This window comes from Ornithorhynchus anatinus, chromosome 11 (assembly GCF_004115215.2).
Source record: "Ornithorhynchus anatinus isolate Pmale09 chromosome 11, mOrnAna1.pri.v4, whole genome shotgun sequence".
Lineage (NCBI taxonomy): Eukaryota > Metazoa > Chordata > Mammalia > Monotremata > Ornithorhynchidae > Ornithorhynchus > Ornithorhynchus anatinus.
Genome location: NC_041738.1, coordinates 57,479,160 through 57,620,297, shown reverse-complemented (window position 1 = coordinate 57,620,297; position 141,138 = coordinate 57,479,160). Strand labels below are relative to the sequence as shown.

At 54.6% G+C, this 141,138-nt stretch overlaps 4 protein-coding genes across 7 annotated transcripts; 1 reads left to right on the top strand and 3 right to left on the bottom strand.

Moving 5' to 3' along the window:
- Window positions 1-60,140: 60,140 nt before the first annotated feature.
- CDK5RAP3 (CDK5 regulatory subunit associated protein 3) lies at window positions 60,141-83,034 on the bottom strand. Its single transcript, XM_029075847.2, has 14 exons — window positions 82,954-83,034; window positions 82,751-82,796; window positions 76,123-76,254; window positions 75,017-75,117; window positions 73,960-74,008; window positions 73,049-73,227; window positions 71,925-72,067; window positions 71,096-71,240; window positions 68,790-68,891; window positions 68,237-68,318; window positions 63,704-63,792; window positions 62,149-62,354; window positions 61,708-61,879; window positions 60,141-60,492 (listed from the first exon to the last, which is right to left on the bottom strand). Exons 1-14 carry the CDS (start codon window positions 82,957-82,959, stop codon window positions 60,427-60,429), a joined length of 1,518 nt encoding a protein of 505 aa, XP_028931680.1. The 5' UTR covers window positions 82,960-83,034; the 3' UTR covers window positions 60,141-60,426.
- Window positions 83,035-91,427: 8,393 nt separating this feature from the next.
- PRR15L (proline rich 15 like) lies at window positions 91,428-92,396 on the top strand. The gene has a single exon (XM_029075697.2). It carries the CDS (start codon window positions 91,441-91,443, stop codon window positions 91,738-91,740), a length of 300 nt encoding a protein of 99 aa, XP_028931530.1. The 5' UTR covers window positions 91,428-91,440; the 3' UTR covers window positions 91,741-92,396.
- Window positions 92,397-93,426: 1,030 nt separating this feature from the next.
- On the bottom strand, window positions 93,427-99,880 carry PNPO (pyridoxamine 5'-phosphate oxidase). Of its 2 annotated transcripts, XM_029076232.2 has the most exons (7): window positions 99,637-99,870; window positions 98,389-98,513; window positions 98,120-98,219; window positions 95,934-95,987; window positions 94,958-95,086; window positions 94,666-94,736; window positions 93,427-94,117 (listed from the first exon to the last, which is right to left on the bottom strand). In XM_029076232.2, exons 1-7 carry the CDS (start codon window positions 99,829-99,831, stop codon window positions 93,952-93,954), a joined length of 840 nt encoding a protein of 279 aa, XP_028932065.1. In that variant the 5' UTR covers window positions 99,832-99,870; the 3' UTR covers window positions 93,427-93,951. The 2 variants fall into 2 exon arrangements, with proteins under 2 accessions (XP_028932065.1, XP_028932066.1); XM_029076233.2 differs by lacking the exon at window positions 94,958-95,086 and having other exon boundaries at window positions 99,637-99,880.
- A 10,314-nt stretch (window positions 99,881-110,194) lies between these two features.
- SP2 (Sp2 transcription factor) lies at window positions 110,195-132,203 on the bottom strand. Of its 3 annotated transcripts, none has more exons than XM_029075529.1 (9): window positions 132,140-132,203; window positions 127,424-127,535; window positions 115,783-115,859; window positions 114,398-115,405; window positions 112,912-113,221; window positions 111,933-112,107; window positions 111,639-111,832; window positions 111,120-111,216; window positions 110,195-110,777 (listed from the first exon to the last, which is right to left on the bottom strand). In XM_029075529.1, exons 3-9 carry the CDS (start codon window positions 115,843-115,845, stop codon window positions 110,663-110,665), a joined length of 1,962 nt encoding a protein of 653 aa, XP_028931362.1. In that variant the 5' UTR covers window positions 115,846-115,859; window positions 127,424-127,535; window positions 132,140-132,203; the 3' UTR covers window positions 110,195-110,662. The 3 variants fall into 3 exon arrangements, with proteins under 3 accessions (XP_028931362.1, XP_028931363.1, XP_028931364.1); XM_029075530.1 differs by having other exon boundaries at window positions 110,684-110,808; XM_029075531.2 differs by lacking the exon at window positions 110,195-110,777 and having other exon boundaries at window positions 110,946-111,216.
- Between the last annotated feature and the right edge of the window lie 8,935 nt (window positions 132,204-141,138).

Here is a 141,138-nt window from a genome sequence, read left to right as displayed (position 1 = left end):
GAGCTTGGTCCTGTTTTCTCTTTTGCCTTACAAATTATTATTATTATCACATGCCTATGCCATAATCCATAACCTTGCTAACGGTTCTTCGGTAACCTTTGTTATGGTCTCTATCCATCTAGCTGCTGGTCCGCCTCTTCCACGTTTTCCCTGGATTTTTCATAGCGTTAGTGTCTTCTCCAGAGAATCAGTCCTCCTGATGATGCGTCCAAAATATGCTCATTTAAATCGAATCATCTGGCCTTCCAAAGGCCACACTGGCTTAATTTGCTTCAAAGCCCATTTGTTTATTTTTCGGGCCATAACATTTCAAAAGAATCGATGCTCTTTCTATCCTGTTTTTTCACCGTCCAGCTTTCGGATCTATACGTTGTCACCGGAAACACCACGGAATTGACAATTTGTATTTTCGCGGCAGCTGTTACAAAGCTTTTGCTCAAAAAGAGCTGTGCCTTTCGGGACAGCAGTGTGCCGTGCTGGTTTATCCTCAGCAACTGACTTCCGGTTTCCAGCTGGGCCGCAGTACCTGAGAAGCAGCATGACTTCGTAGAAAAAGCACAGACCTGAGAGTGGGAGGACCTGGGTTCTAATTCCAGCTCTGCCACCTGTCTGCTGTGTGACCTTGGGCAAGTCACTTTACTTCTCTATGCCTCAGTTATCTCATCTGGAAAATGGGGATTGAGACTGTGAGCCCCACAAGGGACAGGGACTGTGTCCAATCCAATTTGCTTGCATCTTCCTCAGCGCTTAGTACAGTGCTTGACATATAGTGTTTAAAAATATTATTATTAATAATGATGATGGTGTTTGTTAAGCACTTACTATGTGCCAAGCACTGTCTCAACACTGGATTATTCACTTCTCTGTGCCTCTGTTTCCTCATCTGAAAATGGGGATTAAGACTGTGAGCCCCACATGGGACAGGGAGTGTGTCCAACCCGATTATCTTCTATCTACCCTCGTGCTTAGTACAGTGCCTGGCATGTAGTAAGGGCTTAACAAATACCATTATTATTATTATTACCTTGGAGGCCTAGTTTTACCATGACATTAAATGAACTCATCACCATCTGCACCATCCACTTCTAAATTACCTCCCCAGTTCAACAACTTCTGTGGTTATCTGTTCAAGGGTGTCTTCACCGCCTTGAAAATCTAACCCAAATCCTTGTCAGGGCTTCCTTCCAGATCTACTGCTTGTTGATTGTTTAATCTCAGTCCAGTGGGGCAAGGGTGGGGAGGGAGCTCAGGTCAGGAAAAGGCTCAGAGGAAGATATCAAACAGTAATGGCTGAATATCCTGGGTGGTTTTAACCTGGGGTAGACCCGCTGAGATGGTGGGACTCAATTGGGGAGGGCTTTCTGGAGGAGGTGGGATTTTAGGAGGACTCCGAAGCTGGGCAGAATTATGATGTGAGCAGATGTGAAAGGAGACAGAGTTCCAGGCCAGGGGGCAAGCGGGTGATGGAGGAATCAGATGCAGGAGAATTGAGACTGAAATCAATCAATCGATGGCATTTCTTAAGCCCTTACTATGTGCTGAGCACTGTACTAAGCGCTTGGGAGAGGACAAAGCAACAGAATTAGCAGACGTATTCCCTGCCCGTAATGAGCTTACAGTTAGAGCGGAGAAGCTTAGGTTGGGAGGAGCAGAGTGAATGCTGGGGAGTAGGGGGTGAAGAGACCCCTCGTGTAAGATGGAGAAAGTTGGTGGAGAGCCTTGAAGCCAGTAAGGAGTTTCTGCTTGATTTTATGGGAAGTTTTGAGTGGTGGAGAGATGTGAGCTAAATGTTGTAGGAAGATCAGCTGGGAAGTGGCCTGTGAGAAAAAGCGAAGCAGGGAGGGGTTTGTGCAGTTGTTGGGGGGGGAGTGGGGAAACAGAGGTAGGATGGCCAGCGATGGCACTCTGGAAAAAAAAAAACAACAGGCCCCAAGACTCACATGACATTACTCACGTTACACTGGATGCATCACTTTCCCCTTTAATACAGTGCTCTGTACTCAGCGCTCCATAAATACCATCGGTCGATCGATGCCGCCAAACGGATGCCATTTTGTTAGTCCACACCTGAACCTCGTGCGATCCTGGGGTATCCTGACTCCTCTACTTGCTCCAGGGTCACAGCGCTCCCCTCCCAGATCCAGGTGAACTCCAGCACCGGATCCAAATCGTAAAACTTGAGGCAGGAGCCTCGAAAACTATGATACTGGGCATAGATCCATCTGGAATTTGTGCCGGGCAAGGGGGACGGGCCAGAATTAGATCATCTATTGTAAAACTGGATGGCTGGTCAACCCCGGGAAGAGGCCGGGACAAGAAGAAATGGAAAAGTGCAGGAGTTAATGGGGGCTGGACCACTAGAGCAGTGGTGAGAAGCAGTGTGGCCTGGTGGACAGAGAGTAGGCCTGGGAGTTAGAAGGATCTGGATTCTAATCCTGCTCTGCCACTTGTCCTCTGTGTGACTTTGGACAAGTCACATCACTGGGCCTCAGTTCCCTCATGTGTAAAATGGGGATGAAGACTGTGAACCCTATGTGGAGCAGGGACTGTAGCCAACCTATCTTGTATCTACCCCAGTGCTTAGAACAGTGCGTGGCACACAGTAAGCCTTTAACAAATACCATTATTATTATTAGAGCTGGGCCTCTGGCCAGAGAAGGACTAATCCCCTCTTGCTGGAGTTTCTTTCAGAAATAAAGTGGCCAGGGACTGCCTTTCCCGGAGCCACGCGAAGCAGTATGGCGTAGTGAATACTGCACGGGCCTGGGAGTCAGAAGGTCATGGGTTCTAATCCCAGCTCCACCACTTGTGGGCTGTGTGACCTCAGGCAAGTCACTTCACTTCTCGGTGCCTCATTGTCAAATGGAGATTAAGACTGTGAGCCCCATGTGGGACTGGGATTGGGTCCAACCCGATTAACTCTTATCCACCCCAGCGCTTAGTTCAAGGCCTGACACATAGTAAGAGCTTAACAAATACCATAATAATGGACATAATAAATGATTATAATACCATTATCAATAATAATAATCTCACCTGTATTGCCGCCGGTCCTTTGCCCACTTCCTGCCTCTGGCCTGGAACCCTCTCCCTCCTTAAATCTGCCAGACAGTGACTCTCCCCTGCTTCAAAGGCTCACTGAAGGTCCATCTCCTCCAACAGGCCTTCCCAAACTAAGCCCCACTTTTCTCATCTCTCTTCCTTCTGCATCCCCGACTCGCTCCCTTTATTCATCCCCTCTCCCTGCTTTGCAGCACTTTCCTCCCTATCTTTCATTTAACTTATTTGTAGTGGTGTCTATCCCCCTCTCCCCCTTTAGACTGTGAGCTCGTTGTGGGCAGGGAATATGTCTGTTTATTCATTCAATCATATATATTGAGCGCTTACTCTGTGCAAAGCACTGTATTCAGCCCTGGACTGTACAATTCGTCAACAGATAGAGACAATCCCTGCCCAACAACGGGCTCCCACTCTCAAGGGGGGAGACAGACAACAAAACAAGTAGTCTGGCGTCAATATCATCAAGATAAATAGAATCCTAGATATGTATACATCATTAACAAAAATAGAGTAATACTAGTAATAACGATGGCATTTGTTAAGCGCTTACTATGTGCGAAGCACTGTTCTAAGCGCTGGGAGGGGGATACAAGGTGATCAGGTTGTCCCCCGTGGGGCTCACGGTCTGCATCCCCATTTTACAGATGAGGTCACTGAGGCCCAGAGAAGTGACTTGCCCAAAGTCACCCAGCGGGCCAGTGGCAGGGCCAGTGGCAGAGCCCGGGATTAGAACCCACGACCTCTGACTCCCAAGCCTGGGCTCTCTCCCCTGAGCCACGCTGCTTCTTGGAATAAATAAATATTTATTACATTGTCATGTACGATATACAAATATTCTTGTAGTGTACTCTCCCTGGCGCTTAGTACAGGGTGCTGCACACAGTAAGCGCTCAATACATAGGACTGACCAAAGTCCTCCTTTTTATCCCTTTGCTACCCTGGTGCAACCGAAGTCTTTTTGAGGTTTAGTAACTGTAGAATCGCCTCAAAGTGCATTTCCAAGCGCTTAGCCCAGTGCTCTGCACCTAGTAAGCGCTCAATAAATACTATTGAATGAACGAATACGAATGAATGAATGAGCAATCTAGGCGGATGAATGAATGAAGAATTGATTGACAAGCCGGGCCCTCAAAGCCCCGCCCAGCCCCGCAGGGCTGCAAGCTGATTGGCCAGGGAGCGCCCGGGAAGTGAGCGGAGGAGGGGAACCTCGGGCCGGCGGACCAGGTCGAGGACATCCCTCCCCCGGACTCCAATTCGAACCCAGACTGAATTCGAACCCAGATCCCACTCCGGCCCGGCTCGCTGAGACCCTCGTGGCCTCCGGCGGCGCCGGAAGCGGCTCCCTTTAGCCCCGCCCCCTTCCGGTCCCGTCACTTCCGGTCCCGCGCGGCAGCAGCCCCGCCTTCGGGAGGTTCATCCGCGGTCCTGCAGCGCCACCTGGAGGGAGGAGCGAAGGGTGCAGTCATGCGTCCGCCGCCCTCCCGCCCCCTCATTTATTCATTCATTCATTCATATTTCTTGAGCGCTTACTATATAATAATGTTGGTATTTGCTTACTATGTGCAGAGCACTGTTCTAAGCGCTGGGGGAGACACAGGGTCATCAGGTTGTCCCACGTGAGGCTCACAGTTAATCCCCATTTTACAGATGAGGGAACCGAGGCCCAGAGAAGTGAAGTGACTTGCCCACAGTCACACAGCTGACAAGTGGCAGAGCCGAGATTCGAACCCTATATAATAATGTTGGTATTTTGTTAAGCGCTTACTATGTGCACAGCACTGTTCTAAGCACTGGGGGAGATACAGGGTCAACAAGTTGTCCCACGTGAGGCTCACAGTTAATCCCCATTTTCCAGATGAGGGAACTGAGGCACAGAGAAGTGAAGTGACTTGCCCACAGTCACACAGCTGACAAGTGGCAGCGCCGGGATTCGAACCCGTGACCTCGGACTCCCAAGCCCAGGCTCTTTCCACTGAGCCACGCTGCTTGCAGAGCACTGTCCTAAGCGCTTGGAATGGACAATTCGGCCACAGATAGAGACAATCCCTGCCCAACGACGGGCTCACAGTCTATACGGGGGAGAGGCCTCAATCCAGACTCTTCTCCTTCCTCTCTTCATAATAATAATAGTAATGATAGCATTTGTGAAGCCCTTACTATGTGCCAAGCACTGTTCTTAGCTCTGGGGGGGATGCCAGGTGATCAGGTTGTCCCACGTGGGGCTCACAGTCTTAATCCCCATTTTACAGATGAGGTCACTGAAGCTCAGAGAAGTGAGGTGACTCGCCCAAAGTCACACAGCTAACAAGTGGCAGAGCCGGGATTAGAACCCATGACCTCTGACTCCCAAGCCCAGGCTCTTTCCGTTGAGCCACGCTGCTTCTTCCAATCGTATTTATTAAGCGATGCGGTGTGCAGAGCACTGTACTAAGCACAAGGGAAAGTACGGTACAACCATAAAGGGTGACAATCCAGCCAAGTTCATCACCTCCCAGCTCCACGCCTCAGCGAGGACAACCCTACATTCATTCATTCATTCAATTGTATTTATTGAGCACTTACTGTGGGCAGAGCACTGTACTAAGCGGTTGGAAATGCACTTTGAGGTGATTCTACAGTTACTAAACCTCACTGTGGGGAGGGACGCAAAAAGACTTTGGTTGCACCGGGGTGGTAAAGGGATTGAGAAGCAGCGTGGCTCACTGGAAAGAGCACGAGCTTTGGAGTCAGAGGTCATGGGTTCAAACCCTGGCTCTGCCACTTGCCAGCTGTGTGACTTTGGGCAAGTCACTTAACTTCTCGGTGCCTCAGTTCCCTCATCTGTAAAATGGGGATTAAGACTGTGAGCCCCACGTGGGACAACCTGATTCCCCTGTGTCTATCCCAGCGCTTAGAACAGTGCTTGGCACATAGTAAGCGCTTAACAAATACCAACATTATTATAAAAAGGAGGACTTGCCCTCGTGGCTTCAGTTTCCTCCTATGCCGAAACAGAATGGGGGAGCCGAAATGTCCATTCCAAGCGCTTAGTACAGTGCTCTGCACATAGCGCTCAGCAAATACGATGGAATGAATGAAAAGAATGAGCCCGAACAATCCTGACCGAGTCATTCATTCATTCATTCATTCAATAGTATTTATTGAGCACTTTCTATGTGCAGAGCACTGTACTAAGCGCTTGGAATGGATAATTCGGCAACAGATAGAGACAATCTCTGCCCAATGACGGGCTCACAGTCTAATCGCCCAGGCCCAAAGCAAGTAATCTTAGCTGGGCGGTGTGAGGAGCTCCCGGAGGTAGAGATTCAGCAGGGCAGGTTACCTCTCGCGGCCAGGGTAGGGCCAGGCCGGGCTGCCGCTCCAACGTCTACACCATCCCTAACCCCCGATTCGCTCCTGATAACCCAGGAGGGGAGACGGCTCCTGGAAGAGGGAGAGGAGAGAGGGAAGGATGTGGCGGAGGCCCGGGGAAGCAGGAGGAAGAGCACACAAGAACCCCGAGAGAAGCAGCATGGCCCAGAGGAGAGAGGGAGTCAGAAGGACCTGGGCATGGCTCAGTGGAAAGAGCCTGGGCTTCGGAGTCAGAGGTCATGGGTTCGACTCCCGGCTCCGCCACTTGTCAGCTGTGTGACTGTGGGCAAGTCACTTAACTTCTCTGTGCCTCAGTTCCCTCATCTGTAAAATGGGGATTAACTGTGAACCTCACGTGGGACAACCTGATGACCCTGTATCTCCCCCAGCGCTTAGAACAGTGTTCTGCACATAGTAAGTGCTTAACAAATACCAACATTATTATTATCATTATTATTATTATTATTAATCCAGGTTCCACCGCTTATCTGTTGTGTGACCCTGAGCCAGTCACTTCATTTCTCTGTGTCTCAGTGACCTCATCTGCCAGGATGGAGACTGGGAGCTCCATGTGGCACCTGGATGGCATCCCACCTGATAAGCTTGTAATTTCCCCTTGGCTTAGTGCAGTAGTGCTCAGCACAAAGTAACTGCTTAACAGATACCATCAAGAGAAAAAAAAACTCCAGGAAGAACCGGTTGTTAACACAAAGTCTGAAGTGCGACGGTGGAAGGAACAGAAAATAAAGTTCAGCCCTCAAAAGGGTCTGGGCCACGGGCTCCCCCCGTCACAGTGCCCCAGCTCTGCCAGTGCTAGCCGGGAGCCCCCGGCCCCGCAGTCGTGAAGGAAGAAGCAAGGATCAGAAGGCTGAATTGTACTTTCCGAGCGCTTAGCACAGTGTTCTGCACACAGTAAGCGCTCGATAGATTCGATTGAATCAATGAAAAGGTAGACACCTTGTGGAGGGGAGGCTGTGTTTGTGGCTGTGTTTTCCTAGACCGGTCTCCCTCCCTCCCTCTGTGATTAGGGCAGGAATCAGCTCCCAATCAACCAATCAATCAATTGGTAACTGAGGAGGGGAGACAGGGGGCGTCCGATCAATGGAAGCTGCATGGCCTAATGGCCTAATGGTTTGGGAGTCAGAGGTCGGTCTGCCACTTGTCGGCTGCGTGACCTTGGGCAAGTCACTTCACTTCTCTGGGCCTCAGGGACCTCATCTGCAAAATGGGGATTAAGACTACGAGCCCCATGTAGGACAGGGACTGTATTTAATCTGATTACCTTGTATCTACCCCAGTGCTTAGAACAATGCTTGGCACATAAGTACGATAATAAGAGAAGCAGTGTGGCTCAGTGGAAAGAGCACAGGCTTGGGAGTCAGAGGTCGTGGGTTCGAATTCTGGCTCTGCCGCTTGTCAGTTCTGTGATTTTGGGCAAGTCACTTCACTTCTTTGGGCCTCAGTGACCTCATCTGTAAAATGGGGATGAAGACTGTAAGCCCAACGTGGGACCACCTCATCACCTGGTATCCCCCCACCCCCCAGTGCTTAGAACAGTGCTTCACACATAGGAAGCGCTTAAGAAAATACAATCATTATTACTATTACAATAATTTAATATAATAGCAACTTGTTTTATGTTCTGTTTTGCTTTGCTGTCTCCCCCATTTATAATAATAATATTAATGATATTGGTATTTGTTAAGCACTTACTACGTGCCAAGCACTGTTCTAAGCACTGGGGGAGATACAGGGTGATCAGGTTGTCCCATGTGAGGCTCCCAGTGTTCATCCCCATTTGACAGATGAGGTCACTGAGGCCCAGAGAAGTGAAGTGACTTGCCCAAGGTCACACAGCCGGGATTACAACTCACGACCTCTGACTCCCAAGCCCAGGCTCTTTCCACTAGGCCAAGCAGCTTCAATACATAGCAAGCACTTAACAAAATATAATCATTATTATGATTTCAATATAATTTAATATAATAACAACTTGGTTTTGTTTTGTTCTGTTTTGCTTTGCCGTCTGTCTCCCCCGTTTAGCCTGTGAGCCCGTCGTTGGGCAGGGATGGTTTCTATCTGTTGCCAAATTGTCCATTCCGAGCGCTTAGTCGCTTAGAGAAGCAACGTGGCTCAGCGGAAAGAGCCCGGGCTTGGGAGTCCGAGGTCATGGGTTCGAATCCCAGCTCTGCCACTTGTCAGCTGTGTGACTGTGGGCCAGTCACTTCACTTCTCGGTGCCTCAGTTCCCTCATCTGTAAAATGGGGGTGAAGACTGTGAGCCTCATGTGGGACAACCTGATTACCCTGGATCTCCCCCAGTGCTTAGAAGAGTGCTCTGCACAGAGTAAGCGCTTAACAAATACCAACATTATTCTTCATCACCCTATTTATTTTGTTAATGAAATGTACATCGCCTTGATTCTATTTAGTTGCCATTGCTTTTATGAGATGTTCTTCCCCTTGACTCTATTTATCGCCATTGTTCTCGTCTGTCCATCTTCCCCGATTAGACCGTAAGCCCGTCAAACGGCAGGGACTGTCTCTATCTGTTGTCGACTTGTTCATTCCAAGCGCTTAGTACAGTGCTCTGCACATAGTAAGCGCTCAATAAATCCTATTGAATGAATGAATGAATAGTCCAGTGCTCTGCACATAGTAAGCGCTCAATAAATAGGATTGAATGAATGGATGAGCTAGAATAGTATAATATCATTCAATATTATTATTAGGCCTAGAAAAAGCACCAACCAACTGGACGAAATCAAGGAGGAGGGGTTGGGCTTCAGCCCTTTTATAAGGGCGCCCTCCCTCCCCTCCTCCCCTCCCGCCCCCGCCATTGGCTGGAAGTGGGGCTTTTTTCTGATTGGACCTTGGGTTGTCAGTGATGGATGGCTCATCTTCTGATTGGCTGGGAGCCGCCGGCGGCCGCCTGCCATTGGAGGACACTGAGACTGGGCGGGGACAAGGAGAGGAGGGAGGGAGGGAGGCCCAAGAAGGGCTAGGGGAGGGCTGAGGGGCCCTGATTTTGGCTTGGAACCCCTATGTCATCCAGCCCTATTCATTGAGTGCTTAATAAAACCAATAATTTGCATTATTATTATTATTAATAATAATAATAATGTTGGTATTTGTTAAGCGCTTACTATGTGCCGAGCACTGTTCTAAGCGCTGGGGTAGACATAGGGGAATCAGGTTGTCCCACGTGGGGCTCACAGTCTTAATCCCCATTTTACAGATGAGGGAACTAAGGCACAGAGAAGTTAAGTGACTTGCCCACAGTCACACAGCCGACAAATGGCAGAGCTGGGATTCGAACTCATGAGCCCTGACTCCAAAGCCCATGCTCTTATTATTATTATTATACCTAAGTCCTTACTATGTGCCAAGCACTGTTCTAAGCACTGGGGTAGATACAAGGTATTCACTGTGGACTCTATCCCTGTCCCACAGAGGGCTCACAGTCTTAATCCCCATTTTCCAGATGAGGGAACTGAAGCATATATATATATATATTTATTCCCCTTTTTATTTTGTTAATGAGGTGTCCATCCCCTTGATTCTATTTATCGTGATGATGTTGTCTTGTTTTTGTCCGTCTGTCTCCCCCGATTAGACTGTGAGCCCGTCGTTGGGCAGGGATGGTCTCTATCTGTTGCCGAATTGTCCATTCCAAGCACTTACTACAGAGCACATAGTAAGCGCTCAATAAATACTATTGAATGAATGAATGAAAGCCCAGATAGTGACTTAATAATAACGCTGATATTTGTTAAGCGCTTACTATGTGCAAAGCACTGTTCTAAGCACTGGGGGAGATACAGGGTCATCAGGTGGTCCCACGTGAGGCTCCCAGTCTTCATCCCCATTTGACAGATGAAGTCGCTGAGGCCCAGAGAAGTGAAGTGACTTGCCCAAAGTCACACAGCTGACAAGTGGCGGAGCCGGGATTAGAACCCATGACTTCTGACTCCTAAGACCGGGCTCTTTCCATTGAGCCACACTGCTTCTCAAGGTCACACCGCAGACCTGTTTACTATGTGGGGAACACTGTATTTTTCAATCAGTTCCACTGTGGGAACCAGAAAGATTTACAAGGCTCTAGGCCGTCAGCTTGTTGTGGGCAGGGAACGTGTCTATCAACTCGGTTCTTCTACATTTGTTCATTCAGTCATACTTATTGAGCACTTCCTGTGAGCAGAGCACCTTACTAAGCGCTGGGGAAAATACAATACAGCAACAGAGAGTGACAATCCCTACCCACAACAAGCTCACGTCTACAGGGAGGTAGACAGATATCAATAAAAATAGCTGTGCTCGGCACATAGTAAGCGCTTAACAAATACCATCAGCATTAAACAGACAGCAATATAAATAAGTAAAATGACAAATTTGGACATAGGTGCTGTGCGGTGAGGAGAGGGGGGAAGAGTAAAGGGAGCAAGTCAGGGTGACGCAGAAGAGAGTGGGAAAAGAGGAAAAATGGGGCTTAATTTGGGAAAACCTCTTGGAGGAGATGGGCCTTCAATAAGGCTTTGAAGGGGGATAGAGGAGGGTACGATACTTATTATGTGTTTACAATATTTATATTAATGTCCATCTCCCCCTCTAGACTGTCAGCTTGTTGTGGGCAGTGAACGTGTCTGCTTATCGTTGTAGCGTACTCTCCCCAGCGCTTAGTACAGTGGTCTGCACACAGTAAGTGCTCAAGAAATGCGACTGAATGAATGAATAAAGAAGAACAGAGTTGGCAGACACGTTCCCTGCCCACCACGAGCTGACAGTCTAGAGGCTTGTAAGTCTCCCTGGATCCCACCAGTTGCTGTAATAATAATAATAATAAATAATAATAATAATAATGATGGCATTTGTTAAGCGCTTACTATGCGCCAAGCACTGTTCTAAGCGCTCGGGGGATACAAGGTAATCAGGTTGTCCCACATGGGGCTCACAGTCTTCATCCCCATTTTCCAGATGAGGTAACTGAGGCCCAGAGAAGTGAAGTGACTTGCCCACAGTCACACAGCTGATAAGTGGTGGAGTCAGAATTAGAACCCATGACCTCTGACTCCCAAGCCCGGGCTCTTTCCACTGAGCCACGCCGCTTCTCTCTAGATCACCAAAGATTCACTGATCAAGACATGCAAGCCGTCTGCCCTGTCTCCATGAAGAAAGGACTGGGGAATAAGTGAAGTGCTTAATACAGTGCTCTGCACACAGTAGGCGCTCAATAAATACAATTGAATGAATGAAATTCCTCCACCCCACTCTGTCCTGCTGGAATAATAACAGCAATAGTTGTGGTTTTTGTTAAGGGCTTACTATGTGTCAAGCGCTGGGGAAGATACAAGGTAATCAGGTCAGACACAGTCTGACCTGAAATAATCATAATAATAATGGTGGTATTTGTTAAGCGCTTACTATGTGCCAAGCACTGTTCTAAGCACTGGGGTAGATACAAGGTAATCAGGTTGACCTACGTGGGGCTCACACTTTTAATCCCCATTTTACAGATGAGTTAACTGAGAGAAGCATCATGGCTCAGTGAAAGAGCCCGGGCTGGCGAGTCAGAGGTCCTGGGTTCAAATCCCCACTCCACCACTTGTCAGCTGTGTGACTTTGGGCAAATCACTTACCTTCTCTGTGCCTCAGTTACCTCAACTGTCAACTGTGAGCTCCACGTGGGACAACCTGATCACCTTCTAAACCCCCAGCGCTTAGAACAGTGCTTTGCACATAGTAAGTGCTTAACAAATGCCATCATTATTATTATTAAATGACTCGCTCAAGGTCACACAGCAGACGAATGGCAGAGCTGGGATTGGAACCGACGTCCTCTGGCTCCCAAGCCTGGGCTCTTTCCACTAAGCCGGGGAGAACAGGCACTGAATCCCCATTTTATAGATGCAGCAACTGAGGCACAAAGTTAAGCGACTTAGCCGAGGTTACCCTGCAGGCACATGTGGCTCAAAGTTCCTGGCCCACCAAGGCTGGCGACGGGTTCTGCTGAGACAAGACATCTTCTTCATCATGGGAGTCCTTTTAATAATAATAATAATAATGTTGGTATTCGTTAAGTGCTAACTATGTGCAGAGCACTGTTCTAAGCGCGGGGGGAGATACAGGGTCATCAGGGTGTCCCACGTGAGGCTTACAGTTAATCCCTATTTTCCAGATGAGGTAACTGAGGCCCAGAGAAGTGAAGTGACTTGCCCACAGTCACACAGCTGACAAGTGGCAGAGCCAGGATTTGAACCCATGACCTTTGACTCCCAAGCCCGGCTCTTTTTTGGCCTTCTCTTCTCCCACCCCCAAGTTCCCTGCAACTGGTTCTAACCCCACCCCTCCACATTTTGGGGTTTTTTTTGTTGTTCTTTTTTAGGGTATTCGTTAAGCCCTTATTTTGTGCCAGTCCCTCTACTGGGGTAGAAACAAGCTAAGCAGACTGGACAAAGTCCTTGTCCCGCATGGAGCTCCCAGTCGTAAATCCCCATTTTATAGATGAGGTAACCAAGGCACAGGGAAGTTAAGTGACTTTCCCAAGGTCACACAGCAGAGAAGAGGTGGAGCTGGTCTTAGCACGCGGGTCCTTCTGCCTCCCAGGCACATGCTCTGTCCCTTGGCCCAAGCCATAATTGGGGAAGTAACACTGGGAAATGATAAGTGAGGAGCAGCGTGCTCAGTGGCAAGAGCCCGGGCTTGGGAGTCAGAGGACATGAGTTCTAATCCTGGCTCCGCCATTTGTCTGCTGTGTGACTGTGGACAAGCCACTTGTCAGCTGTGTGACTGTGGGCAAGTCACTTAACTTCTCTGGGCTCACGTGGGACAATCTGATGACCCTGTATGGACCCCAGAGCTTAGAACAGTGCTCTGCACATAGTAAGCGCTTAACAAATACCAACATTATCTGTTATTACTTCACTTCTCTGTACCTCAGTTCCCACATCTGTAAAATGGGAACAAAGACTGTGAGCCCCACGTCGGACAAGCTGATCACCTTGTATCTACCCCAGCCCTTAGAACAGTCTATCTGTTGCCGAATTGTCCATTCCAAGCCCTTAGTACAGTGCTCTGCACATAGTAAGCACTTAATAAATACCATCATTATTATTATCAGAGAAACAAGAAGAAACTCCTGACCACTGGCTTTTTGGCACTCAGTCATCTCTCTCCCTCCTCACAAAAATAATATTTGTTGAGCACTTACTTGGTGTCAAGCACTGTATTAAACCCTGGGGTAGATACATGAAAATTAGGTCCCACATGAAGCTCACAGTCTAAGTAGGAGGAAGAAGAGTTATTGAATCCACATTTTGCAGGTGATGGAACTGAGGCCCAGAGAAGTTAAGTGACTTGCCTAAGGTCACACAGCAGATGAGTGGCAGAGCTAGGATAATAATAATAATATTGGTATTAGTTAAGCACTTACAATGTGCAGAGCACTGTTCTAAGCGCTGGGGGAGATACAGGGTAATCAGGTTGTCCCACAGTGGGGTTCACTGTCTTCATCCCCATTTTCCAGATGAAGTAACTGAGGCCCAGAGAAGTGAAGTGACTTGCCCACAGTCACACAGCTGACAAGTGGCGGAGCCGGTATTCGAACCCACGACCTCTGACTCCCAAGTCCATGCTCTTTCCACTGAGCCACGCTCTCCAGGTCCTTTGACTCCCAGGCCTGTGATTTTGCCATTAGTTTCCACTAAGCCAGGCTGCTTCACGAAAGTGTTCAACTCCAGTAGCACTTGGGAATATATTTTCCTTAGCCTTATTTAAGTATTAACTCAGGCACATATTCCCGTTTCCTTCCCCATCTAGAAAATTTCAGTGTCTGTCTCCGTTGCTTGACTCCCACTCCCATCTGTCTTGCCCTGATTTGTTCCCTTTATTCACCCCTCCCTCAGACCCGCAGCACTTATAATAATAATAATAACGGTATTTGTTAAACGCTTACTATGTGCCAAGCACTGTTCTAAGCGCTGGGGTAGATACAAGGTAATGAGGTGGTCCCAAGTGAGGCTCACAGTCTTAATCCCCATTTTACAGATGAGGTAAGTGAGGCCCAGAGAAGTCAAGTGACTTGTCCGAGGTCAAGTGGCAGAGCTGGGATTAGAACCCATGACCTCTGACTCCCAAATCCATGCTTATTCCACTAAGCCATGCTGCTTCTCTATGTACATATTTGTAATTTACTTATTTAATAATAATAATAATGTTGGTATTTATTAAAAATAAAATAAATGGTGGTATTTGTTAAGCGCTTACTATGTGTAAAGCACTGTTCTAAGCGCTGGGGGAATACAAGGTGATCAGGTTGTCCCACGTGGGGCTCTCAGTTTTAATCCCCATTTTGCAGATGAGGTAACTGAGGCAAAGAGAAGTTAAGTGACTTGCCCAAAGTCACACAGCTCGCAAGCCACGCTGCTTCTCTATGTACAAATTTGTAATTTACTTATTTAATAATAATAATAATGGTGGTATTTGTTAAAAATAAAATAAATGGTGGTATTTGTTAAGCGCTTACTATGTGCCGAGCACTGCTCTAAGCGCCCTCTAGACTGTAAGCTGGTCGTGGGCAGGGAAAGCGTCTATTTATTGTTGTATTGTCCTCTCCCAAGTGCTTAGTAAAGTGCTCTGCACACAGTAAGGGCTCAATAAATAATATCGATTAGTAGACCGTAAACTCCCTAAGGGCAGAGATTGCCTCTACTCTCCCAAGTGCTTAATACAGTGTGCTACACACAATAAACGCTCAATAAATACTAATAAATCTTGAGAGATCAATTAGCCTCCAACCCCCTGTTTCTGGAATGATGGCAACCTCAGCTGACCTTCTCCACACCGGGTCGGTGTCCTGTGGCCTAACTGGGTCCTGGCATATTCATTCATTCAAACGTATTTACTGAGCGCTTACCGTGTGCCGAGCACTGTACCGAGAAGAAGCGTGGCTTAGTGGAAAAAGCCGGGGGTTGGGAGTCAGAGGTCGCGGGTTCTAATCCCGGCTCCTCCACTTATCAGATGCGTGGCTTTGGGCAAGTCACGTCACTTCGGACCTCAGTGACCTCGTCTGTCAAATGGGGATGAAGACTGTGAGCCCCAGGTGGAACAACCTGATTCCCTTGTATCTCCTCCAGTGTTTAGAATAGTGCTTGGCATATAGTAAGCGCTTAACAAATACCAACATTCTCATTATGATTATTACTAAGGAGTTGGGAGAGTACAGTACATCAATAAACAGACACACTCCCTGCCCATGACGAGCCTACGGTCTCGGTGGCGGGGAGCTATGTCTGTCCCAAGCAGGTACAGTATGGAAACCGCCACTTGTCTGCTGTGTGACCTTAGCCAAGTCACTTCACTTCTCTGGGCCTCAGTTCCCTCATCTGCAAAAAGGGGGATTAAAAAATGTGAGCCCAACGTGGGACAATCTGAGTATCCTTTATGTCCCCCAGCGCTTAGAACAGTGCTCTGCACATTCATTCAGTAGTATTTATTGAGCGCTTACTATGTGCAGAGCACTGTACTAAGCGCTTGGAATGAACAAGTCGGCAACAGTTAGAGACAGTCCCTGCCGTTTGACGGGCGCACGGTCTAATCGGGGGAGACGGACAGACGAGAACAGTGGCGATAAATAGAGTCAAGATAGTAAGCGCTTAAGAGCTCCCGTAATTATTATTAAAGCTGGGGGCTAGGGACCCCAGACCCATCCTGGGAAAGTTGGGCGAGGCGAGGGAATGCTGACTAGGGAAAGGAGAAGGGGGATTCCAGGGGAGGGATGAAAATCGCCCGTGTCCAGTAGATGGCGAGGCAGGATCGGAGCCTTGGATGGAAAAGGAGGAAGGTGACAGGATGGAAAAGGAGGAGGAGGAGGAGGAAGAGAAGGAGGAGGAGGAGCAGGAGGAGGAGGAGGAAGAGAAGGAGGAGGAGGAGGAGCAGGAGGAGGAGAAGGAGGAGGAGAAGGAGCAAGAGGAGGAGGAGGAGGAGGAAAAAGAAGAGGAGGAGGAGGAGGAGGAGAAGAAGGAGAAAGAGGAGGAGGAGGAAGAGGAGGAGAGGAGAAGGAGGAAGAGGAGGAGGAGCAGGCGGAGGAGGAGGAGAAGGAGAAGAAGAAGAAGACAGAAGAGGGGTTTAGCCCCCCTCTTCTCACCCGGCTCTCTGCTGGAGTCCCTTGTTTGGAAGGTGGGGAAGAGGAGGGGCTCCCCCAGCCTCCCACATTTCTCCCCGGATGAGGCAGGACCTGGGAAAGGAGCCGGCCCAGGGAGAGAAGTAATAATAATCATGGCATGGCATTTGTTAAGGGCTACGACGTGCCAGGCACTGTACTAAAACTCTGGGGCGTTACAAATTCATTCATTCATTCGATCGTATTTATGGAAGGCTTACTGTGTGCAGAGTTCTACTTAGCTACTAAGAGTTCAGAGAAGCAGCGTGGAAAGAGCCCGGGCTTGGGAGTCAGAGGTCATGGGTTCTAATTCCGCCTCTGCCACTTGTCAGCTGTGTGGCTGTGGGCAAGTCACTTAACTTCTCTAGGCCTCAGTTACCTCATCTGGAAAATGGGGATGAAGCCTATGAGCCCCATGAGGGACAACCTGATCACCTTCTATCCCCCCAGTGCTTAGAACAGTGCTTTGCACATAGTAAGCGCTTAACAAATACCAACAATTCAGCAACAGACAGAGATGATCCCTACCCAAAAACGGACTCATAGTCTAGAAAGGGGGAGAATTTGTTGAGCGCTTACTACGTGCCAAGCAGTATTCTAAGCGCTGGGGTAGATAAAGGGTAATCAGGTTGTTCCACATGGGTTCACCCTTTTAATCCCCATTTGAAAGATGAGGTAATTGAGGCCCAGAGATGTGAAGTGACTTGCCCATGGTCACACGGTAGACAAGTGTCCAAATTGGGTGGGACACGGTCCCTGTCCCAAGTGGGGCTCACCGTCTCAATCTCCATTTTGCAGATGAGGTAACTGAGACACAGAGAAGTAAATCGACTTGCCCAAGGTCACACAGAAGTCAGGTGGCGGAGCTGGGATTAGAACCCATGACCTTCTGAGTCTCCGGCCCATGCTCTATCCACTACACCATGTTGCTTCTCCAAAAGGGAAGAGCTTCTCCCTGGTAATGATAATAATTATTACTCTCATTATTACTGTGGTATTTGTTAAGCACTTACTAGATGCCAGACACTGTAATAAGCGCCAGGTTAGATAGGAGCAAATCAGGTTGGACACAGTCCATGTCCAACATAGGCTCCCAGTCTTTCATCCCCCTTTTACAGATGAAGTAACTGAGGCACAGAGAAGTGAAGCGACTTGCCTCATGTGACAGAGAAGATGAGGGGCGGAGGTGGAATTCGAACCCACTTCCTTCTGACTCCCAGGCCTTTGGGTTATCTACGAGGCCACACTGCTTCTACAGTGGGTACCTCAGAGTCCAGATGGAGTAATAATAATAATGGCATTTAAGCGCTTACTACGTACAAAGCACTGTTCTAAGTGCTGGGGAGGATACAAAGCGATCAGGGTGTCCCACGTGGGGCTCACAGTCTTAATCCCCATTTTACAGATGAGGTCATTGAGGCCCAGGGAAGTTAAGTGACTTGTCCAAAGTCACACAGCTGACAAGAGGCGCAGCCGGGATTTGAACCCATGACCTCTGACTCCCAAGGCTGTGCTCTTTCCACTGAGCCACAGGCAGCGCTTGGGAAAACCAGGCATTGGGATGTGCTTGATTTGAAGTGCATTATTCCGGAGACCCAAGGTAACAGGATGATGTCATATTTGCCATTCTGTGGAAGAACGTCAAGTTCCCCCAACTCTAGTTCCTTGAGCAAGTCATTTCACTTCTCTGGGCCTCAGTTATCTCATCTGGAAAATGGGGGTTAAGGTTGTGAGCCCCACGTGGGACAACCTGATGACCTCGTATCTCCCCCAGTACATAGAACAGTGCTTGGCACATCGTAAGTGCTTAACAAATACCATCATCATCATTATTATTATTATCCCCAGTTAACGGATGAGGTAACCGAGGCCCAGAGAAGTGAAGTGACTTGCCCAAGGTCACACAGCAGATGTGGGGGGTGGAGTCAGGATTAGAACCCAGGTCCTTCTGACTCCCAGGCCGGAGCTCTATCCACTAAACCACCCTGCTGCTCAGTGTGAAGATAATATTGGACAGAAAAGCATCTCATACTGTGTGTTTCGCAGACAGGGGACAGTCCAGCTCAAAACCATAGTGCTCTGTAGGAAAGCCGATGACCGGCCACCCTGGCTGCGGAGCAGGGTGGGGTGGGGCCAGGAGGCCCGGGAGAGGGATCTGCAAGGCCAGTTACCTGGGAGAATCTTATGTGTCGTGCACTGTGCTAAACACTCGGGAGAGAACACTACAACAGAATTAGCAGACAAATTCCCCGCTCTTCACAAATTTACGGTCACATCCACCGGTCAATCAATCAGTGGTGTTTATTGAGCACTTACTATGTGCAGTGGACTGTACCAAGCACTTGGGAGAAAGCAATACAACAGAATCAGCAGACATGGTCCCTGCCCTTAACGACCACACAGTCATATCAATCAATAAATGGTATCTATTGAGTGTTTACTATGTGCAGTGGACTGTACTAAGCACTTGGAAGAAAGCAATACAATAGAATTAGCAGACTCATTCCCTGCCCTTAACAAACTTACATTCATATCAATCAATCAGTGGTATTTATTGAGCACTTACAATGTGCAGAGCACTGTACTAAGCAGTTGGGAGAGAACGATACAACAGAATTAGCAGACACATTTCCCCTCTCAGGGTGGCACCTGCAGAGTTTCCAGTCCTCTACCAGTCTCGGCTAAGGGAGGGAGGGTCAAGCAGAGGCCCGTCCGGTCCATTCCTAGCTTGGCCAGTGGCTAGCTAGCGGCAGGCCATGGGCTACAAGTCAGAACCCACCCGTGCTGGGCAGCTTCGGCTTGGAAGAGAGTCGAGGGCGGAGACTCGAGTTTACTGCGCAGAAGGAGGCAGTGATAAACCACTTCCAGATTTTTCCCAAGAAAACTCTTTGGATCCACTACCCGAACGATTACGGATGGAGAGCGGGGCCTTCTGGAAGAGATGTGGCCATGGCGTCGCTATGGGTCAGGGACGATTCGACAGCATAAGACATAACAAGCAGACACTTTCCCTGCCCTTATCGAGCATAACGTCATCTCTATCAATCGGTCGATCAATCAGTGGTATTTATTGAGCGCTTACTATGTGCAGAGCACGGTAAGGGACATGGATCTGCCCCTCCCAGGCAAGGCCCGAGCCCGCCGAGCAGGCAGGCGGACTAGCCGGTGGGCCGGAGGGCAGGTCGCCTCCTGCATCTCATTTCGACTGAGAAGGGGGACGGATTTAGAAACCTCAATAATCCCAGCCCGGCCGGGAGAGGTCAGAAAGCAGCTGGCGGTGCCAGGGGGCCGCTCTCGCCCTGTCGACCCTGTCCGCCAGGCCCGCCAGGCCTGCCAGCTGGTCATTTCCTGCAAGCAAAACTTGAGGCAAAGGGATCCAGGGGGAAATGAGACAGACAACACACACACATAAACGGAGACACACACACTCACAGAGGAGGCGGATTTGCAGACACAAACATGGGGCCTGGGGAGAGGACATACAAATACATATGGGGAGGGAAATGTAGATACGCACGGGGCAAATAAATGGGCAGGGCTTGGCAGACTGCCGGTTTCTTTGGGGAGCAGTTTGGTGGCAGAACTCTCTCCGCTTATGCCTCCATCTCCTATTCTTCCCCCTCCTCTCCTTCCGGCCCGGCCTCTCCCCCGCCACCCCCTCTTCCTCCTTTCATCTCTCCTTCTCCCCTCCATCTCCCCACCCACGCTCTCCCCCTCTCTCCTGCTTCCTCTCCTTCCCGCTTTTCCTCCCTCTGGTTCACGAGGTCCCAGCTGGACCCAGAGGCAGCTGGGGGTACAGAAGCTGGAGGCAGAGTCGTGTACAAGGGAAACGGGGACCTAGAAACAGCAGAACCTGGGAGAGGCGATGGGAGTCTGGAAACAGCTGAATCTGGGGAAATGAAGAGCCTATTGAGGGCTGAGGGGGACCTGGAAACAGGCGAATCTGGGGGGATTGTGTACAGGGAAAGCGGGGACCTAGAAACCGCAGGATCTGGGGAGCTGGTTCTGTGTATGGGAAACAGAGGAGAAGCCTGGAAACCACTGAATCTGGGGAGGTTGATTCGTGTGCAGGGGAAATGGGGAGGCGGGGAGCCTGGAAACAGATCAAACCAGGGAGAAGCCTCGGTGTACAAGAGGATTGGGGGTAGGGGGGTGCTGGAAACAGCTAAATCTGGACCCTGGTTCGATGTGAGTTTTCAGTCAGACAGGAGGTGTGCCTTTGTCTGGGGTAAATGGGAAGGCTATTCCTGGAGGAGCTGGAGGGGGTCGGTTGGCCTGGTGGAAGGAGCTGGCAGAGGGTTTGAGGCCCTGAGGGAGCTCAGTCCACCCAGGCTCTGTCCAGCTGGGTAGAAGGAAGGCAGACGTGAACGGGGGCTGCCTAGGTGGGGGCACTGCCCATCCCCTCCTGAAGCACCAGTGGGAGGGCTCTGGCGGGGCGTGGGGGACTGGGGCAGGTGAGCCTGGGGCTCTCAGCTGGTCAGCCAACCCGACCTGTGGTCCTGCACCTCAGTGCAGGCTGTCTTGCCTCAGGAGGGAGACAGAGACAGATAGACAGAGAGAGACAGAGACAGAGAGACAGAAAGGTAGAGACAAAGACAGAGAGAGACAAAGACAGAGACAGAGGAGAGAGATAGAGAGAGACAGAGACAAAGACAAAGACAGACAGAGAGTAGAGAGACAGAGAAAGACAGAGACAGAGATAGAGACCGAAAGATAGAGAGAATCAGAGGAGACAGAGACCGATAAAGACAGAGAGACAAAGACAGAGAGAAATAGAGGCAGAGAGAGAGAGAGAGAATTATGGCAGGCAGGCCTTTCCCCAGTCTGGGATGCCCTGGGGTGGGAGCAGGGGGGGCCTGGGTGGGAGGAGGAGAAGAAAAGGCTGATTGAGCCCCCTCCCCTTGCTGCCTCCTCGTCTCCCCTTCTAGTCTTGGCCCTGACCTCCCCACCTCTAGCTCACCCCTGGCTGACAGATGGACAAAGACCAAAGACTGAGTCACAGACAATCGACTGCCAGGAACTCAGCGCAGGCCAGCCCCCCGCCCCTGAGAAAGGCCCGGACCCGGCCCAAGGCCCCGGACGGCGGCTGGCCCCCGAGCTGTCACCAGGACAAGGAGCAGGCTGGGGGGCTTGAGGACTTGTCTTTGGGGAGGAGGTGCTCGGAGGCAGGGGGCTGGTGAGGGGGTGGGGGTGGGAGGCTTGGAAGGTTCTGGCCGCCCTGCCTGGAAACCAGGACTGGGTGGAAGGACACAAAGGGGAAGATGAAACAGCAGAAGCAGCGTGGTGCAGTGGATGGAGCACGGGCCTGAGAATCAGAAGATCGTGGGTTCTAATCCCGGCTCAGTCCCTTGTCTGTCGGGTGACCTTGGGCAAGCCGCCTCACTTCTCTGGGCCTCGGTTACCTCATCCGTAAAAGGGGGATTGAGACTGTGAGCCCCACGTGGGACAGGGACTGAGTCCAACCTGATTAGCTTGTATCCACCCCAGGGCTGAGTACAGTGCCTGGCACATAAAAAGGGCTTAACAAACACCACGGTTACTGTTATCATCAGGAGGTGGGGAGGGGAGTGAGTGGCGGGGAAGCCTGCGAATCTGGGTCCTGGTTCCCCAGCACCAGCATCACTCCCTCCCTCCCTTCCCCCCCTGCACCAACCCCAGCGGGTGGTAGGCTGAATGCCCCTCTAGCTCTATAAGAAACCCTCGGTCAGGACCCCTTGGGGAAAGGTGTCAGGGTGGAAGCAGAAAGCGCAGCTGCGCTTCATTTTCCAACCTTCCGCCCTCTCCCTTCCCGGATAGAAAGGCTTGCCTGTCCCCCCCTCCCCTGCTCTGGGGGCCGTAATTCACCGCTTAGCCCTGGGGCGCCCAGCTCTGACTGCTTTTCGACAGCTCCCACGGCCTCCGATTGACCCACAGCCGTGCCCAGAGGGTGGCAAACGTGACCCTTGCCCCTCAGCCCTCTCTCAGGGGTGAAGTCACAGCACCCATAGCCAAAGGGCCGGGAAGGGGGGAAGGGGAGGCAGCAGGGGGTTAGGAGGTGTGGGGGGGGGGCCTCACTCCATCAGCACCCCCACTCCTCCTCCTCCTCCTCCTCCTCCTGGTCCTCAGCAGAGAGCTGCGACTGTCGCTCGCTTGCTGAGAAGAGGCATCCTCTCACACACCAGCTGACTGGACTCCACTGAGGGCTGAGGGAGTGGGACCCTGCTCCCAGGTTGTGGGGGTCTGCAACTAGTAGTAATGATGTTATTTGTTAAGTTCTTACTATGTGCCAAGCACTATTCCACGCACTGGAGTAGACTCAGGATAATCCGGCTGGACACAGTCCCCGTCCCACATGGGGCTCACAGTCTTAATCTCCATTTTACAGATGAGGGAACCTAGGCCCAGAGAAGTGAAGTGACTGCCCCAAAGTCACATGGCAGACAAGGGGTGGAGCCGAGATTAGAACCCAGGTCCTCCTGACTCTCGGGCCCGGCACCCATTTGCTCCTCAGGACCCAAGCTCAGCCAGCCCAGCTGTGGCCCAAACTCCAAATGATTGATAAGGAACTTTGACTGGAAGCAGGACTTGGGTAGAAAGGGCTAAAGTGAATGCAGAGACCCAGGGTGAGATCCCAGATTGGAGGATGTGTTATTCCAAAGGTCCCCTGTGTCCAGGCAGGGGGAATCAGTCCCCTAGGCTCCCCTCCACCTAGAAACTTTGGGGTCTGAGGGATTGGTCAATCGAAGGGATTGATCGGTTGACTGGTTGAGGTGCACGGGCCTGGGAGTCAGAAGCCACTTCATTTCTCTCTGGCCTGGTTACCTCATCTGGAAAATGGAGATTAAGACTGTGAGCCCCATTTGGGACAGGGACTGTGTCTAACCTGATTGGCTTGTATCTATCCCAGCGTTTAGAACAGTGACTGGCACATTGTAAGAGCTTACCAAATACCATTAAAAAAAAAACACCACAGGATAAGGACAGTGTCAACCTGATTTGTTTGTATCTACCCCAGGGCTTAGTGCAGTGATTGGTGTATAGTAAGCTTTTACAGAAATCCATAAAAACAAACAAAAAATCTCTCACGGAGGACCCAGCCTCCCATGTAGGGATGCTCTGGGCAGGGCTAGCCAGCTACTCTTTCTCTGGGGACTCCCAAGCCCATCCTAGAAGGGAGAGGAGCCTTCAGTGGGGTGGGATCGACTAGCCCCTTGTTGGATAGGGATTGTCTCTATCTGTTGTCCAATTGTACTTTCCAAGCGCCTAGTACAGTGCTCTGCACGCCGTAAGCGCTCAATAAATATGATCAAATGAGTGAATGGACTCCTGTTCACACTTGGTGACCCCGCTCAGGTGGTAGGCTGGATTTCTAGCCCACCCTAAAATACCCAGGGAGCTGCCTCCTCCCCTCCACCCCCACCCCAGCTCCCTTTCATGCAGAGGCATAAAAACCCTTCTCAAATCCAGAGGGGCTGGGGCTCGGAACCGATCCCCAACCTCTCTCACCCTCTTCTACACGAGGCCGCCTCCGAAACCCCCTGGGCCGAAGGCGCGGGGGTCTTCGAAAGGGAGGGGAGGGAAGGAGAGGGAAGGGATCTGATTATTATCCGGGCCGGGTGGTGAGGGCTGTGGAGATGGAGGTAATCACTGAGTGAGCGAGACAGGCTGGGCTCCGACAGCAGGCGGGCCGGCCGTCGCCTTGGCAACGGGGCCTACTGGGCCCGGCAGCCTCGGCCCAGCCCGTTGCCGCGGCGCAACATCTGCCTGGCAGGGCTGCCGGGAGCTGGGGGGCGCCGGGCTCCGCTCCCCCCACCAGAGGAAAGGGGAAATGAGGCCGCCCGTCCAATGAGGGCCGCGGGCGGGCTGGCGAGCGCCAGCGAGAGGTGGTTCCGGAGCGCAGTTTGATTAATGTCGAGTCTCCCGCCTGTCAGTGGGCTTTGTCCCCGTGCCGGGGATGGGGGTGCGGGGGCGGGCGAGCAGCCGGAGGGGGTGTTAATAGCCGGAGAAGCGCTTTTTCATGTTTCCCTGAGGCTGTCACCTTTGATTGATGGTTCAGACAGAGGCCGCAGAGAGTCGGGAGACGCTTATCGGAGCATCTTCCGAGGAAGGGGGCGAGGGGACGGGGGAGAGGAGAAGGGGAAAGAGCCGAGCTGTTGGCGTCAGCCCGGGGGAGGGGGCCGGCTGAGGGCTAGGGAGAGTGGAAACCCTCCGGGAGGACCCCCCACAATTCCAGAGCCGCCTCCTCTCCCCTGCCCGCTTCTGAGGCCTCTGGACCACAGAAGGCAACTGGGGAGGTGGCCCCGGGGGCCTGTGGAGGTTTTCCCGCCCTCTGGTCAGAAGCCCACTCTGCAGCAGGGCCCCCTTCCTTCCCCTCCCTGGAGGACAGTTCCTTCAACTCTTTTCCATCAGAGGCTCAGAAAGAGGAAGGGAGTGGGGCTGCCATTTTGACTTGCCTCCCTCTGCAGTCTGGGCCTGTATTTCCCCTCCTCCCCCCTACCCCTTCCTCCTCCTCCCTTTCTGGTTCTATCCCTCTCCCTCACCCTGGCTTTGTCTCTCATGCCACCACTGTCATATCCTTCCCGATCCTTCCCACGCTGTCTGGGACCACCCCCTCCCACCTCCGCGCCAGAGACGGCTGATGGGAAGATGTCGGGGAGACGTCGAGATGCCTCTGGGCCGGGCTGGATGGGAGAGTAGCTTAGCCGGGCAGTGAGACTGCCACCGGACACCCCGACACCCCCTAGCCCACCTACCCTCCTACCGGCTCTCAGCTGACCTCTTCTCCGTGGAAAAGCCGAGAAAAGAGGTCCTCCGTCTGGGAAAGGGAGCTGGGGAAGCCAGCCTCCTGGGTGGACGTTTAGCACCCTAGCTTTGCCGACTCCTCACCTCTCCGCCCCAAGGGGCCGGCGATTCCCAGCTAACGGGTGCCACTTCCTGAGGATGCACCCTGCATCCTCTCCCCACTGGGCTCACATCCCAGGCAAAATTTGGTCCTCACTTGCTCCAGCGTTGCCTACTGGATAGAGCCCTGGCTTGGGAGTCAGACGGTCCTGAGTTCTAATCCTGGATCTGCCCCTTGTCTGCTGTGTGACCTTGGGCAAGTCATTTCACTTCTCTGGGCCCTACTTCCCTCATTGTAAAATGGGGATTGCCTGTGAGCTTCATGTGGAACAGGGACTGAGTCCAACTTGATTACCTTGTACCTACCTCGGTACTTAGAACAGTGCTTGGCACAAACTAAGCACTTAAAATATACCATCGTTTTATGGGAATGACAGAGGAGCCCCCTACCCATGATTCCTGCTCCAAAGAAGCCCACTTTCCAGAGGTTTCTGGAACCACCCTCAAGAACTCTTAGGAATAGGGAATAGGAGAAAGAGCCAGAAGCAGCTTGGCCTAGTGGATAGAGCCCGGCCTGGGAGTCAAAAGGACCTGGGTTCTAATCCAGGCTCTGCCGTTTGCTTGCTGTGTGACCTTGGGTGAGCCACTTCACTTCTCTATGCCTCAGGTACTCCATCTGTAAAATGGAGATGAAGACTGTGAGCCCCATGTGGGACAGAGACTGTGTCCAACTTGACTGGCTTGTATCTACCCCAGCGCTTCGTACGGTACCTGGCAATTTGTTAGTGCTTAACAAATACCAAAAAAAAATCTGGCCCTCACTTGCTCCAGTAGAAATTGTGGGAATGAGAGAAGAGTCCTTCCACGAGATTCCCACTCCAAAGAAGCCCAGCTTTCCAGAGGTTTTTGGAACCATAACTAGGAACGCTTAGTAACGGGAAGCAGGAGACAGAACCAATGTAGCGGCTTGTTCCTAAATGCCAAACTAAGTGGACTAGCTAGCCAGTCATATAGATCTGTCTTCCCGGCAGGGAGGAAACAGCAGACTTTCAGGAAAACAGCCAGCAAGGGACTGGGGAAAGAAGCCCCTTCAAGTAATCCCAGCACTGTCTTATGTTCCCAGCATCTCTACATTAATAATAACAATAATCCCTGACTAAACCCTCCTCTCCTCTTCTCCCACCCTTCTGTGCCGCTCTCACTTACTCCTTCATTCATCCTCCCTTCCATCCCCACAGCACCTATGGATAGATCTGTATATATCTGTAATTTATTTATTTACTTCTATTAATGCCTGTCTTCCCCTCTAGATTATGAGCTCATTATGGGCAGGAATGTGTCTGTTTGTTGTTATATTGTATCCCAAATGCTTAGTACAGTGCTTTGCACACAGTAACGCTCAATAAATATGATTGAATGAATGAATGAATAAATAAATAATAACTGTAGTATTTGTTAAGTGCTTACTATGTGCCAGGCACTCTACTAAGCCCTGGGGTAGATAGACGATAATTAGGTGGGACACAATCTCTGTCGCACATGGGGCTCACAGTTTTAATCCCCATTTTACAGATGAGGAAATGAGGCACAGAGAAGTGAAGTGACTCGTCCAAGACCACCCAGCAGTCAAGTGGTGGACCGAGGATTAGAGTCTAGATCTTTCTGGCTTCCAGGCCCAGGCTGTTTCTACTAAGCCACCCTGCTTCACATTAGGCCACCCTGTTTCACAGGCAGGTAAGTTACATCTGGATGGAAGGACCAGATCTGGGCCATGAATCTTGCTAGTCTTCAGGCCGGGTTAACACATAGTCTCTGTCATGCCCCTGCTCCCCCTACGATGGATAGAGTAGCAATGTGGCCTAGTGGATAGAGAACGGGCCTGGCAGTCAGAAGGACCTGGGTTCCAACTCAGCCTCCCCCACTTCTCCGCTGTGTGGCCTTGGGCAAACCACTTCACTTCTGTGGGCCTCAGTTACCTCATTGGTAAAATGGGAATTAAGACTGTGAGCCCCATGTGGGACAGAGACTGTGTCTGATCCCATTAACATTGATCTACCCCAGTGCTTAGTTCAGTGCCTGGCACATACTAAGCACCGAACGAATACCATAAAGATGGACTGGGTTGCCTCTGGTCTCCCTGGGTCACCTCCCCCTACTCCTCTATGCACCGCCAGGGATCAATCAGTCAATCCGTAGTATCTTGTATGGTGCTTGGCACAAAGTTAGGGCTTAACCGATACTGCAATTCTAATTACTGGTAGTAATTTTTACTACTAAACTCCTGTGGACAGAACACTGTACTAAGTTGAGAGTTCACTAGAAGTAGAGAAGCAGCATGGCACAGCGGATAGAGCCTGGGAGTCAGAAGGTCATGGGTTCTAATCTTAGCTCCGCCATTTGTCTGTTGGGTGACCCTGGGCAAGTCACTTCACTTCTCTGGGCCTCAGTGACCTCATCTATAAAAGGGGGAATTGAGTCCGTGAGCCCCATGTAGGACAGGGACTGGGTTCACTCCAGTGCTTAGTACAGTGCCTGGCACATAGTAACCGATTAGCAAATACCATCATCGTTATTATTACTATTAGAAGATGTGGTTCCTCCCCTCGAGAGGCTTACTACCTAATGGGGGAGGTAGGTAGGAAGAAATAATTTACAAATTTTGGGAGCCAGAGAAAGAACAAGGAGACAACAGGTAGTGGGGAGCAGGAACAGGTGAGGATAGAATGACCGTGTGCACAATTGATTTTTACCACTGACTGCACCTCGGTATGCGAGTGCTGAGACGGGTGTGAATATGCTCGGTTCTGACATAATAAGTGTTTTCACTAGCCTTTTTGGCTAGAACATTTGCCCGACCATGCCTAGCCCCTTCATGGTGTCGGAAGAAATAATTTGTGCTCTTGAGGAGCACAGACTAGGAGTCAGAGGACCTGAGTTCTAATCCTGACTCTGCAAAGTACCTGCTGGGTGACCTTGGGCAAGTCAATTCACTTCTCTGTGCCTTAGTTTCCTCATCTGTAAAATAATAATAATGTTGGTATTTGTTAAGTGCTCACTATGTGCAGAGCACTGTTATAAGCGCTGGGAAAATGGGGATTGAATACCTATTCTCCCTCCTAGTTAGACTGTGAGCCCCATGTGGGACAGGGACTGCCTCCATTTGATTAACTTCAATCTACCCCAGAATTTAGAACAGTGTTTGACACATAGTAAGCGCTTAACAAATGCTATTATCATTACAATAATAATGAAGCCTTCTGTAAACTCTTTATGGGCAGGGAACTTGTCTGCTAATTCTCTCCCAAGTGCTTAGTACAGCGCTCACAGATAACACTGATTGATTCAGATTATAGGAGAACTGGGCCCTTTTCTTAGAGATGCGGCGTGTCTTGGTGGATACAGCCCGGGCCTGGAAGAAGGACCTGGATCCTAATCCTGGCTTTGCTGCTTGTCTGCTGTGTGACCTTGGGCAAGTCACTTCACTTCTCCATGCCTCAGTTACTGCATCTGTAAAATGGAGATTGAGAGCGTGAGCCCTATGTGGGACAGGGACTGTGTCCAACCTAATTAGCTTGTATCTACCTCAGTGCTTAGGATAGTGCTTGGCACATAGTAAATGCTTAACAAATACCACAATTATGATGATGATTATTATTCTGGCTCCCCAGGGCCTGAGGAGGCGAACCAGGCTTCCCCGACACTTTTTCCTCTCAGGAATGATGACGATACTTTCTATACCCAGGGAACAGCCAAGGTTTTCCCATTCAACAAATGTTTCCCCCAGATCAGCCTCCTCCACCCAAGAAGCCTCCCGTTTTTTGAACACTCATTCATTCAATTGCATTTATTGAGCACTTACTGTGTGCAGAGCACTGTACTAAGCACTTGGAAGGTACAATTTGGCAACAAATAGAGACACTCCCGCCTCCACAGGCTGCTTCCAAGCTTGTGGTGGATGATACAGGTCTAACAGCAGCGAAGACCGGCATCAGTCAATCAGCCCGTCCGTCAGTCGATTTATTGAGCACTTAATGGGTACAGAGGACTGTATTAAGCACTGGGGAGAGGACCCTAGAACACTAAATAGCTACATTCCCTGCCCACAATGAGCTGACCCCACCGAGGCTGAGGCTTGGGCTCAGGACAGGGTGTGGAAGGTCACTGTCACCTGCCTCGGCTCTTGGCCAGGAGAGGACCCAGGAGTGCTGGCTTGTTTGTTTTATGGTACCCGTTAAACCCTTACTACGCGTCAAATACCATTAGAAGCGCTGGGGTAGGTACAAGTCAATTAGGTCGGACACTAACCCTATCTCACATGGGGTTCACAGTCTTAAACGGGAGGAAGAACAGGTATTGAATCCCCATTTTACAGTTGAGGAAACTGAGGTACAGAGAAGTTAAGTGACTTGCCCAAGATTATACAGCGAGCAATTTTGAGCCCGTCATTGGGCAGAGATTATCTGTTGCTGAATTGTCCATTCCAAGCGCTTAGTACAGTGCTCTGCACAAAGTAAGCGCTCAATAAAAACTATTGAATGAATGAATGAATGAATTTGCCAAGCCAGGATGAGAACTCAGGTCCTCTGACTCCCAGGCCCGTGCTCTTTCCACTAGGCCACATTGACTTGGGAGCTGGATTGGGGCCCACCTTGGGTGGGGGTCTGAATGACCCAGACCCCGTAAAGACCCTCTTTCCTTCCCCAAATGCATTCCTTCACACCTAAGTCGGAGGCAAAGATTTTGATAGCTGCCAGCCAAAGCGTCTGCCTGCCTGGGCAACTCGGACCACCCACCCTCTGCAAGAGACCCACCCTCTGAAGGTTGCCCAGGGGGTGGGAGGGGACCCCTAGGCAGGGGGAAGAAGAGAAGTTGAGGGTCCAGAAAGGTGTGGATGGAGCAGAGGGCGTGGAGAAGACAGGCTGAAGATGTGGGTGGCGGAAGGGACTTGAGCCAAACTGGGGGAGGAGGGAGAGGAAGGACAGATAGACGAGAGCGAGGTGGGGAGGGGAGAAGATGGACAGACAGATGGCAGGGGTAAGAGGAGGCCCTGAGCTGCCTGCGTTCTGCTGGGCTTTCCAGCTAATTGAGTGGAATTGTTGTCAGACATGTAATTAAAGGGCAGAGCGCTCGCTCTCCGGCAGGCCTGGGACAGATGGAAAGGCCTTTAATTGGTAATTAAATTCTTCCCTAGCAGCTGAGGAAAGAACTTGTACCTCAGCCTCCCTCAGCCCCGGGAGTCCCCCTACCCCCAGTCTCCCTGCCCCAGGGACCCCTCCCCTCCCCACCTCCCAGATCCCTCCTCCAGTCTCACAACAGGGTCTCTTTGGAAGGTTCCGAGCCCCGGCTGGGAAGTGGCCAAAAGGAAGGCCTGGACCCCAGGAGGCCCAGGGAGGCCCCCGCGCCCCGTATTGGGAAGGCCTGATTCCCACTGGCCAGCTCGCTCTCTCCCTTGTCCACCCCTTTCAGCTCCTCAGATGGGCCCTGGGGTTAAAATGGCTCAATCCAGCTCCACCATCCTGGATTTGCTGGGTCAAACTGCCAACCCAACACCAGGGGTTGGAGATTCTGCCAGATGAGCTGGGCGGACCGGCGGGGAGGGGAGGTGGGCCGGAAGGTCATGGGTTCTAATCCCGGCTCTGCCACTTGTCTGCAGGGTGACCTCGGGCAAGTCACTCCACTTCTCTGTGCTTCAGTTACCTCCTCTGTAAAATGGAGATTGAGACTGTGAGGTCCACAGGGACCGTGTCCAACTCGATTGGCTTGTATCCACCCCAGTGCTTAGTACGCTGCCAGGCACACAGTAAGTGCTCAACAAATATCACCATCATCATCACCCATCACTTTTCCACCTAAGGCTCTGGTGGGCAATGGACAGCTGGGGTAGGTCCCTTCCCAGTGACCAACACTTCACCGCATCATGGCTTAGTGGATAGATCACCGGCCTGGGAGTCAGAAGGACCTGGGTTCTAATCCAGGATCCCCACTTGTCTCCTGCTGAGGGACCTTAGGCAAGTCACTTTACTTCTCTGTGCTTCATCTGTAAAATGAAGATTGAGACCGTGAGCCCCATGTGGGACACTGATTGGGTCCAACCTGATTAGCTTGTATCTACCCCAGCGCTTCATACAGAACCTGGCATATAGTAAGCGCTTAATGAATACCTTTAAAAAAAAAGAGCCTACCCTACCCCCAGCCCCGCAAATCCCTCCCACCTCATCCCACACTTGCTTCAAAGAATACGCTTTCTCTTCCCATGTCTCACTGGGCATGGATGTGGCCTAGTGAAATGAACTCATTCTAGCTGCCCCTTGCCAGCTGTGGGACCTGGGGCGAGTCACTTCACTTCTCTGGGCCTCAGTTACCTCATCTGTAAAATGGGAGCCCCAACTAATTATCTTGTATGTACCCCAGGACTTAGTATAGTGCCTGGCCCATAGTAAGTGCTTCACAAATTCATTCATTCATTCATTTAATAGTATTTATTGAGTGCTTACTATGTGCAGAGCTCTGTACTAAGCACTTGGAATGGACAATTTGGCAACAGATACAGACAATCCCTGCCCAATGACAGGCTCGCAGTCTAATCGGGAGAGACAGATGAACAAAAACAAGACAACATCATCACGATAAATAGAATCAAGGGGATGGACACCTCATTAACAAAATAAATAGGGTAATAAAAATATATACAAATGAGCACAGTGCTGAGGGGAGAGGAAGGGAGAGGGGGAGGAGCAGAGGGAAAGGGAACAAATACCATTAACAATAAACAACAAATACTATAGTGGTCATCACACAGTGGGTGCCCAGTTCAGTGGGTAGTGGGTATGCTCGTGTATGTGTTTTTGTGCTTTTTGGTGAGCCACAGTCTCAATTGCACTGTCTTGTCTGATGCTGGCGAGCCGTCTCCGACCCACAGCGACACCACGGACATATCTCTCCCAGAACCCTCCACTTCCATCTGCAATCATTCTGGTAGTGTACCTGTAGAGTTCTCGTGGTAAAAATCAGGAAGTGGTTTACCATCGCCTTCTTCCGCGCAGTAAACTTGAGCCTCCACCCTCATCTCTCTCCCATGCCACTGTTCCCCAGCCCAGGTGAATTTTGACTTGTAGCAGATGGTCTTCCTCTCGCTAGCCACTGGCCGAGCTAGGAATGGACTGAACAGGCCTCTGCTTGACTCTCTCTCCCGTAGCCGAGACCGGCAGAGGACTGGAAACACTCCAGGTGCCATCCGAAGCCGCCGCTCAAATAAGGCCTGCTTTTTTCTCGATCACAGCGGGCCATATTTGTCTGTCCTCGGCAAGCGATTCTCATTTTTCAGTAGAGATGCCGCCTCATCTGAGGCTCCATCTGACCAAGTCCTTACAATGTTTCCTCTGCCCTCTTTCTCTCTCCGGCTCCCCGTTTGAGCTCTTCATCCTGCAGCCGTCTGGATCTCCCGCTGTCACCCGGTCTCCCAGCAAGTACCTCTCGGCTCAGCTGTGCTGCGGCGATCGTGGCTTCGATGCTAGGAGAGCGACTTCGCCCTAGGACTTCGTTGTTTGTCATCTTCTCTTGCCATTCGACGTTGAGAATGGCTCACAAAGTGACGCCGATTTAGTTATGGATTCAGTTTTGGTCTCGCAGCTTCTGAGAAGTTTGGACAGTGCTACGGCTCTGTGCACCTTTAGTTTAATATAAAGCTGTCGCCTCACTCTGTTCGACAGCCTCTAGCAGAATGAATTGGATGTCTTGATTTGATTTTCTACTTCCTTGTCTGTCTACGTATTGTTGGTGAGAGGCTGTGTTAAGTGACAGGATTCTGGGACTGTCGAGCAGCGGCGTGGCCCCCTGGAAAGAGCAAGGGCCCGGGAGTCAGAGGACCTGGGTTCTAATCTCTGCCTGCCACCTCTGCTGTGTGACCTTGGGGAAGTCACTTCATTTCTCTATGGGCTCAGTTACCTCATCTGTAAAATGGGGATTCAATATCTGTTCTCTCTCCTACTTGGATGGTGAGCCCTGTGTGGTGCGGGGACTGTGTCTGACCTGATTATCTTTTCCTCAGTGCTTACAACAGGGCTGACACATAATAAGAGCTTAACAAAAAACCCAATTATTATTATTTAGTTCTGCATTGCCATTATAGATATATTCCAGGTTACAGGAACCTCACAATACATACAATTTGGAGATAGCGTATATTGTTTCATACCTTGCCCTGGGTTACCAACATCCGGATTGTAACGACATCCTATTACATCTGAAACCACAGCAACAAGATGGTAACAACATTAGATTTTGGCAACCCGTTACAACCACCCCAGAAATAAAATAATATTGTGTTAAGCCTTTACTATTTGTCTAGTTCTGTTCTCAGCACTGGGATAGATTCGTGGGACCCAGAGTCTAAGTAAGTGGCACTTGTTAAGCACTTATTATGTGGCATTTGATAAGCGCTTATTAAGTGGCATTTGATAAGCACTTACTACGTATCAAGAAAGCTCTGGGGTAGATACAAGATCCTCAGGTCCCACATGGGGCTCTCAATCTAAGTAGGAGGGAGAATGGGTATTGAATCCCCATTTTGCCAATGAGGGAACTGAGGACCAGAGAAGTTAAGTGAGTTGTGCAAGGTAACCCAGCAGACATGTGACTGAGTGGGATTAGAACCCATGTCCTCCGGCTCCCCGGTCTTTCCACTAGGCCACTAGTGCTCTTTCCACTAGGCCACACTGCTACTGTCATGCTTTGTGTGTCAAGCTCTGTTCTAAGCACTGGGACAGATACAGGTTAATCGGATCGGACATAGTCCCCGTCCCGGGTGGGAATCACAGTCTAAGTAGGTGGTATTAAGCTCTTACTCTGTGCCAAGAGCTACACTAAGCAATAGGGAGGATACTATTGAATGAACGAATGGATACAAGATAATCAAGTCGGACATAGCGTCTGTCTCAGTCTAAGTAGGAAGAAGAACCGGTATTAAATCTCCATTTTGCGAAGAGGAAACTGAGGCACAGAGAAGTGAAGGGCCTTTCCCCAGGTCACACAGCAGGCAAGTGGCGGACTCGGGACTAGAACCCAGGTCTCTTGACTCTCAGGCCCAAGCTCTTTCCCTAGGCCTCACTGCTTCTCAGTCTCCATTGCCTCTCTCAATCAAGGGTAATTACTGAACACTGATTCTGGCCAGAAGGTATAGTGCTAAGCACTTGGGAGAAGACATTAGTTAGCAGACCTGATCTTTGTTCTCAAGGGGTTTCCATTCCAGTAGGGGAGAGAGACACTAAAATAAATTACAGAGAGGGGAAGCAAGAGTGTGAAGAAATGTACAGAAGTGCAGTCGGAGCTGTGGTGCTCGGGTGACTATCTAAGACTTTAATAAGTAAGGACTCAAGTGTTTGGCTAAGGAGGTGCCTATCTCAATCTCATCGATCTCGCCACTGACCCCTTGCCCAAGTCTTGCCTTTGGCCTGGAATTCCAACCCCCTTCACACCCAACAGTCACTCTCCCCTCCTCCAAAGCCTTAATAAAATTACTTCTCCTCCAAGAGGCCTTCCCTAACTAAGCCCTTTCATTCATTCAGTCGTATTTACTGAGTGCTTACTGTGTGCAGACCACTGTACTAAGCTCTTGGGAGAGTACAACATAACGATAAACAGATCCATTTCCTTCCTACCACGAGCTTACGGTCTAGGGGGGAGACAGACATTAATATAACTAAATAAATTAAAGATATGTACATTAGTGCCGTGAAGCTGGGAGGAGGGGATGAATGAAGGGAGCAAGTCAGGGTGACACAGAAGGGAGAGGGAGAAGAGGAAAGGAGGGCGTAGTCGGGGAAGGCCTCTTGGAGGAGATGGGCCTTCAGTAAGGCTTTGAAGGGGGGAGAGAGAGTAATCGTCTGTGGGATTTGAGGAAGGAGGGCGTTCCAGACCAGAGGCGGGACGTGAGCGAAAGGATGGTGGCGAGACAGACGAGATCGGGGTACAGTGAGAAGGTTAGCATTAGAGAAGCGAAGTGCACGGGCTGGGTTGTACTAGGAGAATAGTGAGGTGAGGTAGGAGGGAGCAAGATGATGGACTGCTTTAAAGCCAATGGTGAGGAGTTTTTGTTTGATGTGGAATAATAATAATGTTGGTATTTGTTAAACGCTTACTATGTGCAGAGCACCGTTCTAAGCGCTGGTGGAGATACAGGGTAATCAGGTTGTCCCACATGAGGCTCACAGTCTTAATCCCCATTTTACAGATGAGGTTGCTGAGGCCCCGAGAAGTGAAGTGACTTGCCCACAGTCACACAGCTGAGAAGTGGAGGGGCCGGAATTTGAACCCATGACCTTTGACTCCCAAGCCCGGGCTCTTTCCACTGAGCCACAGATGGGCAACCACTGGAGTTTCTTGAGGAGTAGGGAAACGTGTCCTGAACGTTTTTGTAGAAAAATGATCCAGGAGCAGAGTGAAGTATGGACCGGAGTGGGGAGAGACAGGAGGCTGGGAGGTCAGCGAGAAGCCTGGTGAGGTAATCAAGGTGGGGTAGAATAAGTGACTGGATTAATGTGGTAACAGTTTGGATGGAGAGGAGAGGGAAGATTTTAGTGATGCGAAGATGGGACCGACAGGATTTAGTGATGGATTGAATATGTGAGTTGAATGAGAGAAGACTCAAGGATAACACCAAGGTTACGGGCTTGTGTGAAAGGAAGGATGCCCGCATTTCCCTTACTCCCTCTCTCTTGTGCATCACCCTCGTACTTGGATTCATACTCTTTATTCATTCGTTCATTCAATCGTATTTACTGAGTGTTTACTGTGTGCAGAGCACTGTTCTAAGCGCTTGGAAAGTACAAATCCGCAATAGAGACAATCCCTGCCCACATTCACCCCACCCTCTGCCCTACAGAACTTTATCCGGAGTTTATTTTAATGCCTATCTCCCACTCTAGACTGTAAACTCCTTGTAGGCAAGGAACACGTCTACCAAATCTAGTATATTGTACTCTCCAAAGCATTTAGTACAATGCTCTGCACTCATTAAGCACTCAATAAATACTATTGATTGATTGGTTGATATATAGAAAGACTCAACCTGATTTTCTGACATTCCATCTCTCCTCTCCACCTCTGATCTAAGGTTGATCAGTTAAGCTCATTATGACAGGGAATGTGTCTGTTGATTCTTATACAAAAGCACTTAGTATAGTGCTGGGCACACAGTAAGCACTCGATAAATATGACTGAATGAGCAGTGAGTGGATCTTTAAGGATGTTCTGCTCACACTCTGTGTCAGATTTCCAAGATGTAGAAGAAGTCTCTAAGCAGGTAATCAAAAATGTTGAAATGAGAGGCGATTTAATTTAGAAATCGACAAAATTTATTTTAATGTCTCTCTCCCATTCTACTCCTTGTGGGCAGGGGATTTTTTTGTTTTGTTTTGTTTTATGGTATTTGTTAGGCTCTATGTGTCCAGCACCGTTCTAAGCGTTGGGGTAGATACAAGTTCATCAGGTGGGACACAGTCCCTGTCTCACATGGGGCTCACAGTCTAAATTGGAGGGAGAGGGATTTAATCCCCATTTTACAGTTGAGGAAACTGAGGCACAGAGAAGTTAAGTGACTTGCCCAAGGTCACACAGCAAACAGTTGGCAGAGCCAGGATTAGAACCCAGTCCTCTGATTTCTGGGCCCATGGTCTTTCCACTAGGCCATGCGGTTGCCAAATCTGTTGTAGTGAACTCTCCTCAGTGCTTTGTACAGTGGTCTGTGCATAGTAAGAACTCAATAAATACCACTGATAAATACCATTGATAAGAAATGGCTGATGCAGATCCACATCAGTTAATTGCATGAGTTAATTGCATCTCATTCAGAGGAATCATAGAACAACCAGCACCACATCAAACTTCAATAATCCAGCGCTTCACTGCAAAAAGCCAAAACAGATGAAGAAAGTGTTGTTTCTTCATCTTCTTCATCTTCAAGTCTGGTATCACTTTTCATGGAAATAAATCCATTTTATAAATATGATTGAAAATTAAGGGATCCAAATAGAGAAAGAAACCCAAAGCAATTATCCTGCTTAGAGTTCCTAAAAAAAAAGGGGTGTCTGTGGTTCAACTTAGATAAATTCTATTTTAACATCAATCAATCAAACATATTAATTGAGCACTTACTGTGTGCAGAGCACTGTACTAAGCGCTTGGGAGAGGACAGTGTAACGATATAACAGGCACATCCCCTGCCCACAGCGAGTTTACGGTTTAGAGGCGGAGACAGAGATTAATATAAATAAATAAATTACAGATATGTACGTAAGTGCTGTGGGGCTGGGAGAGGGGATGAATAAAGGGAAGCAAGTCAGGGTGATGCAGAAGGGAGAGGAAGAAAGAGATAATTTTTACCATCACCAGCAGAGCCCTGCAAAGACTCACAGTAATAACACAACTCCACATTTATTTAATATGGTGATGTTATCCTTTCACTAGAGAAGCAGCATGGCCTAGTGGAGAGAGCCCAGGACTGGGAGTCAGAAGGACCTGGGTTCTAATCCCGGATCCACCATGTAACTACAGTGTGACCTTGGACGAGTCACTTCACTTCTCTGTGCCTTAGTTACCTCATCTGTAAAAAGAGGACTACGACTGGGAGCTTCATGTGGGAAACCTTGTGTAGGTACAAGCTAATCAGGTTGGACACAGTCCCTCTCTCACATGGGGCTCCCAGTCGTAGTCCTCTTTTTACAGATGAGATAACTAAGGCATAGAGAAGTGAAGTGACTTGCCCAAGGTCACTTAGTTACCTCATCTGTAAAAAGAGGACTACGATTGGGAGCCCCATGTGGGAAAGGGACTGCGTCCAACCTGATTAGCTTGTACCTACGCAATGTTTCCCACATGAAGCTCACAAGCTCACAGGAGAGAGGCTGAGGGCATAGACCGGTGAAACAAGGCTAATACAATAGTCAAACTGTGATCTGGACCGCATATCTTCCTCATCTTTCCACCCCAACCCTGTCTACCTCCTGTGTTTCCTACCACTATAGAAAACACCATTCATTCATTCAATCGTATTTACTGAGCGCTTACTGTGTGCAGAGCACTGTACTAAGCACTTGAAAAGAGCAATTCAACCATCAAGAGAGACAATCCCTGCCCACAATGGGTTTACAGTCTAGAGGGGGAGAGACAGACATCAAAACGAGTAAACAGGCATCAATATAAATAAATTATAGATCTATACGTATATACATTAGTGCTGTGAGGTGGGAGATGGGGGAAGAGCAAAGGGAACAAGTTGAGGTGACACGGAAGGGAGGGGGAGCTGAGGAAAAGGGGAGCTCAGTCTGGGAAGGCCTCTTGGAGGAGGTGAGCCTTCAGTAGGGCTTTGAAGAGGGAAGAGTGATTGTTTAGCGGATTTGAGGAGGGAGGGCATTCCAGGACAGAGGTAGGTCGCGGGCCAGGGGTCGGTGGCGAGACAGGCGAGATCGAGAAGGTTAGCAGTAGGGGAGCGGAGTGTGCGGGCAGGGATGTAGAAGGAGAGAAGGGAGGTGAGGTAGGAGGGGGCCAAGGTGATGGAGAGCTTTGAAGCCAATAGTGAGGAGTTTCTGTTTGATATGGAGGTTTATAGGCAACCACTGGAGATTTTTGAAGAGGAGGTGACATGCCCAGAACGTTTCTGTAGAAAGATAATCCGGGCAGCAGAGTGAAGTATGGACTGAAGTGGAGAGAGGCAGGAGGGTGGGAAGTCAGAAAGCAGACTGATGCAGTCATCCAGTCGGGATAGGATGAGTGACTGTACTAACGTGTACGAACTAACAGCGCCATCCTCCCTGTCACCGGAGCCCATCATTTCGGGATCATTCTTGATTCATGTCTCTCATTCAACTCACACATCCCAATCTGTCACAAAATCCCATCGGTTCCTATCTTTGCAACAATTCATCTGTTCAGTCGTATTTATTGAGCGCTTACCGTGTGCAGAGCTCTGTACTAAGTGCTTGGGAGAGTACAACAGAACAATAAACGGACATATTCCCTGCCCACAACGCACTTACAGTCTAGAGGGGGAGACAGACATTAATAGAAATAAATAAATGACAGATATATACATAAATGCTGTGGGGTTGGGGCAGGATGAATAAAGGGACCGAGAAAGCTGAAAAGAGTGGGAGAAGAAAGGGAAAACTGATTTTCTTCTCAATATTTATGAACAGCTTGTGTCTTTCAGTCTCTCTTGTTAGATTGTAAGTCCCTTGAAGACCATGTTTCTTATCCGGTTATATTCTCCCAGGCAAATGCTCAGGACATTCCCCTGCACGCCGTAGCTGCTTAATAAATACTGTTGATCGATCGGGTGATGGATGTGTGTGCGTGTGTCAGGGTAAACCTGATGGGGGAGGGTCGAGCCGACGGAGACGGCCATTTCTAGAACGACAAGGGGGTCTTTTCATCCCACATTAAAAGGAGACGGTTCCCTCCCCCTCGCCCTCCCAGCCCCGTCTCCACCTCCTCTTCTCCCTCCCGATCCCACCGCGGCTCCAGAAGGGGTTGACCTCGGCCCCCAGGGAGGTCAGCAGGAGACCCTGCCTGTGGACAGGAGGATGGGGCTCTGGGAGAGAGGAGCAGCTGCAACCCCTGGGGGTGGGGAGAAACCGGCTCAGGGTCACCGGAGGCCACTGGCCCAACTGTGAGTTTGGCCGTCATGGTGGGCAGGGCGACGGGAAGATTGGTTCTACAGGCAGCTGGGCCTCCAGAGAAAGGGGCTATTGTGGTTGTCTCGCCCTCCCCCCCATCACCCCCAACCCACCCCCGCCTGCCCTCGCCTTCCTCCTTTGATCATCGCCGAGGCCGCTCCCACCCGGACGGACGGAGGATGGGAAGAGGAGAGCGAGGGAAAACGGATGGGAAAGGAATCGCGAAGCGCTTACTACGTGCCCCACACTGTACTCTAGACTGTAAGCTGGTCTCTAGACTGTAAGCTCGTTGTGGGCAGGGAATGTGTCTGTTTATTATTATAATTCACTCTCCCAAAAGCTTAGTACAATGCTCTGCACACAGGAAGTGCTCCATAAATACGATCTAATGAATGAGTGAATACTAAGCACCAGGGTGGATACAGGTTGATCGGGTGGGATACGGTCCCTGTCTCACACGAGGCTAAGACGGAGGGAGGACAGTTACTCCCTCCCCATTTTGCAGATGAGAGAACTGAGGCCCAGAGAAGTTAAATCTAAGGTCGTACAGCAGCATAAGTGGGAGAACAGGGATTCGAACTCAGGCCTCTGTCCACTAGGCCAAGCTACCTCTTGCCTTCCTCCCTTTCTCCCTAAGGAGACAGCGAGGGGGAATCTTCAAGTTCTCTGAGCACTTTTCTGCTCCAAGCCGGGGTCACTTCCACTCTCTGCTGGTCTGCCCCAGGGTATTTAATCCATCGATCAATCGTATCTACTGAGCAATTAGTGTGTGCAGAGCACTGTACTACGTGCTTGGGAGAATACAATAGCTTAGTACAGTGCTCGGCACATAGTAAGCACTCAATAAATCCGATTGAATGAATGAACAGAGGTAGTAGACAAGTTCCCTATCCACAAACAGCAGGGAGGGATTTTTTGATAGGTTGATGGATTGATTGATTGACTGATCGATGGGGGTAGGTGCCGAAACCTGGGGTGCGGTGAGGGTGGGGTGGGGTGGGGAGATCCTTCCTCTGTCCAACACTTTCTGGACTGATGGACTCCAAAAAGCAGCTGAGTTATTTGCAGCCATCAGTCTTACTCTGGGAGGGAGGGAGAGAGCCCGAGGTGGAAAGACACCATAGTCCCGGACCTAGATCAATCAATCAATCAATCAATCAATCAATCAATCAATCGTATTCATTGAGCGCTTACTGTGTGCAGAGCAGTGTAATAAGCAATTGGGAGAGTATGCTACCCAAGTGCCACCTCCCTCTAGACTGTAAGCTCCTTGCGGGCAGGGAAAGCGGCTTCCAACTCTGTTGTATTCATTCAATAGTATTTATTGAGCGCTTACTATGTGCAGAGCACTGTACTACGCGCTTGGAATGTACAATTTGGCAACAGATAGAGACAATCCCTGCCCAGTGACGGGCTCACAGTCTAATCGAATGTTGGTATTTGTTAAGCGCTTACTATGTGCGGAGCACTGTTCTAAGCGCTGGGGTAGATACAGGGTAACCAGGTTGTCCCACGTGAGGCTCACAGTTTTCATCTCCATATTGTACTCTCTCTAGTGCTTAGTACGTAGTAAGAGCTCAGTAAATACTATTGATTGCTGAGGTCCGGACTACGCCTCTGGAGGGTTCAGGTAGTGAATTCCCAGCTAAACCCTGGAGCTGGCACAGGGCAGGCACGACTCACCACTTGCCCTCAACATAATAATAATAATAATAACGGTATTTGTTAAGAGCTTACTCTGTGCCAAGCACTGTTCTAAGCACTGGGATGGATACAAGGTAATCAGTTTGTCCAACATGGGGCTCATAGTCTTAATCCCCATTTTACAGGTGAGGTAACTGAGGCACAGAGAAGTTAAGTGACTTGCCCAAGGTCACAAATGGAGGAGCAGGAATTAGAATGCACATCCTCTGACTCTTTCCACTAAGCCACGCTGCTTCTCTATCATTATCTTGTATCTGCCCTACCACTTAGAACCGTGCTTGGCACACAGTAAGCGCTTAACAAATACCATAATAATAATTATTATTACCGCCTTGACTTGCTCCCTTTATTTATCCTCCCCCCCCCCCAGACTCACAGCACTTCTATACTTATCTGTAATTTAATTTCTTTTGCATTAATGTCTGTCTCCCTCTCTAGACTGTAAGCTCATTCTGGGCAGGAAATGTGTCTTTTTATTGTTACATTGTCCTCTTCCAAGCGCTTAGTACAGTGTTCAGCATAGAGTAAGTGCTCAATAAATACCACTGACTGACTTGACTCACTATTATTTAGGAATCCACAGGACCACATGTCCTGTTGCTCTGACCAGGGCTTTTTAAACTTTCCACTCTCCAACCCGAACCCTCTTGGCATCTTTTGGCCGGCTCCCTGAGGATTTTTCTTTGAGGTAGCTCTCTGTACTGCTTCCAGCTCCTCGCCCCATACCCTTCTTCAGCACCTGATTGTGATGTAATAATAATAATTATCAATCAATTGTATCCATTAATAATAATAAACAAAAATAATGGCATTTGTTAATCACTGTACTATGCACAGAGGTGGATACAAGGAAATCGGGTTGGATACAGTCTCTGTCCCATATGGAGCTCACAACGTCAATCCCCATTGTACAGATGTGATAAATGAGGCCCAGAGAAGTGAAGTGACTTGTCCAAGGTCACACAGCAGACAAGTGGTGGAGACAGGATTAGAACCCATGACCTCCTGACTCCCAGGCCCACGCTCTATCCACTGTGCCATGCTGCTTCTAAGACCTTACTATGTGCAAAACACTGTATTAAGGGCTTGGGAGAGTACAATACGACAGAATTGGTCGATACTTTCCCTGCCTGAAACGAGCTTACAGTCTTAAGTGCTTAATGTGGGCCAAACACTGAGTTCGAGACAAAATAGTCAGGTTGGATACAGTCACCGTTCCATGGGGGGTTCACAGTCTAATTAGGAGACAGAATGGGTACCGAATCCTCATTTTACAGATGAGGAAACTGAAGCCCGGAGAAGTGAAGTGACTTACCTAAGATCACAGAGTAGTCAAGTGACTGAGCGGTGTTTAGACTCCTAGGTCAGTGCCCTTTTCATTAGGCAGTGCTTCTCTGGTAGTTAAATCCAGGGTTGTGTTTGTGCCAGGGCTGAGGTTGGCAGCTGTGGGCAGAGCTCCGGCACCTCTCCAGACTGTCGGGTGGCACCGCTTTAGGCAGGGTAAGCAGAGTGGAGGGGAAATGGGTAGAGGAGCCGAGAAAGAAAGAGAGTAAAGAAAAAAACCGAAAGCTCCTCAGCTTTTTTTTAATATGGTATTTGTTAAGTGCTTACTATGTGCCAGGAACCGCACTAAGCGCTGAGGTAGCTACAAGTTAATCAGGTTGGACACAGTCCCTGTCCCACATGGGGCTCACAGTCTCAATCCCCTTTTTACAGATGAGGTAACTGCGGAGAAGTGAAGTGACTTGCCCAAGGTCACACAGCAAACATGTGGCAGAGCCAGGATTAGAACCCATGACCTTCTGACTCCCAGCCAGTGCTCTAGCTACCACTGCATGCAGCTGCCTCTGGCCTGAGCAACTTCCCTTCTCATGTCAGGCAGATAATCGCTCTCCCAAAGCCTTATTGCACTTCAAAGCCTTATTACACTTTAAATTGCACTTCAAGGCCCATCTCCTCCAAGAAGCCTTCCCTACTAAACCCTCCTTTCCTCTTCCCCCACTCCCTTCTGCATCATCCTGACTCCTGACCACTTATGTATATATCTGTCATTTATTTATTTATGTTCGTTAATGCCTGTCTCCCCCTCTAGACTGTGAGCTCGTTGTGAGCAGGGACTAGGTCTGTTTGTTGTTGTAGTGTACTCTCCCAAGCGCTTAGTACAGTGCTTTGCACACGGTAAGTGCTCAATAAATAAGATTGAATCAATGAATGAATGAATGAATGACAAGATAAACCACCAGACTATAGAAGGAGCGTGAGCTACTTGTTTTGTTTTGCTGTCTGTCTCCCTCTTTTAGACTGTGAGCCCGTTGTTGTCGAATTGTACATTCCAAGCGCTTAATACAGTGCTCTGCACACAGTAAGCGCTCAATAAGTACGATTGAATGAATAGTGAAAAGAGCTAGGGCTTGGGAGTCAGTGGAAGCACTTAGTACAGTGCTCTGCCCACAGTAGTGCTCAATAAATACGATTGAATGAATAATCGCAGCTCTGCCTATTGTCTGCTTTGTGACCTTGGGCAACTCCTCTGTGCTTCGGTTACCTCATCTAGACCATAAGGTTCACCCTGTAGACCAAAAGCTCGTTGTGGGCAGGGAATGCGTCTGTTTTATGTTATACTGTTCTCTCCCAAGTGCTTAGTACAGTGCTCTGCACACAGTAAGTGCACAATAATTAAGAATATCTAAAATAATAATAATGGTGGTATTCGTTAAGCGCTTACTATGTACCAAGCACTGTTCTAAGCTCTGGGGGAGATACAAGTAATCAGGGTGTCCCACGTGGGGCTCACAGTCTTCATCTCCATTTCACAGATGAGGTAACTGAGTCACTGAGAAGTGAAGTGACTTGCCCAAAGTCACACAGCTGACAAGCAGCAGAGTCAGCATTCGAACCCATGACCTCTGACTCCCAAGCCCGGGCTCTTTCCACTGAGCCACGCTGCTTTTCAATAATGTTGGTATTTGTTAAGCGTTTACTACATGCAGAGCACTGCTCTAAGCGCTGGGGAAGATACAGGGGAATGAGGTTGTCCCACGTGAGGCTCACAGTCTCAATCCCCATTTTACAGATGAGGGAACTGAGGCACAGAGAAGTGAAGTGACCTGCCCACAGTCACCCAGCTGACAGGGGCAGAGTCGGGATTCGAACCCATGACCTCTGACTCCCAAGCCCGGGCTCTTTCCACTTAGCCACGAATTCAGATTTTCAACCCTATATTTGACAGGGACTGTCCCCAGCCCGATTTTCTTCTATCTACCCCAATGCCTAACACACACGAAGTGCTTAAGAAATGCCACACACACACACACACACACACACACACACACACACACACACACACACACACAAAATAAGACAGTGTAGACAGGCCTGGGAAGCAGAGACAGGATAATCAAGGCTTCGAGTGGGAAATTGGCTTAGTTTCCCTTTTAGGTCTCTCCATCAACTTGGTGTCGGGATAAACTATCAGTTGTGTGTATGTGTGTGGTTGTGGGCAGGGAATGTGTCTGCTTGCATTGTCATTCATTTAATAGTATTTATTGAGCGCTTACTCTGTGCAGAGCACTGTACTAAGCGCTTGGAATGTACAAATGGGTAACAGATAGAGACGGTCCCTGCCCTCTGACGGGTTTACGGTCTAATCGGGGGAGACAGACAGATAACGTAGACAGGCAGACATTGTCCTCTCCCAAGTGTTTCGTACAATGCTCTGCACACAGTAAGCGCTCAAGAAATACGATGGATTGACCGACTGGGGGCGTGTGTGATGTTGTGGGTCTGCTTGTCATCTTTCAGTTCATCACCCCCGTCCAGGCGGGCCAGGGGCTTCTCCGGGGGCTGCTGTTTGAACGCCCTGCTGAGAGGGATGGTGGGCAGCTCCCCCACCATCTACCCTGCTCTGCTCGCCCCAATCCCTCCTGCTTCAGCGGGCCAGCTCGCCCCCTGCTGGTCACAGATGGAGCCTGTCCCACACTCTCCTGTCCACGTAGTAAGCGCTTTGGGAACGTAGTAAGCACTTAACAAAAACCATTCATTCATTCAATCGTATTTCTTGAGCGCTTACTGTGTGCACAGTGACTTGGGAAGCAGCGTAGCTCAGTGGAAAGAGCATGGGCTTGGGAGTCAGAAGGTCATGGATTCTAATCCCGGCTCTTAACTTGTCAGCTGTGTGACCTTGTGCAAGTCACTTAACTTCTCTTTACCTCATTACCTCATCTGTAAAATGGGGATTAAGACCGTGAGCCCCATGTGGGGCAATCTGACTACCTGGTATCGCCCCAGCACTTAGAACAGGGCTTGGCACATCGTAAGCACTTAACAAATGCCGTCATTATTATTATTATTTATTATTGCCCACGATCACACAGCAGACTAGTAGCAGAGCTGGATTAGAGCTCAGGTCCTTCTGATTCCCAGATCTGTGATCTATCTACTAGTCCACACTGCCTTTCTTTTTTTATGGAGACGCAGGAGGTGAATCTGGAGCCGTCGGGGGATTCTTCCTCTGTCCCCTACTGAGGTGAGGGGAAGGCTGACGGCTCTCAGGGAGAAGGTACATGAAGGATAAAAATCACTGGCTCGGTACCCCCTCCCCCCAGCGTGGCTCAGTGGAAAGAGCCCGGGCTTGGGAATCAGAGGTCATGGGTTCGAATCCCTGCTCTGCCACTTGTCAGCTTGTGTGACTGTGAGCAAGTCTCTTAACTTCTCTGTGCCTCAGTTATCTCATCGGGAAAATGGGAGTTACGACTGTGAGCCTCATGTGGGACAACCTGATGACCCTGTATCTACCCCAGCGCTTAGAACAGTGCTCTGCACATAGTAAGTGCTTAACAAATACCAACATTATTATTATTGGAATCTCCCCACTGAATTCTGGAATCTCCTCTCTGGCCTGGGACTATTTAGGAGTTTAAACTGTGAGCCTCCGAGGACAGGGAGGGTGACACGCTCCCCCCCTCCCCCCACCAGCATGGCTTAATGGAAAGACCACCGGCTTCTAATTCCGGCTCCACCACTTGTCTGCTGTGTGAACTTGGGCAAGTCCCTCCACTTACCTGGGCCTCGGTTACCTCATCCGAAAAATGGGGATTTAAGAGTGTGAGCCCCATGTGGGACACGGATTGTAACCAACCTGATTAACTTGTATCTACCCCATTGTTTAGAACAATGCCTGGCACATAATAAGTGCTTAATCATCATCATCATAACTGTGGTATTTATTAAGAGCTTACTATGTACCAGGCACTGTACTAAAGCGCTGGGGTAGTTACAAGCAAATTGGGTGGAACACAGTCCCCGGCCCACGTGGGGCTCACAGTCTCCATCCCCATTTTCCAGATGAGGTAACGGAGAAATGAAGGGATTTACCCAAGGTCCCACAGCAGTCCGGGATTAGAGCCCATGACCTTCTGACCCCTCAGGCCGGTGCTCTAGCCACTACGCCATAACAGCGTTCTGCAGAAGGCTCAAGCCCATTCGGTTTTTTGGGGGGGACCTGCCACCGGCCTTGGGGGATAATACAGGCCCAGTGGGGCTCCAGCAGGTGGGGGCAGGGAACATCTAGTCTCCTCTCTCCTCCCTCTGGTGCCTCAGAGACTCTGGCCAGGAGAGAGTTAAGGGCCCCGTTAATTTGCCCGTTAATCACAGTTAAAAGAAGTAATGAGCGTCTCCCCAAAGCCTGGGTGTTTCTCTGCAGATTAAGCAGAATTTGCATAGCTCCTTTATTCAATCTCACCTTCCCTCGCGGCCCGCTTGTCCTTTCAGACACAGCCAAGCGCAGCCGCTGTCGGGTGGGTTTTGACAAATGGCTTCGCCGTGCCCGTGTGGTGGTTTGGGTGAGGGGAGGGAGGGATGGGCAGGAGAGAGGAGAGAGGGGGAGGGGGTGCCACCAGGGAGATGGGCCTCCGATGCCAAGGGAGAACCAGGACTTTGTGTTACGCGCACGCATCTTGGAGAGGTTGGGAGGTCCCGGTTGGGTTTATTTCAGTGGGGAGGGAGGAAGGGAGGGTCATCCCCACCCCCCACCAATGATGGGCATGGATTACAGTATGAGGGGGTTTAGGGGATGGGGAGAGGGACCACCCCCACGGGAGGCTGAGTCCCTGAACGGTAAGGTCTCAGAAGTACGGCTCTCCGCTGGTTTTCCGTTCTCATTCCACAGAGAATCCCACCTCTGCCCCTCGGAAGAACGAGGGTCATTCGATCGTAGGTACTGAGCGCTTACTGTGCGCAGCGCACTGTGTGCAGAAGATGTCACGGAGCCCCGTCGTTCAATCGTTCGTATTTATTGAGCACTTGCTTTGTGCAGAGCACTGTTCTAAGCGCTTGGGAATGTAATAATAATGACGACGGTATTTGCTAAGTGCTTACCATGTGCCACGCACTGTTCTAAGCGGCGGGGTAGATACAAGGTAATCAGGTTGTTCCACGTGGGGCTCACGGTCTTAATCCCCATTTTACGGATGAATATAATAGAACAGAGTCGGTAGATGTGTTCCCCGCTCACGATGAGTTTAGAGTCTGATAATAATGTTGGTATTTGTTAAGCCCTTACTATGTGCACAGCACTGTTCTAAGCGCTGGGGGATACAAGGTGATCAGGTTGTCCCACGTGGGGCTCACAGTCTTCATCCCCATTTTACAGATGAGGTAACTGAGGCACAGAGAGGTTAAGTGACTTGCCCACAGTCACACAGCTGACAAGCAGCGAAGCTGGGATTCGAACCCATGACCTCTGGCTCCCAAGCCCCGCTCTTTCCACTGAGCCACGCCAACCGTCAGCAGAATGGACATTGTTCACTTGACTGAGTTTGTGCTGCTCCTTACTCTGGCCCCTACAACGATGGGGTGAGGGGGCCTGGGCAGGCTGCTGGGCCTGAAGAGAAGCAGTGTGGTCTAATAGCTAGAGCAGGGGCCTGGGAGTCAAAGGACTCGGCTTCTGCATAGCCTAGTGGCTACAACCCGGGCCTGGGTTCTAATCCCAGTCCCACCACTTGTCTGCTGCGTGAACTTGGGTAAATCTTTTCAATTCCCTATGCCTCAGTGACCTCATCTGTAAAATGGGGATTAAGACCGTGAGCCCCAGGTGGGACAGGGACTGTGTTGCTTGTATCCCTGGCATCCTCCGGTGCTTAGAACAGTGTCTGGCACGGAATAAATGCTTAAAAATATCACTATTATTATTATCACTATTATAATCCCAGCTCCACTATTTGCTTTGTGACCTTGGGCAAGTCACTTCACTGCTTCATGCCTCAGTTTCCTCATCATAAAATGGGGATTAAGACTCTGAGCCCCATGTGGGACCTGATTATATTTACCCTGGCACTTAGAACAGTGCCTGGCACACAGTAAACACTTAACAAATTCCATAAAAAAATAATAATGGTAGGGCTTGTGCCCAGACTCTCTGGTGCCCTTAATCTCTTGCTTCAAGGCCCCTGCTTGTTACTGGCCATTGGCCTCCCTTTCCCAGAAGCCCCGCCACCCTGGTGTCCCGCTTGACTCCTCACGGATTTTCAACTCTCCCGGTGAATCTACGACCAAATCCTGCCACTTCTTCCTACAACTCCTGGACTGGCCCCTTCCTTTCCCCCTCAAACAACTGCCACTTTGGTCCAAGCTCTGGTAATGATAATAATCGATAAGTGCTTTCTATAATAATAATAATGCTATTTGTTAAGCGCTTTACTATGTGCCAGATACTATACCAAGCGCTGAGGTGGATACAAGCAAATTGGGTTGGGCTCCTGTGCCGGGCACTGTACTAAGCACTGGGGTGGATACAAGCAAATCAGGTTGGACACGGTCCCTGCCCCACATGAGGCTCACAGTCTTCATCCCCATTTTACGGTTGAGGTAACTGAAGCACAGAGAAAGGAAGCGACTCGCGCAAGGCCATGCAGCAGACAAGTGGCTGAGCTGGGTTTAGAACCCATGACCTTCTGACTCACCTCCTCCAGGAAGCCTTCCTAGACTGAGCTTCCCCTTTTCCCTCTGCTCCCTCTGCTGCCTCTCTGCCCCCCATTTTGCCTCCCCTCAGCTAAACCCCTTTTTCCCCCCTTTCCCTTTCATTCATTCATTCAATAGTATTTATTGAGCGCTTACTATGTGCAGAGCACTGTACTAAGCGCTTGGAATGAACAAGTCGGCAACAGATAGAGACAGTCCCTGCCGTTTGACGGGCTTACAGTCTAATCTAATTCCCTCTGCTCCTCCCCCTCTGCTCCTCCCCCCTCCTTTTCCCTCCCCTCAGCACTGTGCTCATCCGCTCATTTGTATATATTTTTATTACCCTATTTATTTTATTAATGAGATGTACATCCCCTTGATTCTATTTATTGCTATTGTTTTTGTTTTTGCCTGTCTGTCTCCCCCGATTAGACTGTAAGCCCGTCAATGGGCAGGAATTGCCTCTGTTGCCGAACTGTACATTCCAAGCGCTTAGTATAGTGCTCTGCACATAGTAAGCACTCAATAAATACTATTGAATAAAATACTATTGAATGACTCCCAGACCCATGCTCTACAGACAATCAGATCAGCCTCTTCACTGGCCTCCAAGCCTCCAGCCTCCTCTGGATCACCTAATTAAGTCTTAAACCTCTCCACACCCTACAGTGAGAAGCAGCGTGGCTCAGGGGAAGGAGGCCGGACTTGGGAGTCAGAGGTTGTGGGTTCAAATCCCGGCTCTGCCACTTGTCAGCTGTGTGACTGTGGGCAAGTCACTTAACTTCTCCGTGCCTCAGTTACCTCATCTGTAAAATGGCGATAGAGAGTGTGAGCCCCATGTGGGACAACCTGATTACCCGGTATCTACCCCAGCGCTTAGAACAGTGCTCTGCACATAGTAAGCGCTTAACAATACCAACATTATTATTATTATTGTTGTTTCCCATTTCCTCTGACCACTCAGTCGCATTCGAGGTTTTCCACCAATTTTCCCCAGCTTGCACAGGTACTCTCTTCACCTATTTTTTTTTAAATGGTATTTGTTAAACCTTACTCTGTGCCAGACACTGTCCTAAGCACTGGGGTAGACACAAGCTAATCAGGTTGGACACGGTCCCTGTCCCAAATGGGGCTCACCGTTTTAATCCTCATTTTACAGAGGAGGTAAATGAGGCACACAGAAGTTAAGTGGCTTGTCCAAATTCACTCACGGACAAGTGGCGGGGTCAGGATTAGAACCCAGGTCCCTCTGACTCCCAGGCCCGTGCTCTATCCACTAGGCCATGCTGCTTCCCAGTCCCACGCTGCCTCTCTCCAGGTTGTTCTCTTCGTTTGTCCCAAGTTGGACAGACTTCGCCCTTAGCTCTCCCCACCTCTGCCCCCTCGCTCTCTCCTGGAACTCCCTCCCTTCCTGAATCCGACAGACCTCAGATCTTCCCATTTCGGAGAAGCAGTATGGCCTAGCGGATAGAGCACGGGCCTGGGAGTCAGAAGGACCTGGGTTCTAATCCCAGCTTTGCCATTTGTCAGCTGTGTGACCTTGGGCAAGTCACTCCACTTCTCTGTGCCTCAGTTACCTCATCTGGAAATGGAGGATTAAGACTGTGAGCCCCATGTGAGACAGGGACTGTGTCCAACCTGATTAGCTTCTATCTACCCCAGCGCTTAAAACTGTGCTTGACACATAGTAAACGCTTAACCAATACCATCTTTATTATTATTAATAATAATAATAATGCTGGTATTTGTTAAGCATTTACTGTGTGCAGAGCACTGTTCTATGCGCTGGGGTAAGACACAGGGTCATCAGGTTGTCCCACGTGAGGCTCACAGTTAATCCCCATTTTACAAATTTACACAAACTAAGCACCCGAGAAGCAGCATGACCTAGAGCAAAGAGCATGGGCCTGGGAGTCAGAGGACCTGGATTCTAATCCTGGCTCCACCATTTGTCTGCTGGGTGACCTTGGGCAAGCCACTTCACTTCTCTGAGCCTCAGTTTCCTCATCTGGAAAATGGGGATTAAGACTGTGAGCCCCACGTGGGACAGGGACTGGGTCCAACTTGATTATCTTGTATCTTCCCTAGCACAAAGTACAGTGCCTGGCGTATAATCATGTTGGTATTTGTTAAGCGCTTACTATGTGCAGAGCACTGTTCTAAGCGCTGGGGGAGATACAGGATAATCAGGTCGTCCCACGTGAGGCTCACAGTAAATCCCCATTAAGTCCTCTAAACTGTAAGCTAGCTGTGGGCAGGGAATGTATCTGTTTATTGTTATATTATACTCTCCCAACCCTCTCAGGGTCACACCTGGAGAGTTTCCAGTCCTCTACAAGTCACGACTACAGGAAGGAGAGCCAAGCTGAGGCCTGCCCATTCCATTCCTAGCTTGGGCAGTGGCTAGAGAGTGGAAGGCCACTTGCTACAAGTAAAACTTCCCCTGTGCTGGGCAGCAGCGGCCCGGGAGAGGGTCGAGGGCGGAGACTCAAGTTTACTGCGTGGAAGGCGGCGATGTTAAACCTCTTCCAGATTTTTACCAAGAAAACTCTCTGGATACGCTACCAGAACGACTGCAGGCGGAAGTGGAGAGTTCCGGGAGAGATGTGTCCGTGGCGTCACTAGGGAAGCAGCGTGGTAAGAGCCCGGGCTTCGGAGTCAGAGGTCACGGGTTCGACTCCCGGCTCTGCCACTTGTCAGCTGTGTGACCGTGGGCAAGTCGCTTCACTTCTCTGTGCCTCAGTTACCTCATCTGTAAAATGGGGATTAACTGTGAGCCTCATGTGGGACAACCTGATTACTCTGTATCTACCCCAGCGCTTAGAACAGTGATCTGCACATAGTAAGCGCTTAACAAATACCAACATTATTATTATGGGTCAGACACGACTTGACAGCATAAGACAACAATAATACTCTCCCAAGCACTTAGTACAGTGCCTGGCGCATAGTAAACCCTCTAGACCGTTTGCTGTGGGGAGGGAATGAGTGTGTTTATTGTTGCATTGTACTCTCCCAAGCACTTAGAACAGTGCTCTGCACAGAATAAGTGCTCGATAAATACGATTGAAGTGCTTAACAAATACAACAATAATAATAGTCATAATAATAAATGAATTAATATGATTGATTGATTGTACTTTTCCTAGTACAGTACTCAATAAACACAATTATTAATGCTTTTTCCAGGGGAAGCTATAGTCAGAGGAGAAAACAGGCTGGAACCAGATGAAAAGCAGCGAGGCCTAATGGAAAGAGCAGAGGCTTGAGAGTCAGGAGGCCTAAATTCTGTTCCCGGCTCCGTCACTTGTTGGCTGTGTGACCTCCAAGTCATTTAAGTTTTCTGGACCTCCAGTTTCTGCATCTGAAAAATGGGGTATTCATTCATTCATTCATTCATTCATTCAATTGTACTTATTGAGCACTTACTGTGTGCAGAGCACTATACTAAGTGCTTGGGAGAGTACAATAGAAGAATAAACAGACACCAAATCACCATCCTCCTTCCCCTATCGATTGTGAGCCCCATGTAGGATGGGGGCGGTGTCTGAATTTCTTTAATTGTACCTACCCTAGTGCTTAGTGGAATGCTTGGTGCAAAATAAATGTTTAACAAATACCTCCATCGTTCTTATGGGAGAGAGGGTGAGGAGGGCCCTGGAGGGACAGGGATAGAAGAAGGGGCTCTGACCAGGAGGACACAGGGAGAGGACACTGCAGGGCAAGAGAAGGGAGAGAGAGGGATGGAGGGAGGGGAAAGGAAAGGAGGAAGAGGTTTTGTTCAGCTGCCGGCTGTCCTGTGTCCTGGCCTGCCTTGCCAGGCGGAGCCCCGGCTCACCCCCTGCTAGTGGGGAGCCCAGTTTTCTGGGATAATTATCCAGGCAATTGAGGCTCTCGTGTCCTCCGCCTGAACCCTCTGGAAAGTCACCCTATTGGCTGCCGTGGCTTGATGGTAGAAATCTGGCCCCGGGGGGGAACTGAAGCCCCCCGGCCCAACCCCTCCCCCCAACTGGCCTGATTTAAGACCCCCAAACATCCTTCCCCCCTCCAGCCACCGCCCCCTCCCTGGATGCCAGGTTGTAAGCTTCCCGGAGCCAGCTGCAGGACGAGGAGGAGGGGACGGTGGACAGAGAGAGACGGAGAGACAAGGGCCACTGAGAAGGAGACGACAGAGAGAAGCAGCAGCAGCGTGGCCTTGTGGTTACAGCACAGGCCTGAAAGGCAGAAGGAACTGGGTTCTAATCCTGATTCCAAAACTTGTCTGCTGTGCGATCTTGGGCAAGTCACTTCACTTCTCTGTGCCACAGATCCCTCGTCTGGAAAATGGGGATTATTATTACTACTAGCAGTAATTGGGGTATTAAGCGCTTACTATGTGTCAAACACGGTTTTGACTGTGAGCCCCTTAAGGGACATGGATTGTGTCCAACCTAATAAGCTTCTATCTATCCCAGTGCTTAGTACAGCTCCTGGCATGTAGGAAGCACTTAACGAGTACCATAATTATTATTAACAAACGCTATAAAAAAGGAGAGTAGCCAGGCCTGAGTCCCTACTTCGCCCTGCTCTTGGGGTGGGGGTGGGGGACGGAGGTGGGAGCTAAACTGGGCACTAAATGGGCCGGAATCCAGGGTCCTACCCCAGGGGGCTTTCCCAAGGCCCAGACTGAGGCAGGAGGTGGAGCGGGCATCCTCCAGACGTGCTGGAGGATGCCCAGAGCTTAGTACAGTGCCAGGCTCACAGAAAGCGTTCAATAAATACTATCGCTACTACGCTGGGGCAAGGACTGTTCTGGTCCCCTATGCCAACAGGCTGCTCCATCTGCCTCCCGGCGGGGTAGTGTCCCTGACAGAAATCCACCTGCGCCCATTGTAAATAATAATAATAATTATGGTATTTGTTAAGGGCTTACTATGTGCCAGGCACCTTACTAAGCGCTGGGGTGGATATGAGCAATCAGGTTGGAAACACTCCCTGTGTCGTGTGGGGCTCACAGTCTCAATCTCCATTTTACAGATGTGCTAACTGAGGACCAGAGAAGCAAAGTGACTTGCCCAAGGTCACAGAGCAGATAAGTAGTGGAGCTGGGATTAATAATAATAATAATAATAATGATATTTGTTAAGCGCTTACTATGTGCCAAGCACTGTTCTAAGCACTGGAGAGGATACAAGGTAATCAAGTTGTCCCCACGAGGGTGTCACAGTCTTAATCTCCATTTTACAGGTGAGATAACTGAGGCACGGAGAAATTGACTTGCCCAAAGTCACACAGCTGACAAGTGACGGAGCTGGGATTAGAACCCCTGACCTCTGACTCCCAAGCCCGTGCTCTTTCCACTGAGCCACTCTGCTTCTCACTAGAACTCATGACCTCTGACTCCCAGATTCGTGCTCTCTCCACTACGCACAAGAGGAGACCATGGAGGGTCCGACAGCCATGTCAAAAGCGATTGATGGACAGGGACTCAATGGAGGAAGTAATAATAATAACTCTGGTACTTGTTAAGTGCTTACTATGTACCAGGCACTGTTCTAAGTGCTGGGGCAGATACAGGTCAATCAAGTTGGACCCAGTCCCTGTCCCATATGGGGCTCACAGTCTTAATCCCCATTTTGCAGATGAGGTAACTCAGACCCAAAAAATGAGGTGACTTGCCCAAAGTCACATAGCAGGCAGCTGGGGGAGCCGGGATTAGAACCCAGGTCCTTCTGACTCCCAGGCCCGTGCTCTAACCACTAAGCCATGCGGCTTAGGCGAAAGGGGAGGGTCAGTGATGGAATCGGGGCAAGGGGGGCTGGGCTTCTGAAAGACAAAAGAGAAATCAAGCAGGGGCTCTTCATCCAAGCCCCGACTTTAGAAACGGCGGCTACACGGATTGACAGCGGCCCGGCCCCGGGAGGGGGCCGTTACCAAATTCCTCTGCCACGCAAATTGTACCTCAAAACCCGCTAATAATAATAAGAATAATTGTGGTAGTTTGTTAAGTGCTTAATGTGTACCAGGCACTGTATTAAGCGCTCGGGTGGATACAAGCAGACCGGGTTGGACACAGTCCCTGCCCGACATGGGGCTTACAGTCTCAATCCCCATTTTCCAGATGAGGTGACCGAGCTCCAGAGAAGTGAAGTGACTTGCCCAGGGTCACACAGCTGACAAGTGGCGGGGCCGAGATCGGAACCCGCAACCTTCTGATTCCCAGTCCCGTGCTCTATCTACTACACCATGCTGCTTCTGTGCCTCAAATCCCTCATCTGTAAAATGGGGATGTTTATTATTATTATTACTAGTAGTAATTATGATATGTGTTAGCGCTTCCTATGTGTCAAGCACTGTTTTAACTGTGAGCCCCTTAAGGGACATGGATTATGTCCAACCTAATTAGCTCCGGGGCTCCCAGAGCCTGCCCGTAACACCTCTGGAGAGCCAGTCAATCTATGTATTTAGCGCTTGCCGGGTGCTGAGTACTGTACTAAGTGCTTGGGAGAGCCCAATATGACAATATAACAGACACATTCCCTGCCCACAAGAAGTAACCAGTCTAGAGGGGAGGACAGACATTAGCTGTGTCCGCCGGATCAGAGCTCTCAGCTGAGAATGCTACCAACACATACGACTCCTTGGCCCCTGCAAACAGGCCCGAGGTGGCTCGCTGGAAATCAAACGGCAGAACGGACAGAAACCCAACCCTCTCGGCCTCTTCTTTCTGAGCCCGTCGGCAGAGAAATCCGTCTCTGGGCTTTGGCCAAGGTGCTGGGGCTCCTCCTCCAGGTTCCTCTCCCGGTTCCCCCGCGCCGGAGGGAGCTGGTTTGGGTGAGGGAGGTGGGGTTGGCACAAGCAGACGTTGTTGTCTTAAGTTGTGGGGTCGTCTCCGACCCACAGCCACTCCGTGGACACATCTCTCCCAGATCGCCCCACTTCCACCTGCAACGTTCCGGTAGTGGATCCATAGAGTTTTCTCGGTAAAAATCCGGAAGCGGTTGACCATCGCCTTCTTCCGGGCAGTAAACTCGAGTCTCCGCCCTCGACTCTCTCCCGCGCCGCTGCTGCTCAGCACGGGGGAATTTTGACTTGTAGCCTATGGCCTGCCACTCGCTAGCCACTGCCCACGCTAGGAATGGGATGGACAGGCCTCGGCTTGACTCTCCCTCCCGAAGCCGAGACTGGTAGAGGACCGGAAACTCTCCAGGTGCCATCCTGAGAGGGAACAAGCAGACGAGCCCATTACTAATTTGCTATTACCACGGTCCTTCATGGAAAAAAACCTTTGCGGGCTGGTCTGCTCTACAAGATTCTGATGCGGGGCCAAGCCTCTAGTGAAAAGACACGGGAGGCTAGGGAAATATCTGGCCCACAGCCCAAACCAGGGAGGTGAAGAGAAGCAGCGTGGCCTAATGGACAGCACCCAGGCCTGGGAGTCAGAAGAACCTAGGTTTGAACCCCAGCTCCGCCCTTTGTCGGCTGTGTGACATTGGGCACCTCGCTTCACTTCTCTGTGCCTGTCACCTCATCTGTAAAATGGGGATTACGATTACGAGCCCCACGTGGGACACCATTAGTTTGCATCTACCCCAGGGCTTAGAACAGTGCCTGGCACATAGTAAGGGCTTAACTAATTCCATTTTTAAAATATTTTTTTAAAAGGGCCCAGCCACCGCCACTTTAAAATTGGCAACCTCCCAGCCGGGGAGAAGGTGTCCAACCGTCTCCCCGTTTAGGCTGTTCGCGTCCCCTAAGCAGGGTTCGGGTCTACCAACACTGTCGTACTGTACGCTACCGAGCGCTTAGTCCGGTGCTCTGCACACAGCGAGTGCTCAATAAATAGCACTGACTGATTGATCGGCCTCAGCGTGGTTTAGTGGATAGAGCCCGGGCCTGGGAGTCAGAAGGACCTGGGTTCTAATCCCGGCTCTGCCACCTGTCTGCTGTATGACTCTGGGCAAGCCACTTCACTTCTCTGGGCCTCAGTCACCTCATCTGTAAAATGAGGATAAGAGTGTGAGCCCCATGTGGGATAGGGACTGAGTCCGGTCTGATTAACTAATATCTAGTCCAGTGCTTCAAACAGTGCTTGGCACATTCTAAGCGCTTAACAAGTACCATCATCATTATTATTATTGGTTATTCCTGCAGCCCAGGAAGACGTCAGCATTCTTCTTGGCCCGGGAGGGAAAGAGGGGAGCTGATCTCTGTAGGCAGGGATTGTCACTCTATTGTTGTATTGTACTTGTCCAAGCGCTTAGTACAGTGCTCCGCACCCAGTAAACATTTAATAAATATGACTGAACGAATCCAAGTCCCTGGTCCAGACCCCGAGGGCATGGTTTCCTCTGCCCGGCCCTGAAGCCTATACAGTGGTCAGGGTTTGGGCTGGCACGGGCAGGCCGGGATGGGTGCTGGGCCCCGGGGCTCTGGGGGTGGGAGAAGCGGCAGAACGGGCGCGCCCGGAAACTGCCGGGGGAGGATGAAGGGGCAGCAGGAATCGAGGGGATGAAACCACACTACCTGGGCCTGTTCCTGAGGGCCAAGGCCAGAGGTTGACAAAATAATAGTTGTGGTACTTGATAAGCGCTTACTCTGTGCCAGGTACTGTACTAAGCACTGGGGTGGATCTAAGCAAAGCAGGTTGGACCCAGGCCACGTCCCACACAGCCGCTCAGGCTTCATCCCCCTTTTCCAGCTGAGGGAACTGAGGCCCAAAGAAGTGAAGTGACTCCCAAGCCCGGGCTCTAGGCTGCCCATCTCTACGCCAGCAACCCACCTCCACCTGGCCCCACTCTGGCCCCCTCTCTTCCAAGAAGAGCTCCGCCTCAGGGCTCAACACGCTTTTTTTCCTTTTCCAACCCCCTCACTGACTCCTCCAGCCACCCCCCCCACACCCCCTCCCCCTCCCCAGTGAAGGGGGTAAGTAGGCAGGGATCGGGGACGTTAATTGATAGGAATGGCTGTGAGCTGGCCAGCCTGCCTTATCTCTCTCTCTCTCTCTCTCCTTTGGAGAGCGTGTGTCCGCCCGAGTCCGCAGGGTCGGTGATTAATAGGGGCTATCACTCAACGTCCAGGACGGTTGAAAGGCAGCAGGGAGGGGGCGGCCCTCCCCAGAACTGAGATAACAAGCAGCAGGAATAATGAGTGGTGTCACTCCACTTTTCATTTTGATGGAAAGTCATTACGGGAGTCAACGCCAGCGACAAAGAGCCATGAATCAACTGCTCTGCTATGAAATTAAAATCGAATTGCCACCCCCCTCCCCAGCCCCCAACACACACACACAGGCACGCACAACCCATCGGGGGAGCAGGGCTAGGTGGGCAGCCCGGGAGAGGGGTGTGGGGATTACCGGTGGAAGTGGCTACGGGGTCCCCCCGGTCTACACTGCCCGACGGATCACCCCTCCCGGGGTCCCCTCCTCCCTCTGCCTGGAGGGGAGAGGTGATTCGAGGGGGGCAACGCTTGCTCGCTGGATCCCACGGTGCTTCTCGGCCACTCCCCCTTGGCCGCTGGCCCACGACCGGCCAGGGAAGGCCTGGCTCTGGTGGGAGGAAGTGGGGATGCGTTAGGATACGTACCGATCCCTCATTAGGTACATATCTGTAATGTATTTACAGAAATATATACATGAATTTATTTAATGTCCGTCTCCCCCTCTAGACTGTAAATTCCCTGTGGGAGGAGAACACGTCTACCAAAGCTGTTGTATTGTCCTTCCCCACGTGCTTAATACAGTGCTCGGCCCACTGAAGGTGCTCAATACAATAACGCTGATTGGAGGATAAAAGGCCGGGGGAGCGGATTCTATTCCTGGGGGGGGATTCCCCCAAGCTGCCATCTGCCCAGAGGTCAGCCTGGAACCTCTTGGTGGGGCAGGATCGCACCTACCGACTCTCGTATTGTACTCCTATTGCTATCCTGTCCTCTCCCAAGCGCTTAGCGGTGCTCTGTCCACAGCAAACGCTCATTGAATACAATTGACCGACTTTCCCAACCGCTTAGGACAGTGCTCTGCCCACAGCAAATGCTCAGTAAATAGCACTGACTGATCCCAGTGGCCACCAGGACAGCGAGTGCCTCCGACTCGCTGGGGAAAGCCTGCTCCTCAGGAGACAGAGTGAGAGATCACACAGCCCATGAAGCAGCGTGGCTTAGTGGAAAGAACTCGGGCCTGGCAGTCAAAAGGTCACGTGTTCTAATTCCGCCTCCCTACCATGTCCTCTGTGTGACCTCGGGCAAATCACTTCACTTCTCTGGGCCTCGATTACCTCATCTGTAAAACGGGGATTAATGACCGTGAGCCCCGTATGGGACAACGTGAGTATCTTGAATCGACCCCAGCGCTTAGCACAGTGCTTGGCACATAGTAAGCGCTGAACAAATACCATCATTATGAAGGGCCCAAGATGGCAGAAATACAGAGACGGGAAACGCAGATGCAGATCTGGATTCTGGACCTCGAGAGGCAGTCGTGCAAAGAGCCGGCAGGAGGCTTTATTGAACACCCCTCTCGGGGCCACACAGGCCGAACCCAGAGTCCTAGGGTTCTGGACAACTGGATCTTCGTGGTTCCACCGTGGCAACTTCATCTGGAGAGTAGAGAGCCGCGGGAGTTCGCGTCTCCGGCTTCCAGGGCGCCGGTCCCGCCTCTCCCCCAGGCCCGGAGAGAGGCCCGAGCCACAGGCCGCCCGACTCCAAAGACGGAGAGGAACGGGGCAGGGCCTCACAGGGAGGTGCCCATCAGGTTCACCGGCCGCCCGCTGTACCTTTTGGAGATGTCGGCTTCGATCTGAAAGACAGGATTACCAAGTAATAATAATAATATTGGAATTTATTAAGCGCTTACTATGTGCGGAGCACTGTTTTAAGCACTGGGGTAGATACAGGGTAATCAGGTTGTCCCACGTGAGGCTCACAGTTAATCCCCATTTTACAGATGAGGTAACTGAGGCACAGAGAAGTGAAGTGACTTGCCCACAGTCACCCAGCTGACAAATGGCAGTGCCGGGATTCGAACCCATGACCTCTGACTCCCAAGCCCGGGCTCTTTCCAGTGAGCCACGCTGCTTCTCAGTGAGCGGCATGTGCCCAAACTCCCCTCAGCGGGCCTACTTCTTTATTCGTTTAATGGTATTTAATAATAATGATGATGACGGTACTTGTTCAACGCTATGTGCCAAGCACTGTTCTAAGCGCTGGAGGACCGTTCTAAACACTGGGTATTTGTTAAGTGCTTACCGTGTGCCAGGCACCGTACTAAGCCGTTGGTGTAGAGACAAGCTGACGAGGTTGGACACAGTCCCTGTCCCACGTAGGGCTTACAGTTTTCATCCCCATATAACAGATGAGGGTACCGAGGCCCACAGAATAGTAATAATAATAATATTAGTAATAATAATAATAATATCTGTGGGAATCGTTAAGCACTTATTACGTGCCAGCCACCGTATCAAGCGCTCAGATAGATACAAGCAAATGAGGTTTGACACAGTCCCTGTCCCACCTGAGGCTCACGGACCTTTTCCCCATTTTACAGATGAGGTAACTGAGGCACAGAGAAGTTCAGTGACCTGCCCAAGGCCACACAGTAGATAAGAGGCAGAGCCGGAACTCGCAGCCAGATCCTTCTGACTCCCTGGCCCGTGCTCTAATAATGATAATGATAATTGTGGTACTTGTTAAGAGCTTACTCCGTGCCAAGCACCGTACGAAGCGCTGGGGTGGATACAGAGGAACCGGGTTGGACGCGGTCCCTATCCCACAGGGGGGCTCACAGTCTTCAGCCCCGTTTTCCAGATGAGGGAACCGAGGCCCAGAGAAGTGGAGTGACTCGCCCAAGGTCACCCAGCAGACAAGCGTCGGAGCCCAGACCAGCACCCAGATCCTTCTGCCTCCCGGGCCCGTGTTTTATCCACAAGGCCACACTGACCTTCTGCCTCCCAGGCCCGTGCTCTCTAACCACTAGGCCACACTCCTCCGGCCCCCTGCTCCGTCCACGGCTCACCGACTTCTGCAGCTCTCTGGTTTTGTCTATGAGCAGGTCCAGCTTGGGCTCCAGGGCGGCCTGTTCCCGGAGCGCTTCCTGGCGCTTCTGCACCATCAGCTCTTTCTTCAGGGCCAGCAGCTCTGCCTGCTTCAGCTTCTGCCGGAGCAGCTCCGTCACCCGGTCCACATACCTGGCCGGGAGACTCAGCCCCGTCGGTGACCGGCCTGCCCCCGACCCGATCCTCACCCTCCGCCCCCGCTCGACCCCATGACGCCCCCCAGTCACGCCCACCCCTTCCTCCTCACCAGGGGACCCACCCCCTTCTCCGACCTTGGAGAAAACCAACCCCACCCGCCTCGGGAGGCGAGGGCCAACTGCGGAAGGGTGGCGCGGGGTGGCGAGGGCCCGGCCCGGGATGGAAACGCCACCCTTCGAGCTCCGCCGCAGGGGAGGTCGGACCTGGGGGAGGCCAGGATCATAAACAGGTGCTGCATGCGCAGGCTGGTGAGCCCGCCGATCAGATCCTGCAGGGCGGACACCATGGCGACCACCTTCTCTTTGGTCAGGCCCTGCAGCGAGGGTGGAGCCAGCTGGAACTGGCTCACCGATAGGATGTCGGCCTCTTCGCTCATCTCCACGGCTCTCTGGGACAAGAAGATCTCTAGCTGAGGACGAGGGGGGGTAGGAAGGGAGAGGGGAAGAGAGAGAGAGAAAAACTGACTGACAATCACGTGTGTGAGCGGAAAGCCTCTATTCCCTGAAAGCCAGAGGGCCAGAGTCTGGACCCGCCCCATCTGCTAACTTTCCTCTCAGGGAGAGGAGAGAGGTGCTTGGATGGAGGTGAAGTGGGCGGCCGCTTGGCTGGTCAGCAGGGTTCCTACCATTCATTCAACTGAATTTACTGATCGCTTACTGTGTGCAGAGCACTGTATTAAGCGCTTGGGAGAGTACAAAATAACAATAAACAGGCACATTCCCAGCCCCGACACAGTGGCGGAATTCAGCTCCCCCCGCCTCCGTTCCGGGGACCAAACGGCACCCCCAGGACTTCCCGAATCCTCTTCCGGGAAGTCGCGTAAGCTCCCTCGAGACTGTAAACTCGTTGTGGGCAGAGAATGTTATACGGTACTCTCCCAAGGGCCGAGTACAGTGCTCTGCACACAGTAAGCGCTCAATAAATACAACCGACTGGCAGTCGTGAGGCTCCACGATGAGGAGGGGCTGGGAGACGGTGGCTTAGAGTCTGTCTCCGCCTTTAAGAGGAGGGAATCCCAGAGGGCTGGAGGGAATCTGCTTTCCCCTCAGAGGTGAGGTGGGAGGGAATCGCAGAAGACCGGGTGAGGGAAGCGGGAAACCGTCAGAATATTTGCAATCTAAAGTCTGGAGCAGGATCACGGGTGTGGGTACTGATATATCGGGGTCCCCCAGAATTGACAAAAGCCTACCGTGTGCGGGGCTAGGATTTGGGACTGTCCAAAAAAGTAAAATAAAATAAAAATACCAGATCAGCTACCTGCCCTTGGGGAAGCTTCCAATACAAGACAGGAGACAAAAATACCATGGTTCAGAGTGACAGACTATATACGATAGACAACAAAATAAATAACTATTATAGTGGTACTTAGTCACTATATGCCAAGCACTTTTTTAAGGTTTAGTTAAGCGCCTACTTTGTGTCGAGCATCATACTAAGCGTTGGGGTGGATACGAGCTAATCGGGATGGGCCCAGTCCATGTCCCAAATAGGGCTTACAGTCTTTATCCCCATTTTACATATAAGGGAACTGAGGCACAGGGAAGTGAAGGGTCTTGCCCAAGGTCGCGCAGCAGGCAAGAGGCGGAGCCGGGATTGGAACCCAGGTCCTTCTGACTCCCAGGCCCGGGCTCGATCCCCTAGGCTTCAATAACGAACAGAGAGAAAAGTCACGGGGGCAGGTGCAGGCGAGCGAGGAGTGAGTGAGGTCCGCTCCGGCCCCTGCCCGTCTACCCGACCGTTTCCAGGATCCCCCAGTACCTCCATGAGCTCGTCGATGAACTGACTTCGGGTTTCGGGCCACTCGAGGAGCGTGAGGGCGTCCGGGCCCTGAGCCACCCCCTCCGGAGCTGCGGGCAAGATACACGGAGGGAGGGGGGTGACGCGGGGGTCGACGGAGAAAGCAATGCAGTCCTGGCAATCCATCGATCAACGGTACTTGTTGAACGCTTACTGGGTGCGGAGCACTGTACTAAGCGCTTGAGAGAGAGCCATACGGCAGAGCCGGAAGACACGTTTCCTGGCCACGTGAAGCGTTCGGTCTACAGGGGGAGGCGGGGTTAAAAGACGAGCAGCGTGGCCTAATGGAAAGAACTTGGGACTGGGGGCGGTCAGAGGACCTGGGTTCTAATCCTGCCTCTGCTACTTACCTGCTGGGTGATCTTCGGCAAATCACTTCACTTCTCTGTGCCTCGTTTTCCTCATTTGTAAAATGGGGATTCAATTTCTGTTCTCCCGCCCGCTTAGAATGTGAGCCCCACGTGGGACAGGGACTGTGTCCAACCCAATTAACTTGTAGCTACCCCAGCGCTTAGAACAGTGCTTGACACATAGAAAGAGCAACAAATACCACAGTTATAATCATCATTACTCTTAAGTCACAGATGCGGACTCAAGCATTCCGGAGCTGAGGGATGGTGAAAAACAAGTGCTAAAAACGGACAGATCCGATGCACAGGGGAGACAGAAGGGAGAGGGAGCAGAGCAAAAGAGGATTTAGTCGGGGAAGGCCTCTTGGAGGAAATGCAATTTGAATAAGGCTTTGAAGGTGGGGAGAGAGGTCGTCTGTCGGATATGAAGGGGGAGGGTCAGAGGAAGGACGTGGACAAGAGGTCGGCGGCGAGATAGACGAGATCGAGGTACAGGGAGCAGGCTGGTGTTACAGGAGGACGGTGAATGGGGTGGGTTGCAGTAGGAGAGCAGAGAGGTAATGACAGCTTGAGAGTCGGACTACGTGGGTTCTAATCCCGGCTCCGCCGCTTGCCTGCTCTGTGACCTTGACCAAGTCACTTCACTTCTCCGGGCTCCAGTTCCCCCATCTGGAAAATGGGGATGGAGACTGTGAGCCCCACGTGGGACAGCCTGATGACCTTATATCGACCCCAGCGCTGAGAACGGCGCTTGGCACATAGTAAGCGCTTAACAAATACCATTAATAATAATAATAATCACGTTGGTATTTAAGTGCTTACTACGTGCACGGCACCGTTCTCAGCGCTGGGGTAGATACAGGGTCATCATGTCGTCTCACGTTAGGCTCACACAGTCTTCATCCCCATTTTCCAGATGAGGGAAATGAGGCCCCGAGAAGTGAAGTGACCTCAATCACACAAGTTGCAGAGCCGGGATGCGAACCCATGACCTCTGACTCCCAAGCCCGGGCTCTTTCCACCGAGCCACGCTGCTTCTGGGCTTGGGCTTCTCTGGGCGTCGGTTCCCTCATCTGGGACTGTCAAAGGGCAGGGACCGTCTCTGTTGCCGATTTGTCCATTCCAAGCGCTTAGTCCAGCGCTCTGCACATAGTAAGCGCTCAATAAATACTATGGAATGAATGAATGAAAATGGGGGGGGGGGGGGGAGACGGCGAGCCCCATCCGGGACGGGGACCGTGTCCAACCTCATCACCCCGTCTCAACCCGAACGCTTAGAACGGCGCGTGGCACGTAGGAAGCGGCTAACAAATACCACGATCATTCGTTATTGCCAAGCGGGGCCTGGGGTGGCCCTGGGGTCCCCGAAGGGTCAAGCAGGTCCCCCGGGGCTGGGACGGGGGGCTGAAAGAAGGGGTGGGTTCGCGTCCCCCCAAAACAGGGTTGGACCTTCACCAGCTGGGCAGGAAATCCCATCCCACACCGCCCTCTCGTGCCTGAGCTCATTACTGCACCAGCTCACTTCACGCATTTAATAATAACGTTGGTTCAGTCATTCAATACTATTTATTGAGCGCTTACTATGTGCACAGCGCTGTACTAAGCGCTTGGAACGGACAAGTCGGCAACAGATAGAGACAGCGCCTGCCCTTTGACGGCCTTACGGTCTAATCGGGGGAGACGAGAACAACGGCAATAAATAGAGTCAAGGGGAGGAACATCTCATAAAAACAATGGCAACTAAATAGAATCAGGGCGATGTACATCGCATTAAACAAAATAAACAAAATAAATAGGGTGATGAGGATATACACGGTCGAGCGGACGAGTACGGTGCCGAGGGGGTGGGACGGGAGAGGGGGAGGAGGAGGAGAGGGAAAGGGGGGAGAAGAGGGTTTAGCTGCGGAGAGGTGAAGAGGGGGGTAGAGGGAGCAGAGGGAAAAAGGGAGGAGCTCAGTCTGGGAAGGCCTCTTGGTACTTGTTCAGCGCTCACTCTGTCGAGCACCGTGCTAAGCGCTGGGGGAAGATACCGGGTCATAATAATGGTGGTATTTGTTAAGCGCTTACTATGTTCGAAGCACTGTTCTCAGCGCTGGGAGGATACAAGGTCGTCAGGTTATCCCACGTGGGGCTCACAGGTTTCATCCCCATTTGACAGATGAGGGAACTGAGGCACGGAGAAGTTAAGTGACTTGCCCGAGGTCACATCGCGGACGAGTGGCGGAGCCGGGATTAGAACCCACGACCTCGGACTCCCAAGCCTGCACTCTTTCCATTGAGCCGCGCTGCTTCTCTCGGTTGTCCCCCGTGAGGCTCACGGTCTAAATCAAAGAAGCAGCGCGGCTCAGTGGAAAGAGGCCGGGCTCGGGAGTCAGAGGTCATGGGTTCGATTCCCAGATCTGCCCCTCGGGTGACTGTGGGCAAGACACTTCTCTGGGCCTCGGTGACCACATCTGGAAAATGGGGATGAAGACTGTGAGTCTCACATGGGACAACCTGATGACCCTGTATCTCCCTCAGCGCTTAGAACACTGCTCGGCACAGAGTAAGCGCTTAACAAATACTGACATTGTTGAGAAGCAGCGTGGCTCAGTGGAAAGAACCCGGGCTTGGAAGTCAGAGGTCACTGGTTCTAATCCAATCTCTGCCACTTGTCAGCTGTGTGACTTTGGGGATTAAGATTATGTACCCCACATGGGGCAACCTGATCACTTCGTACCCCCCAGTGCTTAGAACAGTGCTTTGCACATAGTAAGCGCTTAACATATACCATCATTATCATTAATAATCCCCATTTTACAGATGAGGTAACTGAGGCCCATAGAACTGAAGTGACTTGCCCACAGTCACACCACTGACAGGTGGCAGAGCCGGAATTCGAACCCATGACCTCTGACTCCCAAGCCCGGGCTATTTCCACTGAGCCACGCTACTTCCTACACTACACGCTACTTATTGAGCGCTTACCGTGTGCAGAGCACTGTCCTAAGCGCTTGGGAAAGTACAGTAGGACAATAAACTCTGACAATCCCCACCCACGCCAAGCTCTCAGTCTGGGGCCAGGGGTGGGGAGACAGTCGTCAATAGAAGAAGCAGCGTGGCTCAGTGGCAAGAGCTCGGAGTTGTGGGTTCTCATCCCGGCTCCGCCTCTTGTCAGCTGGGTGACTTTGGGCAAGTCAGGGAGTTCTGGGTTCTAATTCCGACCCCGCCACGTGTCTGCTGCGTGACCTTGGGCGGGTCACCTCGCTTCCCTGGCCCTCGTCTGGCCCTCATCTGTAAAATGGGGGTTGAGAGTGTGAGCCCCATTTGGGACAGGGACTGTGTCCAACCTAATAAACTTGTTTCTACCCAAGTGCTTAGAACAGTACATGGCACATAGTAAGCGTTTGAGTCAGAGGTCGTGGGTTCTAATCCCGCCTCCGCCGCTTGTCAGCTGGGTGACTTTGGGCAAGTCACTTCACTTCTCTGGGCCTCAGTTCCCTCATCTGGAAAATGGGGATGAAGACTGTGAGCCTCACGTGGGACAACCTGATTACCCTGTATCTACCCCAGCGCTTAGGACAGTGCTCTGCACATAGTAAGAGCTTAACAAATACCAAAATTATTATTATTATTATTAATAAACAGACATCAATACAATTAAATACAATTGCAGGTAAATACTCGTTCTCTCTCCCCCCGCCCCACTCCCACACACTCTTCTAAGCGCTGGGCTCTGTCCTCCCCAGATGTTTCCCAGCCATGAGTCGTTTTTATTGAACACTCACTAAGTGCACAGGACTGTACTAAGCGCTTGGGAGAGAGTTGGTAGACATAAATAATGGTAGTTATTTGTTAAGCACTTACTATGTGCCAAGCATGGTCTAAAGCTGGGGGAGATACAAGCTAATGAGGTTGGACACCTTCCTTGTCCCACACGAGGCTCGCTGTCTTAATCCCCATCTTCCGGATGAGATCGCCGAGGCCCGGAGAACTGAAGTGGCTTGCCCAAGGTCACTCAGCAGACAAGTGACAGAGCTGGGATTAGAACCCAGGTCCTTCTGACTGCCAGGCCCCGTCTCTAGCCATTAGGCCACACTGCTCCTATCCCCTGTCACGGAAGCTCCCGGTCGGCTCCCCGGACCGACCGTGCGGTCCCGCTTACCGTGCGTTCCCACTTCCAGCACGGTGATCTGGCCCACGGCGGAGTCCGCGTCTCCCCAGTCTATTCCATCACCGGCAGCTTCCTGGGAGAAAACCAACGAATTCGGGCCTTTCCCTCCTGTCCCCAGCCCCTCACATCAGAATCATGAGGCCGGGAGCTCGTGGCGAGCAGGGAATGCGTCTACCAACTCACGTGCTCTACCAACCGTTTAGTACAATGCTCTGCACACAGTAGGTGCTCAATAAATACCGTTGATTGATTGATTTCAGCTCTTCCTGTCGCTGACCCATTCCCCGCCTTTTCGGTTCCCAGTTCACCCTGCATGTTTTGCCAGGGCTAGGTACGGCGCTCTGCACACAGTAGGCGTTCAATCAATAGCTCTGGTTGATTGATTTCGGCTGACCCGCTCCCCACCTTCTTTATAGTTTCCCAGTTCGCCGTGCACATTTCCCCGGTGCTTATTTCAGTGCTCCACACACGGTAAGCGCAGAATACATCCCTTCCCCGCTACTCACACCGCGGCGGGGCGCGGGCCCGGGCCGGAGGGACCTACCTCGCCTTCCGGCTCCAGAGAGATGCCCCAGTCGATCCCGGCGGCCTCCGTGGCGACGGCCCCCGCGGAGGCCGGCTCCGTCCCGAAGCTGCCCCAGTCGATCTGGGGACGGAGACAGAGCCAGGGGGATGAGGGTCTCCCCGTCCTGGCCCCTGGTCTGGGTCAGCCTGGGCCGAGTCGCCAACCTCCAGGCCTCCCTCCCCCCCGGAGGGGCCGGCGCCAGCCGGCTCGGGCTCCCGCAGACCCGTGGCTGCTAACGCACCGGCTTTAACGGCAGTGTGGCCCAGTGGATAGAACCCAGGCCTGGGACCCAGCTCTGCCACTCGCCTGCCGGGTGTGATTTGCGGTAAGGCGCTTAGCTTTCTCTTTTTTTATGGTATTTGTAGGCACTTACGACGTGCCGGGCACTGTTCTAAGCACTGGGGTAGATACAAGGTAATCAGCTTGGACACGGTCCACGTCCCGTGTCTCTGGGCCTCAGTTTCCTCTGGAAAATGGGAATAAGATTCCTGTTCTTCCTCCCTCTTGGACTGTGAGCCCCTGGTGGGCCAAGGGCTGGGTCTGGTCTATCTTGTACAAGAAGAGGAATTTGTTAAGTGCTTATTATGTGCTAAGCACTGTACTGAGCAATGGGGTGGATACGAGATAATCAAGTCTGACGCGGGACTCACAGTCTAAACAGGAGAGGGAATAGGCACTGAATTCTCATTTTACAGATGGGAGGACTTGGGCACAGAGAAGTGAACTGATTTCCCCAAGGCCACACAGCAGACAAGTGGCAAAGTTGGGATTAGAACCCAGGTCCTCTGACTCCCAAGCCTGGGCTCGTGGTTCTTTCCACTAATAATAATAATAATAATGTTGGTATTTGTTAAGCGCTTACTATGTGCCAAGCACTGTTCTAAGCGCTGGGGTAGACACAGGGGAATCAGGTTGTCCCGCGTGGGGCTCACAGTCTTAATCCCCATTTTACAGATGAGGTAACTGAGGCACTGAGAAGTGACTTGCCCAAAGTCACACACTGCTTCTCTCTTACCTCTGTGCTAGCATCCCATTTTACAGATGAGGTAACTGAGGCACTGAGAAGTGACTTGCCCAAAGTCACACACTGCTTCTCTCTTACCTCTGTGCTAGCATCCCATTTTACAGATGAGGTAACTGAGGCACTGAGAAGTGACTTGCCCAAAGTCACACACTGCTTCTCTCTTACCTCTACGCTAGCATCTAGTATACTGCCAAGTACACGCTTAACAAATACTACAATGATCATGATTACTCTTATCGGCTATAAATATCACTACTATTATTAGCTAAAACTATTACTGCCAGCTATTACTAGTGTGGAGAAATAGCATGACCTAGTGGGTAGAGCACGGGATCGAGAGTCCAAAGGACCCAGGTTCTTATCCAACCTGCGCCACTCTGCTACTGTGTGACCTTGGGCAGGTCCCTAAACTTCTCTCTGCCTCAGTTACCTTATCTGTAAAACGGGGATTAAGACTGTGAGCCCCATGTGAGCCGGGACTGTGTCTAAACTGATTATTTTATATCTACCCTGGCATATAGTAAGTGCTTAAATACCATAAAAAACCCCCAAAACAATCCGCAGGCTGCTGGCAGGCCTGAGCCCCAGCACGGTCTCCAGTAGGGTCCGGCGAAAGAGGGGCACCCCGTGCCACGACCCCTTCATCCCCGAGACCCCGGAAACCAGCTGACACATATAGTCCGGGCTCAGGGTCTTCCCCGCCCACCAACCCCTCTCCCGGGTGGTGAGCCGAGGCCCAGAGCTGCTAAAATCTGTAATTTATTCATTTATTTCTATTCACGCCTGCCTCCCTCTCTAACCGTAAGCTCGCCGTGGGCAGGGAATGTGTCCGTTCTATTGTTCTCCTGTGCTCTCCCAAGTAGTCCAGTGCTCTGCACATAGTAAGCGCTCAGTAAATATGCTTGACTGACTGTCAGCTCCTTATGGGTAGGGAACGTATCTGCTAACTCTGGTCTATTGTACTTTCCCAAGCGCTTACTACAGGGCTCTGCGCTCCACGAATACCCCTGACTGGCTGTCAGTCAGGTTTATCCTGGAGCGCTCAACTCTGCCCGGCCAAATTATTTCTCCATCCTCATTGCCAGCCGTGCCCTTCACCCCCACCAGTTGCTCGTGTCTGTTCCCTCCTCCAGACCCTAAGCTCGCTGTGGGCAGGGAATGTGTCTGTTCTAAGTGCGCTCTCCCAAGCGCTCAGTCCAGCGCTCGGCACACTGCAAGGGCTCGGTAGATGGGGTCGGCTGACCGACCGGCCGGCGCTCACCGCATCGTCTTCCACGGGCTCCGGTGGCTCTTCGGGCCTGGGTCTCTCCACGGTGGTGGGCTCCTTCCCCGTCCTCCACTCGTATACGGTGCTGTTTCCCCGCTCCTGCACGTGTCTCAGCATGGGCACCACCCGCTCCGAGGGGCTGGGCACACCACAAGGGAGCTCTGGCTCGCTCCGCCATCCCGGGCCGCTGGGCCTTTGCGCCCGCCCAGACCTTCACCGGGCCCAGGCTGGGGGTGACGGTGGGCCCGCCCCCAACCCTGCCCACGGGGGTGAGTCAGGAAGCCGCCGTTCGGGCGGTCCCCGCTGCTCCTCTCTAGACTGGAAGCTCGTTGTGGGTAGGGAACGCGTCTGTTATGCTGTTCTACTGTAATCTCCCATTGATAACGACGGTATTTGTTAAGCGCTTACTATGTGCCAGGCAGTGTACTAAGAGCTGGGATACAAGATAATCAGGTTGGACGCAGTCCATGTCCCACGTGGGGCTCACGATCTTAATCCCCATTTTCCAGATGAGGGAACTGAGGCCCAGAGAAGTGAAGGGACTTGCTCAGCGTCACACGGCGGACGAGTGGCGGAGCCGGGATTAGAACCCATGACCTTCTGACTCCCGGGCCTGGGCTCCATCTACCACACCACGCTGCTCCCAAGCACTCGGTACAGTGCTCTGCACCCACTAAGCGCTCAATAAATACGAGTAAACGAAGGAATCAATGAATGTTTGGTGCCCAACTGCCTGGCGGGCAAAAGCAGAAAGCCCACAGGGCAGGGGGAGAGACTGAGGGGGGTGTTCCCCGCCCCCTGCCACCCCCAGGATCCCCTTTACCTCTCACACACGAAGCCCACGCAGGCCTGATAGAGGTCAATGGCTTCCCCGAGCACTCCGGTCCTAGCCCCGGCCCCGATCTCGGCCAACAGGCTGGGCAAGTCCTCGACCAGCGCCATCAGCTCCCTGCGGACATTATCTCCCTACGAGGGAAAAAGGGGGGGGGGGGGGGTCAAAGGGGCTCTTGATGGTCCACGGTGAGACTCGAGAGGCGGGTCTAATAATAATAATGTCGGTATTTGCTAAGCACTTACTATGTGCAAAGCACCGTTCTAAGCGCTGGGGGGATACAAGGTGATCAGGTTGTCCCACGTGGGGCTCGCAGTCTTCATCCCCATTTTACCGATGAGGTCACTGAGGCCCAGAGAAGTGAAGTGACTTGCCCAAAGTCACACAGCTGACGAGCGGCGGAGCCGGGATTTGAACCCGTGACCTCTGACTCCCCAGCCCGGGCTCTTTCCACTGAGCCACGCTGCTTCCCTGGGTCTAGACTCTACATCATAAGTTCGTTGTGGGCAGGGACTGGATCTGTTAGACCGTGCTCCCCCAAGCGCTTAGTACAGTGTTCTGCACACAGGAAGCGCTCAATAAATACGATCGAGCGCCTGACCGTCAGCTCGTTCTGGGCAGGGAACGTGACTGCTAGCTCTGTCCTACTGTACTCTCCCAAACGCGTAGTAAAGTGGTCTGCACGTAGTAAGCGCTTCACAAATACCATCGATTGGCTGCCAGTCAGTCCTCTTCCAGTCTATCCTTGCGTGCTTTAACTCTGCCCTCCCCACTGCCCGACAGAATTATTTCTCCATCTTTCTTGGCACCCGTACCCATCGCCCTCGCCTCCCTCCTCAAACCCCCTCCATCCCTTGTCCCTAAAGACACGGCACCCCACTTTATCGCGCGGGCCAGGGGACCCCTGGGCATAGCAGGGCAGCCCCCATTCATTCAATCGTATTTACTGAGCGCTTACCGTGCGCAGAGCCCCATACTAAGTGCTCGGGAGGGTAGAAGAGAACAATAAAGAGACACAACCCCGGGCCACAACGAGCTTAGAACGGGGGGGGGGGGGTCCGCTCCACTTCCGCTCAGCCCCGGAGGCGGGGCGGCGGGACCCCCCGGCTGCTCACCGTGATGCCGTACTGCTTGCAGGAGCTGTAAAATCGCTCCCTCATGTCGGCGGCCCCCAGCTGACACTCTTCCTCCTTGCGGCTGAAATCCTGCTGCAGCTGCTGGCACTTGGAGATCTGCTTCTTCAGGGAGGGGATCTCATAGTTGACGTTGCGCACCAGGAGACTGGCTAGCTCCGCTGAGGCGGGGAGACGAGGAGACCCGCTCGGACCCCCTCTGGGACCCCCGCCAACGAGCCGTCTCCTCCGTCGAGCCCTTACCGGGTGCCGAGGGCCGTCCCGCGAGACCGTAAGCCCGCTGGGGGGCCGGGGATGTCTCTGCCAGTTAGCTTCTACAAGTGACGATACTAATCGTTGTGGCGCTCGTTAAGCACTTACTATAATAATAATAATGTCGGTATTTGTTAAGCGCTTACTATGTGCAGAGCACTGTTCTAAGCGCTGGGGGAGATACAGGGTCATCAGGTTGTCCCACGTGAGACTCGCAGTCTTCATCCCCGTTTTACGGATGTGGTCACCGAGGCCCAGAGAAGTGTCTTGCCCACAGTCACCCGAGGGGCAGAGCCGGGAATCGAACCCATGACCTCTGACTCCCAAGCCCGGGCTCTTTCCACTGAGCCACGCTGCTTCTCTACTATGTGCCCGGCACCGTGCTGAGAGCTGGCGTAGATATCTGGTCACCGGTAACTGGGTCGGACGCAGTCCCCGTCCCACCTAGGGCCCAGGGTCGTAACCCCCATTTTCCCGAGGAGGGAACTGAGGCCCAGAGAACGGAAGGGACTCGCCACAGATCACTCGGCGAGCAAGCGGCGGAGCCGGGATTAGAACCCAGGTCCTCTGACGCCCAGGCCCCTGCTCTTCCCAATAGGCCGTGCCGTTGCTCTAGTAGCCACGGGGCACTACCGTCTTACCCAGGTAGGTGTTGTCCTTCTCATACAGGGCCACAATCTCCTGCCAGTCCTAGAGGGAGCAAAGGACGGAGGTGAAGCAAAACCAGTCAGAGGGCAGCAACCCTCCATCTACCCCATTTTCTCCCAGGTCCTCTATCTCCCCACACTGCCTAGCGGATCTGAAAGGGCCGAAGCTGCCAGGCTGAAACTCCAAGCACCCCAAGCGCTCAGTACAGTGCTCTGCCCAGAGCATTCATTCATTCGACTGTATTTATTGCGTGCTTATTTCGGGCTGAGCGCTGTACCGGGCACCTGGGAGACAACAATAGAACAACAGACAGACACACTGAGGAGCAGCGTGGTGTAGCGGATAGAGCACGGGCCTGGGAGTCAGAAGGCTACGGGTTCTAATCCTGGCTCCGCCACTAGTCTGCTGTATGACCCTGGGCAAGTCACTTCACTTCGCTGGGCCTCAGTTCCCTCTTTTGTAAAATGGGATTGAGACTGTGAGCCCTTTGTGGGACAGAGACTGTGACCAACCAGATTTTCTGGTATCTACACCAGCTATTAATAATAATATTAATAATAATAATAATGTTGGTATTTGTTAAGTACCAACATTATTATTATTATTATTATTATTATTATTATTATTTGTTAAGTGCTTACTATGTGCAGAGCACTGTTCTAAGCACTGGGGGAGATAAAGCGTCATCAGGTTGTCCCACGTGAGGCTCACAGTCTTCATCCCCATTTTACAGATGAGGTAACTGAGTCACAGAGAAATTAAGTGACTTGCCCACAGTCACACAGCTGACAGGTGGCAGAGTACACTGCCTGGTATATAGTAAGCGTTTAACAAATGCCACAGTTATTATCATTACATTCCCTGCCCACGACGAGCTAAGCGCCCAATAAATACAATTGATTAATCTGACATGAGCTCAAGGGGCTGGTGATGTTCCTTCTTGGGAATTCACGCGTCTGGGGCCCGGGAAGAGCGCGAGAGAGGGGGATCCTAAGCCCTTTTGGGGTCTCGGCCTCTGGCTGCTTCTCTGCCTGGGTGGTTGGCACTCACCTTCATTCGCTGGGAAGAATAGCGGCCGAAGATGTTCTTCGTGGAGGCCTCGGTGCCTTTCAGGAGGTCCACGATACTCAGGCAGTGGAAGTAGTGAATGTCTGGGAGGTAAAGGGGACCGTTGCTGGGGGAGATCGTGCCCATCCGCCTCGCTCAAATGCTCAGGCACTGAGTGTAGTTTTTACGGCATTATTTCTGGGCTTACTGTGTGCCAGGCACTGGGGTAGGTACCAGCTAATCAGGTTGGACATGGATCACGTCCCTCGGGAAATTCATGGCCTGATGGATAGAGCACGGGCCTGGGAGTCAGGAGGACCTGAGTTCTAATCCTGGCTCCGCCACGTGTCGGCTGAGTGACCTCGGGCAAGTCACTTCGCTTCTCTGGGCCTCCGTTCCCTCATCTATAAAATGGGGATTAAGATTGTGAGGCCCAAGTGGGACAAGGACTGGGTCCAACTTGATTAGTCTGTATCTACCCCAGCGCATGACACGTAGTAAGCGCTTAATAAACACCATCATTCTTCTTCTTCTTCTTAACCCCATTTTACAGACGAGGAAACAGAGGGACAGAGAAGTGAAGTGACTGGCCCAAGGTCACAAGGCAGACGGGGGAGGGGACCTGGGGTTTGAAACCAGGTCCGGGCTTTATCCGCTAGGCCCTGCTGCTTCCCTGAGAGAGAATGCTGCTCTCTGGGTTTAACACCCCTTCTCCCCGCTAAACTGATCCCCATTAGCAGCAGAAAACTCGGGCTCACAATAATAATAACAGTGATAGTTGTTAAGCGCATACTATGTGCCAGGCACCGTACTAAGCGCTGGGGAGGATACAAGTAAATCGAGTTGGACACAGTCCCTGTCCCGCGAGGGGCTCACAGTCTCAATCCTCATTGTAGAGATGAGGGAACTGAGGCCCAGCGACGTGACTGGCTCAAGGTCACCCAGCTGACAAGTGGTAGAGCCGGGATTAGAACCCATGACCTTCTGACTTCCAGGCCCTTGCTCTATCCACTGTGCTTCTCTGCCCAGCCCCCTCAAGGGAAACCAGCCAACCTTCTCCCTCTCGGGGGGGGTGGGCTCCTCCCCCCACGGGTCCCCGAGCCACTCACGGGAGCCGGACAGCAGCTGGCGGAACTCCTCGCTCTCCGGCATGTCCTGAATGGCCGCGTGGATCTTGGAGCGGATGGTCAGCACCGGGTTCTGCCATTTCAGGTTGCAGTGCCTCCTGTCCACCAGCCAGTCTGCGGCCGAAACGATCACACCCCGCCCGGTCCCTTGAGCTCGCCCGCCAGCCGCGCAGGGCCGGGGGACGCCACCACTGGCTATCGCCACCCCGGCAAGCCAGACGAAAAATCAAGGGGACGGTGGGTGCGCCGGAGGCAGGCTCGGATATCCAAAGTAATAATAATAATAATAATAATTGTGGTATGTGTTAAGTGCTTACTATGTGCCAGACACTTCTAAGCACCAGGGTAGATACAAGATAATTGGGTTGGACACGGACCTTGTCCCACATGGGGCTCACATTTTAATCTCCATTTTACAGATGAGGGAACAGAGGGGCAGAGAAGTGAAGCCACTTGCCCAAGGTCACACAAGGGGCGGAGCCGGAATGAGAATCCAGGTCCTCCTGATCCCGGGGCTGGGGCTCTTTCCACTGAGCCACGCCGCTCCTGGGGCCTAGTCTATCTTAATCCTCTTTCACGGCAGACATCTCTAATCCTTAATTACTTCCTTTTTCCAGAAACACTATCCAAATTGGGCTTTACTGACAGTTCTCTCCTGGTTCTCCTCCAACCTCTTGGCTGCTTCTTCTTCTTTGTTTTTTTTTTTGGTATTTGTTAAGTGCTTACTATGTGCCAAGCACTGTACTGAGCACTGGGGTAGATACAAGCTGATTAGGTGGGATGCGGTCCATGTCCCACAAGGGGCTCACCAATTTAATCTCCATTTTACAGATGAGGTAACTGAGGTACAGCAAAGTTCGGTGACTTGCCCAAGGTCACGTAGTAGACAGGTAGCAGAGCTGGGATTAGAATTCAGGTCCTTCTGACTCCCAGGCTCTATCCATCAGGCCACACTGCTTCTCCTCTTCTCTCTTGCCGGCTCTGATTCTTGCCACTGAAATGTGAGTGTCCCTGGACGCTCATCTGCTCCCAAAGCTTTAATTACCGCCTTTAAGGGGATACTTTTTTTTATCCCAAATCTCTTTCTCTTGTCCTGATGCCACTTGGGGACAGGGAGTGTACCTACCAAGTCTTCTGAACTTGAACAGTAATAATATTTATGGTATTTGTTAAGCGCTTACTATGTGCCAGGCCCTGTACGAAGCGCTGAGGTGGATACAAGCAAATTGGGCTGGACACCGTCCCTGTCCCACATGAGCCTCAGTCTCACCGCTTCCGAGCAATTAGTAACTGTACTTTGAACACACCAAATGCTCAATGGAATATATTGATCGATTCCACTGATTGATTGCCCAACCTCCAAGTGCTCTACAATCTGGCATTTCTCATATGCATATATCTGTAATATATTTATTTGTCCATTTATTTTTATTAATGTCTGTCTCCCCCACCAGCCTGTGAGCTCACTGTGGGCAGCAATGTGTCTGCTGTTATACTATAATAATAATGGCATTTTAAGTGTTTACTATGTGCCAAGCACTGTTCTACACACTGGGGGAGATACAAGGTAATCAGGTTGTCCCATGTGGGGCTCACAGTCTTAATCCCCACTTTACAGATGAGGTAACTGAGGCACAGAGAAGTGAAGTGACTCGCCCAAAGTTACACAGTTGACAAGTGGCAGAGTCGGGATTAATAGTAATAATAATAATGTTGGTATTTGTTAAGTGGTTACTATGTGCAAAGCACTGTTCTAAGCGCTGGGGTAGATGCAGGGTCATCAGGTTGTCCCACGTGAGACTCCCAGTCTTAATCCCCATTTTACAGATGAGGTCACTGAGGCCCAGAGAAGTGAAGTGACTTGCCCACAGTCACACAGCTGCCAAGTGGCAGAGCTGGGATTCGAACCCATGACCTCTGACTCCCAAGCCCGTGCTCTTTCCTCAAGCGCTTAGTACGATGCTTCGTACCCAGTAAGCGCTCAATAAATACGACCGATTGATCGACTGTTTCCACACCGTCTCCGGACGCATGCCTTATCGTGACCTTACATTCGGTAGGATCTAAAACTGGACCGACATCTTCCCTCCCAAATCCATCTCTCCTCCTAACGTGCCCGTCCCAGCCGACGACGTTCCCACCCTCCCTGGCCCAGAAACTTCACCACCTCAGTATCTCTCTCGATTTCAACTGTCACAATCGGTCCGTTGCTGAATCCTGCAGGTACGGTCGCTCCGCTACGATATTTCCCAAATCCTCCCACCCTCGCCCACCCCCGCGGCCACCACTCTGGGCAGTGGGATCCGGTCAGATCCGGTCTAGGCTTCTCCATCACCTTCCTCGCTGGTCAATCGTATTTATCGATCGCTTAGTGTGTGCAGGCCACACCCTATTAACGATATAACAGACACATTTCCTGCCCGCAACGAGTTTACAGTCTAGAGGGGGAGAAATAAATCATCCACATGCAGAACACCAGCCTCTCCTCTCTCCAGTTCATACATCGTTCTGCTCCCTGGTCACTTCTTCCAAATGTCATTCGCCAGTGGTCGCCTCGCTCCTCGAAATCCTTGTTGGCTGCCCCCTCTTCACCGCGTCAAGCAATCTACGTGCCATCCTCAACTCCTTGGTGCCTTTCAACTCTCACATTTCAATCTGCGGCTACGCCCCGCAGGTTTTTCCTAGAACCTTCCTCAAATCCGTGTATTGCTCTCCACCACAGGCTGCTACCCCCCTGGACCTAGCTCTTCTTAGAGAATAAGTGTGGGATAGAGCACAGGCCTGGGAATCAGAAGGACGTGGGGTCCGATTCCGACTCTGCCACTTGTCCGCTGTGTGACCTTGGGCAAATCCCTTCACTGGGCCTCAGTTCCCTCATCTGTAAAATGGGGATGAAGGTCATGAGCCTCAGTTCCCTCATCTGTAAAAATGGGGATGAAGTTTGTGAGCTCCATGTGTCCAACCTGATTACCTTATAACTACCCCAGCGCTTGGTACAGTGCCTGGGACACAGCACTTAAATGCCACAATTACGGTAATTGTTAAGCGCCTACTATGTTAGAGAAGCAGCGTGGCTCAGTGGAGTCAGAGATCACGGGTTCGAATCCCGGCTCTGCCACTTGTCAGCTGTGTGACTATGGGCAAGTCACTTCACTTCTCTGGGCCACAGTTCCCTCATCTGTATAATGGGGATGAAGACCGGGAGCCTCACGTGGGCCAACCTGATGACCCTGTATCTCCCCCAGAGCTTAGAACAGTGCTCTGCACAGAGTAAGCGCTTAACACATACCAACATTATTATTATTATATCACAGCCAGAATTTTGGATCTGTCTCCTCACCTGATCCCTACCTCCAGCCTCTCCCCTCTCCAGTTCACACTACAGGTGACGGCAGGGGTCGAATTCCTTAAATATCACCACACACCTCCTGACTCCTCAAAACCCTCCGCTGGTTTCCCCCATCAAACAAAACCTCACATTTGGCTTCCAAGTTCCCTGCCACAATTCTCCCTTACACACCGGCTCCCTCCTGGGGCTACCCCCCCGCCGGCTCTTCTTCTCCGCTCCATCCCAAATTAATCTCCTAACCCTAGCTCAGTCTCAACTCTTCCACCTCCGCCCTTCGTCTCCCCCGTTCCTCCAGCTTGAAATCCCCTTCCCGAATCTGACAGATCACAGCCCTCCCCTTGTTCAAAGCCTTCCTAAGATCCCACCGCCTCAAATCCACCGTCCCCAATTAATTTCCAATTAATTACCTTAGGGCACGTAGGCAGTTTATGGTTGTATTGGACCTACAACCAAGCGCCTAGTACGGTGCTCTCCCCACAGTAAGCGCTCAATAAATACGAACGACCGACTCCTTGACGTTTACGTACACACGCCTCACCAACTGCACAATCAATCGTATCTTCTGATTCCTCTAATTGTAAATATTTTTTGACTTCTGCCACCCCCCATAAAAGGGTCCTGATGGGCAGTTCAACGGTTCCCTGTTTCAAATTGTACATTCTCTCGACTATCAGCTCGTTGTGGGCAGAGAACATTTCTACCAACTCTGTTTTACGTTATTCTCCCAAGCACTCAGTACAGTGCTCTGCGCTCAGGAAATAATTAAATAACAATAATCGGTAAATAATCATTTCTCCAATGAATTCTCTTCTTCTCCAGGCCCCACCTTCCCAACTACCACTTCAGCTCTCATTGTTATCTACATTCATTCATTAGCATTTATTGAGCGCTTACTATGTGCAGAGCACTGGACTAAGCGCTTGAAATGGACAATTCAGCAACAGATAGAGGCAATCCCTGCCCAACGACGGGCTCATAGTCTCAACAGGGGAGACGGACAGCAAAGCAAAACAGAACAAAAACAACAATAATACTGTTGGTATTTGTTAAGCGCTATGTACCGAGCACTGTTCTAAGCGCCGGGATAGATACAGGATAATCAGGTTGTCCCACGTGGGGTTCACAGTCTTCATCCCCATTTGACAGATGAGGTCACTGAGGTACCGAGAAGTTAAGTGACTTGCCCAAAGTCACATTTCACTGGGGGCAGAGCCGGGATTAGAACCCACGACCTCTGCCTCCTAAGCCCAGGCTCTTTTCACTGAGCCATGCTGACTGAGACTGTGAGCCCCTCGTGGGACAGGGACTGTGTCCAACCTGATCTGCTTGTATCCACCCCAGCGCTCAGTACAGTGCCTGGAGCATAGTTAAGCGCTTAACAAATACCATAATTACTATTATTATAGTTAAGTGCTTAACAAACACCATAATTACTATTATAGCTAAGCGCTTAACAAATACCATAATTATTATTATTATTATTAAGAAGGAAGAGCGGCACAGAAGGCCATGGGAGAAGAGGAGAGGAGGCCTTAGTCAGGGAATCAATCAATGGTCTTTATTCAGTCCTCCATTCAATCGTATTTATTGAGCGCTTACTGTGTGCAGAGCACTGTAATAAGCGCTTGGAAAGTACAATTCAGCAACAAATAGAGACAACCCCAGCCCACAACGGGCTCATCGTCTAGAAGGGGTCGGATATCAAAACACATAAACGGACAATTTATTGAGCGCCTATTGGGCGCAGAGCACTATACTAAGCGCTTGATAGCTTTTCAGAAGAGACTGAGCCTAGCGTGGCCTTTCCCCATAGTCCTCGGGTGCCTATTCATTCATTCATATTTACTGAGCGCTTACTCGGTGCAGAGCACTGTACTAAGCGCTTGGAAAGTACAATTCAGCAAGAAATAGAGACAACCCCAGCCCACAAACAGGCTCACAGTCTAGAAGAGGGTGGATACCAGAACATGTAAACGGACAGTTTACTGAGCACCTACTGTGTGCAGAGCACTATACTAAGCGCTTGAAGGCTTCTCGGAGGAGATTGAACCTAACTTGGGGTTTCCCCACCATCCTCGGGCTCCCATTCATTCATTCAATAGTACTTATTGAGCACTTATTATGTGCAGAGCACTGTACTAAGCGCTTGGAATAGACAAATCGGTCACAGATAGAGACCATCCCTGCCCACTGACGGGCTCACAGTCTAAATGGGGGAGACAGACAACAAAATAAATCAGAACAAAACAAAAACAAGCCAACTTCAACAAATTAATAGAACCAGGGGGATGTGCACCTATTAACTCACTGGACAGAGTCCGGGCTTGGGAGTCGGAGGTCATGGGTTCGAATCCCGGCTCTGCCCCTTGTCAGCTGTGTGACTGTGGGCAAGTCACTTAATAACAATAATAATGTTGGTATTTGTTAAGTGCTTTATTATGTGCAGAGCACCATCCTAAGCGCTGGGGTACATACAGGGTCATCAGGTTGTCCCACATGAGGCTCACAGTCTTCAATCCCCATTTTACAGATGAGGTCACTGAGGCCCAAAGAAGTGAAGTGACTTGCCCAAAGTCACTCAGCTGACAAGTGGCAGAGCCGGGATTCGAACCCATGACCTCTGACTCCCAAGCCCGGGCTCTTTCCACTGAGCCACGCTGCTTCTCTATGCCTCTATGACCTCATCTGTCAAATGGGGATTAAAACTGTGAGCCCCACGTGGGACCACCTGATGACCCTGCATCGCCCCCAGCGCTTAGAACAGTGTTCTGCACATAGTAAGCGCTTAACAAATACCACCATTATTATTATCATTAACAAAATAAATAGAGTAATAAACAATATATACAAATGAGCACAGGGCTGAGGGGTGGGGTGGGAGGAGCAGAGGGAAAGGGGGTATTCATTCATCGGGGGAAGCAGCGAGGCTCAGTGGAAAGAGCCTGGGCTTCGGAGTCAGAGGTCCTGGGTTCGAATTCCGGCTCGGCCACCTGTCAGCTGTGTGATTGTGGGCAGGTCACTTCACTTCTCTGTGCCTCAGTTCCCTCATCTGTCAAATGGGGATTAACTGTGAGCCTCCCGTGGGACCACCTGATGACCCTGTACCTCCCAGCGCTTAGAACAGTGCTCTGCACCCAGTAAGCGCTTAACAAATACCAACATTATTTCCAGGGCGCTTAGTGGGTGCAGAGCACTGTACTAAACGCTTGGAAAGTGCAACTGGGTAAGAGAGAGAGAGAGAGAGAGAGAGGACCTACGTACCGAGCAGCTTGCTGGTCTGGATGTCGATGGGCACTTGCTGGTGGTCCTGCGGGAAGGGAGGCGTGAGAAAGAAGAAAGAAAGGAAAAAGAAGGCGCCAACGGTGGAGGAAGGGCCCCCAACCCCCCAGCCGGGAGGACTGTTTGTTCGCCCCCGGGAAACCGTTGCAGGGGTCCGCCCAAGGCCCAAGGCCCACTCCGCCCACCTGCATCTCGGCCTCTTCCGCCACTCCTCGGGCCACGTGTCCGGGCCTGGGCCCCGACCGCCTTCCCGCCCCCTCTTCGAGAGCAGCCAATCGGAACGCGCGCCTCCCCTAAGCCCCGCCCTCCCCGCGCTCTGACTGGCTAAGGCCGCGGGACGGGCGGGAGAGCCGCCCAATGGGAGGGCGCGGAGGGGGCCGAGCCCGGCCCCGCTGGATGCGGAGGTCATCCGGCAGGTGGCGCCGGAGAGCTGGAGCCGCACACCCGCCCGGCGCTGACGGGCGGGCTTCTGCGCATGCCCAGAGCCTCCCGTTCCTCTTCCCTCCAGCGCCTCCTAGCGGGAGGAGGCCGAGGCAGTGCATCGTATAATAATAATAATGTTGGTGTTTGTTAAGCGCTTACTATGTGCAGAGCACTGTTCTAAGCGCTGGGGTAGACCCAGGGGAATCAGGTTGTCCCACGTGGGGCTCACAGTCTTCATCCCCATTTTACAGATGAGGGAACTGAGGCACAGAGAAGTGAAGTGACTTGCCCACAGTCACACAGCTGACAAGGGGCAGAGCCGGGATTCAAACCCATGACCTCTGACTCCCAAACCCGGGCTCTTTCCACTGAGACACGCTGCTTCTCTTAATAATAATAATGTTGGTATTCGTTAAGCGCTTACTATGTGCAAAGCACTGTTCTAAGCGCTGGGGGGATACAAGGTGATCAGGTTGTTCCATGTGGGGCTCACAGTTTTCATCCCCGCTTACTGGGGGCAGAGCGCTGTAATCATCATAATAATAACGATGTTGGTATTTGTTCATTCATTCATTCAAAAGTATTTATTGAGCACTTACTATGTGCAGAGCACTGTACTAAGCGCTTGGAATGGACAAATCGGTAACAGATAGAGACAGTCCCTGCCCTTTGACGGGTTTACAGTCTGCGCTTACTATGTGCAGAGCACTGTTCTAAGCGCTGGGGGAGATACAGGATAATTAGGTTGCCCCTCGTGGGGCTCACAGTCTTAATCCCCCATTTTACAGATGAGGTCACTGAGGCACCGAGAAGTGAAGTGACCCGCCCAAAGTCACAAAGCAGGCAAAAGGCGGAGCCGGGATTAGAACCCAAGTCCTCTGACTCCCAAGCCCGGGCTCTTTCCACTGAGCCACGCTGCCGGTGGTATTTGTTAAGCGCTTACTATGTGCAAAGCACTGTTCTAAGTGCTGGCAGGAATACAAACGGGGATATACGAGAGAAGCAGCGTGGCTTAGTGGAAAGAGCCCGGGCTTGGGAGTCAGAGGTCGTGGGTTCTAATTCCTGCCCTGCCACTTGTCAGCTGTGTAACCTTAGGCAAGTCACTTCACTTCTCTGGGCCTCAGTTCCCTCATCTGTAAAGGGGATGAAGACTATGAGCCCTACGTGGGACAACCTGATCACCTTGTAGCCCCCCCAGCGCTTAGAACAGTGCTTTGCACATAGTAAGCACTATAAACACCACCATTATTATCTACCCCAGTGCTTAGAACAGTGCTTGGCACACAGTAAGTGCTTAACAAATACCAACATTATTATTATTACAAGGTGATCAGGTTGTCCCACGTGGGGCTCATAGTCTTCATCCCCTTTACAGATGAGGGAACTGAGGCTCAGAGAAATGAAGTGACTTGCCCAAAGTCACACAACTGGCAAGCGGCGGAGTCGGGATTAGAACCCACGACCTCTGACTCCCAAGCCCGGGCTCTTTCCACTGAGCCACGCTGCTTCTCTGTACTGAACGCTTGGGAGAGACAACGGAACAATAAACACATTCCCTGCCCACGACCAGTTTACTTGTTTTGATGCCTGTCTCCCCCCTTTTAGACCGTGACCCCGTTGTTGGGTAGGGACTGTGTCTATTTGTTACTGAATAATAATGATGATAATAATAATAATGACGGTGTTTGTTAAGCGCTTATAACGTGCCAAGCACTGTTCTAAGCGCTGAGGTAGATACAAGGTAATCAGGTTGTCCCACGTGGGGCTCACAATCTTCACCCCCATTTTACAGAGGAGGCAACTGAGGCCCAGAGAAGCGAAGTGACTTGCTCAAAGTCACACAACTAATAAGTGGTGGAGGCGGGATTAGAACCCACGACCTCTGACTCCCAACCCCGGGTTCTTCCCACTAAGCCATGCTACTTCTCCATTATTATATATTATATATATATTATACTTGTCAAACGCTTGGTACAGTGCTCTGCACATAGTTAGCGCTCAATAAATACGACTGACTGGGGAATGTCTTTTTCATCCCATGTACTCAGCTGTTTATAATAATACTTGCAGAATTTACGAAGCGATTTCTAGGTGTCAACCGCTGTACTGAGCGCAGTGGGATGTAGAAGATAATCAGAAGATAAACAGAGAAGCAGTACGGCCCAATGGATAGTGCATGAACCTGGGAGGACCTGAGTGTTAATCCCTGCTCCGCCAATTGTCTGCTATGTCACTTCACTTCTCTGTGACTCAGTGACCTCATCTGTAAAATGGGGATTAAGACTGTGAGCTCCACATGGGACAACCTGATCACCTTGTATCCCCCCCAGTGCTTAGAACAGTGCAGTGCTTTGCACATAGTAAGCGCTTAACAAATACCATCATTATTATTATTATTATTCTCTGGGCCTCAGTTCCCTCATCTGTAAAATGGGGATTAAGACTGTGAGCCCCACTTAGGGCAACCTGATTTCCTTGTATCTACCTCAGCGCTTACAACGGTGCTTGGCACATAGTAAGCGCTTAACAAATACCATCATTATTATTATTATACTCTGGGCCTCAGTTCCCTCATCTGTAAAATGGGGATGAAGACTGTGAGCCCCACGTGGGTCAACCTGATTACCTCGTATCTACCCCAGTGCTTAGAACAGTGCTTGGCATATAATAATAATAATGATGGCATTTGTTAAGCGCTTTCTACGTGCAAAGCACCGTTCTAAACACTGGACAAATATGTAAGCGCTTAACAGATACCATCATTATTCATTCATTCATTCAATAGTATTTATTGAGCGCTTACTATGTACTAAGCGCTTGGAATGTACAAATCGGTAACAGATAGAGGCAGTATTATTATTAATCCTTATTTTACAGATGAGGCAACTGAGGCACAGAGGGGTTCAGTGGCTTGCCCAAAGTCACAGAGCAGACACGGGACGGAGAACCCACGTCCCCGGACTCCCAAGCCCGGGCTCTTCCCACCAATCAATTCAATTTTCAATTCAATAGTATTTATTGAGCGCTTACTATGCGCAGACCACTGTACTAAGCGCTTGGAATGAAGAAGTCGGCAACAGAGAGAGACGGTCCCTGCCGTTTGACGGGCGCACGGTCTGATCGGGGGAGACGGACGGACGAGAACGATGGCGATAAATAGAGTCAAGATCGATCGATCGACCCATGGCGCAGATCAGGTGTCGAGGGTGGGCCCGGCACCGGCCGCCTCCTTATCGACCTCCATTCATTCAATAGTATTTATTGAGCGCTTACTACGTGCAGAGCACTGTACTGAGCGCTTGGAATGGACAAATCGGTAACAGGTAGAGACAGTCCCTGCCCTCGGACGGGCTCACGGTCTAATCGGGGAAGACGGACAGACAAGAACGATGGCAATAAACAGAATCGAGGGGATTGAAGACCTCATTAAAACGATAGCAAATAAAGAGAATCAAGGTGCTGTACATCTCGTTAACAAAATAAATAGGGTAATGAAAATATCTTCAGTTGAGCGGACCTCCGGTCTCCCCTACCCGCTCTCTGGGCCACCCTGGATCTGGACGTCCAGGCCTCCCGCTTTCCTCCGTAGGAATCATTGCCGTGGGGGGAGGCTCCGGGGCCGGAGGCCGGAGGTCAGGCAGGGAGCAGGAGGCGCGAGGCCGAGGGAGGGACTGGCGGGGGATCCGGCCCGGGGGGTGGACGCGGGGGTGGGGCCCGAGGCAGGAGCCCAAGGGGGTGGAGAGGTAAGAACCGGTCTGGTGGGCCAACCAGTTCCACCAGGGTCCGGTTTCACCTGCGGATCCAAAGGGAGCGGGAGCCCCACGGCCCGCTGGCTTCGGAGGCCCGACCTTAACCCCTCACTTGACCCGGCCCCGACCCCTCCCCTCTGACCCCCGGGCCTCTCCCGTCCCCATCCCTACGCCCTCTGACCCCAGAGGACGAAGGAGGGCCCTCGGCCGGCTCACCCGACCCCCTCGTGCCGGGCTGGGAAGGGGCGGGAGGTGGTGCCAGCCGGGTGGGGCGAAGCGGAGGGGGGCGGGAGGAGGGTGGGCAGTGGCGTCTGGCCGTGCCCAAAGGGTGGGGCTGGCACAGGGTGCGGGGCTACCCGGATCAGATTTCCCGGAGATGAATATTCAGCACCCCGGTCCGGGCCCTCTCCGACACGCACAGACGCACACGGACACGCTCCGTGGGCTCAGCGGAGGGGCGCCCGAGGAACCCGCCTGCCCGTCCCGCACCTGTCCCCCACTCGTCCCCCTGGCCGGGCCGCCCTGACCCCGGCTGCGGCCCTCCCCGCCCGGCAACCCGGCCCCCCGCCCCGCCGGACGCCCAGGAGCCTCCACCCCGGGGCCGCGTCGGCCGGGAGGACAGGTACGGGTGCCCGGCCCGGGCTGGGAAAACCTGGGCCCCGGGGCACCGAGGGTGGCAGCCGCCTGCTCGGCTTCCAGGCTGGGAGGTGGGATTCCAGAATCCCTGGAAAGTCTCTTCGTGGGAAAGTCTCCCTCCAGGCCTTCTCTTTTAACACTCGGGATGCTGGTCTCGGCCCACCCCGGGTTCCAGGCCCGGTGCCCTTCGTCCAGACCCTAGCCCGCCCCGTCATGGGGCAGTGGCAACTCGTGCCCGGCTGGAGGTGGAGGTCAAAGCTGGCCTGGCCAGAGAGGGGCCGGGGCCGGGTACTCCAAAAGGGAGTTGCCCACTCTTGGCCAGCCGGACCCTGGGCGAGAACCGTGGCCTCCGGCTGGATGGATTTACTGGTTGCAGTCGGCGGGTGGGCACGGGCCGGGAAGGGGACGGAGGGCTCTAAGAGGGAAGCGCCAGCTCCCGTCAGTGAGATCCTGGGAGAGAGCCAGGCTCCGGCTGGATCGATCGATCGATTGCCGCCGGACGGGTCACCGGCGAGGGGGCCTCTGGGCCTCTACTCACAGAAAGTGGGTTGGTGGAGGAGCGAGGGTCTCTGGAAATGTTGGTCCCTCCTCTGCAGGGTGGGTGCCAGCTTTGCCCTGACACTCCAGGCCACGGGGGATGACGGAAACCAGAGTGGTCCGGGGTCGGTGGGGGGGTCAAATCTCGACATACGACCCCGGGGGGGGGGGGGGGGGGGCAGTCCACAGATTTATCCCCCAGCCAGGGCAGAGTGGGTTCCCTAAGGCCCTTTCCCTTCTGGGACCCAGCTGTTTGCCCCCGGGGGAGTAGATATGTGTCTGTTTATTCAATCGTATTTATTGAGCGCTTACTATGTGCAGAGCACTGTACTAAGCACTTGGGAAAACACAATAGAGCAATAGAGACAATCCCTGCCCACAGGAGCTCACAGTCTAGAACTTTATTGTTGTATTGTACTCTCCCAAACGCTTAGTCATTCATTCATTCAATAGTATTTATTGAGCGCTTACTATGTGCAGAGCACTGTACTAAGCGCTTGGGATGAACAAGTCGGCAACAGATAGAGACGGTCCCTGCCGTTTGACGGGCTTACGGTCTAATCGGGGGAGACGGACAGACAAGAACAATGGCACTAAACAGCGTCAAGGGGAAGAACATCTCGTAAAAACAATGGCAACTAAATAGAATCGAGGCGATGTACAATTCATTAACAAAATAAATAGGGTAACGAAAATATATACAGTTGAGCGGACGGGTACAGTGCTGTGGGGATGGGAAGGGAGAGGTGGAGGAGCAGAGGGAAAAGGGGAAAATGAGGCTTTAGCTGCGGAGAGGTAAAGGGGGGATGGCAGAGGGAGTAGAGGGGGAAGAGGAGCTCAGTCTGGGAAGGCCTCTTGGAGGAGGTGATTTTTAAGTAAGGTTTTGAAGAGGGAAAGAGAATCAGTTTGGCGGAGGTGAGGAGGGAGGGCGTTCCGGGACCGCGGGAGGACGTGACCCAGGGGTCGACGGCGGGATAGGCGAGACCGAGGGACGGCGAGGAGGTGGGCGGCAGAGGAGCGGAGCGTGCTCTACACACAATAAGCGCTCGGTAAAGCAGCGTGGCTCAGTGGAAAGAGCCCGGGCTCGGGAGTCAGAGGTTGTGGGTTCTAATCCCCGCTGCGCCGCTCGCCAGCTGTGTGATTTTGGGCAAGTCACTTCACTTCTCTGGGCCTCAGTTACCTCATCTGTAAAATGGGGATTAAAACTGTGAGCACCACATGGGACAAGCTGATCACCTTGTATCCCCCCAGTGTGTAGAACAGTGCTTTGCACATAGTAAGCACTTAACAAATACCATCATCATTATTATTATTATTATTCTTACATGATTGAATGAAAGAATATATGCCTGCACCTGGATACTGGTTCTCATCCCTTATTCCCAACGTGAGCAAGGGGGTCTCACTGGACGAGTAAAAAGGGGCGGAGGACGGGAGGCAGGGCACTGAGGTGCTTTAAGGTCAGGGGCCGAGAATCCAGGGCTGGGAAGGACCTGAAGAGGTCAACTGGTCCAACCCTCTGCCTCCAAGGTAGGAGACCAACTGAAACCTCAGAGCAGAGACCGGAGCTCAGGGTGATGACTTTGGGAGAGCCTAGTCTCCCTCCCGGTGAGGGTGGGGACGGGCAGGTTCCCAGACCTCACCTGGCACTGGGGACAAAGCACCCATTAAGGCCGGGTGTTTTCCCTGGCACGCGGGCAGTGCCGAGCAGCAGAGCCAGGCCGAGAGATGCCGCTCCCTCTGGGGAGGAACAGGAAGGAGCCTTACGGGTCTGGCAGGGATGGGTGTCCCTCAGGCGGGGAGGGGGCTACACCCTCCAGACCTAGACGCCAGATCTCCTCTTCCTTCCCCTGGCTTCTGCCTGCAGTTTGGCTCCTCTCAAGTCCCAGCCAGGTTGAGCCCCGAGTGAGTGGGTCGGGACACGCTGTCAGTCTGAGCCCTCTGGGTTCCCAAGGGTTAATCAGCATGGCAAAGTGGATAGAGCAGAGGCCTGCGCGTCGGAAGGGCATGGGTTCTAATCCCAGATCTGCCACTTGTCTGTCCGCTGTGTGACCTTGGGCAAGTCACTTCACTGGGCCTCACTTCCCTCATCTGTAAAATGGGGATGGAGTCTGTGAGCCCCACACGGGACAGGGACGGTGTTCAACTCGATTTGCTCGTATCCACCCCGGGGCTTAGTACAGTGCGACAAATGCTATCGTCATTATTATTATTATATTTATTAACCTGGGGGAAGTTCCTGATCCCCATCTCACCCCCACCTCACCCCCATTTTGCCCCATCTCACTCCCCAGAACTCCCATCTCCATCCTAGGCCCTGCTTCGTGACTCTTCCCACTTCCCCTTGGTCCCCGACGTCTCTGCCCAGGCCCGCTCGGCCCAGAGCTTTTTGCCGCCGCCTCCTCCTCTCTTCCCCGACCTGAAACGGTCCCTGTCCAACTCCCCTCCGAAGCCCACACCCTCCGGGAAGCCTTCCCCGATAGATGGGTTGGGATGCGGATCTTCTGCTCCACCGAGTATCCCTGCCCCTTCCTGACAATTGGGAAAACTCCCCCTGCCCCAGGGTAGGTGATTGTGCTCGCCTGGTCCAAGAGGGATGGTCCAGACAGGGATCAGATCTCTGTGCGTTTGGGTGGAATCAATTCCCCACCCCCACTTCCTCCCGGGCCGCCCCTGTCATCCTATCCAGCTCTGCATCTGTCCATCTGCTTCCCTCCCTGCCCATCCGCCTGCCCCTTCTACCTGCCAGGATCTAATCACGATCACTGTTCCAGTCAACACCACCGCCATCATCCCTGACTCCGTCCCTGCCTCTGACACGGCCCGTGTCCCCGTCACTGTGCTGACCACTGTCCCTCCCGTCCTGTCACTAGCCCTGTCTCTATCACGGTCACTAACAAATATCCGGGTCGAATTTTCCATCTTCTTTCGCCTGTCTTCCTCGCAAACCTCATTCCTCCCAGGGCCCTGAGAACAAATAATAATAATCATCACGGTATTTGTTAAGCACTATGTGCCAGGCACCGTGCTAAGAGCTGGGGTGGGATGCAAGGAAATTGGGTTGGGCACAGTCCCAGTCCCGCATGAGGCCCACGGTCTTAATCCCCATTTTACAGATGAGGCAGCTGAGGCCCAGAGTAGTGAAGTGACTTGACCGAGGTCACACGGCAGGCAAGTGAAGGAGCGGGGATTAGAATCCACGAGGGTTGGGCTCGTTGGTTTGGGGGCCCCGACTCGACCAGTTGCCCTTTCCACCCCGCCCCCACCCCTCTGATTCCCCTCGTATCCCCGACTCCCTCACCCGCAGGCCCTCCCTCCGGCCGAGCCATGACGGACGTCGGCTGGTGGAAGCTGACCTTCCTGCGCAAGAAGAAGTCCGTTCCCAGGGTCCTGTACGAGAGGCCGGACGGGCACCCCCAGCCGGACGGGGGCTCGGACCCCTCACGGCCCGAGCCCCGCGATGTGAGCGGCGACTTTGACGCCCGGCTGGAGAAGATCGTGGACAAGAACACCAAGCACGTCAAGGTCTCTCACTCGGGCCGCTTCAAGGAGAAGAAGAAAGTGAGGTCCTCCCTGGCCGAACACCCCGACCTCTTCACCGACGACGAAAACGGCACGGGGCAGTGAGCGGAAGGAAGTGTGTTCTGAGCCCTGGACCCCCGCTCCCGCCAGACCCCCAAGAGGTGAAACGTTGCGGTGAGCCCTTTGGCCCTGGGCCCTGAGGAGTCACTGAGGCCGGACTCTGGACCTGCCTTCCCCGCGCCCCGAGCCGCGATGCCAGGGTAAGGACCGGCTCCCGGGGTTCCCGATCGCCCTACGGGCTTGGCACTTCCGGGAGGTGGGCGAGGTCCCCGCGGCCGGGGCCTCGAGGGGGCTTGAGAATCGACGGGACGGACTCATGCTGCCTGGCGGGCCCGGGACCCCTGCCGGACTCCCTCTCTTCCTCCTCTGGTTCCTCGGGCCTCCACCGGGACCACCGGCAGCCGGGTCTTTTCCCAGAACCCACAGGATGGAGCTGTGGCTCCCGGCTCTGGGCCCCGCCCCGGGGCAAGACCCGTGGGCAGCTTTTCCAGACGCTTAATTCTGCCCCTCCCTGCACTTCTCCCAGCTGCACCCAGAGGAGAGCAGCCCTTGGGGCGGGAAGACGGTAACGGCGGGGCGGGCGGTTGGGGGCAGGGCCGAGGGCCTCCCCGGCCCCCTCCGGCCCCCAGCGCAGGCTAGCGATATTACCCTGTGTGATAGTGGAAAGAGTGGAGGATTTCTCTATGGCAATAAACAGGACTCTAAACAGGACAGCCAGAGCCCATTATCTCGGCCTCCCCAGCCTCCCCCCGCCCCGTACTGCAGCAAAGCCTCGGGTGGGGGGTAAACACCCGCCCCCCCTTCTGCTGGGCCCTTCAGAGTCACCCAGTTTCCTCAGGGCCAAGGGCAGACTCACATCTCTCTGGAGAAAGGTCTGCAGGGAAAGGCTGGGACCCAGCATTGCCGCCGGGCAGCTTCCACACCAGCCAGCCTGGCCCAAGAAGAATGACCAACCCAAACCGGGGTGCCCCCCCCTTCCCCCGCCAAGGGCCCATCTTGTCGTGCCCGGGGCAGGGGTGAGGCCGGATCACTTTGCCCCGACCCCGCCGCTTCCTCCGCGTCCGTGACGCCCACCCCTCCGCCACTCACGGACCTCCCGCCTCCCCCCCCCCCGTGTCCGTCTCGGAGTCGGGGGAGCTGAGGCCGCGGGGGGCCGACTGGGCCAAGTGGCCGGGGGCAGGAGGAGGGGAGCGCGCGACTGGAGCTTCACGGCACCCCCCAGATGGGATGGGGTCTAGTCTAGTCTGGCCCACCCCCAGATGGGGTCGGGTCTAGTCTAGTCTGGCCCCGGTCCCGCTCCCAACCCCCAGCGATCCCAGCCCCCACCCGGAGCCGGTCCTCCTACCCCGGGGAGCTTCTCCGGGCCTGCCCCAGGGACAGGGGTGTGAGGCAGGTGGGAGGTGGGAGGGCGAGCAGCCGTCCGGGAGGCGGAGTAAGCGACAGGGAAATACGTGCCGGGAGCTGGCGGGGGCCAGGGGTTATCGGGGCCGCAGTTTCACTGGGCTACAGTTTCACTGGGCCGGCACCCAAGGCCCTGGAAGTCGCTGAAAACAGATGGCTGCGGGCCCGGGGCCAGGCCGGGAACCTGCCACCCCCTGCTGGAGGCAGACGGCCGCTCCTCTCTCACCCCAATCCTCCCGGGGGGCCGGGAAGGGTCGGGGTCGGGGCCGGGGGGCAGCTAGGGATGGGGCTGGGGGGCCACGAGGGGAATTTTCACAACACGGCACACAGTCAGGGGCTGGGAACATTTATTTTTGAGCCTGTACGGAGCCCAGCCCGTGGCTCAGCAGGTGACAGAAAGCGAGGAGTTCCTCCGGCTTTGGGAAGGCGGGGGGGGGGGGGGGGGGGGGCTGAATAGACATATACACTCACGTGCACGTGCCCACTGCTCTCACACAAAGGTGCACACACCCGCCCACATGCGCACACAAGCCCACGTATTTGCACACGTCCCCACATACATATACACAACACCGCCATGGGGTCGGGTCACACCACTTCAAGGTGACGGCCCACCCCCCCGATTTCACGAGGGCGAAACTCGGAAGAGGGGAGAGGGTTGGGGGGTAGAGGGGCTCAATTGGAGCAGAGACACCCCCGGCCCACCCCGCCTCCTCCCTTCCCCCACCCAGGCAGGGCACTGAGTGGATCAGCTGGACGGCGGGGGTGGGCCCCGGGGGAGGGCAGGGCCGCTCTGCGCATCTCTCCTCTCGCGCCCCGTGGCGGGGCCAACGGTGCCGGCTCCGGGTGGGGCGGTCAGGGGGCGAGCCTCTCGTAGACCCAGTCCTCCTCCCCGCGCCGGGTCAGAGGCCCTGGGGCCTTCTCCCCGGGCTGCAGGCGCCGGAAGACGACGCGGTCGTGGAGGCGGTTGGTCTGCCCCTGCCAGAACTCCACCACCTCGGGGCTCAGGATGTAGCCACCCCTGAGGGGAGGGGAGAAAGGCAGGGGCCATTACCTGGTCCCCAGAGCCCCCGGGCACGGCAGGGCAACATCGGGGTCGGCCCTGACCCCTGGCACGAAGTCTCAGGGCAAGTCTCCCCGCGGACGTGGGAGCAGGGGCGGTCGTCCGGGGAGGGACGGGCGCCGCTCTGCCGCGATGATAAAGCCAAGTGACTTGCCCAAGTCCACACAGCAGACAAGTGGCGGAGCCGGGATTCGAACCCATGACCTACCGACTCCCGTGCTCTATCCCTTACGCCTCGCTGCGTCCGTTCAGCGCTTACTACCTGCCAAGCACTGTATTAAGGGTTGGGGTGGGTATGAGCAAATGGTGTCGGGACGGGGGCTCCCGGTCTTCATGCCCATTTTACAGATGAGGCAACCGCGGCACAGAGAGGTGAAGTGACTCGCCCCAGGTCACGCGGCAGCTCCGGGACTAGAACTGAATGGGAGACGGACGGGGCAGACCCTGGGCTGGAGCGCGGGGAGAACCGACCCTGGTTCCCAGCCGCCCTCCGGCCGGGCACTCACCAGTAGTCGGGCTTGGGCACCTCGCGCCCCTGGTACAGCGTCTCCAGCTCCGCGTTCCTCCCCCTCAAGTACTGCAGGAAACGGAGGGGGGGCCGGGGTCAGGGCCGGACCTCAGGCTCGGACGCCCTCGGGCACCAGCAGGCGGCCCTGGGCACGCGGCGGAGACCCCCCGGGGCGGTGGGCGCCGCCTCCCCGCCGCACCCGTGCGGCGGGGGCCGGGATTTGGGGGTCCTGGGGGGCGGCCCCGAGGTTCCCGGGAAGGGTGGGGAGAAGAGCGGGGCAGCTGCTTCACCTCCCGGTCGGGGATGACGGAGCTCTGGCGGCTGACCACGGCGCCGATCTGACTGCTCTTGGGGCGCGAGCGGAAGTAGCGCTCAGCCTCGTCTTCCGGCAGCCGCCGCACCCGGCCCTCCACGCGCACCTGTGCCCGGGACAGCCACAGTGAGGGGAGGGGTCGTGCCCGGCTTCTCCCCTCCGCCCCACCGGACCCCACAGGGAGGGGGGCGAGGTGCTGAGGGTCATCCGACGGCCCCCCTCCGAGCTCCCTAGAGCGCCTGGAGTTGGGGGTGGAGCACTGGGCACTGGGGCACCGAGGGCACTTGCCGGCCCCGCGGGGGCCCGGCGAGAAGCAGCGGTGCAGAGCGGGGGACGAGAGGGCTCTTGGACCCCGAGCTCGGAAGGACCCGGGAGCCGTTCCTCCGGTCATCCGCTCTCACCGCCGCCCTCTGCTCCGCAGGGACAAATCGGCTCTGATGAGGAATTCCGGGTGCGGCGCAGTGCGGGGATCCTGAATGGAGTCGGAGAGGGGGTGAGGACGGGGGGGGGCCGGACTAGCAACCTTGTGACCAGAGGCTGTTTCTCGGAGGAACCGCACTCTCCCGGGTTAATAATAACCGTGGTGGTATTTAAGCGCTTACTACGCGCCAAGCACTACACCGAGAGCTGCGGTAGATACAACCAAATCGGGTTGGACACGGTCCCTCTCCCACACGGGGCTCTCGGTCTTAATCCCCGCTTGACAGCGGAGGTGACCGAGGTCCAGAAGAGTGGAGCGACTCGCTCGAGGTCACCCGGCAGCAGGCGAGCGGCGGAGGGGGGGATTAGAACCCAGGCCCTTACGACTCCCAGGCCCGCGCTCTATCCACTAGGCCACTCCGTTGGCCCGAAGGGAACCCCCGCGCCCCGAGATGGGCCCTCTGCCCCACTCTGGCTCCAGAGAGCCCAGGCCCCACCTCTCTCCACCCCCGGAGGGATCAGGGGTCACTCACCTGCCGGTTGAGCGGCTCCCAGTAGAAGACCAGGGAGGCAAAGGGGTTAGAGTCCTGCAGGGGGAGGGACGGAGGGAGGAAGGCAGTTGTGGGCACCAGCCAGCAACTCCACACCCCTCCTGCCCTCCCCCGCCACCCCCCACCCTTCCTTCCCACAATCCGCGGCCCACGGGATCGGGATGCCGCGAACCCGGGGCACACCGCCTCTGCTCCGCCAGGCGGCCCCTGGGCACGGGAGGGCAACTGGTAGGAGGGGGCGGGGGAGTCTGAAGGGGCTTTGGGGCCTGAGCTCACCTGATCGTGATCAGAGAGGTTCCGAAAAGGAGGGGAGAGGGGAGGCAGGGCCTGATCCCAACCTGGTGGCCCTTGGCCCTTTCGGGTTGGGCATTTTATGGGCAGAGGCATCCCAAACCTGGTGCCCCTTGGCCCTTTCAGATTGGGTATTTTATGGGGAGGTGCAGGGAAATGAGGCGGTGGGGGCAGAGTGCACCTAGGCCAAGCCCTGGCCCCAGATTCTCCGCAGCTCAGTAGTAATAATGATAACGTTGGTATTTGTCAAGCGCTTACTGTGTGCACAGCCCTGTTCTAAGCGCTGGGGGAGATAGGGGGTCATCAGGTGGTCCCACGTGAGGCTCACAGTTAATCCCCATTTTCCAGATGAAGTCACTGAGGCCCAGAGAAGTGAAGTGACTTGCCCACAGTCACACAGCTGAAAGTGGCAGAGCTGGGATTCGAACCCATGACCTCTGACTCCCAAGCCCAGGCTCTTTCCACTGAGCCACGCTGCTTCTCAAGCTTAGTGTCTTGGGCCTTTTTTTATGGTATTTGTTATGCGCTTTCTATGTGCCAGACGCTTCACTAAACAGTGGGATACGTACAAGCTGTCAGGTTGGACACGGCCCATGTTCCACACGGGCCTCACACTCTTAATCCCCATCTTGCAGAGGGGGGAACTGAGGCACAGAAAAGGTGAGTGCCTTGGCCGAGGTCACCCAGCAGAGAGGTGGTGGAGTCGGGATGAGAACCCATCTCCTTCTGAGGCTTTGGCCTGTGTTCTAGCCACCGGGCCACGCCGCTTCAGCCTTTCCAGTGTTGAACAAGACCCCACCCACTGACTTCTGCCCCTTTCCAGCGCTTAGAACAGTGCTCGGCACATAGTAAGCGCTTAACAAATACCAACGTTATTATTATTATTCCCTGCCACGCCCATGGAAGTCCCATGGAAGCCGGAAAAATAGAAATGAGGCAGAGGGAATTCGACTCCATTCCATTTCCTCTCTTGCCAATAATATCTCTGGGGCCCCGTGCTCGTCGCGGCGTCTGACCACAGCCGTTTTGGGCAGGTTTTGTGTTCGTTTATTGTTGTACTGTCCTCTCCCAAGGGCTTAGTACAGTGCTCCGCACACGGTAAGCGCTCGATAAATACGAATGATTGAATGAATGCATGGACACAGCCCAGGATCCCTGCCAGTCTAACCCAAATCCATCCTTCTGGCCCAGGAAGGTGGAGAGGGAGGGGCACCTCTCTAGACTTTAAGCTGTGTCTGCTATATTGCTGAGAAGCACCGTGGCTTAGTGGCAAGAGCCCGGGCTTGGGAGTCAGGGCTCATGAGTTCGAATCCCAGCTCTGCCACTTGTCAGCTGCGTGACTCGAGGCGGGTCACTTCACTTCTCGGCGCCTCAGTGACTTCGTCTGGAAAATGGGGATTAAGACCGTGAGCCCCACGTGGGACAAGCTGCTGACCTTGGATCTCCCCCACCGCTTAGTACAGCGGAAGCAGCCGCCTGGGGAAGCAGCGTGGCTCAGTGGAAAGAGCCCGGGCTTCGGAGTCAGGGGTCGTGGGTTCAACTCCCGGCTCCGCCCCTTGTCCGCTGTGAGACTGTGGGCGAGTCACTTCACTTCTCTGGGCCTCAGCACCTCATCTGTAAAATGGGGATTATCTGTGAGCCTCATGTGGGCCAACCTGATGACCCTGCATCTCCCCCCGCGCTTAGAACAGCGCTCTGCACATAGTAAGCGCTTAACAGATACCAACATTATCATCACAGCGCCTGGCGCGCTGTAAGTGCTGAACCAATACCGCCATAACTACAATTACGATCATTCCCCGCTCCCGGTCAGTCCGCGTCGCCCCCTCCCTCCGGACGCCCCCGTCCCCCCCAGTTGCGTCCACCCCGGCTCTCACCAGCTCTCTCCCTTTGCGGCTCTCCAGGTTGGTGAAGAAGCGGAAGCCGTCCTGGCCGAAACCCTTGAGAAGCAGCATGCGGGCGGAGGGCTTCCCTGCCCTGCGCGGGCCGGGGGGGAGGGGGAGGAAGGCGGGCGGGCATCAGCGCCACGGTCAGCGGTGCCGCGGACCCCTCCCCGTCCCCACCTCCACCCCCTTCGCTCCCCCACCCTGCGGGGCCCGGCCGCCTGCCCTGGGGCTCGGGACGGGGACGGGGGTTTTGGGCCCACCTAGTGCTGGTGGCCAAGCACATGGCATTGGCCTCTCCCACGGCGGGGCACTTTGCGGCCTCCTCGAACCAGGCGGCAAACTGCTTTATGGGATCCAGGGAGGCGAGATGGGTCTCCTCAAAGGCCTGGTGGACGGCAAAGCAGGACACGTTTCCTTTGGGGTTGTCTTTAAGGGTATTTGTTAAGCGCTCCCTAGGGGACGGCCACTGTTCAAAGCACCGGGGTGCTGATAATGTTGGTATTGGTTAAGCGCTTAATAATAACGTTGGTATTTATTATTGCCATTGTTCTTCTCTGTCCGTCTCCCCCGATTAGACCGTAAGGGCAGGGACTGTCTCTATCTGTTGCCGACTTGTTCATTCCAAGCGCTTAGTACAGTGCTCTGCACCTAGTAAGCGCTCAATAAATACGAGTGAATGAATTAAGCGCTTACTCTGTGCCGAGCACTGTTCTAAGCGCTGGGGTAGACACAGGGGAATCAGGTTGTCCCACGTGGGGCTCACAGTCTTCATCCCCATTTTCCAGATGAGGGAACTGAGGCACAGAGGAGTGAAGTGACTTGCCCACGGTCACACAGCTGCCGGGATTCGAACTCATACTATGGGTTTACTATGTGCAGAGCACTGTGCTAAGCGCTGGGGTAATAATAATGTTGGTATCTGTTAAGCGCTTACTATGGGCAGAGCACTGTTGTAAGCGCTGGGGGAGATACGGGGTCATCAGGTTGTCCCAGGTGGGGCTCACAGTCTTCATCCCCGTTTTCCAGATGAGGTCACTGAGGCCCAGAGAAGTGAAGTGACTTCCCCAAGGTCACACAGCTCAGGGGGCAGATCCGGGATTCGAACCCATGACCTCTGACGCCCCAGCCCGGCTTCTCCTCACGTTGGCATTTGCTAGGCGCTTACTACGTGCTAAGCGCTGCCCTAAGCGCTGGGGGAGACACAAGGTCATGGGGTGGAAAGAGCCCGGGCTGGGGAGTCAGAGGTCCTGGGTTCCAATCCCGCCTCTGCCACTCTGTTGTGTGACCTTGGGCAAGTCACTTCACTGGGCCTCAGTTCCCTCATCCGTCTAATGGGGATGAAGCCTGGGAGCCTCACGTGGGACCACCTGATGACCCTGGATCTCCCCCAGCGCTTACAACAGTGCTCTGCACAAAGTAAGCGCTTCGCAAATAGCGCAATTTAGTTGTATTGGGGATGGAGAGTGGGAGCCCCGCCCCCGGCCCCGGCCCGGCCCCGGCCCCCGCACCTCCCGTTCGGCGCGGTAGGTCTTCCTCAGGGAGCCCAGGTCGACGTCCGGGGCCGCCATGGCCGCCCGGGCCTCAGGGCGCGCGAGCCCCGCCGAACCCTGCAGGCCGCGCGCCCCGACCGGGCCCAACGCCGCGAGACCCCACGTCACCACGCCCCCGCTCCGACTCCACACGCCCCCGGCGGCGGTTGCCATGACAGCCGGCCGCGCGCCGAGAGCCCGCGAGCTCCTCCGTCGCCAGAAAGAGCGCCCCCCCCCCCCCACTCTCCTCCTCGTCAGCCAATGGGAGGGCGGCTGATCGGCGCCCCTACGTCACCAAGCCCCTCCTTCCGGCCCCGCCCCCGGTTGCCATGGCAGCCGGCGGTGCGCGGGAAGGCCTCGAGCCCCGCGGACGCCAGAAAGGCCGAGCGGCCCCCCCGCCCCCCTCGTCAGCCAATGGGAGGGCGGCTGATCGGCGCCCCTACGTCACCAAACCCCTCCTCCCGGCCCCGCCCCCGCCGACGGTTGCCATGACAGCCGGCCGCGCGCCGAGAGGTCTCGCGCCCCTCCGACGCCAGAAGGCCAGAGCGGCCCCCCCCTCCCCCGTCAACCAATGGGAGGGCGGCTGAGGGAGCCGCGGCCGCGCGCCCCTACGTCACCAAACCCCCCCCTCCCGGCCCCAGCACGGTTGCATGACATGGCGAGGCCGCTCCGCCACCAGAAAGCAAGAGCGCCCCCTTCCCGACTCCCCTCCCCGTCAGCCAATGGGAGGGCGGCTGATCGGCGCTCCTACGTCACCAAACCCCTCCTCCCGGCCCCGCCCCCGAAGAGGGTTGCCATGACGGCCGGCGGCACGCGGCTCGGCCCCTCCGCCGCCAGAAAGGCCGAGCGCCCCCTCCCCGGGACCCGCCAGCCAATGGGAGGGCGGCGGGCGGCCGGAGGGCGACGGTCATTGGCCGGAGCCTGGCGGGCGGCGGGGCGGCCAATCGGATTGAAGGGGGTCGGAGGAGGCGGCCAATGGGGAGCGTCGGGAGCCGGGGACCCGGAAGTGCCGTCGGGGCCGTCAACGGGCACGTGGAGGCGCTGTTAAAGGTACAGGGGCCGGGCGGAGGAGGGAGGGGGATGGGGATGGACGGGGCCCGACGCCCCGCTCCGTCCGCACAGGGGGCTCGGGGACCGGGCCGGGGCCATGGCTGACGGGACCGGCCCGCCGGAGCCCTGCCGGGGCCTCGGCCACGGGGACCAAGACGGGGCCCCCGAGCCCCTGGGGAGCCCGAGGTCGCAGCAACTGCAACAGCAGCAGCAGCAGCACTTGCAGCACCTGCAGCAACAGCAGCACCTGCAGCAGCAGCAGCACCTGCAGCAGCACCTGCAGCAGCAGCAACAGCAGCAACAACAGCAACAGCAGCCGCACTTGCAGCACCTGCAGCAGCAGCACCTGCAGCAACAGCAACAACAGCAGCACCTGCAGCAACAGCAGCAGCAGCACCTGCAGCAACAGCAGCAGCACTTGCAGCAACAGCAGCAGCACTTGCAGCAACAGCAACAGCAGCCGCACTTGCAGCACCTGCAGCAGCAGCACCTGCAGCAACAGCACCTGCAGCAGCAGCAGGAGCTGGCCGAACAAGCGACTGTGGACTGTGTCAGGTGGGTATACAGACCCCACACCCCCTGCCCTCGCTGCCCTTCCGACAACTGTGACCTTCCAACAACCCTTTTTAATAAGAATAATGTTGGTATTTGTAAAGCGTGGCTCAGTGGCAAGAGCCCGGGCTTGGGAGTCAGAGGTCATGGATTCGAATCTTGGCTCTGCCACTTGTCAGCTGGGTGACTGTGGGCAAGTCACTTCACTTCTCAGTGCCTCAGTTCCCTCATCTGGAAAATGGGGATGAAGACTGTGAGCCTCATGTGGGACAACCTGATGACCCTGTATCTACCCCAGTGCTTAGAACAGTGCTTGGCACATAGTAAGCCCTTTACAAATGCCAACATTATTAAAGTGCTTACTATGTGCCGAGCGCTGTTCTAAGCGCTGGGGGAGATACAGGGTAGTCACATTGTCCCACGTGAGGCTCACAGTCTCCATCCCCATTTTATTAATAATAATAATAATAATGTTGGTATTTGTTAAGCACTTACTATGTTCAGAGTACTGTTCTAAGCGCTGGGGTAGACACAGGGGAATCGGGTTGTCCCACGTGGGGCTCACAGTCTTCATCCCCATTTTACAGATGAGGTCACCGAGGCCCAGAGAAGTGAAGTGACTTGCCCATGGTCACACAGGTGGCAGAGCTGGGATTCGAACCCATGACCTCTGACTCCTATCCCGGGCTCTTTCACGCTGCTTCGCACCGTAAGCCTGTTGTTGGGCGGGGATCATCTCTGTTGCCCAACTGTCTGTTCCAAGCACCTACTACAGCACTCTGCACACAGTAAGCGCTCAATAAATACCATTGAATGAGTGAATGCCTGTGAAAGCAGAGCCTCGGCCCTCTCTCAATAATAATCATTTATTCATTTAATGGTATTTTTTGAGTGCTTACTGTGTGCAGAACACAGCGTGGGTCAGTGGGAAGAGCCCGGGTTTGGGAGTCAGAGGACGTGGGTTCTAATCCCGGCTCCTTCACTTGTCAGCTGGGTGACTTTGGACAAGTCTGGGCAAGCCACTTCACTTCTCTGGGCCTCAGTTCCCTCATCTGGAAAATGGGGATTAGGACTGTGAGCCGCACGTGGGACAACCTGATGACCTTGTATCTGCCCCAGTGCTTAGAACAGTGCTTGGCACCCCATAAGTACTTAAATACTATCATTATTATTATTAAGTGCTTGGAAAGTACATTTTGGACATAGAGACAATCCCTACCTAACAACGGGCTCACAGTCTTTGATAACGCTGATGGTCTTTGTTAATCACGGCCTCGGCCCTCCCTTATTAATAGTAATAATAATAACGAGGATGGTATTTGTTAAGCACGGCCTCGGCCCTCAGTAATAATAACGATGATGGTATTTAAGCGCTCACTATGTGTCAAGCACTGCTGTAAGCACTGGGGTAGATAGAGGCTAATCAGGTTCGACACATTCCGTTTCCCACGTGGGGTTCACGGTCTTCCTCCCCATTTTACAGATGAGGTAACTGAGGGGCAGAGAAGTGGTGGGACCTGTCCAAGGTCCCACAGCAGACAAGGAGCAGAACCTAGAACTCAGGTCCTTCTGACTCTCAGAAGGCCCGTGCTCGATTCACTGGGCCGTGCTGCTCCTTTCCTGGCCACGCTCCCTGTATGGGATGCAGTATCCTCCTGATGCTGGCTCACAACCTCTCGTTCACCCCGCACACCCAATCCGTCACCAAAGCCTGCCGGTCTCACCTTCACAACATCGCCAAGATCCGCCCTTTCCTCTCCGTCCAAATCGCTACCGCATTATAATGTTGGTATTTTGTTAAGCGCTTCCTATGTGCAGAGCGCTGTTCTAAGCGCTGGGGGAGATACAGGGTCATCAGGTCGTCCCACGTGAGGCTCACAGTCTTCATCCCCTTTTTCCAGATGAGGGAACTGAGGCACAGAGAAGTGAAGTGACTTGCCCACAGTCACACAGCTGACAAGTGGAAGAGCCGGGTGTCGAACTCATGACCTCTGACTCCGAAGCCCAGGCTCTTTTCCACTGAGCCACGCTGCTTCCCACGCTGCATTAGTACGGTCCCTCATCCTATCCCCGACTGGATGTCTGCATCAGCCTCCTCTCTGACCTCCCGACCTCCCGTCTCTCCACACTTCATGCTTCACTCCGCTGCCCGCACTATCTTTCTACAGAAATGTTCTGGGCATGTCACCACCCTCTTCAAAATTCTCCAGTGGTTGCCTATCAACCTCTGTATCAAGCAAAAACTCCTCACTCTTGGCTTCCAAGTCATCCATCCCGTCACCTCCTCCTACCTCCCCTCCCTCCTCTCCTTCTCCATCGCAGCCCGCACGCTCCGCTCCTCTGCCGCCGGTAACCCCCTCACCGGGCCTCCTTCTCGCTTGTCCCGCCCATCGACCCCTGGCCCACGTCCTACCTCTGGCCTGGAACACCCTCCCTCCTCAAATCTGCCAAACAATCACACTTCCCCCTTTCAAAGCCCTACTGAAGGCTCACCTCCTCCAAGAGGCCTTCCCAGACTAAACCTTCCTTTTCCTCAGCTCCCCCTCCCCTCCCCGTCACCTCGACTAGCTCCCTTTGCTCTACCCTCCTCCCCGCTCACAGTACATATCTGTAATTCTATATTATTTGTTTTGATGTCTGTCTCCCCCCCTTCTAGACTGAAAGGCCGGTGTGGGCAGGGATTGTCTCTCTTTCTTGCTGAATTGTACTTTCCAAGCACTTAGTACAGTGCTCTGCACACAGTAAGCGCTCAATAAATACAATTGAATGAATGAATGAATGAACCTGAAGGTGGGAGACTCAGAGCAGAGAAGGGTGGGCCCATCCACGGCCATTACGCTTGGGGAACAAGCCCGGAGCCATTAAGTAATAATAATAATAATAATGTTGGTATTTGTTAAGCGCTTACTATGTGCAGAGCACTGTTCTAAGCGTTGGGGTAGATACAGGGTAATCGGGTTGCCCCACGTGAGGCTCGCAGTTAATCCCCATTTTACAGATGAGGTCACCGAGGCACAGAGAAGTGAAGTGACTCGCCCACAGTCACACAGCTGACAAGCGGCAGAGCCGGGAGTCGAACTCATGACCTCTGACTCCGAAGCCCAGGCTCTTTTCCACTGAGCCACGCTGCTTCTCTAATAATAATAATAGTAATAATGGTGGCATTTGTTAAGCGCTTACTAGGTGCCAGACACTGTACTAAGCTCTGGGGTGGATATAAGCAAATCATGTGGGACACAGGCCCTGTCCCACATGGGGCTCACAGTCTCAATCCGCATTTTACAGATAAGGTGACTGAGGCCCAGAGAAGTGAAGTGACTCGCCCAAGGTCACACAGCAGACAAGTAGCCGAGCTGGGATTAGAACTCATGACCTTCCGACTCCCAGGCCCCTGCTCTGGCCACTATCGCCACACTGTTTCTCTGGCCAGGGTCACGCAACACACCAGAGTCGGGGCGAAACTCAAATCTCCACATAGCCCAAGCACAAGGCATGGAAGATCAACCGACCGTATTTTTTTTCTTATGTTATTTGTTAAGCCCTTTTTTTGTGCCGGGCACTGTACTGAGGCGCTGAGGTAGAGACAAGCTAGTCAGGTTGGACCCAATCCATGTCTGGGCCCACGGCCTTAATCCCCATTTTCCGGATGAGGTAACCGAGGCAAAGTGAAATGACTTTCCCGGGGACCCACAGCAAAGAAGCGGCAGAGCCGGGGTTAGAACCCAGGTCCTTCTGATTCCCAGGCCTATGGTCTATCTCCTAATAGTAATAATAATGTGGATATTTGTTAAGCGCTTACTATGTGCAGAGCACTGTCCTAAGCGCTGGGGTAGATACAGGGTAATCGGGTTGTCCCACGTGAGGCTCACAGTTAATCCCCCTTTTACAGATGAGGTAACTGAGGCCCAGAGAAGTGAAGTGACTCGCCCACAGTCACCCAGCTGACGAGTGGCAGAGCCGGGAGTCGAACTCATGACCTCTGACTCCGAAGCCCGGGCTCTTTCCACTGAGCCACGCCGCTTCCTAGACCTTACTGCTTCCGTGAGCGCTTACCGTAGGCAGAGAAATGCACTTGGCGTTCGGGAGAGTAACTGTAACCAAGTTGGCAAACACGTGCCCTGCCAAAAGCTGGCCGGGGGGGGGGGTGTGCAGACGGGTGGCATGGGGCGGCACCCAGCCCGAACGTTGGCACGAGGGAGCGTTATCCGGAGGGCCAGAAAGGGGAGGCTCTAGGCTAGGCGGGGAAGCTGCGATAAGGGGTTTAATTACCGGTGGGCAGCAGGCTCCCTTCGCAGCCTGCCGGTCCGTCCTCTGGGGAGTAGCTCCGGGATGGTCTGCCCACCCGCCCACCCTCAGCTTTCCCCATCTGCTTCCCGGCCCGTCCGTCTTTTTTTGTCGTTTGTTGTTAGTAGCATTTGTTAAGGGCTTACCGTGCGTCAGGCACCGTATGATGCGCAAGGGTAGATTCGAGCTAATCACGTTAGGGGTGGCCCGTGTGGGGTTCACCGTCTTGATCCCCATTTTACAGATGAGGTAACAGAGAAGTGAAGTGACTTACCCAGGGTCACCCAGCAGCCAAGCCAAGTCCTTCAGAGACTCCCAGGCCCGTGCTCTATCCATCCACCAGGCCGTGCCTCGGGCCAAAGTTGGGCTGCCCTCTCTGCTGCCCCGGCAGGCGTCGCCCGGTGTCAGGGTTCAGCGGGGGGGGGATCGGGAGAGGGACCCAGCCCCGAAGCGAGGGGTCCACGCCTAGACTGTAGGCTCGCTGTGGGCGGGAACGTATGTTGTTTCACTGTACTCTCCCGAGCGCTTAGTACAGTGCTCTGCACACAGTAAGTGCTCCATACGTTCCTGGCAGCGCCGATGTTTCTCTCTCGATTCCAGTGCCCGGGCCCGGGGCCTGCCGAACGCGCTGGGGAGGCTGGGCCCTCCGCCCCAGCCGGGACCCAAGGAGCAGGAGGGCCACAGCCGGAAGCGGATCAAGCTCTCCAACGGCACGCCACCCCCCGGCCCCCCGGCCCCGCTCGACCCCCGGGGGCTGGGCTCCCCCACGGGCTCCATCTTCCAGCTCCCCCAAGACGTCCCCCGTTTCCCGAGAGCTCCGGGGGTCCCCCGGGCCGCCCGGCCCGGCCCGGGCCCGAGCCAGCCGAGAGCGGAGCCCCCGGAGCCGGAGCCCGGCCCGGAGGAGCCGGGCGGGTGGGCGGCCCAGGGGGCCGGGGGCGAGCGGGCCGGCCGGGTGACGGGACTGTACGCGGAGCTGGTCCGGGAGCTGGAGCTGCAGGTGGCGGAGCTGCGGGGGCTGCTGGCGGCCCGGGCCCAGGTGGTCGTGCGGCAGGAGCGCAGGATCCGGGCGCTGGAGCGGGAGACGCAGCAGCTCAAGGCCCAGCTGCGCAGCCTGGAGGAGCAGAACGACCTGCTGTCCGGCCGAGCCGACCCCCCCGCGCAAGCCACGCTCGACTTGGGGACGGCCCGCGTCGGTAAAGTCCGGTCCGGCCTCGCGGGCTGACTCCGGGGGGGGCGGGCCCGGACCCCGCTCCCACGGGGCTCCCTCCCCACCCCTGAGGCCCCGGGGGCGGTCGCGGCCCCAACGGGCCCTTGGCCGGACCCCGGAGAGCGGGGACGGTGGCGGTCACTCAGCAGTCAATCCGATTTATGGAGCGCTTACCGTGTGCAAGGCACTGTACTAAGCGCTTGGGAGAGTACAGAGTAACAATGGCAACAGGTACATTCCCTGCCCGCAAGAGCTTACGGTCCAGAGGGGGAAACGGACGGTAATAGAAAGAAGTAAATGACAGATCTGGACGTAAGTGCTGCAGGGCTGGGCGGGGGGATGAATTAAAAAGCGGCAGCCCTCTCGCCAGAAGGAGACCCCCCGCCCCGCCACCTCCTCAGACTCGTCCTTCTGCCAGTCAGTGATGTCGAGTGAGCGCTTACCGTGTGCCGAGCACTGGACTGAGGGCTGGGGCGGGGCCCGATAGTCGGGAGACGTCCTCAAGGAGCTTGTGTCTACCTAGACGTCACCGAGAACAACATCCAGTTCTTCCGGGGCCTGTTGGGTCTGCTGGAAAACCACGTGGCCGCGATCCAGGTGGGTCCTGGCGGCCGGGACCCGAGGCCGGCGTCCGGCCCGTAGCTGCTCCCTCGTCCTGGATCGAGGGAACCCCGGGGGAAACACCGCGGGAAGGTTGGATTCGACCCATTTACAAGTGGGGAAAACCTCTGGAAAACCCAGAGGGGTTAAGGGATGGGCCCGCGGTCACACACTAGAAGCAGGATCATTCATTCGAATGTACTTATTGAGTGCTTACTGTGTGCAGAGCACTGTCCTAAGCGTCTGGGAGGGTATAGCGTGACAATAGACAGGTCCCTGCTCACGAGCTTCACGGGTCCCCTGCCCCCCATCCCCACGCCCCTCCGCTCTCCTCCTCCTGCCTCCACTTGAGTCACAGGGTGGTCCCTCGCTCAGGTGAACGAGCCCCCGGCCCCCGGCTCCCCGCCCCCTCGGCAGGAGGTCCCCGGGGAGGACCCACGGGCGACGACGACGCTGACGACGACGCAGCAGCTGCGGGCCGCCCTCTCCGGCGGCTTCCCGGCCTGGATCGGCGCCGAGGCGCCGGCGGGCGGCCCCGTCCCGACGGGTGACCCGGCCTGCCTGTGGGAGGACGACGTCCGGGACACCCTGTCCAACGGGGGCCCCGGGTGGGCGCTGCCCACGGAGGTGGGTACCGCGGGGGGCGGAGGGAGGGGTGCCGTCGCCCTGCCCTCTCGAGCTGTGGATGCCCTGGGCTGGCGGAGACGCGGTGGGAGATGTGGCGGGCGCAGCGCTCCGCGCTGACCACCGGACCGTCCGGCGACCCCGCCCTCGAGCGCGCGGCCGAGCCCCGCCAAATCGACAGGTCGGCTGTCCGGGGGTGGGGGGGCGCCGAGACCCTAACTGGCGGCGGCCGTGGGGCGAGGGGGCCGGTGGGCTTCCCGGGGGAGGCGCGTCTGACGTTCGGGAGCGGAGAGGGTGCAGGAGGGGTCCGGGGCCGCCGGTCTCCAGGAGCCCCACCCCCGCCCCCGCCCCCGGCAGGAGAACGGCCGACCCAAGCTGGAGCTGGTCCCCACCTCGGGCGTCTACATCACCCACCACCAGCTGGACGACCTGTCCCAGGTATCCACGGACAAGCCCAAGCTGATGACGAGGCGCCTGCTGGATTACTTCTTCTCGAGGGAGACCCTGGCCCGCTCTTCGGCCACCGGCCAGCGCACTGCCCACAACAACACCACCATGGAGAAGCCGCTCCGCCTGCCCGTCGCCGTGGTCAACGCCATCAAAGGTAACGGGGCCGGGACGGCCAGGGTTTGGGATGGGGCTCCATCGCCTCTTCCCACACGCTCCCCTCCTCATTCATTCATTCATTCATTCATTCAGTAGTATCTGAGCGCTTACTATGTGCAGAGCACTGTACTAAGCGCTTGGAATGGACAGTTCGGCAACAGAGACGATCCCTGCCCAATGATGGGCCGACAGACCGATCGGGGGGGAGACAGACAGCAAAGCCAAACAGAACAAAACAAAAACGAGACAACATTATCACGATAACCCCACCCCCTCACCCACAAATACCCGAGGGGAGGGTTCTGCCAGTCCGTGAGAAGAGAAGGATAAGAGGGGGGTCTGCTAAACACGGTTCCACATACCAGAACGACTTTACGACAGAAGACGGCACGCTCCGAAGAGGGTGGGTCGAGTCGGGGACGACTCGAAGGCGTTAAGAGAAGGGGGTCTGAGGGATAGGGAGGTTGGGTGGGGCTGACCATGGGGTGCGGGTCTCCCCCCGGCCCTCCCGACCCCTCCTCGCCGCCCCCCACAGAGTACGTCATCAAGGTGTGTGGCCGCGGCTGCAACTTCAACGCCGTCATCAACAGCAAGTGCGGCACCTCCCGCCGGGCCGTCAAGAAGACGGTCGTCAAGATGCAGTGAGCCCGACGGGATGACGGGATCCCGCTCGGATGCTCCCGGCCCGGGGCCCTGGCGGAGGGAGGGGCCGCGGCGCGACCCCGTGCCTCGGGCCCGGGCCACCCGAGTCCCTGGCCCAGGGCGGACCGGGGGCCGGGAGGGCGGGACCCAGGCGGCGGCTGGTTGGCGCCGGAGCCTGACTTCTAAAAGTAGGTGGGGGCAACGGCGGCGAGGAGGTGGAGGAGGGCCCGGGGTGGGGCAGCCATCCCTGCGGAGTGAGGGGTGAAGACCGGCCCCCACGGGGCCCGGGAGATCTTTCCCTTGAAGCTGAAACCTCGGAAGAGCGGGCCCAGCCCACGTTTCGTGGGTGGGCCCCCCCCCCCCCGGCCAACCCCGCCGAGGGAAGCGTCCACGCAGTCCGCGGCCCAGTCTCTCAAGCCGTTGGCCCGCCAAATCGAGAGCTGGCTGCCCCCTTCGGGGGCCGCGACGAGAGCAGGAAGGGTCAGGATCCCACCTTTGGCCCAGCAGGGTGGGCAGGGTTGTCGACGTGGAATCCCCCCCTTCCCACCCGGTGCAGGCCCCAAGAGAGGGAATGAGCCAAGGCGTAGCGCCCACTCGTCGCTACACGAGAAAGTTGTCGGGAAGGGGCTACGACTCCCGGAAAACTCCGGGCCCAGCGCGGTTCTCTGGCAGTGAGGAGATGCCCGGCGGGGGCCCGAGCTTCCGGGAAAGGTAGAAACGCCCCACGGGTCTGGGCTCTTTGGAAGGAGGTAACGGAGCGAGGAGGGCCGGAGGGGCCCTCGACACTCCTGCCCCGGTGGCGGGTTAGACGGCGCCCTGGCCGTTGGCTCCTGGTGCTCGTCAGGGGTCCTAGTCAAGCCTCGGTCGTCCCCCCGGACCCTTCCCCAAGTGTTCGGCTTCCCTTCGCTTCCCCCACCTTCCCCAACCTCCTGGCTTCTCAGCTGGGACCCCGAGGAGACCAAGGAATCTGTCTTTGCCTCTGGCAACTAAATTTATTAGCAAGAAAAAGTTCTCGTCGGCCAACTCCACACTGGCCGTCGAGGTACAGCGTTAACAAAGGATAACAAATCTGGTAACTTAGTTCATGAACATACCTCAAGCAGTTACAACTAAAAATAAAGTGGATTTGTCTTTTAATTTAAAAGCCTCAAAAATAACAAGCAATATGTTTCTGAAACATGTAGCCGCTGACAAAAAAAAGGCGATATCGTCTATGATACAATATACACTGTACATGGGGGGTGGGGGGGAAGGGGGCGGGCAGGGGATGGGAGAGGGGGCGTTTCACCGGATCCAGTCCCACCCGGATCCAAAGGAAATCGTGGCGGTCCTCTGACGGCAGAGCGTGTTGGGGAAAGGCCCCTTCGGCGTCGCCCAAAGAAACCCGAGACCCGGACCGGAAAAATCCACGTGGGCGGGGCGGAGCAATTAAATAAAGGTTTAAAAGCACGCACGATAGATAGCGACACAGTGTTCATTATCCGAGGAGAGGGTAAGGCAACGTTCTCCGTAGAAAAGGGGACGGTCGGCAGTCCGGGGCTCTCTACATTCGTCTCTAGATTCGGTGGAAATCGAGCTGGAATGTGCTAGAGGTGGGGGGGGGGAGGGGCGGGGGGCTACCTGGCGGGCAGGGGCCCCGGGGCCCCCCGGGGAGAGTGGGGAGGAGGAGGGGCGGGGGGGAGTAATGCTACTCTGGGACCCCCCCGCCCCGGGGTGGGGAGGGGATTTTCTTTTTTTTTTTCTCCTCGATGGAGTGAAATTCATTGTTTTTTTTCCTTTGGAAATATGGGCTCGTGCTCGTCCTGGGGTAGAACATCTCGCCCGCCCTGGCCGGGGCCCGGTGGGGAAGGGGGTGGGGGCCGGGGAGGGCGGGCGCGGGCGGAGGCTGGGGGCTTACAAGTTCTTGGTGACCAGGTGGGTCTTGTAATGTTTGGTCAGGTGGTCGCTCCGCATGAAGCGCTTCTGGCACTGGGCACACTCAAACCGCTTGTCGCCTGGGGGTGGCGGGACCCGGGAGGGCAGGGGAGGGAAAGGGAGAGAGGCCCGTCAGGTGGGGTGGCGAGGGAGAAGGGCAGGGGAACGGTGGCGCGGAGAGCACGGGCCGGGAGGGGAGGTCCCTGCCCCAGGGCACCACGCAGCCCCCCCCTCCCCCCCCCCCCCGTGTCACCTCAGTCGACGCCATCGGCTTGGGTCCGGGGGCCTGGAGTCACCACCCCACCCCCCTTTGGGCTCCTCTTTCCTCCACGGCTCCGTCAGGAGGGTGGCCCGTACGGGATGCGGGGCGGTGGTCCTGGGGCGTCGGGGCCCCGGCGCGACCCCCGCTCTCGCTCAGGCTGAGGGTGCCGGGGGCGGCCCCGGCGACAGAGGGGGCGGGGAGCGGGGAGGGAGCCGGTGGGGTGGGGGACGGGCGACTGACCTGTGTGCGTCCGGGCGTGGCGCTGCAGCTCGTCGGAGCGCGTGAAGCGCTTCCCGCAGAAGACCCAGTTGCAGACGAAGGGACGTTCTCCCGTGTGCAGCCGCACGTGGGCCCGCAGCAGCGACGTCTTGCGGAAGGTCTTGCCGCAGTCGGGGATGTGGCAGATGTGCTTCTTCTTCCCCTGCTCCCCGGACCTGGACGGGGCGACGGGGCCGGGTCAACCGCCCGCCCGGGCGGACGGCGCCGGTCCCCGGTCCCCCCCGCCCCCGTCCCCGGGCCGCCCCCCCGCCTCACCTCCGTTCCCCATCCTTGCAGTTGGGGCAGGTGCAGGCCATGCGGCGGCGCTTCTCCCCGGGCTGGATCTCCCCGGCCAGCGCCTGCTCCATCTGCAGCTGGATCTGGGTGGGGCTCAGGCCGCTGATGGTCAGGTGGTTGCCGGCCACGTTCTGGACCGTCAGCTGCTGCTGGCCTGCCAGGGGCGAGCGGGGCCACTTTGACCCCGGGCCCCTTCCGGGACCCATTCCCCCCACCTCCGAAAAGCCACCCGGGGGACAGGGAGGAGAGGGGCTCGGGTCGGGCGTGGCCTGCGGTCCGCCACCCTTGCCCCTGGTGATGCCCCGCAGAAGCCTCGGCTCGGGGTTGGCAACCGGTGGCTAGCGACCGGTGGCAAACGGGGAAGGGCCCTGGCCTGGATTCTGCCCTTCCTGGGGACGGGAGACCGGCGCCGGGGGCTGGAGGGGTGAGCGGACCCCGGAGTCCACAGTAGGGCCAGGTCGAGAGGCCCCGGGAGGCGGCAGACCCGGATCTTAACCGGGAGGCTGTGTGACCTCGGCCAGGCCGCTTAGCCACTGGGCCTCAGCCAAAGTGGGAGAGCTCATCCCGGTCCCTACTCTGCCTCCCGGGAATTGTGGGATACAGCGAGGACCTGGACGATGACCTCAACAGCGACTTCCACCTTGAATCCGTGTACTTCTCCAGAGCACTTGCAGTGGCCACTCGACGAATACCGGGGATGGACTGAGCTCACCCTGTCCTCCCAACACCCGCGAGGCAGGGACGACGAACCCCAATTCCTTACGCGGAGCCGGAGGCCCGGAGAGGGTCGCTTGCCAACAGAGGTCACACAGCCGACCGCGACAGAGCCGAGGCCAGGACGCCTCTCTCTCCACCTATCCGACCGGCACGTCGCCTCCCCGGCCGGCAGGACGGAGCCGTCCGAACGCCAGGGTGGTCCCGCCCCCACCGCCCCGCCGGGCCGTGGCCGGGCACTGACCACCGGTGTTGGTGATGGTGACCGGCACTCCTTGGACCTGGACGCCGTTGATGTTGATGGTCTGCATGGCCTGGGCGGCGGCGGCCAACTGAGCGGCGTTCAAGCTGATGATGCCCCCGGCCGGGGCGATCTTTGGCAGAGGGCGCTCTTTGCGGGCCGGGGCGGAGGGCTTCCTGCCGCCCCCGGCGGGCTGGGCGCTTCGGGCGGCCGGGCTGCTGCAGGGGGTGCTGGAGGGGGCCGCCACGCTCACCGAGGGGGCCTCCTGGAGGAGCACCGTCTGCAGCTCGCCGGAAGGCGTTCGGATATAGACCTGGGGTGGGGGGGGGGCGGTCAGGGGGTGGCGTCCCCCCCACCCCCCACCCCCATCTCAGCGCCCATCAGGTCCACACGGCACGGGTTCGGAAGAGTTTCCCGGTCCCCCCCGGTCCCCCCCGGTCCCTCCCCCTGCCGCCAGACGCCCCCGGCGCGGGGAGGAGGAGGATTCCACAACCCCCTCAGCCCCGATGCACCGGCACCGCCTGGGCAGGCTGGAAGTCCCGCCTGTTGTCTGACCTAGATGCACCCGATCCACTCCAAGCCCGCTTCCCCCTGCTCCGCTTCTTTGAAACCGTCAACGACCAGGAGTTGGGTCAGAGGCAACATCCGGCTGGGCCGAGCCACCCGGTCCCACCCCAAATTCAGGACCCGCTCCCAAGGCGGCCAGAGAGCCACAGCCCGCTCCACGGCCCGATGTGGCCAAACGTGCCGTGGGCTGGGGGTTCCGGGCCCTTCCTCCCTCCCACGAGAGCGAGGTCACCCACGTCTGCCGACGGGAAACTGGGGGGGGCGGGAGCGGGGGTGCCCGGCGGCTGCCCGTCTGCCGAGCCCACCGGGCTCCGCCCAGTCTCCTCAGTTTCAGGCCCGGCTGGGCCAGACGAGGAACGGGGAGCAAGACCGGGCAGGCCGGGCCGGCCCGGATACCCTCGGGGGGATCGAGTCACCGAGTCGCAACCCCCGACGGGCTCGGGGGTGTCGGCCAGGTCCGCTCAGGGCCCCGGTCGGGGGGAGCAGGAGGGGAGAGGGGAATCAGGCCAAGGCAGCCTAACTGAGCACCGGAGGCAGAAGCGGCCACCGGGGGTGGCTCGTCCTGGCCCGGCGCCTCTGGCTCCCCGGCACATCCCTCGGCACCGGCTGACGCCCCGAGGCCGGTGACTCGGACTCTAGGCCCCGGGGCTCCTCCAAGACGAGCCTCACCGGACCGGCCCGCCCGAAGGCCCCGCCCACCCCTCCCGGGACGACACCACCGGGAGCTGTCGGCACAGGGTACGGCGCCCGGGTCCTCGGGGCTGGGGGATGCCCTCTCCGGCGGCAGCCGGGTGTGAGAGGGCACGGGTCGTTCCCCCCTCCGCGCCTCGCCCGTCGGCCCTTCCGGGCCCCGGGTCGGCCAGCGAGGGAGAGGAGGGACTCCCCCCGCCCCGCCCCCGAGGCGAGGCGGGCGGCCGAATACCTGAGTTGGTATGGGCTCCGCCGCTTGGATCTGGAAGTTCTGGGAAGGCTTCTGCGGCACGGTGGGGAGCGTGGCCGAGGCCGCCTGGACCACCCGCAGGGCCTGCTGGGGGATCTGCACCACCGGCGGGGGCGGCGGCGGGGGCGGGGGCGGGGGCGGGGACGGCTGCTCCAGCTTGGGGGAGACCACCTGGACCTGCTGGAGCACGGCGGGCTGGCCGGCCCCGGGGCTCTGCACGATGAGGAGGTTGCCGCCCGCCTGGATGATGTTGTCGGCCGTGGTCTCGATGAGCACCGTCTCCACCTGCTCGGCCACGGCCGCGGGCCGCGAGGCCGCCGGCGCCTTCTTCCGGGCCTTCTTGCCGACCCGGGCGGCGGCCGGGGGAGCGGGGCCCTCGGGGACCAGCTGGGCCGGGGCCCCCGAGGCCTCCCCGGCCCCGACCAGGCTGTTGACGGGCAGGGTGAGGGTCACGTTGGCGCCGCCCCCGCTCAGCTTCACCAAGCCCCCCGAGCTCTGCATGGGGGCCGTCCCGGCCTTCTGCGAGGGGGCCGGCTTGATGGGCACGGGCTTGTGGGGGGCGGGGGAGGGGGCCAGGAGGGCCTGGCCCGTGCCCGGGATGATCTGGATCTGGTTGGCGAGGTTCGGCTGGACCTGGAGGGTCGGGGTCCCGGGCGCCTGGACCGGAGGCACCGCCTGGTACTGGACGTTGGCGGCCGAGCGGGACCCCTTGCCGACCACGGCCGGGTTCTGGATGGCCAGCACCAGCTGGCCCCCGGGGTAGGAGGAGCCCAGGGGGGATCCCTGGATCTGCAGCAGGCTGCCTTTGGACGACAGGAACCCGAAGCCGCTCTTGCTGGGGCTCAGGGGCAGCGGGGCCGGCTTGATGGGCACCAGCTTCCGGGGCGTGGGCTGGGGCGGGGCTGGGGGCGCCACGGCGGCTTCCACGGCAGGGGGGCCTATCTTGCTACATGTCGCGGCCAGCAGGGCTAGGGGAGACGGCTGGGAGTCCTGGGGAGACGGCGGGGGGGGGGGGGGGGGGGGGGGGAGTCAGACGCGGTCCCCGCCCCGGTAGCGCCCTCCCGGCCCTGGGCGGGCGGCGGGCTGGAGTCGGGCTGGCCCCGCTTCCCCACCCCCGGAGGAACGACGGGCTTTCCGGGGGGCCTGGGGCCCGCCCTCCCTTCAACCCCCAGCCCCCGCCACCCCCGGGAGCTTTCGACCTATCCCTTCTCTCCGCCGGCGGGCAGACCGCCCGACCGGAGCGGCCTGAGCAGACCGGCTGGAGCCGACATCTAGGCCGGGGCGTGGGGGATGGCGGGGCCTCAACGGCCCCCGGCTGCGGGGACTAGAGCAGCCCTCCCCGCAGCCCGGACGGCCCCGGCCCTTACCTGGGCAGTGGAGGCAGCCGGTTGCAGGTATTCACTGGGGCTGACGGCGGCAGTGGCGGCCATGCTGGTCTCGTGATCTGCCCAAAGCAACGGAGGGCAGAGCCGTGAGGGCCTCCCGGAGGTCGGAGCTGCTCGCCCCCGTGCCGGGGTGGTCCCCGGGGGCGGGGTCCGGGACGGGCGTTCGGGGACCGTCCCGCCGCAGAGGGACCCGGGGAAACGCAGGCTGCCGGGACCCCCGGTCCGGCCCTGGGAGGGGGTGAGGACGGGGGATGTCCGACCGGCCCGCTCAGAGACGCACCGGGCCCCGCGAACACCCTCCAGGCGCCAACCCGACTTCGGCCCACGCTTCCCCTAGGCCGCATCCCATGCCCCTCCCCACCCCAGGGCTCCCCAGCACCGCTGGGGCGGGCCGGACTGCCCCCCTCGGAGGCTCCCTCCCCCCCGGGAAGCCCCGAGCCGCCCCTGCGGGTGGGGCGGGACCTTGGGCCCTCCCACCCGCGTGGGCCTCGTGGGCCGGGAAGACTACCGGGAAATTCTGGCCGATGAAACTCAAGGGGAAGGGGCCCCGCGATTCCTGACATCGGGGGGGCTTTCACAAGTAAACGGCAACACCGTGGCCGAGTGCAAACAGCGCAGGACCGGGGGGCCCGGAGTGGTTCTAATCCCTGTCCCAGCACGTGCCTGCTGTGCGACCCTGAGCAAGTCACTTTACGTCTTTGGGCCTCAGTTTCTTCATCTGCAAAACGAAAATTAAATACCGGTTCTCCCTCTAATTTTTTCGACAGTATTTGTTAAGTGCTTACTGTGGGCCACTGTGGGCTGGGGTAGAGAAAAGCCAATCGGGTTGGACACAGTCCAAGTGGCCACATGGGGCTCACAGTTTTAATCCCCATTTTACAGACAAGGGGACTGAGGCACAGAGAAGTGAAGTGACCTGCCCAGGTCACACAGCTGACAGGAGGCGGAACCGGGATTAGAACCCAGGTCCTTCTGACTCCCACACCCGTGCTCTATCCACTAGACCGCGCTGCTTCTCAAGCAAACTGTCAGCTTCCTGTCTGTGTCCAAACCGATCATCTTCTATCTACAGTGCTGAATACAGTGCTTGGCATATAGTAAGTGCCTAAGAAACACCCTAATTATCATTAAGTTACACGACGGGGTTGTCGGCCCAGCCAAAAACCGCATCTGGAAGTTCATATATACCAGACTCCTTACGGAGCCTCCTGTCCAGGCCCAGGAATGATAATAATAACAATAATAATAGTTTTGGTATACGTTAAGCACTTACTATATGCCAGGCACTGTACTAAGCACTGGAGTGGGTACAAGCAAATTCAGTTGGACACAGTTCCTGTCCCACCCGGGGCTCACGGTCTTAAACCCATTTTAGAGATGAGGTAACTGAGGCCCAGAGAAGTGAAGTGACTTGCCACCCAGCAGATAAGAGGCAGAACTGGGATTAGAACCCAGGTCCCCCTGACTCTCAGGCTCATGCTTTATGCACTAGGCCCGGACTTCCCATCCCAGAGGGGTCACGGAGAAAGAGTTAACCTGCCGGCTTCTCTGGAAGGCGGGTCCGGCCCCGTCCCCGGCCTCTGCGGAGCCGGGGCTCCCAACTGCGGTGGGGCCCAAACCGGGCCAGCTGGTCACCACGGTGGGAGGGTGGGGCGCCCGGCTGCGAACCTCCCCTTCCCCACGCCTCCCCGCCGCCCACGCCGGGCCCGGAAACCCTCTGGGGACGTGAGGAGGGCCCCCGGAGACTCCGTCGGGCCGGTCCCCGGAGGCTGGGGGCTTCGGACGGCGGCCGTTTGCAGGGAGGAAGAGAGTGGAGCGGTGAGGGCGGGGGCCGTCCGGGCCTGACAGCATTTCCTCGGGAAGCAGCTCCGTACGCCCCCCCCCCCCCCCCCCCCCCGCCCTCCGTCCCAAGGCCCTGCCGCCGGGTAGTCCACTCGGCCGGGCCGGGCCCTCGGCCAGCACAGCTGTTTCCAAGCCCAGACGGCTGTGCACAGGACTGCGGGCGAAGGGGTGGGAGAAGACTCGGCGGTGGCTGGATCTGGGAAGGAAGTATGGGGAAACTCTGTGTGCGTGTGTTGGGGTGGGGCAGGACCCGGGGATCTGTGCTTGTAGTGATGCATGTGTGTGGAGGGGTGGGCCCGTGCTCTTTCTCCTCCTCCTCCTCAGGGAAGCCGTCAAGCAAACCCTGCAAGGACCCCGAACCCCAACTGGGAAAGCAGCAGCCCCCGGGAGGAGCGCCGCTGGAAACGGCCAGGACGCTCCCCGGGGAGGGGAGGCCGGAAGCACCGCCGGGCGAAACGGGGCGGTCGCTTCGCCGGCGCTGACCAAGGGGAAACTTCTCCGGTCGCGGCTCCGGCCCCACCCCCGGCAGCCTCTGATGAAATTGGAATTTGGGAGCGGAGAAGTCGGCCCTCCCCGGAAGGCCTCCCCGGAAGGCCTCCCCGGAAGGCCCGGCCCCCGCAGCTCCCGCCCGTCGCTCGCTGGCCGGGCACCAGACGTGGGAAGCTGGACGGGGGGAGGAAGCCAGTGGGGCCAGAAGCGGGGGCCGGGCCGGGGCTCGCGGCCCCGAGGCAGGGAACGATGAGGCGCTGAGGAGAATAAGGCCGGCCGTGGAGCTGCTCGGGGCAGATCCGGGACCGTTTTGGCCTCTCTGGCCGCCACCACCACGGGAAGAAGCCCCGCTCTGCTCCTTCCTGACATTAGGCCAGTGCACCCGATCAACTGGCAAACCGTGCCACTTCTTCCTCCAACACGCTCCCCGGATTCCCCCTCCCCAACCACCCTGCCACCCTGGTTTCAGCCCTGGCTCTGTCACGTTTAGAGAAGCAGCGTGGCTTAGAGGAAAAAGCCCGGGCTTGGGAGTCAGAGGTCACGGGTTCTACCACCGCTTGTCAGCTGTGTAACTTTGGGCAAATCTCTTATCTTCTCTGTGCCTCAGTTACCTCTTCTGTAAAACGGGGATTAAGACTGTGGGCCTCATGTGGGACAACTTAATTACCCTGTATCTACCCCAGCGCTTAGAACACTGCTTGGCACATAGTAAGCGCTTAACAAATACCACAATTATTATTATTATTACTGATGCCTTGTAGAGACCTCCTCATTGACCTCCCTGACTCCAGCCTCTTCCTGCTCCCATCCACAATGCTGCTGCCTGAACTGTCTTCCAGTCACGTCACTCAGTACGCATCTGTCCACTCCTCCCTTATCACCAGACGCTGCCCGCCACCTTCCGCATCGAACAAAAACCCCTCTCCCCGGCCAGCTTTCCCTATTTAAATATTCGTTCTCCTCACCGGCTCTTCACAGTCTGGCTTGCTTGCTCCCCGGCCCTGAAACTGCCCTTCTCTCCTCCGCTCCCGTAGTCCCGCTCCCAGGCCTCAGCTCTCTCCACCTTCAAGGTCCAGCTAAAATCCCACCTCTCCCAACACGCCCGAGAGTTTTCATCCCCAGTCACTTCTAGTCCTTGCCTAGACCATCCTTGGCATTTGTGTTTCTCTATGACTCCAATTCCTGTATATTTTGTTCTGCCAGTCTCCCCAGTTAAACTGTACACTCCCCACGGGCAGGGATCGAGCTTTGTGTTTCACTGTATTATTCCAGGAGTGCAGTACAGTGACGGGCACTCAATAAATACCACCGCTCCCGCCCTCAGGACAGAGCCTCACGGCTGGCCCCTGGCAAGCCCCACACCCAGTCGTTTCCCAAAGCTCCCAAGGGAGCTCTGCCTGGATCTTGCCCCCCGGGAACCAGCTGGTGAACCTGAGGGGGTATCGAGATGTGTGTGGGGGTCCGGGAGGGCAGGGGGGCAGGTTTCCTCTGCAGCTCTGTGTCTAGCCCAGTGCTTAGCACAGAAGAAGCACCTAACAAATATCATTATTCTGATCATGTAGCCTGCAGCAATTCCACAGGGGTCAACTGACAGGTCACTCTCCTGGACATTTAGCAACTCCCAAATCCCTGCTGTCGGTCTCCACTTCCCCAAACCCCGACACTGACGGGAAAAGTTTTCAAATCAGTCTTCACTGGGGGGCAGGTTCCAGGGCTCCAACGTGGCCTGGCGGATAGATCCCGGGCCTGGGAATCAGAAGGACCTGGGTTCTAATCCCGACTCCGCCACATGTCTGCTGAGTGACCTTGGGGAAATCACTTCACTTTCCCGTGCCTCAGCTACTTCATGTATAAAATGGGGATCCTGACTTTGAACCCCAAGTGGGACAGGGACTGTGTCCAACCTGACTAGAGCTTAGAACAGTGCTTGATACGAGGTAAGTGCTTAATAAATACCATCATTATTATTATCAGATCAAGGGCCATGGCAACCCTGGGCTCTACGGAAGGGGGTCGGGACTTGGGGACCGGCGAGGGAGTGCGCCCCTTTCCCAGGGCCGGGCCCGTCTGGGCTGCGGCCCCATGGAGCCGGGGGTCAAGGGGTGGACGCTAACATGACCGGGGCCCCCAGCTCCCGTCCGCTGTCCTGACCGAGAGGCTGTGAGCTGGCTAGCGCCCAGGGGCCCGGCCCTGGGAAAGGGGCGCACTCCCTCGCCCGTCCCCAAGTCCCGACCCCCTTCCATAGAGCCCAGGGTTGCCGTGGCCCTTGATCTGATAATAATAATGATGGTATTTGTTAAGCACTTACCTCGTGTCAACCCGGGGAGGGTTCCTGCCACCAAGAGTCCTGGCATCTCTACCCCTGCCTTAGATAGCGAGTCCCTTGTGGGACAGGGACTGTGTGTCTAGCCCAGTGCTTAGCACAGAGTATGTGCATACATATTCTTCTGATGATGTAGCCTGCAGTGATTCCACAGGGGTCAACTGACGGGCCACTGCAATGGACATTTAGCAACTTCCAAATCCTGGCCACTCCCTCCAGTCGGCCGGTCTGGGTGAGCTCCCATTCATTCATTCAATAGTATTTATTGAGCGCTTACTATGTGCAGAGCACTGGACTAAGCGCTTGGGATGAACAAGTCGGCAACAGATAGAGACGGTCCCTGCCGTTTGACGGGCTTACGGTCTGATCGGGGGAGACGGAAGGACGAGAACGATGGCGATAAATAGAGTCGAGGGGAAGAACATCTCGTAAAAACAATGGCGACTGAATAGAATCGAGGCGATGTACAATTCATTAACAAAATAAATAGGGTGATGAAAATATATACAGTCGAGCGGACGAGTGCAGTGCTGAGGGGATGGGAAGGGAGAGGGGGAGGAGCAGAGGGAAATGGGGGGAAAAGAGGGTTAAGCTGCGGAGAGGTGAAGGGGGGTGGTAGAGGGAGTAGATGAGCCGGGCAGCGGAGTGAAGAATAGACCGGAGCGGGGCGAGAGAGGAGGAAGGGAGATCAGAGAGAAGGCTGACACAGTAGTCTAGCCGGGATATAACGAGAGCCCGTAGCAGTAAGGTAGCCGTTTGGGTGGAGAGGAAAGGGCGTGCTCCCGTGCCGTTCACACCCCCTCGGTCCCAGGGCGGTGGGCACCCAAAGGCTTCTGGGAGAATCCAGGAGTCCCGCCTGGTTCAGACCCTGCCGGCAGCTCGGAGACCCCAAGGGGTGTTCCCCCGACCCCCCACAAAGCCGGGCTACCAGCTGTTTCCTCCGTGAGCTCGGCAAGACAGTGAGCAGGCCGGGAAACCTTTTTCCGAAGCCAAGATCCCCCCAAGACTGGGAGTCTCAGCTGTTGCAGTCCAAGCTTCTCGGTTCCCCACACCTGTCCGTGGCCAACCTAGCCCCGAGGACTCGGCCCCCGCGACCACGCTAGCCTCGCTCCTACTGACCCCCGGGTCTGGCTGGCTCTGAGCCCTGCCAAGGCTGAGAGGTTCAGCCTCCCTGCAAGACGTCACACAGTTGGGTCAGAGCCTAGTTAGAGCCATCTCTTGAGGAAACACGCTCCTCCCCCTCCCTCTTTCCTCACCCACGCCCCCCTCAATCCCTTCCCTCGCCCCCATCCTCCGTCCCATCTCTCGTTCCCCTATTCACCTCCCCCCCACCAAAGGCACAAGGGTGGGTGAAGTCAACGCTCGAACTGCCCAAGCCCAGATGTCCCGGGCCAAGCCGTCACCCCTCTCCGATCGCATCATCACAAGTCACCCAACCAGTTCTAACTTCCCCAACTCCTACATGCCACTCTCTGACCACAACTTCCTCACCTGCTGCTTCCCCCGCCCCGGAAAACGGTTTTCTTTCCCCACAGGGCCCTCTGATCTCTAGCTCGCCGCCGACTCCTCTTATCTTGTCATCGCGTGCCACCTGGACTCATCCCCTACCCCCACCCCGACGCAAAAACGCCCGCCTCGGACGATGTCAACTCTCCCTCCCCGGTTCCTCTGTCAATCGGGCATCACAGTCTCCTCTTTTCCCCCTTCCCATCCCCCAGAGAAGCTTCCTCCATTCCTGGGCTCTGGGCACAGGCTGCCGTTGGCAGAAACCCAGACTTCGGGCCGATTTTCACCACGGCAAACTCTCCCTCGCTCACCCAGGCTCTGCCGTTTCTTCTGATCGGTCCATCGGTTAACTGTATTTATTGAGCGCTTACTGAGTGCACGGCACTGGACTAAGCACTTGGGGGACTACAATATAACAATAAACAGACACATTCCCTGTCCACAAGCTTCTACTTGGCAACCTCACCTCTCCTCCCTCCCTGACCCCCATGCCCACTGCTTCTGCCACTTCTCCAGACCTTTAGTTCCGCCCAAGAGCCCCCAGTGCCCCTTCCTCCTCCCCGATGACCTCGCCAACTATTTCTATTTTTTTAATGGCATTTTTTAAGTGCTTACAATGTGCCGGGCACCATACTAAACGCTGGGGTAGATACACCGTAATGAGGTTGTCCCACATGGGGCTTACAGTCTCAATCCCCATTTTATAGAGGAGGCAACTGAGGCCCAGAGAGGTGAAGTGCCCAAAACCACACAGCACATAAGAGGCAGAGCGGGGATTAGAACCCAGCTTCATTCATTCAATCGTATTTATTGAGCTCTTACTGTGTGCAAAGCACGGTACTAAGTGCTTGGGAGAGTAAAATATAATAACCACCAGACACATTCCTGTCCACAACGAGCTCACAGTCCGGGTCCTTCCGTCTCCCAGGCCCATGCTCTATCCACTAGGCCGTGCTAAAAAAAACCCAAAACTATTTTAAGGATAAAACTGAAGCCAACGGGTGTGAGCTCCCCAGAAACCCTCCCCAACCTCACTTCGCCTACACCCACTCACTCTCCTTCTCGGCCTTCTTTTACGAGATCTCCCTCCTGCTTTCAAAGGGTGGTCCAGGAGTAGTAATACCATAATTATTATTAGTAGAAGTTGTAGAAGCATTTATAAAGCACCGCTTGGTGCAGGACACTGCACTAGCTACTCGGGAAGCCCAGAAGGAAGAGGGGACATGGTTCCCTATCCTCAAGGAGCTTAGACTCTGACCTCAACCCCTCTCACCTTCGAAAAGACGCCTGGGCCTATGCTTCTTCCCTCCCTATCCATCTTCATTCATTCAATACTATTTATCGAGCACTTACTCTGTGCAGAGCACTGTACTAAGCACTTGGAATGGACAATTCGGCAACAGATGGAGATAATTCCTGCCCAATGATGGGCTCACATTCTGAACGATAATAATAGCATTTTTTTAAGCGCTTACAAGCTGCCAACAACTGTCCTAAGCACTGAGGGGGAGATACAAGGTTACTGGGTGGTCCCAGGTGGGGCTCACAGTCTTCACGCCCATTTTCCATCTTTAATGGCTCATTCGCTGATGCCTCCTCCCACTCTGCCTTCAAACACGATCAACGTCTCCTCTCCTCTAACCGAGTCTTCTCTGTTTCCCTAAGCCTCTCCAGGATGACACCCATCTAATAACAACAATAATAATAATCATGGTACTTAAGTGCTTTCTACGTGTTAAGCACTGTTCTACGCACTGGGGTAGATACAAGATAATCAAATTGGACACAGTCCCTGTCCCAAATGGGGCTCGCGGTCTTAATCCCCATTTAACAGATGAGGAAACTGAGGCATAGATAAGTGACTTACCCAAGGTCACCCAGCAGATAAGTGGCAGAGGCAGGATTAGAACCCAGGTCTTTCTGACTCCCAGGCCCATGCTCTATCTACTAGATCATCCTGCTTCAGCATCTCCCTCCTCCGGTTCCTTGCCAAGCTCCTTAAACAAGCTCCCTGCCCCACATTACTTGTATGTATATGTACATATTTATTATTCTATTTATCTTATTAATGATGTGTATATATCTGTAATTCTATTTATATTGAGCTACTGATGCCTGCCTACTTGTTTTGCTGTCTGTCTCCCCCGTTCTGGACTATGAGCCCGTTGCTGAACAGGGATTGTCTCTATCTGTTGCCTAATTGTACTTTCCAAGCACTTAGTACAGTGCTCTGCACACCGTAAGTGCTCAATAAATAACTACCGAACGAATGAATGAATGAAAAGTTGGAATCTCCCGCTGCCTCCGCTCCTTCTCTTCTGACTCCCGTCCGGTTTTCTGCCTCCTTCGCTCCACTGAAACCCCTCTCCCAAGTTGACCGAAGGAAATCAAAATCTGATTACCTTGTATCTACCCCAGGACTGAGAACAGTGCTCAGCACATAGTAAGTGCTTAACAAATACCATAACATTATTATTATTAATAGGCCCCGCTGTTATCCTAATCCTCCTCGACACCCCACCCCCACCACCGGCTGCCTTCGACACTGTGGACCTCCCCCTTCTCCCAAGGGTGGACACCCACCCTTGGTCGAAGAGAGTTCTCTCCTCCTCCTCCTCCTCCCTTTCTGGCGGCTCCCCCTCAGCCTCGTTTGCTGCCTCTCCCTCCACCTCTCGGTCCCTAACCGTGGGCGCCTCCCAAAGCTCTGGTCCGCGTAACTAACTCTACCCTTCTCGCTTTACCCGCTCCGGTTCAGGAGAGCTCGCCTGTTCCCACAGCTTCGGCTACCTACCTCTTCCCTGATAACTTCCCCATCTCTCTTGCTAGAGCCCCGACCCCTCACCTCCTCTGCGATGGGGAATTTCCTCTCGCCTCGCAACACCTCCACCTCGGTGTCCCGCCGGCACCTTAAACCCGACGTGTCCGAAGGCGACCCCAACCTCCGTCCCCAATCCATTCTTCCACCAACTTTCCCTTCAGTCGTCTACACCACCCTGCCTCTTTCCTGGGACTCCCTCTCCTTTCAAATCTCCCCATATTCCAAACCCTCCTGAAATTCCCCCTTCTCCAGGAGGGAAGTCCTTGATTCATCTTCCTTCTCCCCAGTATCCGCTACCACCTCCCCCGAACCTTCACTTATGCACCCACAGACATTAGACATATCACTGTATGTGCTCCACTCCAGCACTTATTTACTTACCCATCTTTCCATCCTTTCTTTTCTCTTATATGAAAACGTTTTGGCATTTCTCTACTCTAATACTCTAATTATTACAATTATGGTACTTGCTAAACACTTACAATTTGCTAAGGACTAAGAGCTGGAACAGAAAACACCTCTCTGACCCCCGCTGAACTCTCCTACGGGCCGTGAAGGTAGAACGAACGGTATTTTGTGAGGGATTCAGAAAGCGGATTGAATGTGAGAGATGAGTCAAGGACAACGCTGAGGTTGAGGGCTTGTGAGACAGGGAGGAAGGGGTGCTGCCTGCAGTGATGGGAGAGTCAGCGGGAGGATGGGGCTCAGGTGGGAAGGTGAGGAGTTCTGTTTGGGACATGTTAAGTTTGACGTGTCGGCAGGAAGTCCAAGTAGAGATGTAAAGGCAGGAAGAAAAGCGAGACTGCAGATGAGAAGAGAGGTCAGGGCTGGAGAGGGAGATTTGGAAATCATCTGTACAGAGATGGTAGTGGAAGCCATGGGAACGAAGGAGATTTCCAAGGGAGCGCATATAGACGGAGAACAGAAGGGGCCTAAAACTGAGCTCTGAGGGATCCCCACAGTTAAAAAGCGAGAGGCAGAGGAAGAGCCAGAGAAAGAGGTTGAGAAGTGGCCGGAGATATAGGAGGAGAACCAGGAGTGGACAGTGTCAGTGAAACCAAGGTTAAATAACATCCCCAGGATAAGAGGGTGATCCGCAGTGTCAAAGATGGCAGAAAGGTTGAGGAGGATTAGGATGGAGCAGAGGCCCCTGGATTTGGGAAGAGGGTGGTCACTGGCGACCTTAGTGAGGGAGGTTTCCGTGGAGCGAAGGGGCCTAAAAGCCAGAGATCGCGTGGGATTGAGGAGAGAAGTGGAGGAGAGAAAGAAGAGGCAGCGAGTGTAGACAACTCACCCAAGAAGTCTGGAGAGGAATGGTGGAAGGGAGATGGGGCGATCACTGGGGGACACCCTGGGGTCAAGGAAGGGGTTTTTTAAGGACAGGGGAGACATGAGCGCGTCTGAAAGTGGTGAGGAAGGAGCCACTGGAAAGAAAGTGAGCGGTTAAAGACTGTGGTTGGGGAGGGAAGAAGGGAAGGGGCAAGTGATTTGATAAGGTGTGAAGGGATGGGGTCGGAGGTGCAGGTGGAGGGGGTGGAATTGAGAGGAGGAGGGAGAGCTCCTTTTGAGATACTGCAGGGAAAGGTGGGAAAGTCGAAGAGAAAGCAGGGGAGACCTTGGCGTTATCGACTCACGTCTCTCACTCTACCCACACATTCAATCCAACCCCCAATCCTGCCGGGTTTGCCATCCCAACAGCCCTAAAAATCAACCCTTTCCTACCACACCGACCCAAGCACTTCTCATATCCCGCCCTGACCACTGCATCAGCCTTCTGGCTGACCTCCTTGCCTCCGGTCTCCCACCACTCCAATCCTTTCTTCACTCCGCTGCCCGGTGCATTATCCTAACAACCAAATGTTCGATCCATATCTCTCCGCTCCTCAAAAACCTCCGGTGGTCGCCCTTTCACTTCCACAGTAAGCAGAAAGCCCTTACCATGCGCTCTAAGGCACTCGATCAGCTCACTCCCTCCTACCTTACCACGCTGATCTCCTACTACAACCCAGCCGGTAGACTCCTCTATCAACCTCACTGAGCCTCAAACTCATCTATCCCATCGCTCACCCCCTGCCCCCGTCCACCCTCAGGTCTGGAACTCCCTCCCACTTCATATCCGACACTCTACCACTCTCCCCACCTTCAAAACCCTCCAAAAATCATATCTCCAGGAGGCTTTTCCTTATTAAGCCCTTGTTTCCCCACCTGCCTTCCCTCCGTGTGGATAATGCACTTGGCTGTGGACCCCTTAAACACTCTGATACTCAGCCCAGCCCCACGGCTCTTATGTACATATCAATTATTAAGTGTTTACCGTGTGCACAGCACTGTACTATCCTCGTACGCTACCCTTTCTCCTATCTGCGATTTATCTCTCTGTCTCCCCGCTTCAACTGTAACTGCTTTGTGGGCAGGGATCATGTCTACAAACTCTACTGCATGGCACTTTCCCAAGCAATTAGTAGAGTGCTCTGCACAGAGTAAGTGCTCAATAACTGCCACTGATTAACCGAGATCGACTGAATGAATGGCCAGGCACACCCTCGGTCCTTCAAGCTTGACCTGCTATCGAATGAACCCCGCAGAAGACACCAAACCCAAGAAGCCGCCGAATCGAGCGCTGACAGGTGAATTCGAAAACTTACCAATCGCCCCAGCCAAGGTGAATCCATCCCCAACAGGTAAGCGCCTGTTGAAAACCCCTCACTGGAACACTCACGTCGGCCGGACCGGTACGGAGTCTGACGGATGCAGCCTCTTCGGTGCGAACAAAGATTTTAAGACAAAACCAGACACTGCCGTTATCTTCACGATTCCGCAGGGAGGTTTCTTTATCCCAACTATCCCCAGGCCTCGGCCACCCCGTTTTGCTCAGAAGCCACCGTCGTGGGCAGCAGCCAGAACATTTACACCTTTTCAACGAAACACACGTTAGAAACCTACTGGTCCAGGGCCGTGCAGCCCCTTCGGGGCAGAAACACCAACCGGGGTCTCACGCTCGGCATTTCATAAGGCAAAAACACAGGGTTCCCTCTAGGCCGTAAGCTCGCCGTGGGCTGGGAATGTGTCTTTTTACTGTCCTATTGTACTTTCCCGAGCGCTTACTTCAGCGCTTTGCACACCGTAAGCACTCAATAAAACTGAATGAATGAATGCTGGAGGACCTGAGAGGAGGGGAGATCACAACTTGGTCTCTACCGAACAGCAGCCCCGGGCACCAGGACGCAGCGGGGCTCAGTGGAAAGAGCCTGGGCTTGGGAGTCGGAGGTCATGGGTTCGACTCCCGGCTCTGCCGCTTGTCAGCTGTGTGACTGTGGGCAAGTCACTTCACTTCTCTGGGCCTCAGTTACCTCATCTGTAAAATGGGGATTAACTGTGAGTCTCACGTGGGACCACCTGATGACCCTGTATCTCCCCCAGCACTTAGAACAGCGTGGCTCAGTGGAAAGAGCACGGGCTTTGGAGTCAGGGCTCATGAGTTCGAATCCCAGCTCTGCCACTTGTCGGCTATGTGACTGTGGGCAAGTCACTTCACTTCTCTGGGCCTCAGTTCCCTCAACTGTAAAATGGGGATGAAGACTGTGAGCCCCACGTGGGACAACCTGATTCCCCTATGTCTACCCCAGCGCTTAGAACAGTGCTCGGCACATAGTAAGCGCTTAACAAATACCAACATTATTATTATTATTATTAGAACAGTGCTCTGCACATAGTAAGCGCTTAACAAATACCAACGTTATTATTAAGGGGCGATGCAAGGGGGGAGGTTATGTTGTGGCAGGTGGGGGGGGGGGGTGGTCCCCCTGAAAGTAGCTAATTAGGAGATAATTAAGCACATACTAATTGAAATTGGGCCGGGGAGCACAGATTTCCCTCAGCTCCCGGAACTGGACCTTCTTCTTCTTGAGTGGCCGACTGGGGCGGGCAGGTGTTGTCGGGGGTGAAGGTGTGGAAAGGAAGGGGATGGGAGAGAAACCCAATATTGAAGTCAGGGCTCAGGTGCCCCCGACTAGGGGCCTTGGGCAGGTCAGGAGCCCCCAGGCTCCTTGCCCGCCGTCCCCTGAATCTGAGTGGGTGTGGGCCTGGGCTACCCAGTCCAAGTCAGGGAAGCCCGGCCGGCAAAGCAGGGACCCCCATCAGTTGGTGACGGGGGCGACTGTGCCCAGTGTCCCCCGCCATGGGCAAGGGACAGGCCCTGGAGCCCGGATATGGGAGTCAGAAGGTCTTGGGTTCTACGTGGCTTAGTGGAAAGAGCCTGGGCTTGGGAGTCAGAGGTCGTGGGTTCTAATCCCGGGCTCCCCTACTTGTGTGTTGTGTGACCCCGGGCAAGTCATTCGACTTCTCCGGGCCCCCGTTCCCTCGTCTGTAAAACGGGGATGGGGACCGTGAGCCCCACGAGGGCCACCCTGATGACCTTGTATCTACTCCGGCGCTTAGAACGGTGCTTGGCACAGAGTACGCACTTAAAAAATACCAACATTATTATTATTATTATTATCATTATTATGAATCCTGACTCCCCACTTGTGTGCTGTGTGACTCTGGGCAAGTCACTTGACTTCTCCGGGCCGCCGTTCTTTTGTCTGTAAAACGGGGATGAGGACCGTGAGCCCGAGGGCCAACCTGATGACTTTGTATCTACCCAGCGCTTAGAATAGGGCCTGGGACATAGGAAGTGCTTAACAAATACCTACATTATTATTATTATTATCATTATGATGAATCCTGGCTCCTCTACTTGTGTGCTGTGTGACCCCGGGCAAGTCACTTGACTTCTCTGGACCTTTGTTCCCTCGCCTGTAAAATGGGGATGGAGACCGTGAGCCCCATGAGGGCCAACCTGATGACCCTGTGTCTCCCCAGCACTTAGAACAGTGCTTGGCATATAGTAAGCGCTTAACAAATACCATTATGATGATGATAATGATGATGATGAAGAATCTCGGCTCCCCCACTTGTGTGCAATGTGACCCTGGGCAAGTAAAATCAGTAAAATGGGGATGGGGACCGTGAGCTCCACGGGGGCCAACCTGATGACCTTGTATCTACCCCCAGCGCTTAGCACATGGTAAGCGCTTAACAAATACCAACATTATGATGATGATGAATCCCGGCTGCCCCACTAGTGTGCTGTGTGACCCCGGGCAAGTCACTTGACTTCTCTGGGGGTCCGTTCCCTCGTCTGTAAAATGGGGATGGGGCCCGTGAGCCCCACGAGGGCCAACCTGATGACCCTGTATCTCCTCCAGCGCTTAGAACAGTGCTTGGCACAGAATAAGCTCTTAACAAATACCAACATTAATTATTAACTTGATGATGATTAATTCCAGCTGCCCCACTACTGTGCTGCGTGACCCCGGGCAAGTCACTTGACTCCTCTGGGGCTCCGTTCCCTTGTGTAAAACGGGGATGGGGACCATGAGCCCTGCGAGGGCCGACCTGATGCCCTTGTATCTCCCCCAGCGCTTAGAACAGTGCTTGGCACATAATAAGCTCTTAACAGATACCAACATTAATTAATTATTAATTAGCTTGAAGATGATGAATTCCAGCTGCCCCACTTGTGTGCTGTGTGACCCTGGGCAAGTCAGTTGACTTCTCTGGGGCTCCGCTCCCTCGTCTGCAAAACGGGGATGGGGACCGTGAGGCCCCACGAGGGCCGACCTGATGCCCTTGTATCTCCCCCAGCGCTTAGAGCAGGGCTTGGCACATAATAAATGCTTAATACCAACATTAATTAATGATTAACTGGATGATGATGAATTCCGGCTGCCCCACTTGTGTGCTGTGGGACCCGTCTCCCCCAGTGCTTAGAACAGTGCTTGGCACATAGTAAGCGCTTAACAAATACCAACATTAACGATTAACTGTAAGCCCGTCAAACGGCAGGGACCGTCTCTATCTGTTGCCGACTTGTTCATCCCAAGCGCTTAGTACAGTGCTCTGCACATAGTAAGCGCTCAATAAATACTATTGAATGAATGAATGAATGATGATGAATTCCGGCTGCCCCACTTGTGTACTGTGGGACCCTTGTCTCCCCCAGCGCTTAGAACGGGGCTTGGCACATAATAAGCGCTTAACAAATACCCACATTAATTAATTAATTAACTGGATGATAATGAATTCCGGCTGCCCCACTTGTGTGCTGTGGGACCCTTGTCTCCCCCAGTGCTTAGAACGGGGCTTGGCACATATTAAGCGCTTAACAAATACCCACATTAATTAATTAACTGGATGATAATGAATTCCGGCTGCCCCACTTGTGTGCTGTGGGACCCCTGTCTCCCCCAGCGCTTAGAACGGGGCTTGGCACATAATAAGCGCTTAACAAATACCAACATAAATAAATAAATTAAGTGGAGGATGATGAATTCCAGCTGTCCCACTTGGGTGCTGTGGGACCCCTATCTCCCCCAGTGCTTAGAACAGGCCTTGGCACATAATAAGCGCTTAACAAATACTAACATTCATTAATTAACTGGAGGATGATGAATTCCAGCTGCCCCACTTGGGTGCTGTGGGACCCCTGTCTCATCCATTCAATAGTATTTATTGAGCGCTTACTATGTGCAGAGCACTGGACTAAGCGCTTGGGATGAACAAGTCGGCAACAGATAGAGACGGTCCCTGCCGTCTGACGGGCTTACGGTCTCCCCCAGCGCTTAGAACAGGGCTTGGCACATAAGCGCTTAACACATACCAACATTAATTAATTAATTAAGTGGACGATGATGAATTCCGGCTGCCCCACTTGGGTGCTGTGGGACCCCTATCTCCCCCAGTGCTTAGAACAGGCCTTGGCACATAATAAGCGCTTAACAAATACTAACATTCATTAATTAACTGGATGATGATGAATTCCGGCTGCCCCACTTGGGTGCTGCGGGACCCCCGTCTCCCCCCAGCGCTGAGAACAGGGCTTGGGCACATAATAAGCGCTTAGCAAATACCCCCATGAATTAACGATTAATTAACTGGATGAAGATGATGATGAAGGCCTGCCGGCCCAGGGGTGTTTGGGGGGGGGGGCTCCGCTCCGTCGCCCGCCAAAGGGGTGGGGTGCGCGGCGCAGCGTTTCGCAGAGGGCCCGGGGGGGGGGGGGAGGGGGGGACGCCCGGGAGGCCCGGAAGCGCCGCCTAGCGGGGGCGGGGAGTCGCACGCCCCCTTCCGGGTGGCTCCGCCCCGGCCGAACGACCGAAGGAGCGAGCGACGGCCCGAACGAGCGAACGGGCCTTTCTGCCCCTCTTCCGGCCGGAGGCCTCCCTTCCCGTCCCCTCCCCCGTCCGTCCGTCCGTCCCCGGTCCGTCCCCCGCCCCCCGGCCTCCTCCTCCTCCGCCGCCGCCGCCGCCGGGACCCACCGCTCATTACGACATCTTCGTCCCCGGCCTCCGCCGCCTCCGCCGCCTCCCCGCGCCCGGCCCCGCCCACCCCGCGCCCGCCAATCCCCGCGCCCGCCGCCGCCCGACCGACGGGCCCGTCCGCCAATGGCCGGGGGCCTCCCCGAGCGACGTCGCCGCCGTCCAATCGCCGCGCGGACGCCGCCCTGACGAGCGGCCCGCGGGGCCAATCGGAGGCCGCGCCTCCTGGGGGTCCCGCCCCCCAAGGGGGTTGATGGACAGCCGGGCCAGAAGGGGGGAGGAGGGGGGAGCGCGGCTCCGAGCTCTTCCGCCATTGGCTGCCGTCGACCTTTCGTCCCGCCTCCGCCCCGCGGGGCTCTGATGGACGTTGCGCTCCACCAATGGGAAGCTCCAAAACGCAGACGTTGCCCCCCCCCGAAGGCGGCCAATGTCGCCGGAAGTGTCGGCTTCTTGGCTCTGGGCCGAGGCGGGCGACGGGAGGTTTGCAGGTGGGCTGCTCTGGGGATGGGGGGGGCTTTGGACCAGGGAGGAAAAACTCGGAAGCTAAAGAGAATAATAATAATAATAATGGTATTTGTTCAGCGCTTACTCTGGGCCAAGCACTGTGCTAAGCGCTGGGGCAGGTACCAGGGCCTCAGGTGGTCCCACGTGGGGCTCACAGGCTTCATCCCCATTTGACAGATGAGGGAACTGAGGGACAGAGAAGAATAATAATGATGATGGTATTTGTTAAGCGCTTACTATGTGCAAAGCACTGTACTAAGCACTCGGGGGGGATACAAGGTGATCAGCTGGTCCCACGGGGGGCTCGCAGGCTTCATCCCCATTTGACAGAGGAGGGAACTGAGGGACAGAGAAGAAGAATAATGATGATGGTATTTGTTAAGCTCTTACTATGTGCAAAGCACTGTTCTAAGCACTGGGGGGGATACAAGGTGATCAGGTGGTCCCACGTGAGGCTCGCAGGCATCATCCCCATTTGACAGATGAGGGAACTGAGGGACAGAGAAGAATAATAATGATGATGGTATTTGCTAAGCGCTTACTATGTGCAAAGCACTGTTCTAAGCACTGGGGGGATATAAGGTGATCAGGTGGTCCCACATGGGGCTCGCAGGCTTCATCCCCATTTGACAGATGAGGGAACTGAGGGACAGAGAAGAATAATAATGATGATGGTATTTGCTAAGCGCTTACTATGTGCAAAGCACTGTTCTAAGCACTAGGGGGATATAAGGTGATCAGGTGGTCCCACATGGGGCTCGCAGGCTTCATCCCCATTTGACAGATGAGGGAACTGAGAGACAGAGAAGAAGAATAATGATGATGATGGCATTTGTTAAGCGCTTACTATGTGCAAAGCACTGTTCTAAGCACTGGGGGGATACAAGGTGATCAGGTGGTCCCACGGGGGGCTCACAGGCTTCATCCCCATTTGACAGATGAGGGAGCTGAGGCACAGAGAAGAAGAAGAATATGATGGCATTTGTTAAGCGCTTACTATGTGCAAAGCAGTATTCTAAGCGCTGGAGAGGATACAAGGTGATCAGGTGGTCCCACATGGGGCTCACAGCCTTCATCCCCATTTGACAGGTGAAGGAATTGAGGCCCAGAGAAGTGAAGTGACTTCCCCAAGGTCGCACAGCTGATAACTAGCGGAGCCAGGTTTTGAACCCACAACCTGTGACTCCCAAGCCCGCGCTCTTTCCACTAAGCCATGCTGCTTTTCTAAAGATGAGCAAGGCCATGGGCGATTCAGGCCTTCAAACCCCAACGCCCGAGTTAGATAATAATAATAATGATAATATTAGTATTCCTTAAGCACTTACTATGTGCTGAGCACTGTCCTAAGCACTGGGGTAGGTAATACCAACATTATTATTATTATTACAGGATAATCAGGTTGTCCCACATGAGGCTCACAGGCTTCATCATGGGTTCTAATCCCGGCTGTGCCACCTGTCAGCTGTGTGACTTTGGACAAGTCACTTGACTTCTCTGTGCCTCAGTGACCTCAGCTGTAAAATGGGGATGAAGGCCGTGAGCCTCACGTGGGACAACCTGATGACCCTGTATCTCCCCCAGCGCTTAGAGCAGTGCTTGGCCCATAGTAAGCGCTTAACCAATACCAACATTATTACCAAGCGCTTGGAATGTACAATTCGGCGAACTCCCCTCTAGGCTGTAAACCCCTTATGGACAGGGAAAGTGTCTGCTAATTCTGCCACATTACACTCTCCCAAGCGCTTAGAGAAGCAGCGTGGCTCAGTGGAAAGAGCATGGGCTTGGGAGCCAGAGGTCATGGGTTCGAATCCCAGCTCTGCCACTTGTCAGCTGTCTGGCCGAGGGCAAGTCACTTCACTTCGCTGGGCCTCAGTTGCCTCATCTGTAAAATGGGATTGAAGATTGTGAGCCTCATGTGGGGCAACCTGATTACCTTGTATACCCCAGCGCTTAGAACAGTGCTTGGCACATAGTAAGTGCTCAACAAATACTATCATAATTATTATTAATGATTACCCTGTATCTCCCCCAGCGTTTAGAACAGTGCTTGGGACATAGTAAGTGCTTAAATACCAACATTATTATAAATGATTACCCTGTCAACCCCAGCGCTTAGCGCAGTGCTTGGCACTTAGTAAGCGCTCAGCAAATACTATCATCGTTATTATTATTATTCTTGCTGATTATTAAATGAGTCCGCGCCAACGGTCGCCCGTCAAAACTGGGCAAGTTTCCGCCTCCCGCCTTCCGCCCCCCGCCCCGGCGCCTTCCCGCCCGCGGCCGCCAGGGGGCGACGCCCCACGGGGGGAGACCGGCAAGACGGAACCCGGGGGCTGGGGAGGATGGAGGGGAGGAGGGAGAAGGGGGAGAGGAAGAGGGAGAAGAGAGGGAGGAGGGAGAAGAGGGGAGGAAAGAGAAGAGGGGAGAGGAGGAGGGAGAAGAGGAGGGAGGGGAGGAGGGAGAAGAGGGGAGAGGAGGAGGGAGAAGAGAGGAGGGAGGGGAGGAGGGAGAAGAGGGGAGGAAAGAGAAGAGGGGAGAGGAGGAGGGAGAAAAGAGGGAGGAGGAGGAGGAGAAGAGGGGAGGGGAGGAAAGAGGGGAGAAGAGGGGAGGAACGAGAAGAGGGGAGAGGAGGAGGGAGAAGAGGGGAGGAAAGAGAAGAGGGGAAGGGAAGGAGGGAGGGGAGGAGGGAGAAGAGGGCCGGGGAAGGGAGAGGAAGAAAAGGAGGGGAGGAGGGAGAAGAGGGGAGAGGAGGAGGAAGGAGGGGAGAGAAGAAGAGGGGAGAGGAGGAGGAGGGAGAAGAGGGGTGGGGAAGGGAGAGGAGGAAAAGGAGGGAAGGGGAGAGGAGGAGGAAGGAGAAGAAAGGAGGGGATAGGGGGAGGAGGAAGGAGAAGAGGGAGGAGGAGGAGAAGAGGGGAGAGGAGGGAGAGGAAGAGGGGTGGAGAAGGGAAAGGAGGAAAAGGAGGGGAGGGGAAGGGAAAGGAGAAAGGGGGAGAGTAGAAGCAGGGAGGGGAGGGAAAGGGAGAGGAGGAGGGAGAAGAAGAGAAGCAGGGTGGCTTAGTGGAAAGAGCACGGGCTTGAGAGTCAGAGGTCGTGGGTTCTAATTCTGACTCCACCACTTGTCAGCTGTATGACTTTGGACAAGTCACGTCACTTCTCTGGGCCTCAGTGACCTCATCCAGCGTGGCACAGTGGAAAAAGCCCAGGCTTGGGAGTCAGAGGTCATTGGTTCTAATCCAGGCTCCGCCACTTGTCAGATGTGTGACTTTGGGTAAGTCACTTTACTTCTCTGGGCCTCAGTGACCTCATCTGTAAAATGGGGACTAAGACCGTGAGCCCCACTGGGGCAACCTGATCACTTTGCATCCCCCCCCAGCGCTTAGAACAGTGCTTTGCACATAGTAAGCGCTTAACAAATACCATCACTATTATTAAAATGGAGATGAAAACTATGAGCCCCATGCGGGACCACCTCTCATTCAATCGTGTTTACTGAGCGCTTACTATGTGCGGAGCACTGGACTAAGCTCTTGGAATGGACAATTCGGCAACAGATAGAGGTCATCCCGGCCCAACGACAGGCTCCCAGTCTAAGAGAAGTAGTGTGGCTCAGTGTAAAGGACCCGGGCTTGGGAGTCAGAGGTCATGGGTTCGAATCCCTGCCCTGCCACTTGTCAGCTGTGTGACTGAGGGCAAGTCACTTCACTTCTCTGGGCCTCAGTGACCTCATCTGTAAAAAAGGGGATTAAGACTGTGAGCCTCACGTGGGACAACCTGATGACCCTGTATCTACCCCAGCGCTTAGAACAGTGCTCTGCACAGAGTAAGCGCTTAACAAATACCAACATTATTAAACGATAACCTTCTATCTACCCCAGTGCTTGGGAAACAGTAAGCTTTTAACAAAGACCATCATCATTATTATTATTATTTGAGGGGGAGGGGAGGCCTCCGGCCCGGCCCCTCCCCTGGTGGCGGGTGGGGGGCAGAGGGCAAAGGTCAGAGGGCAAGGCCCGGGAGGAGCCTGGCCGGGGTCGGGGCTCACGTCTGCTCCCCGCTAGGGGGAGCCCAAGTCCGGCCGGGTGGCAGGCCCCAAACCCGGCCACGGGCCACCGGTAATTATAATAATAATAATAATAATGTTGGTATTTGTTAAGCGCTTACTATGTGCAGAGCACTGTTCTAAGCGCTGGGGGAGATACAGGGTCATCAGGTGGTCCCACGTGAGGCTCACAGTCTCAATCCCCATTTTCCAGATGAGGTCACTGAGGCCCAGAGAAGTGAAGTACCTTGCCCACAGTCACACAGCTGACAAGTGGCAGAGCTGGGACTCGAACTCATGACCTCTGACTCCCAAGCCCAGGCTCTTTCCACTAAGCCACTCTGCTTCTCTTGCCACTCCCATCTCTCTCCGGGCCACCCGAACCTCAGTTCATTCCATTGTATTTATCAAGCGCTTACTGGGTGCAGAGCATTGGACTAAGTGCTTGGGAAGGCACATCGTGACAATAGACAGTGACATCCTTCCCCCCATCCTTGGCACAGAGGATGCTGGAGAGGAATTAGAGAAGGGGGGCTGGTCCGTTGACTCCGAGATCAGTGACTGGGCGGTTCACTCATTCCATCGTATTTGTTGAGCACCGTACTAAGCGCTTGGGAGAGAAATATATAACAGTGCTCAGACACATTTCCTGCCAACAGCCCTGGCTCCTCTCTCCCCCAGTGCCCCTCCCTTAGCACCCTAAACCCTGATCCCCGCTCCCCCCCAACCCAATGCCCACTAGGTAATAATAACAATGTTGGTATTTGTTAAGCGCTTACTCTGTGCAGAGCACTGTTCTAAGTGCTGGGGTAGATACAGGGTCATCAGGTTGTCCCACATGAGGCTCACAGTCTTAATCCCTGTTTTACAGATGAGGGAACTGAGGCCCAGAGAAGTTAAGAGACTTGCTCACAGTCCCACAGTTGACAAGTGGCAGAGCCGGGATTCGAACCCATGACCTCTGACTCCCTTGCTCTTTCCACTGAGCCACGCTGGTACAACACCCTCAATGGCTCCACCAAACTTTTACTTCTTCTCCTTCTAGACTGTGAGCCCTTTGGGTAGGGATTGTCTTTATCTGTTGCCAAACTGTACTTTCCAAGCACTTAGTACAGTGCTCTGCACATAGTAAGCTCTCAATAAATATGAATGTATAAATGGATGAACTTCTTCTTGACAGTGTCCACTTGGCTTGTTGCCTGGCACGTTGAAATCCACCGTTACCCTTGTTTTTATCTCCTTAACTGACCTTGGGGGAGAGCCCAAGGGATAAGGACCATGTCTGACCTGTACTATTTGAATCTGCCTCACCGTTTAGCGCAATTCATGGCCCATGATCATTCATTCGTATTTATTGAGCGCTTACTGTGTGCAGAGCATAATCAATACCAGGACTAATCGATTATGGTATCTGTTAAGCACTTACTAAGTGCCAAGCAGTGTTCTGAGCACCGGAGCACTGTTCTAAGTGCTGGGCACCATAATAATAATAAATGTTGGTATTTGTTAAGTGCTTACTATGTGCAAAGCACTGTTCTAAGCGCTGGGGTAGATACAGGGTAATCAGGTTGTCCCACGTGAGGCTCACAGATAATCCCCATTTTACAGATGAGGTCACTGCGGCACAGAGAAGTGAAGTGACTCGCCCACAGTCACACAGCTGACGAGTGGCAGAGCCGGGAGTCGAACCCATGACCCGACTCCGAAGCCCCGGCTCTTTCCAATAAGTGCTGGAGGGCTCACCTGCCCCGAGCCCCCTGCCCGCTGATGCCCTCAGTTTCTCCTTCTGAGTTTTTTTCCCCCATCAATCCCCTCCCTCCTGCCGGGGCTTCCTCAGGGGCCTTGAAGTTCCTGGTCGGAGGGGACAGAAAGATCCGGAGAGAGGGGACAGTGGGATGGAGGTGAGGGGGCTTTCAGTTCATTCATTCATTCATTCAATCAATCATATTCATTGAACGCTTACTGGGTGCAGAGCACTATACTAAGCGCTTGGAAAGTACAATTCAGCAACAAAGACAATCCCTGCCCACAACGGGCTCACGGTCTAGAAGCGGGGAGACAGACATCAAAACAAACAAACAGGCATCAAGAGCATCAATATAAATAAATCGAATTAGAGATATATACACATCATTAAGAAATAGAATAATAAATATGTACTTTTATACACACAAGTGCTGTGGGTCGGGGAGGGGGGTTAGAGCAGAGGGAGGGAGTCGGGGCGATGGGGAGGAGGAGCAGAAGAAAGGGGGGCTCGGTGGGGGAGTCCCTCTCCACTCCTAGGGCGAAGAGGAAATTGGGGGCCAACGCCAAGCCCGGCTTTCCATCCACTGGTCCTGGGCTTCTTTGAGCCTCGTCGTGCCACGGACGAGGCAAAGGAAACGGGAGGGGGCCGTAAGAACAACACAATAATAACAGTAACAACGTCGGTGCTTGCAAAACCGCCTGTGAAATAAGCCCTAATAATCTCCCGCGTTTATAGAGCCCCTTCTCTTCCGCAGGGACGTTGCCTAATTGACCCTCCCGACCTCCCTGGGAGGGGTTGTTAAGCCCATTGTACGGATGGGGAAACTGAGGCCCAGAGAGGGTAAGTGAGTCGCCCAAGGCCACACAACGCATCCAGAGCCAGGAACCGAACCCGGCCCCACCACTTCTGAGAGGAGTCCCAGCTCTACCGGGAGAAGAGAGCCTCGGAGCCCCGGGGCACGGGAGAGATATAAAAACTTTCCCGGGGTCCTGGCCCCGATCCGGGCTGGGGTTGTCTTGGCCCCCACCCGGGGCTCCTCCTACCTGTTGCTCATCTCCATCCCCTCTCTGCGAGGTCACTCTCTTTAGTTCCTAGGCTCAGGGGGGAACTGGCGGAGCCCCAGAGTCGAGGTAATGGGCCTGAAACTGCGGCCAAGAGTGTTAGGGTGGACGCTAAAGAAGACTCACGAGAGCTCAGCTGGAGCGAGTGGCATTTATTGAGCACTGACTAGGTGCAGAGTACTGTACTAAGCACCAGGGAGAGGACAGTCCGACAGACCCCGTAGACCCACAACCAGTTTACAGTCTGGAGGGACTGGTGAAGTCTCCCTCTCTGGGGGGTTGGTGGAGGAGGGGTGGGCGGCCTGGCCCTCACGCAGGGGACTGGACGAGATGGTTTTTCAAGGTGCCGGTGGTTGCGGGGATCTCTGAGGCGGAGGGGGGAAGGGGTTGGGGGGCAGGAGGCGGGGAGCGTCTGCAGGTAAGCGTGGGAAACGTGGGAAGGATGAGCTGCTTACTGGTAGAGAGGGGAGCTTCGTTAGGGGTCCCGGGCAGGGGGGGATGGCACGGTCCGGGGGGGCGAGATTTCCCCCTGGGTGGGGGAGAACCCCCACCCCCAGAGACAGGGCTAGGCCTCACCTGTCGGGAGCCCCTCCCCATCGCAGGCCCAGCCTCCGAAACTCCCCAGCCTTTCCTGCATTGCTGAGATTTTACTAGGATCCCAGCTGGGGCCCGGGCTTTGATCTGGCTTCAAAAAAAGCAACAGGCGAGTAATTTTCTCGACCTGCCGGGGACGGCGTTGGCAGGACGGGTCCCAGCCTGCCCGGCTCCATTCCTCCTTGGACCCAAAGCGGAGAGCCGGGGGGTGGCGGGGAGAAGGGGAGGAGGGGGCGGCCGAGCCCCATCGGGGACCCCACTAGCCCCTGGGTCCCCCTTGCCAACGGGATGCCCATCCGGTGGGGGCGAGGGTGGTCCAGGGCCCAGCCCCGGCCGACATCCCCCTTGCTCCCGTGTGGCCCATCACGAGAGGAGGGGCGTATCGGTGGCCATGGCCGTCGTACCCCCAAACCCCTCACCCCCGCACACCCACCCAGCCCTCGGTGAGATGGTCGACGGAAATGGCACGGTGCCTGGGGCCACCCATGTGGCTGGGGGAGGGGAGGCCCGCTAGGCCCGGGGTGGGTCAGCCAGGGTGGGGCTCCGGGGCAGACAGGGCCCAAGAGACGTTACTCAGCCGGGGCGTCGCGGAGGATGGAGGAAGGGAGGGAGGGAGGGATGGAAGAATGGAAGGAGGGAGGGAGGGAAGGATGGAGGGAGAGAGGGAGGGATGGAGGTTAGTGGTGTTCCTGCCCCCGGCCCAGGAGCTCCTGCCACCCACCGCCCCCCCCCCCCCCCCCCCGCCTCCTTCCCAGTTCAAAGACTCCTACGCGTCACCTGTACCCTTTAAAGTGGTTTTTCAGGCCCAGCCCGCCCCCCTTCCCCGCTCCCCGGCCCCTTTCCCACTGGGTCTGGGGGCTGCGTGGGCGGGCACAGGCTGGGTGGGACCCCGGCCTGGGCGGGGAGGGACCCCCGGGGCCGGGGAGGACCGGCTCCCCGACTGCAGGACGGGTCAGTGAGAGGGTCTCACAAATGAGGGAGCCTCAGGAGGGGCCCCCGGCAGGGCAGATCCTTCCCCTGGGGGAGCCCCGAATCTGCTCGCCCCCTCCCCTGT

Coding starts and splice junctions, on each gene's coding strand:
- PRR15L (XM_029075697.2), top strand. CDS start 91,441: ATGACGGACGTCGGCTGGTGGAAGCTGACCTTCCTGCGCAAGAAGAAG.
- PNPO (XM_029076232.2), bottom strand. CDS start 99,831: ATGGCAACCGCCGCCGGGGGCGTGTGGAGTCGGAGCGGGGGCGTGGTG. Junction 98,514..99,636: donor CCTACCGCGCCGAACGGGAG/GTGCGGGGGCCG, acceptor GCCGTCCACCAG/GCCTTTGAGGAGACCCATCT. Junction 95,988..98,119: donor GCCGCAAAGGGAGAGAGCTG/GTGAGAGCCGGG, acceptor CTCCCCCTGCAG/GACTCTAACCCCTTTGCCTC.
- SP2 (XM_029075529.1), bottom strand. CDS start 115,845: ATGGCCGCCACTGCCGCCGTCAGCCCCAGTGAATACCTGCAACCGGCT. Junction 113,222..114,397: donor CGGAGCCCATACCAACTCAG/GTATTCGGCCGC, acceptor CCCCCACCCCAG/GTCTATATCCGAACGCCTTC. Junction 110,778..111,119: donor CACCTGGTCACCAAGAACTT/GTAAGCCCCCAG, acceptor CACCGAATCTAG/AGACGAATGTAGAGAGCCCC.
- CDK5RAP3 (XM_029075847.2), bottom strand. Junction 62,355..63,703: donor TCATCGACGAGCTCATGGAG/GTACTGGGGGAT, acceptor CCTCGTCCTCAG/CTAGAGATCTTCTTGTCCCA. Junction 61,880..62,148: donor ATGATCCTGGCCTCCCCCAG/GTCCGACCTCCC, acceptor TCTCCCGGCCAG/GTATGTGGACCGGGTGACGG.